Source organism: Oculina patagonica, chromosome 2 (genome assembly GCF_052425735.1).
Source record: "Oculina patagonica isolate OP01 chromosome 2, crgOcupat, whole genome shotgun sequence".
NCBI lineage: Eukaryota > Metazoa > Cnidaria > Anthozoa > Scleractinia > Oculinidae > Oculina > Oculina patagonica.
In genome coordinates this window covers 18,794,780-18,938,958 of record NC_135759.1, presented here as the reverse complement: position 1 = coordinate 18,938,958, position 144,179 = coordinate 18,794,780, and the positions used below count along the sequence as shown (strand labels likewise).

Below are 144,179 nucleotides of genomic sequence, written 5' to 3'. Positions count from 1 at the left end.
ATTTTATGCCAATACACCGTGCATACCATTAAGTCTGTTTAGTGTAACTTTCTGTGCCACAAAGAACATTTTTTCTTATAAAAGTTTAAAAGTACACGTTAAAAAGTACAATTCTTGAGGACCTGAGGACAATTTTGAAGAAGTAATATAGAATAAGTTGTTTACCTGTCAGGAACTTCCAAAACGAAACATGTTCGTTGACTTGAATGTGCACGTGTTGGCGGCCATCATTTCACGGCAGGACTTCTTGTCAAGTCAATAATTGCACACTGTCTTGCTCGCTGGACCAACGGATCTACTTTATAGGCGACGTGGTCGTTTTTCGCCACTATTAGCGTAGTCTTGGCAGGTTTCTTTACCCCAAAATAACTACAAAACGACATTCTGGCATCGAGTTGTTTGCTTGCTCTTTCAAGGTTTCGTGTAGAGGTGACAGTAAAATACGAATAACTGACTACTAATGTAAATGTATCTGCAATTTAAATGAACGATGTCCCAAAAAATAGACAAGGGTGGGGTGTGGGGGGCTATCTTTGCCAACAAGTCTGGGAATGCTTCGGGAAGTTCCTAGAAATTCTCTTCGCAAATTTACTGTGGATAGGAATTCCAGTGATTTATTGTAGACAACGATAATAAATTGAAATGATAAGTAACATTTCTTTTTCAATCCAATTCGTGGTTACACACTAGCGCTTTATCCACAGACTTTAAGGTGGCTAGTTTAGATATTCCCGTCTTTGGCATTCTCTATTGCTGCTACTTCTGTAATGTTGAGGTTTAACTTTTAAAGAATTCTTGTTAAGATTTTACTAATAAACAAATTGGAGTCACTATGATGTCAAAATTCGTTGCCACGGCAACTACAAAAGTAGTCAAATATACCTTATATTTGAGTTTTTGAGGCTAATTACTCTAAAACTAGACGGTAAAAGTTTTTTGTTTTTATACATTTTTGTCTTAAGGACAAAAGAAACGATCGCAATTTTTAAAAAATTCTGTCAGAAATGTTTAGAGCCACCTTAAATTTATGCAAAATAACGTAACGCCGAATCCTTTTGACAGATTTCTTTTAAAATTTGCAGAATTGTTTATTTTGTCAGTTGGATAAAAATATGTGAAAAAGAAGAACTTTCACCGAGTAGTTTTCTTGGAGCTCTGTTTGAGCAAAATGGAGCTGCACAAACAGGCATATTGACAAACAAAAGCCACTACGAAGAAACAAGGAGTTTCGAGTATTTAAATTTTCCCGCCAAACTTCAGGCTGAGCTCTTTGACGTCACGCATACATTACCAGCTCCAAGATGGCGGCGTTCAGTTGTCGAGTTTTGGGAAAGATTTCGTAGGGTTATAGCGCACGTTGGAGGCTAAAAATTTGGTGAATAACATGTCTTTGTATAAACTTTTTATTGGCGTAAAAGAAAATAAATGGCCATTCTGGAGTGAACTTCTCCTTTAACCTCATATGGAGTTGCTATGGAAACAGATTTTGACGTCATCATGACTTCACATTTTTTATTTGTTAAATCCTGTTTATGTTTGTGCTAAAATATTTTCCTTAACGTTATTGGTTTAGCTGTATAGAATATCAAAGACGGGCATGTCTAATTCTAACTAAACTATTACAAGCCGCCTCAGGGGTAGAAACACATGTAGCGTATTACCACAGGAAAGTACTGCTCAATAGCTTTCATTTTCTTATACATCCACAGACGTAAAATTTCGAGCCATACATGGGGGACATGTGAGGTGATAGAACATCACATGACATGATTCTGTCGACATGTCAGAATTAGCGGGTATGACATATAATGATAAATTAGGAACTATGCAGGCCCCCCGGAAGTTTGTCTTATGTTTCGTATGTTGCAAAATTTCATAAACTTGTATGAAAAGGGTACACTACTCGCTATCGGCCAAATAAACGACCACAACTACAAGCACATTTTCGTACTGTTGTTTTATTTCAAAGATAAACACCATGTCCAGCAGATGCAGTGTAAACTCAAAGACGTTTTTCACCCTAATACAACGACTACACGCGTTTAGTTAAGTAAAGAATAATGAACACGTCAGCATAACTCATCAAGAGTCACTGAGATAGCGTGTGACATGTCAATTAATTTTTTTCATCAAGATATACACATGGAATAAATTACTACTGATTGCTTGAATGTTACAACAGTATATAGCAGTTTTCAACTGAGTTCCGTGAAAAACCCAAAGTAATCACTTTGGCCAAACACAAAGGAGGCAAACAATTCAGTAATCCAATCAAAACTTGTAGCCTGCAAGAAGCGCGGGAAAACCTGTGAGTTCACTTCTGATTGGTTGAGAAAGTGGGGTGAGTATTTTAAACCAATCTCCAAGCGTAGTAATGCAAAACCAAAGCAAAATCGAATTACTTTCGACACTCAAGTGAAAACCGCTCTATTGTTCGTTTAGATGTTTCGTACATGTTATGTACACCAGTCATGAGAGCGCCTTACAGTTCCTTTCTACTATAAAATGCAATTCCTTTATACAAAACTCTTATGAGTATTTCACGCCATACAGTATCGTCTCTACAGCTAGTGATCTCTCTGTCGTTTAGTCAATTTCTCGGTGCTGAACCCAGGAGGCCTGGGAGCTGTAATACTAAAAAGTCACGCACAAAAGAGCCATGCGTGACGATTTAGCAGTCGTGTGGCAATGCGTCTGTCTCACTACAGTGAGGATAAGAGGAGAGAAGCGTTGCATGACAAAAACGACCGTTAAGAAGCTACTTATTATGACGAGAAAATTTAAAGGGTTTTCTCTGGTGTTTCCAGCGCCGCCTGAACTAATTCTTCTTTTTCACGAAGAAGACTCGAAGCGAGGAAAATCTTGCAAGCGATTCCCTCAGGAAGCGTCATTCGTCAGACGGCAGCGTCTTTTTTAAAGCAAAATACGATATGAAAACTTCAAAGCGACCAAGGACCAGTGTCGTCGCTTGGGATTTGTCGTGACCGGTTGTGCCCCTTCGTATCTGACTCCTGGCTCCACCTATTTCTCTCTCTCTCCCCGCTACCACTCATTTGTTATGTGGGACAGCGGAATTTTCTCTACTCCGTGTTTTCGTTTTGCTCTTCGCCTTTGTTCGCATTGTTGGTTTTGCTTGTTTTGTGCGTTTCTTGTTTTTGGTATTCGTGACCCGGTACTCGCTCGACTCCCCTCTGTCGCTTTCGTTCCCTCATCATTGGTCTTCCCCGTCTCTCGTTCTCTCCCACTCCCTTAGCCCGATCACGTTTTCGCCTTTTCCTTCTCTTTCGTGAGGTTTCTCGGTTTTGCCTTACTTTCTGTGCTTCCCTTCTTTTCTTGGCCTTTCGACTCGATCTCCCCTGCTCTGACTGTTTTCGTTCCCCTTTGAGGTCGAGTCCCAGGGGGGTGACGGTGTCGGATTTTTTGGGTTGGCTTTTTTGGGTACTTACGGGTTTTGTGTGCCTTCTATTTATGTTGTTCCACTCGGCTGATTGCCCCTCCTTTGGTGGCGGATTTTTTTGGGGGGGGTTGTCGTTTTTGTTGTCGGGACTGTTGTCCGTTCCTTCTTCATCTCCCCGTCTTTCGTCGTCCCCTGGGTCCGTCTCTTTTCCTTGTTGTGCCCCGTCTCTGGCCTTGCGCCCCCTCTTGACCCCTTCTTTCCGGCTTTGTCGTGTCGTCGGCTCGTTCCATCTCCTCTCTTCTTCTGAACGTTTCGCCTCGTCCGCCTCTCCTTCTCTTGACTTACTCTAGATCAGCGCGATCTCCAGCTCCAGCTGCTTTCCTCGGGTCCCCGCGATCTTCTCCTCCCCCCCCGTCGCGGGGGTCCCCTGGGTGACGCCATGTGCGCACTTCGGTGGTTCCCCTCTCCTCCTCGCTCCTCCCCCCGCTCTGTCGCTCGTCTCCTCTCCACTCCGCCCCCTATCCTCCTCTTCCCCCTCCCCTTCTCTCCTGAGTTTGCACTGCGGCTCCCCTCTCTCCCTCCCTTCTGCCTCCGCTTTTTCGGCTCCTCCCTCCCCTCTTCTCTCTGCCCCTCTCCTGCTCCCCTTCCCACTTTTCCTTCTCTCCTCCCTCTCCTTTCTTTTTTTTTTTTCGCTGCCACCCACCCACTCCCTCCTTCCTCCTCACCCATTTTCTTTCCTGCGTGCGCTGGGGCCTTCGCGTGGTTCTTCTTCCTTTGGTTTCTTCGTCTCTGTTGCCTGTCGGGCTTGGCGCGTTTCTTGTCGTTCTTGTTTGTCGATTCGGATGGAGCCACGATCTCCTGAGTTCTGGCTGCTGCATGGGGCTTCACATCTTCGATCGCTTCGGGGCTTGCGGAACAACTTTTTTTGCAATGAGCTATCGTTCTGGTTTATTTCAGTTTGGGATGGGCCACGGATCTTATAGTTGGGGTCCGCATGCATTGGTTCTTTTCACGCAGGACGATATCGCTACCGACCTGACTACAGTGAGTGAATGTACTTTCTCCTTTGCAATTTCTGTCTTCTTGTAGTTGTGTCGTGAGTCTTTTAACTACCAATTATCTTCTTCATAGTGTAACCCTGAAAAAATCGAGGCAAACTCAATCAGCTCCTGTGTTCAGTAGTAAGGGCGGAAAGAAACTAAAATGAAGAGGATGTTAATTAAGCAGAGGCAGAAAAAAAGGGCTCCCGCCTTTCTTTTTGGCCAAATAAGTAGTATTTTATATCAAAGAAAACGTCCTTTTCCATCATGATCCTAGACTTTCAACACGTAAGATAAAGAATAGTGAACGAAGAATAATGAACACCTAACCCTAACCCTCTCGCGACTTCGTCGCTCGCTTATTTACTGTGAAAACTCGTGAGGGCGACTTGTGGCAAGTCTATCATGATCCAAGTGGTAGGAGTACATCGACTGCTAGTCCACTGCAAGTTACTCGCTAGCATTTTTTAAGGTTACTCATTTTCACTCCTGGCTGGAGCAAGGCACTGTCAGTTCAAAGTGTCTTGCATAAGAACACAACACAACGATTCTGATCTGGTTCAGTTCGCATCCGGATCGCTCAATACGGTCTCCACCCCTCCCACAGGTCATAAACTATAACAAATTTAATCTCGCTGTACTAGTTCTGTAAGTTACTATTACCGTATTTTCTCAATTAAACGCCCCCGGCGTTTATTTCAAACCTGGCTCTGTGGATCCGGCGTTTATTTGAATGGTGCAGTTTATTTGAGAAAAATGCTTATTAAACAAGGGTTTTTAATTATTATTTGTGACATGAACGTATCTTGCCATCATTCCTAAAGCATATTACACCTCAAATAAATGCCTAAAAGGCTTACTTACCACTCTATCTTGGAGACCCGGCGTTTATTCGGGGCCCGGCGTTTAATCGAGAAAATACGGTACTTTAACTATTATGGTTAACTTACCGGCGCTGAGTAAAAGAATAAAACCACCAAAGCCACCAAGAGACAGATCACTAAGAACGTGATGATTTTCCATTTAAACTTGCGCCACAAGATGTAACGCAGGCTCTTGAATGGAGAGGAGAACCAGGCGAAGGATGTAGCCGGACGGCTGTAAAACAATCAAAAGGCTCATGGTCACTAACTCGCCCTCAGACGCTCACAGGGAGTTTGGGCAGAAGGAAATCCACTGAGCTAAGTGAGTATAGGTGTAAGCGGTCACCTTTAGAATGAATCTCGTCTCCTAACAATCAGTAGTTACCGTACCCTTTAAGTCTCGTCTTAAGAAAGCTGAGGACAGCTGGCGATATTCTAAGTTACGTGCACTGCAGTCTAACTGTAAAACGATGTTCCCTGGGCAATCAACGACAAAAATCGCTTATAATTTAACCAAAAATCGCGTGGATTTTCAGGGATGTCTATAAAGCGCTAAGTGAGGACAAACCGCTAGACACGCGTGGCGAGACGAGAGAGGTTGTCTTTGGTCTTTTCGTCTCTTTTTGCTTCCCTACAGACAACTGATAAAACGCTATCGGCAACAACAACAACCAAAAAACAGAAAACTAAGAGTAACTATACAGCGGCGTAATGCACTCACTTTGGTGGATCCAGGGTCGGATTCTGGTTGGGTTCATCTCGTCCTGTCCCAGCTGGCTTCTCGTCGGCTTCTTGCTGCGTCAACAGCTCCAACGTCATCTCAAACTTCCCCTGTAGGTGAAATATACGTGATCACCATTGGTCAAAGAGGGATCTCCGCCTCAGTATTACAAAGAGGGAGGGTGGAAAGGCAAGGAGAGCTCTTCTTTCCTATTTACCTTACTCGTATCTTACTTCCGAATGGAGAATCTGCCCAAAACACATTCCGTTATAGGTCCACCGGATTGTAAAGTGAAAGTTCCGAGACTTTTCAGTTATGAGGCCCCAGCTGTATGTATATCCAGTAATTCACTCCACTGGCTAAAGGCTTGTTCAATTCATGAAATGATACCGATAAACAGATGGACGTGTTTGCTGCTAAGGAGAAATGCCTCGTCTAATAATACATTGAAAGACATACCGCCAGTATTTGTTCGCCATCATCAGTCCCTGCAGCAGGCCACCACCCATTCACTCGCTTGAGATCAAACAGTGAAACAAACTCTACGTGCCGTCTAGACTTCTCTCCTATTCCTGGGATTTGATGTAGACCACATTTGCGGGCGTTCTTGGCCGGTTTCGGCATTTTGTTTAAGTTTAATTCCAGTTGACCTGGCAAAGGAATGAGAAGCGACGAAGAGTTAGTGAGTTACTTGGGTGGCTGGTGTTGGTTTATCGATATCGCATCCGTGTGATTTGATGGATCGATACTATCACATCTACTGTCATCTCGAGATCATTGATAAAGATCAACTTCCTGGCATAACAGGTTACCAAAGTAACAGTATAAGCTATTAAGCGGAATCCACTAGGGTCGGTTGGCTCGGTCCGTTCCTTGCGTTCCTCCCTGTGTTTCCGTCCCCCCTTCCCTCGTCCGCTGCCTCTCCGTGTGCCTTGTCGTCTTGCGTTCGTGTCGTGCTGGTTGGGGGGTTCGCGTCGTCTGGGTGTGGTCCTCTCTCGTCTGGGCTCCGCTGGGCGCTCACTCTGCGTTCCGGGCTCGTGCTCGGTTTCGGTTGGTGTGGTCTGGCGTCACGCTGCTCGGTGTGTGGCTGTCCCTCCGGTCGCGGTCCTCAAAAACATCATTGACTTTAGCTTTAAAAGCTTATACCGTAAAATTCCGGTTATAAGCCCTGGGCTTATACAACTTCGTAAGGGGTTTTGTGTGGGCTTATAAGTGGAGGGGCTTATATCCGGGAGGGCTTATAAGCGGAATAAAAAAAAACGTTTCGAGACGAGCTACTGGAGTGTTGATCGAATAATTTTTTAAGTTAAAAACGCATAATAAGGCAACATTTAGTCCTGTTCACTACTGTCATCCGGCAGGGGGGGGCTTATATCCGGGGGGAGGCTTATAAACGGATGTATTTCTTTTGGTTTCCAAGTAGATGGGTCTATAACCGGGGGGCTTATAAGCGGGGGGGAGGCTCATAACCGGAATTTTACGGTATCTTATGAACGGGCTCGATGGCTTCCCTTTCGTATTATTAGATAATGATTACACGTTAAGAAAAAACAAAGTTTAAAAAATATTTGTGAGAGGTTCAGAGCCACCTTTCGCACGCCGTGCCACTTGTCAAAGGTTTTTACATCTTTGTGTCAGTTTTCCCGTGGCTTAACCAATCAAAACCATGTTAGTCTGCAAGGCGGGAAAGTCAATTTGTTCATGCGACTCTTGGCTCTCTTATTGGCTTAGAAGTTTGGGAAACTACTTCTCAAGAATGTTTTCAAGTTGTGAAACGTTCTTCACAAGCAGCAAAAGGGTTTATCGCTAGGGAAGCCAAAATAAGAATCGTTTAAAACATCTCTGACTTCACTCCGGAAGCGAAAGGATTAAGGCTAATAATGAAGCACTTATTATTAAAAGTTACACAGTAGGGAGAGTGTTACCGAGGAAGTCGTCTGGTGAGAACAGGTCATTGTCCCAAATTTGAAGAATCAGTTTGGGTGGAATTCTCTGTTCTCTGATGTCCAGGCTCCAGAAGTGCGCCTACCAAATAAAACAAAAAAAGAAACATAGAAACTTTGTTAAAGTGATAAAACAATTCGCGCAAAGGTGGGACCTCAAACATCAGGGGAAGTTTGTTGACGGTCAGTAGTCCTTAACTACCATTTCACAGACTATAGCACAGTTCAAATCGGTTAAAAGAACACGTTCTCGTTCCGAAAATGTGGTTCGTTAATACCCAACGCTCCCCGAAGATTTGGTTCGTTACATTCCATTATTTCCGAAGATTTCCTTAGTTTTATCCGAATTCTCTTATTCGGTTTACATCATTGACTGATACAACAGGTCGTTAAAAACACGTATTGATTGGCTCAAAGATATGCTCAGTGGTTACTTCGATTTCTAGCTAAAAAAAAAATCACTAGAAGGAACAACAGTGATGCAAGAAACATCCGTGGTTACCGATACTTTCATCAGTACTAACTGGTTTGATTTTCAAAATTGTTATTTATTGTCCCCAACCTTTTTCCTGACAACCATGACTTTTTCAGCTGGAATGTACAAGAACGGGAACAAGAATCGCCAGTTAAAGTTGCCTGTACCGTCCAGAGACCTGAGATAACAGAAAAGCAGTGCAAGATCAAATGAATAAACGAACATAGAGCTGACGAACTAACACCAGAAGATAGAGTAAAGCACACAGAATGAAAACCTGTAAAAACAGACCTATAATGAACATCTGTCTTCTCCTGCTTATCAATTCCTGACATCCATCTGCAACCCAAACAAAAATAACCACTCTGATGAGTTCTTACTAGGCGTTATGACAGCACATAAGAAAAGCGACATGGTTAATAAAAGGTCGAAAAAAAAAAAAAAACCAAAAAAGCATGAAATCATTGGAGATATGTAATAGCTAAAATGGAAGCACAAGCTGTTGTATTTACCCTTTGACGTAAATGTCACTCATCGCTTCACCCATGGCTGACACCTCCTCAAGAATGACGTCACTGGTGTTCCAGATGATAACACGTAACATATACCTGAGAGCGCATGTGAATACAATTTACATATGAACGTTCGTTTCAGTACAGTACGAAATGACATGTATATTACAGTAGAGTCAAGTATGTAGATAAAACCCTAGACTGTGACCATTCAAAGAAGAACTACTTAGCTGTAATTTCCTGTTAGACTGTTTGTTATGCTGTAAAAGGAAACCCTAATGTGTACAATTCAAGCAAAGCTAATGAGCAGCTCCTGTGGGTCTTGTACAATGGGTGATTTTAACCTATAAGTCTGTCGATGAGGCCCTCATGTGTGACCATTTAAATGAGAGGTACTTAAATGCTGATTTAATGATAAAGAAACACCCAGATAATCAACAAGGTCTATTTTCAAGGACTAGGCGACCTAATCTTGCGTTCGTTTTGCTTTCTTTTTAGAGTTTACAACGCCACCCTAGTTATACTAGGAACTAATAAATAACAGCTTTAAAATCAGACTAAAGTATAACTTACTCTCCTGGTTCTCTAGGTGAGATATTGAAAGGCATTCCGGGCGGTCCACAATTTTTCGGGAAAACGTCGACCCACATCTGAAGTTTTCCCTGAATAAAAAACAACAAAAGTTATGAATATAAAACTTAAGGTTCTGTTACACAAAACGTATAAGGTAACAATACAGTGGAACCCCGATATACGATGCGGGGGCGTTTTCGTCATCGGGATCGTTTTCGGGGTTCCGTCCCATCATTTCTTTCGGGACATCATCATCGTTTCGGGTTCGTTCGAGTCGATCGGGTCCACTGTATAAAGGAAACAATAAAATTTGTCAGCGTCACCGCAATCATGGCACAAGGAAGACGAACTTGTGTTTTGACAAAGTTGTTTGTTACTCAGTGACATAAGCTGCTCGGAAAAATCTCCCAACAGTCGAACCTTTGACCTCCCCCTCCCCCCCCCCCCCCCCTCCACACACTACTTAAACTTGTGTAGAGTTGAAAGCCGACAAACCTGTTCTATTCCGGGCTGCAGTGTGTTGTACAGCGGTCTCGTTTCCACGTGCTCTGGCACCAAAGGCAGGCCGTTGAGCACGTGCAAGGCAAGGCGTTGATCAGGGGGACCCAGGTGAGGAGAAATTGTCATTCCAGCCTCTGAAAAGAAGTAAACAAACTTGTTGTGTTTCACATGTACATGCAAACTAATAAAAAAAAGCGAATAGGGGTGGTAGGTATGAATACACAAATGGGAGTTACTGATCATGCGAAAATATCAAAGTTTTATGAAAACGATCTTTTGAAAATCTGTTTTTATGGAGGTTTCCTTTAGGGCTGATTGCCTGGGCCCAGTGTTCGGTGGTTCGCTTCCTCTTTTCGCTTCGGTGGTGTGTTCCCTCTCGCTTCCACTGTCTATTTCGAGTGGTGCGTTCCACCCTCAAACAAAGGGCCAGGTGAATAAAGAAGAACAATCGTTAAATGCTTCGTCGATAATGACAGTTGTCTCTGGTTGCACAAACGTTACTAAAGACTACTACCTTTCCAGAGTCTTGTTTGCATGGCTTACAGTTTATCTAATGATTCAGGCCTCGTTTAAGCCAACCAAATTTCTTAATCAGTTTTTGATGTTCACAGTTTTCTGTCTCTGTTCCAGTCTCTGCTGGAAAAGATAAAGATCGCGTCGCGCAAGATGGAGGTACATTTATAAAAGAGCGTATGGAAATGAGATGGCCAGTCATAATACGTTTCTAGACGTCCAGCTTTCGTGAAACGCTACCTGAAGAATTCAGTTACCCTTGTTTGTTTAAAGGAGCAATATCCCGTATTTCAGTATTTTTTCTGTGTTTAATGCGGGCCCGTATGTTTTCACATGACATCAGGGTTCCCGATCTGGATGTTTCCACTATCGACGGATTCGACGACAACAGACACCAATTTTTGGTTGCGTTGTCCGTGACGGCTCCTTTAAAGGGAGAGCAGGACTCGCTATTCGCCGACAACTTTAATTTTACAATGGAGGAAAAATAGCACTGCTTACAATGGATATACTGGCGAAGACAACTTACCAAAATCCTCCAAACAGTATTCATCTCCATGGAAGATCACTCTGTTGTTACCAATAAATCTTGGCTTCAGGAAATTGCTTGTCTCACAGTACTTCTCCAGAATCTGTTTTGGTGTTCGAGAGTCGCGCCACTTGTTAATTCCAGAACTGAAATAATTTTTAAAAAAATGGTCATAAAAAGGTCTGTTTAACTTTTTTCGGAATTTTGCTACAGTCAACTCTCTCTAAAACGGACATCGTCGGGACCGGCTACAGTGGAACCTCGATTTAACGTACAACTGTCCGTCGTAGAGAGGTGTCCGTCTTGTAGGGAGTTAAGTTACAGTGAAACGGCTGAAAACGGCAGGGACAGGACCAACACCAGGTGTCCGTCTTAAGGAGGTATTCGTCTTCGAGAGGTGTCCGTTAAGAGAGAGTTGACTTTATTCAAACACTTACGTGCAGTAGGTCTGTGGCAGACCGCAGATGGCTCCAAACTTGGACAGAAAGCGATTTTCCAGATCAACAACCGTCTCACCAATCTTGTCATCTTTTCCAATCAGATCGTAATCCATGACAGTAATACACAAGTCCTTAGATATAGGGATATGGGCCGTCAGTTCAAACATCCTAGACAAACAAAACAAAGACGAACAGTGTCAGTGAGAGTACTGAACCGAAACCACAACATTGTACGTTATATTAAGCCCTGATGCGGCAAACGCAAGTTCTGAATTTTAAAATGACGTAACCAAAATAGCGACGACAGCTGGATCAAGTGGCCAAGAAGAAGAATTAATCGTAGAACGACTTGGTGTCCGCAATAGAGAAAGTCACGTAGTGGCGGGAGTTATTTTCAAGTGTTTCTTATTCGCCAGGACTTCAACTTCTGTGCCAGTAATTTACAATGGGGAGTCCGTAATAGCGACAACAGGTGTCAACAAGTAGCCAAGAAGAATAATTAATCATAGTACTTTTGCTCTTAGAGGAAAAAAGTCGAAAAACACTAACAAAGAAATAAATCGTCGTGTTGAAAGACAGGAAATGGCGCGCACTGCTGCAGATAATGAACAATGTATTTCACTAGTAGCGCGCAATGTTGTCCGGAAGGATTTTCTGGAAGGACGCATCAGACAACATTGTGCGCATTCAGCGCGCATTAAGCACCTAGTGTGTTCCGGTTGTCACCAAGTGCTGGTAGCTTCAACGTAACTCTATTTTTTCTAAGAAAAAAACAAAGCAAAGTTGTACATCCTATTCTTTGACTTTGTAAATTTCATAAAGGAATCAACTGATTAGCTAAATACCTACCCAGCCACTTAAATAAAGTTATTCATTCATGGTACAAAGACAAGGGCGTGTTCAGTACTTACTTTCCAAAAAGAGGATTCAGAGTGTTAGGAATGTATTTGTCTTGATCTTTGATTTTGGTCTTCCCGAGAGACACGACCAAATATGGATCAGCCTGTAGGAAAACAAGAGAAATTTGTTTAACAAGAAAACATGAGTTATCACAAGTCTCTTAAATGCGAATTAATAACTTTCATAACAACATAGCGTTTGAATAATTAGTGTATGCCAACATACAAAGCAAGAAGGCAAAAAATAAATAATAAACAAATACTTACAAGTCCATTAGGGTCCATGGGTTGAAGATCAATGGCCTGTAACAAAGATATAAAATTATCATCTCTGGAACAATATTATGCTTAGAATTTTTTTCCAAGAGAAAGAAACTCTTCGCAATTCCTGGTATAATTGTCCCAAGAACTTTTGCAGTAAATTATAACATTCCAAAATAACTAGCCAAAATTAGGAAGTATAAGTATAAAATGTTTACGATTGCGTTGTAGGGACCAACCTTAATGATGTAAACTCTAACCAGACACTCCACCGGTTCACTGGGCGGCAAGTTATTCAAGATGCGAGGAGGAAGAGGCAGTTTAGGGTCGCTAGGCAACGGGTATACATGGAATGAACCCTGAAACAATAACAAAACAAACTCAGTCAAACGAACAGCTACATCAGAGTAACTAAAACTTCGTCTTATTTTTCGGCAAATATCGTTCGATTTCGTCGTCTTCTTTGCAGCCAATGTTTGTGAAGTTAAGTCCTAGTCCTCTCAATGCGGAGAAGCTACCAACATTCGAACAACATTACTAACATTCAATAAGCAAATTTCAAGAATACATTCTCTTTACTCGTTGTTCAAAGTTCTTTTAATAGTTCTAACAATTTGGAATTTGGCAATATCTCGTAGTTTATGATTTTCTTCTTCGTGTTGGCTTTATCCAACCAGTTGGATGTATACCTAACTGAGCTACAGTAGAACCCCGGTAACTCGAACTCGGAAAATCGCACTCCCCCTGCTGACTCGAACTTAGTTCCATTTCCCTTGGATTTAATCCCACTTTTTCGTCATTTTTACTCGGTTAACTCGAACTCGGATTACTCGAATTCCCCGCTAACTCGAACTAAATTTCCTTTCCCTTGGTCAAAATGTACCCCGATAACTCGAATTCTGGTTTAGGCAACTCGCCACAGATGCCCATTGAAATATGTCAAATATCCAATTAGCTCTACTTGTAGAGTAATCGGATTTTAACGCTAAAATTAACACTACAGCAACTTTGATTTTAATAAGTGCAACGAATAGATCGCGTAATTGACAATCATTTCCAGATCTTATCAGTCAGAACGTTCAATCACAACACTGTACTTTTTCAGAAGAATGTATAATCGGGTTACCTGTTTTTATGGCCAATGAACATTAAGTCGACCCCGAAAACTCGCAACCTTCGCTAACATGGCAAACTGTTTTTCGTTTCCCTTCAGAGTTCGAGTTACCATGGTTCTACTGTATTAGTTTTTCAACTAAAGCGACTTTTTCCCATAAGTATCAGTGACTTGTTTTACTACAAATACGAGAACAAGGTTCGCCAATCCATGAGTTGAAATGTGATATTGCCTAAAATTGTCGTCACACAATGATTAGATCGTATTAAACTGTTCTCAGTACCTTAAATTCACCGACAACTGTCGCTTCCTCTCCTGGTTTCACTTTTCCACGATGAAGTTCAAAAGTTTTGACCAAGTCTTGAAACTTTTGATAGACTTCCACGTTTTCCAGCTCTTTATCGTACACCTAAAACACAGAACAGGTGTTATACTTTACCTCCCTGGTATTAACCCGATCTAACCCACATATACATTCTCCAAAGTGCACGGCATACATTTCTTTAATACTTGTTGGGAGAATTTCTGGCTTTATCGCATCTGGCAACTGTTCCCTTGGACACATGTGGACAAAAGTTTTGATTGCCCATTGAGAGAACGATACTGGGAGAGATGAAGAGTGATTGCATTGGATAGCGCCATAGGATGACCCCGGGACAGGGAAGCTTGGCGGGACCTTCATCGCGGTCAAACGTCTCAGGCAGGTTTTCTTTCTATTTCACCGTTTTTTGTTCAAATTGAAGTGTTATTACGAGCAAGGATAGATAAGAATAGTTGCCGAGTGAAAGCATAATCCCATTCCCTCAGGTAAACCAGTGTTTTTACTTTTTAAATGTTTCGCATCCGAACCAAAGGTGCTTTGACAAATGGCGCCGACAAGTCCGCATATCGCTATTTCAAACACGTAGAACTTTTTTAGTAAAGCTCCAGAAAACTTAGTAAACCCTTAGGATACCGGTTATGTATCGAACTTTGAACTGTGAAAATTAAAAACTTATCTTTGCAGTACTTTTCTTATTTTTTGCATATTTCTGTCGTTTGACCGCGGTGGAGGCGGGACCTTGTAAAAGCCTAATGTGCCACTGGGCACGATAAGTATGAGTGATTTATTGACAGTGAAGAACAGCAGACTTGAATGAAATCGTGAAATAGTTTTTGGGGGGCCCCCCGACCCAACTGATTTGCCCTAGAAGACAAAAACACCATGAGATAGCCAAGATATCCCCAACAACCTGGAGATTCTAATAAACAGATCATTAATAATCGGCAACTAATTATATAATTTTTTATTGAGTTCAAAGTTTAAGATATCACAACGTAATCCAGATGCTCAGCATCTTGTAGACTGAAGACTACCTTAAAAGATACCTTATTATAGGAAATAAACGCTCTATGAAATTAACGCGAATTCTAAATATTTGTGAGCGTTAATTGCCGCGACATTATTTAGTACAGCGTTAATTTCCGAGACCTTACTTTACTCCAAATTCTAGATACTGTCCGAACACATTTAGCAACTAGGAAACAGTAACCTTCTCTTTTCTGAACACTATTTTCAATCTTTTCCAATGTAAACGCCTTAAAGGGATGTCATCTGCAATATTTCCGGTTCATTCTTGCTTTCAGAAGAGCGGTTCTCCAATTGTACCTTACAGCCAAAACATCTTTACAGACATCAATGATCGCGTTAATTTTCTTCATTTTGAAAATTTGCCACCTCTCTCGCGATGGTTTCCTTTATTCGATTGATATTTTCAAAGACCTCAATTTACACCAGCTTTAATTTCCTATAATAAGGTATATTATGTCCTTAATGTTCGTTGTACAGGCAAAACAAGAAAACAAGTAAACAAAACTTACTATGATCTTGTCGTAACCACGCTCTATGTAGTCTCCGCTTTTTTCATAGTCACCCACTGAAGCGTAGAATTTGGACCACCAGTCAATGTCCTCCTCTATTAACTCCTGTTCAGAACAGCAAACAACGATTTACGGCTTAGAAAAATAATCTTTTTTACCTACTTAGGTAGTGAAACATAGGAGGCGCGGTGGCCTAGTGGTTAGTGCGCCGGACTTCGGATCGAGCGGCCGGGTTCGAGCCCTGGCCGGGGTCACTGTGTTGTGTTCTTGGGCAAGACACTTTACTCTTATACTGCATCTCTCCACCCAGGTGTATAATTTCCGGCGACACAAAGCTGGGAGGGTACCCTGAGTTTGACTAGCATCCCATTCAGGGGGGAGTAGAAATATTCCAGTAGCCACTTAATGCTACAGAAACAGGGATAAGCTCCGACAGTATGGGCCGCATGGCTCGAGGCTTCCCCTAGGCAGTGAAACGATAGACCTTCTCACCGTTTTCTCTTTGTCGTCAGTGATGTCAATCAAATAAGATCCGGCGTCTTCGTCTTTGCCTGCATCAGCTGAAAAAAAAATCAAGAAATATCTTGTTTGTTAAATCACAGTGGAATTAAACATTTTATCCAAGACGTCCTTTGGGAGAATGACCTACACAACCCCTACCCCACCCCCAAGCAAATACCCTTCCGCTCACAAAATGCATCCTTTTTTTAACAACATTTGAAACAGACTAACCGAACCTCCAAGAAAGTTTTAAAAGTTTCTCTAACGAGATTTGGCTTTTAAAGATGTGACGGAAAATGAATTTTCGTGATGGAAATTGAAATTTCCTTCCACCACATTTAGATAGAATCATCTTAATATTCGGAAAAACCGATATTGCATTTACTTCCGGCACACTAATTTGCATACGCGACTTATTGCAAGTCCAAATTAGTGCGTCGAAAGTAAACGCAAAACAGGGTTTTACACTTTCGAAAACCGAGAGGTCCGATACCCAGAGCAAGCGAAACAAAATGGCAGAGTTTGAAGTTTGTGAAGGGCCTAGGGCAATCAGCTCTCGGTACTTGACCGAAGTGACCTTTTCGTCCAATTCTGATGATGAAAGAAGCCCACTCCTTGATCGAGGTACTCGTTCACCGGAGGTCATAAGACCTTGCTACTACATATTACAGATTCTGGGCATGTGGAAACCTGAAGACGGACAATTCAAATTTACATGGCGTATTTATCGCGGTTTTGTGTATATTGTGTGGTTAGAATGTCTTGTAGCCATCATGTGTTTGGATTTTGTGCACTACGGCTTCGATAAGAAGAAGATTCATGTGCGAGAAATCATAAACAGTGTCTGTACATCCCTCGATTTCTTGTGTCCCTTCGTGTTTACGCTGTATTATTTCAACCGCGGACAGTATGTCGCACTAGTTTTCAGCGTACAGAATGTTTCGAACGAGTGGAAGCAGAAGTTAAACCGAATTTCCAGATGGTATACTGTCCTGTCTGTTTTTCTCTGGGGCCTTTGTGCGGCGTTTTTCATGGTACATTGGTTTCCTTTCTTCACCAAGTGGTGGCATTATGCAGTTTACATTCCCGCAATTGTGTACATTTCTGGCTGGTGGAGCACATGGTTAAGTATATATGGATTTGTTTGTCAAGTTCATAGTTTAGAAATTGATACTGTTATAGAAGAAATGAAATCGAGAGAATGCAAGCCAACAACCATTCTACAAAAACACTTCCTGCTACAAAGTTCACTGGAAAGAACGCAAAAGGATTTCAATGTCATCATTTCATTAGCTATAGCATATCACGCCCTGGATTTGATAGTATTTAGTTTTGCTTACTTCAGTTCAGATTTTGGAAGCGATTATCCAAAATGGCAATACGTAGGTACTGTACTTTTTGATCTTATAAGCATTATCTTTAAGCTGTATCCCCCAGCTATAGTTGCAGCTGCATCACATCGCATGGTGAAACAAGCCTCTAAAAGATGCCGATTGCATTGGACCCCCCTGGCCACAGAACTCCCCCTTGAAGACATGCAGTTATTTCAGTACATAGCATGGCGTGAGGCAGACATGGGTCTAAAGATTTTTGGAATTCGTATCACTGTTGAACTAGCAATGAAGATTCTGATGACCATTGGCACAGCTGCGATAACTTTTGTAGCTTTTTTTATGACATGGTTGAATAAGTGAGGTAATATATCAAACATGAGCGATAGTGTTTCATCGGAATTTCCAAACACCGAGAAGAGAGTTGAAAATACGACGCGCAGCGGTGTATTTTTGACAAAATTCGAGGTGAGTGGATAGCAGATGAAACACTGTCTCGAGTGTTTGATACATCTTCTCAATCAAAAAAAAAAAAAACTACGGAGTAAACGGAGAAATAAAATCGTAAAAAAATCTATGCTCATTAAGACCGATGAATTATAAGTGAGTTTGAAAACAGTAAATGAATCTGTGCATTGATATCCAGAGGAAAGCTCTTGAGGAAATTATGAAGTAAAGAAAAGGCTAGCTCAGTACAGTGACTCCAAGAAACTGTTTGGGTGCTGTGGAATGTAGCGTACATGTATATACTGCCGAAAACAGCTAAATTAGCTTCGAGCTTAAGGAAACGAACAAGGTTTTGCGATTGTTATTACTTTTTAATGCTGTTATTTAATTCACATTTACCTAGCTATAACAGATCAATTTTCAAAGTTTTTATAATGTAATGTATATAATTGTTATTGTTAGGAGATTTAAATTTTTATCTTGTATATCGGTAATAAACTAATTTTAACCAGTTTAATTCTGTATTTCAATTTTATCACACAGTACACGACCCCACAAGCATTGAGCTTAAAAAGATTTTATCGTGTTTAAAAAAGTGAATGGTGAATTCTTTACTTTGTTATTAGGAGGAACATTTTACAAGTTTTGTTTGTAATGCAAGGATCGATCAATTATTCAATCATTATTTTATACTGCGCGGTTTTAATAAAAATATTCAACTGCGCGTTGAAACTTATTCTATGAAGCATGAGTTACTTTATTCTATGAAGCATGAGTTACTTTAACATTTTTTAAAAACTTTCGTAGTAGAAAATTGGTGTAAAAAATACATATACAACCAAGAAAGCAATTTTGAATTTGCCCGTCTTTGTCTGAGCGTATGTTTAAGTGTTTTTTTTAGCCTACTCGCGAAAGACATTGCACGCGCCCAAACACTAGATGTAGACTTAGAGCTTATGAACTTTTGCTAAAACCAACCTTCGTCTTCACCATAATCAACCTGGTCCAGCGGTAAACACCTGTAGGGTTGTAGTGACTTGATACAGTGAACTCCAACAACGGGTCGACGGCCAAACGAACGGTTATCTCGCACTTTAATGTTCATCGGTGGAGTGTAGAGCTCTTCCTTTGGAAGATACTGATAACAAAAACAAAGCAATATTGAAAACAATTCATGACTATCTGGGATTATAAAATCTATTTTTCTACCCCTTAGTGATCAGTATGGCTGCCATCTTGGTTTCAAGGGCAAAAGAAGAACCGTCTACTCGCGGTAAAATGGTTGAACTATTAGCATTGTTTAATTTGCCTTAATGTGTAATGTGCTTATTTCTCATCTCATTTCTCAAAAGTATTGAATCACGCTTTTTTGGCGATTATATGCCACGATTTATCAAGTTCCTTTTAGAGAGTACAAAAAAACTCCAGGTCTAAAAACACCTTAAAACGATTAGTTTAATTACTCATGTAGAAAAACACCACACAGGAAAATTTTAACATTAAAAACCGAAAATGACCAAGGATGATTACGTCTGCGAAAGGTAACGACGGATTACGAACGGCATAAAGACACGCCATCCGTGACACAGAACCTTTAAAGGGACTGTGTCACGGATTTTAGCTAAATTTAGGTATGAATGGCCAAAAGTGACGAAGATTAAAACGGATTGTGATATGGGGTTTTTAAATATTGTTGGGCTGAACAGTTTTCAAAGTTTATCTTGTTTGCTTGTAACTTAAAAAAACGCCCGGGAGACAAATTTGGATGCAATAAAGCTATGGTTTTGTCATTCAGATCCATAGAAGTAATTTCTTTGCAAACATAAAGTTTCATAGCGAGTAATTGGCAAAACTTAATAAATTAAACTTAACTCAGCCGTGACACTTCAGAGTAGCTCATTTTAATAACTATCAAAATAAAATTTAAAAAATATTAAGCTACGCAATGAATAGCGTTCGTTACGTTATAAACAGCTTCTTACAGTGTCAAAGAAGAAGATTGGTTCATCAAAGTTGGGATTCCTCTGCGTGTTTTTAATCACCGACGATTGGACCACGTGACCTCCGCACTCGAACTCGATGCTTGGTGAGGAGACATTGGCCAGTTGAAACTTCTTCATGTTTCGAACACCCCAACACAATACCTGCATAATAAGGAGCACATGCTATCACAAACAACAACAACAAAAGCCTTTACCTAAGTAACCAATTATATACAAATTATTAAAAAGGATGGCAAAAATTGCACTATTCAGCTGAAAGAACATATGCCATTTTGGAAAATTATCGATGAAGCAGTTTTCGATTTTTATTTTCAATTCACGAATAGTGTGTGTACTTGCGAGTATTTCAAAGCAAAGTTTCCAAATGAGAATTCTTATCAATAAATAGAGGAGAAATGTTTTAGTTTTCTTATATCCATGGTGTATGCTCACAATTTGAGCAATTATAAGCGAGCCGACCTTTCACTAAGTGGGAGGCGCGGTGGTTTAATGGTTAGCGCTGGACTCCAGATCGAGCGGTCCGAATTCGAGTGATTGTGTTGTGTTCTTGGGCAGGCCAATTTAGTCTAAAAGTGCCTCTCTCCACCCAGGTGTATAAATGGGTACCGGTGAATTTACTGCTGGGGGTAACCCTGCGATGAACTACCATCCCATCTAGGGATGAGTAGAAATACTTCCAATCGCTTAATGCTACGGAAACCGGGGAAAGAATTTTTTTTACCTACTCTTCTCTTAATGATATACTCACCTCAATTGCTGTGCGCTGTACCGCGGGTCTAATTCCACTGGGTACGATGTACAACGATGGTTTGTGTTCTTTGGTGGGAGGAAAGTAAGGCAGATCGGTTCCTTCATCCTGTGGAATAAGACAATGCAAAACTGCTTCAATTTGGGATTTTGTAACGTTCACTCCGGTTTAATTTGACAAGCAAACTGAGATGGGCTAGTCGACCAGGGCATTCCAACAAGCGACGCTTGCTGTAAAACAGCTTAACTAGCGATTAGACAAAAGTATTGTGAAAAAAGCAAAAAAGCAGTAAATCTAGCTGGTCTCACACTCACATGAATACTTTGATCGAGTTTGACCAATTTACGAGTTTGTGGTGACGGTGTGTTTTGAAATTACCTTTATTTAGACACGGTGAGGATTAAAGCTATAAGCATATGGGGCCCTGTATTGCCGATGGAATTGGAATATGGAAGTGTTGGTTTTTGTGGAGGGAGGAAAACCGGACGGGAGAACCCGGAGAAAAACCCACGGAGCAAAGACGAGATCCAACACCAAACTCAACCCACATATGAAGCCGAGTCCATTGGTGGGCGGCAAACGCTCTCACTAAAGCGCCATCCCTGCTCCCCATGATATAAAGAAAACAACTCAAATTTATGCCCCAATTCTTACCAGGTATAGTTCAAAGGCAACCAGAATCTCTCCGGCATCTTCCGTTCCCTTTTTGACTGGTTCCCATAATAGTCTTGGTGCGGGGGGTCCCTGGCCTTTAAGTTTTACAACAGGAGATTCCACGCAGCGCCCCATGAACTCATCTTTGCCCTGAAAAAATAACGTGAAATATTTTGTAAAACAAGGATCATATAAAAAAGGCCCTCGTTGGATAAATGCCCTGTCGAAAACGGTCTTGTGTTTATTCGAGAAACTACAGTAACTGGTGCATACATTTCATGATTAAATACAAGCAAAAACGCATAGAAACTCAAGGAATTCCGATTATAAATTATCGGGAAAACAAGAACATGTTTTGCTTTGAGTCGCTGAAACTTGACTGATCCTACGGTTAATGGTTGGGGCGTTGTTAAGAAACATGGCGACAAGCTGGCGTCACAACTTCGGAGTTTTCGTGCTATTTCTGATTTATGGACAAAAATCGGAGACTCTTCAGGGATTCTTACGAAGATTTGCAAAAAGTACGTCACTTTGTACGTCTTGCCCGAGAATACTAGAACCCATCCGTTATCTTCCCCCATTTTTAAGGCATTTGTTAATAAACCCACACAATAATTAACATAAAAGGGAAAAAAAAACTGAATTCTGGCAGTTGAAGTCAAATGACATCATGATATTCTGTTTAACAGCTTTTTGCTAGCTGTCGCAGTCAGGGGTGATTAGCCGAAGGTAGAGAAAGACTGCAAACCCGTGCTTGCTGACGTACTCAACCGTTCTTCATTTAACTGTACGTAACTACAAGTTCACGCAGCCTATTGTAGCTAGCTATAACTCAACTGAACTAGTTGTTGACTCGAACTCGACAAGGCCTCAACTGGCACTTAACTGAGGATCAGGAGATTACAATGTGAGTCTGACGTCTTCGCTGAATTACACAATTCTAAATAAAACAACATACAAGTACTTACACAACGTAAAATTATGGTACAAAATACTTTTCCACCCTAAAATCTTTTGCATAGCCGTCCCCCCCCCCCCCCCACCCAACCGACTAAGCAACCTAGCCAAAAGGCTTAGTGGCTTCGATCCAGGAAGGTACATGGGAACTGACTTGCGTAATTAATGTGTTGAATGATTTGTACCTCAAATTTAACTCGTACGAGCTGCACTATAATTATCTCACTCTCTATCAGCTTACCACAGGATCTTGATCAAACAGTTCCAAGACAACATTTGGTGGTGACTCGTCGGTGATTTCAGGACTGCCGTAAATGTAAACATTTTCAAAGATAAGCGTCTGGTCCCAGGTCGGGCACAAGGTACGGTGAATGATCTCAGATACCTGGCTTTGAGTGCCAAACGATACGCGCACATAGGGGTCTGGAATACAACAAATACAAACAATGCAACAACAGCAACATGATTCAACCCGTACTGAAGGCCTAGTTTTAGTAAAGGTCTACGAATTGTTTTTTTAAAAAATGACATTTTTTTAAAAAGGAGCCAGGTGTAAAGCATTGATAATTCCTCTTTTTTCTGCTCCGCGCGCGTTCCAGATGAACTTCTCACACAATGTTATTGTAAACGTGCAGTTCAGAATTTCTTATCAAGACAGCTCGCATTTTCATCCAAACCGCTTGCGCAAACCGGCTGTGTTTATCATCTAATTGGACAAGTTCGTTCGGTTATATCGTATATTTTTAGCTCACTAGTGGACTTTGACTAAGTCTTGATCCACATGTACCAAACAAATCTGGACCTCTAGCTTGGTCAATAAACTACTTCTTGTTGGTTTCTGTTTCTGGGGGGGGGGGGGGGGGGGTGGAGAGAAAGGCTAAGAAATATACCAAGATGTATAATGCAAGGGCAGGGCCGTTGTGCTGGTAATTAATCCACCTGTTGCTTAGCGACGTTGTTACAGGAAGGAGCAATGTTACGGTATATTAAATCATTTTTCTGATTCCTTTCAAATTGAAGGAAGCCTCAAAATAATAGTTTTCTAACATAGCAACACAACAAAGGAGCAATAGAAAGGTGAAAATAACCAAGAATGGTTCCGACTGATAAAGATCAAGACAAATTTTGACCGACGATTTTGAAAATTTTTGCCAATTTTTGAGTCTAATGCTTGCGTGCGCTTTGCGCATGCGCATTAGACTCTTTTGTTATATGAAAAAAGCTGTTAGCAATCCCAAGGGAATGGTTCGGGATCGATAATCGTTCGCTGTAATGTAGAAAACAATGATCAGCTGCAAGAACGGACTCCGTACGGACACGCACGATTAGTTTCAATTAAAAACAGCCAATCAGCGACACGTGTTCCCACGCATAATTAAAAGTTCTTTCTCAAGTCACGATTATTCAACACTTAAACAGGACGAAATAATTTTCCAGTTAAGACATTTGTAAGCTTTTTGTGAAAATAAATCTTCGTTTTCAGTTCAGTTAAGCACTTGTGTTTTCGTCTTGCTTAAAAAGCAAGACGTCTTTGAGAAAAAATATTTCGACGGCGACTCGCGTTTATTTACACAATACGACCAAATATTTATTTTTGTTTTAAAAAATAGAAAACTTTACCTCGGTTTTTGTATTTAAGTCATTCGAATTTTGACCAATTTTTTCTTTACAGTGCAAACAAAAACCTTCAAAAAATAAAAGATGTACATGGATAAATGTAAATCAAGTTACGCAACTAAATCAAAATGCGTTTGTTTGGCCGCTTTGCAGTATTACACTGTCCCGGCCTTTGCCATACACTGAAATCGAATTTCATGCTTTTACGACTCTCAGAGATCTTAAGTTCTTCTTACAGCTAGAAAAATCATAAAATGGTTACATTGATATGGAAGTGATGATTCGCGAAATTTGTACATCATGATAAACAGTCTTCGCTCCTGTGTATGGTAGCTCGATAATAATTGCCTAGTTTCCAGCGTTCAAAAGGTCATCATTATATTGACGTGAGCATTTACACCCGTTTTTAGGAAAATCTGTCACTAAGTGCTTACAGTACAATGGAGTAACAGTCACTATTTCAAGTGCTTTTATTGCAAAATCTGTTTCAAGAGTCATCATCAAAATGGTGAAAAATCTGAAAGAAAACGATGTGAAGTTCTTCAACCCTTGTTGTAATGAACATGCTTTTTGTAAATCGTCACGCAATCTTGTCCAAATGTTTAATCGTTTCTGCTTTTACGGACAATACGGAAGAAGTAACATCAACTCCTGTTCATACTTTAAATTTTGTGAAGCATATAACATTTATGACTGTTTCGTTTTCATCCATAATCATCCACGATGCCCCTAGCTTGCTATAAGCATTTTAAATTAAACTCCCGAACACAAACCTCTAACCAATTTTAACCGGCTTACGAAAACCGCGCAATCTGTATCACTATGCCATACGGCATTAGACTCATGTCACCCTTGGTGACCTATTTTTTCAAAATGTGTTGTCCGTGACGTAGCCAAATAATAATTTGATCTCAGATCATCCCTAGTCACATGCGACTCACCTGACAGTCCATCAGGATCAGATGGCAACAGGTCTCGGCCTTGGAACAAGTAAACTCTCAGCTGGTACTTGTGGGCTTCTGAAAGTCAAAAATGAGCACACTTACTTATACCAGGGATAGGGATAGCTTCCTCAGATATACGACAAAATACTGTTATGTCAAAGAACTTGTAAGGATTGCAGATTTTATTGAGGAACCTCGAAAACCTGTAGCGTAGCGGCTCTCATAAGCTTATAATTCTATTGATCCTCTACTTGTTGTTTTTGTTTTGGGGGCTAGGGGCATTGTTCCTGTTGTTTGTTCTATTGTTTTCTTGAAGGGTAGCGAGCCATTCATGTGAGACCTTACGAGAGCTGCTACCCGACCCTCGTAAACACGCGTCTTTTCGAGAACTTACTGCGCTTAACTCTAAAGGTGAATTAACCTTATTTTTACTTTGTGTTATTTTTGAAGTTGACTTAAAATCCAAAAACTCATTAATAATTCATAAAGAAAATACAGAAGACATTAATATTTTAATAAGTGTCTTTATATCTGATAAAGACACGGCTAAACTTTACGTCCAACTTTCTAGGCCAAAATAACCCCAAATCCAAATATTAGTGCAAGAATGAGTTGATCTACATCAGAAGACTTTAAAGCCGTTCAATAAATTCGCAGTTCGTGTTTTATCAAGTCTAAAACACTCGGCTGCGCCTCGTGTTTTAAACTTGATAAAACACTGCTGCTCATTTATTAAACATTACATAAAAGGAACTCCGACTACACCATGACTCAAAACGGACTAAATTCTCCTCTAAGAGAATTATAGTATCATATTTTTACACTGTCAGACATTTCAGTTAACTAGAAAGTATGCTCTGTTTGTTTGCGTGTCCTTCTACGTAACTGTTCATTTTCACTTTCGCTTTTTAAACCATCGATCTAAAAGAAAAACTAAATAATCGTATACTGTGATTGGCCTTTGAGTGTTTGTTCAATTAATCTTTAACGCTGTTAAATGATGAAATAAACTTGTGTTTTATTATTCCTTAGGTCAGATTTAGTAAAACTACGTTAAAAAAATTTAGCTGAAGTTATACAAGATTGAAAGCTGGGTACTTTAATTTTATAAAGAATGTTTGAAATCTTAATAGGGGGTTTTACAGGAGCTCACGCACTGCGATTACATTGAAACTGGATTAATACATATTTTACATATTTTACATACTTTCAAACGTGATGAACATCCGCGGCACCATCATAATTCCGCCCTTTTTACCCTGTTGGTTATCAAGAAATATTTATTTTTTATTGAAAATTATATACAGTCAACTCTCTGTTAACGGACACCTCTAGAAGACGGATACCTGGTGTTGGTCCCGTCCCGGACGTTTTTCAGTCATCTTACTGAAACTAAACTCCATATAAGACGGGCACCTCTCTAAGACGGACAGTTGGAGCCAGTCTCGAAGGTGTCCGTTTTAGAGAGAGTTGAATGTACTTCAAAATGAATCTTTAACAAAGTCATTTCATTTAAACCTTTAGTGCAACTTTACTGCTGAGTTAAGAGATAGCGGGTCAAAGGAACGACCGGCGTACAGGTTTTCCCGCCACTGAAAGGCGTGAACGTGCAGAGTTGCCCGTGATTGGACAGTTTAAAAAACATTCGCGTTCTCATTGGTTAAGAATTCAAATTAAGTTATTGGGAAGTCAAAGAATAATCTTTCTCGTTTTTATGGCAAGTACATAGACTTGGTTCGTCATTATTGCCTAGTGCCAGTGCAGTGACAACATCGGTTATATACAGCTGAAGGAAGAACTAAAGGAAACTCGTCTTTATCCAGCGATAATTTCGGTGAATTTATTCTACCAACCTCTTCAGATATCTGAAACACCGCAGGAGCTGTGGGATCAGTTTGCACCATTTTTCGATGCCATCTTCGACGTCGGACTAAATCCCGAGTGCGGGCTTTGCTGTGAAACTTGGACGAAAACACTGCAGCGTATTCCCATCCCTCCGTGTCAACTTTGTCCTGACCCTAGGAAACAAGTAGTACGTAATAGAGCGATTTTCCCTTGAATGTCGAAATTAATTCGCGTTTGCTTTGGTTTTGCATTGCTTCGCTTAGTGATTGGTTTATAAAACTGGCTTGCGCCACTTTCTTGACCAATCAAAAGTAAGAACCCAAATCAGTGGTAATTCCCTCGCACGTGTTTTCCTGCGCTTCACGCCGGCTACTTCGAGCGACTACTTTGATTGGTTCAATGGATTGTCTGTGCCCTTTGTAATAGGCCAGAGCGATTACTTTTGTTTTGGGTTTACGACCCTCAATCGATAATCGCTTTATAACATACCTTATTGTTACATATTTTCGCGGGACTTAATTTTTGCGTATTTCGCGATTTTTCAAAAATCGCGAAATTAAAGACCCACGAAAAAACGTTCTTGCGAAAAGTAATGACGCAAACTTTAATACCCTTCTATATAATTCGTTGTAATTAATCAACGCTATCATCAGTTTACTACATAATTATCTCGGTACAGTCATCAAACTAGCTCTACTTTGTTATAAAGGAACATTTTAAACTGTTTTCAGTTTCGTTTTGTTATAAAGTTTTGTTCAGTGTCATTAGAAACTACTGCTATGGAAAATTAAAATCATTTGTGCCAATTCTGAGACTAATGGTGGATTTCCACTGACGCGTAATTTTTTACGTGCGTAAAAAAATTAGAGACAATGTATGAACGGCCTGCGTAAACGTGTACGCAAGCCGTTCATACATTGTCTCTAATTTTTTTACGCACGTAAAAAATTACGCGTCAGTGGAAATCCACCATAATGGTGGATTTCCACTGACGCGTAAATTTTTACGTACGTAAAAAAATTAGAGACAATGTATGAACGACTTGCGTACACGTTTACGCAAGTCGTTCATACATTGTCTCTAATTTTTTTCACACACGTAAAAATTTACGCATCAGTGGAAATCCACCATAACTGTTTGTTAATGCAGACCAGTATTTTACAATTTTCGCGAAATGTAGTTCCTTCTAATGTATATTTTTGCCCAAGTCGCGAAATTTAAGTCCCGCGAAATATACCGGTTCCGCGAAAATAAGTAACAATAATGGTAGGACCTATAAATAAGACTTACTTCAAATCATGGAAAAGTAGCTAGAAGAGTTTACCATAAAATAAGCAGAATTTGCAAACAAGATGGAGATTGTGAAAGTGCGCCAACGTTTCTTTTACATGGTTGAAAAAGAGTAAAGCCACTTACCACATGTCATTTCTGCTCAGATAAAGGCTATTGAGCAGTAGGTTTATGCGGTGCTGTTTATTATACTTGACGAGGTGGGCTTTACTTTTTAGTCGGCTATAGATGAACCCTAGTGTGTGACCATTCAAACGAAAACTTTTGCGCAGTTCTTTCACGTAGTGCTGTGGTTCTTATAATGCTGTACAAAATGGTTCTAACTTTTAACGCTGTTGATAGAGCCCCAATATATAAACATTTAAATAAAAGCCATCGAGGGGTGCTTTCGCGTGGTGCTAAAAGGCGGTTCCAAATCTCAGACGAGACCATTCCAGTAAAGGCTAATGAGTGGTACTTTCCAGAGAGGCTATTTAACTTTTCAATATTTTGCAAAATGAACGTTGAACTTTAATAAATAAATTGCTATATTTAGAGGGGAAACCACATCAACTCTAGCTGGTTTTCATGCGGGTCCTCTATCCAGGTCGAATTGGAATTTGGAAAGGTTGGTTTTTCAGGAGGGGAGGAAAACCGGAGAACCCGGAGAAAAACCTCGGAGCAAGGCAAGAACCAATAACAAACTCGACTGACATATGGCACCGGGCCGGAATCAAACCCGGACCACATTGGTGGAAGGCGAGAGCTCTCACCACTGCGCAATCCCTGCTCCCTTTTTGTCGCTCTAGGGAGTCGTCGGGTTAAATCTAACAAAAAAAGAACGTGGCAGTAGCGGCAAGCTCACCTTGTCTTCTTTCTCAGTGCTCTTCACCAGGTTTCTGCTGCGAACCCACCTCCTCCTTCTTGACATGTGATAAGTTTTCTCTACCGCCACGTAACTCGCCACACTTGTGTCCACTGTGTATTCCCACCCTAAAAACAAACACAGCGCAACCATGAAGATTTCTGCAATAGGTTTCACGTAAGGCAGGTTGTTTCACCGGAGAAATTACACATGTGCACGCTTAACAGAGGTTATCGCTCTTTATATTAGTACAAATTACCCATCTTTAATTCACGTTAGGATTTTGTTCGCTCACGTTCGTCATGTCTGTTTTCTTAAAGGACGTGTGTAACGGTTTTTACCAAATTTTGATATAAGAAAATGACCAACAGATTGGCGGAGTGAAATATAAAAAATAAACAGTGAAGGAACATTTCGGTAACACAGCAAATACAAAAGAACGTACGGATGGATAAAAAGATTAAACAGATTGCGGTGTGGGCTCTAAAAACATGTAAGGCTGAATAGTTTTCAAAGCCGTTAAACTCGCTTGTTTGTAATTTTAATTTTAACACCTCGGAGACATAATTGTTTGTAATTAAGCTATGGTTTTGTCATTAAGATCCATAGAAGTAATTTCTTCGCTAAGTATTTGGCAAAAGTTAATAATATAGACTATAAAACTCCGGTTATAACACAGTCCCTTTAACATGTTGACTTGCCATCTTCACCCACTGCCCTGTTAATGGCTCCTAACGCGGCCATAAAATCATTTTGAATCAAACCAAATCTGTTTTAGTTCTAGCCTCGATAAAGTCTTTCAGTTGCCAATGTTTTAAGCAAAACTATTTTTTGACGCGAATTTGAGTGGGTGGTTTTCAGAGAGACAGCCTCTTAACATGTTGACTTACCATCTTCATCCACCGCCCTGTTGGTGTCCACGCTCCAAGCTGAAGTCCATTCCCAGCCTTCAGGAGCAACTAACGAGTCCTTACTTGTGGTAGCATTCCCGTGCTGCAATGCGAGATACAAGCACAGCCACATTCAGCAAAGTTAAGTCTCGCAATCAGTACAATACAATACAGTAGAACCCCGGTAACTCGAACTCGGATAACTCGAACAACCCCGCTAACTCGAACTAACTTCTTTTCCCCTTGGACCCACTTTTCAGTCATTTTTACTCGGTTAACTCGAAAACCCCGTTGACTGGAACTGTTTTTCGTTGCCCTTCAGAGTTCGAGTTACCGGGGTTCAACTGTACTTTATTATTAGTTCCTCCTAAAAAGGTTTTTCAGACACTCACAAAATTTACAATGCTATTATAAAGCTATAAGCATTTACAATGCTGTAATGAAAAAAATATATAGGAAAAATATTATAGAGAGAAAAACTACAGACTGACTCAATGATTCGCAATCAATACTAAGAAACCAGGAAAAAGAGCAACAAATTTTCAAGAAATGACAGACCTTTCACGGCATGTGTTAAGGAATTTACCATATCTTGCGAACATAAGGTGTCGACCAATTTCGAAATTCAGTAAAAACGTGTGAAATTAAGATGTTCCAAAGATTTCTTGAAATAAGGTTTATCTTGTATAATGTCAACTTATAGAGAGATCTTCAGTCTTGTAAAGTTTCTTGCCTAGCCTAAGAGAAAGACATCACTTCAATTTCTCTGCCTTCATAGTTTCTGTTATGTATAATCCAAGTACACGATAAAAAGCGCTCTAGTTTATGCTTGCATGAGGAAGACATTCATAATAATAACAAACTTAAGTCGACCTTAAGCAACTGAGATTGGCTACTCACAATGTCTGTCCAATTCACCGAGGAAGCATTCCAGTTTCCTCCTGGAAAGCGCTCTTCGTTTTCAAACACGTCTTCTAGAAAACTCTTGCAACCTGTGTCTTTCTCATACGCTAAACTATATTAAAAAAGAAAAGAACAAAACATTGAGCTTGCATTAATCATGTCTTGCACAATTAAGTCGCATGACAAGTTTTCCCTTATAAGAGCAAGTAACACTCTATTTTCAGAAATGATACGGAATCAGGGTCAAAATGACACTAACGGTTCACCACACAACGTTAAAACACTAACTATAACCCTCTAGAGGCAAAACTCTGCGAACGGACACTTTCAATAGGATTACATTTCAGTTATTCGTGGTCTTATCTACGTAAAAAATATCAACTGTTTACCTCCCATCTGCAAACACTTCTCTTTAGTAGACACATTACCTCGTCCCAAGAGTGAACGCTTAACGGTACAAATTTGCAATGCAGCCGAATTAAATCTCATCGAGGTTAAAGACCTTTCTTTTGTTCGTGTTGTTCTTTTTACTCACTATAAATTTATACTACAAAAGCTCATTCACTACTGTGTAAATAACTAGTTTCCCTTTTCAATCACTTGTAATTTATAGACATACCTTAGCTCTGGGTTAACAAACCACTTTCCATCAAAACTCCACCCATCTGGTGGAATAAACGAATCTTTTGGAAGCTTCAGCTGCAATCAAAAACAAAAAAGAAAATCGAAACTAACAATAAGAAACATACCCACTGCAAAGGGTACATTGTCCAAGTCGAACTTTGACGACCATGCAAGCGAGTTCTTGTATCAATTATTACAAAAACAATCGAAAAATTTATTTAAGCACCCTCAGTGTAAAATGCAGACTGCAGGCTAACCTTCTTCTTAATCAAAACTTACCTTAACCTTATTGACTGGTTTTTAAAAAATAACTCGCGCGAATTTCTCAACCAAAACCAATCGTGACTCTCTCACGCAGGTTTAATTTCACGCTGCTTATCGCCGTTATCAAAATTCTATTTCACGAACAAGTACCGTAGAAGTATTTGAAGAATTCAGTCATGTTCTTATTTTGTAACTAGAAATACCGCAAACGCTACGGATAGGATATCTCACCGTTCCACCAGCGTTTGACCAGGCTGGACGAGGGAGTCCTTTAGCAGTCCATTTGCCAAGAACGCTCATCATATTTTCATACTATAAAGGAAACAAAAAAAAAGCATTACGGTTTTATAGCCATCTTCTTATGTAAAAAGAGCAAGAGCAAACAATTACACAACTTTTGAATTTGTTTCTATTCAGAATTCATCGCAGTGTCTACGCCGTTTCCCAAAACATTTCCACAAAAGCAAAAGAAATTCCCGAATCTTTCTATACGTTTAAGTCCTGTTTAGCTTTTCTTCGCGTTCTGGTTGGTTATGTATACTAGCTGATGACCAGAAAACTGCCGTAACTTAGCATTCTAAAGTTTTATTAGTGTTTCCCCAAAAGATTGCCAGACTGCTTCACCCAACTGGTCTTACCGTTTCTGCAAATACGCAAAAGTCGCCCTCAGTCTCCTGGCGGTTGGACCAGGCCTCTTGGTGTTTCTCGAGCCCAAGCCACAGTATGACACGAACGTGAGCGGGGACTTCTGGGTAATCATCTAAGTTAAACTGCTTCTTGCCAGGGTACTGTGAAGATGAAAACAAAATTCTTGTTTGAGTTTTGTTTGGTATTGTTTACTTTGGTTGTTTTCTATGCCAAGCACAAGCTGCGAAAAACATAAAGTATGCCAAGTAAAGTTTACCCCTGAGTGGCTATAAAAATGCGGCACGTTAGGTCCGCATAGTTACATGTAGAGACCAATGCACTAATTTTATCCAATTAGAAAGCGCGCCGCAATTACTTTTCACAATAATTATGCAACTAGAAAAAAAGCGAGGGAAAGACAAGTTAATCAGGTGTTGTTGGTGTTACACCTGATTGGCCAGTTTGCAGTATCTTCGCTCTGATTGGATGAACTAGTTTCTTAGGTAAAACCAAACACTATGAGTAGCAAATGCAAGAAAAATGCTTCTCAAACTCACTAACAATATCTTAAGTAAAAACAAGGGAAATCAAACCCGGGAGAGAGGTTTGGATATCTGGTGTTAATTCGCGTAGATTCTTTGCGATTTTATAACTCTGTTTTCGCCTTAGTTTCGATTGAGAAGATATATCAATACCCGAGATAGTCTTCCATTACATCAGTTCCAAACACCTCGCGTCATACTTTCAACTGTCTTCTCGGTGTTTAGAAATGGTAAGGTAAGGTAAAGTCTTATTTAACGAGGTAGCTAAAATACAAAACACTAACAACAGTGGCCCTCAAAAATGTGATTACTGACTCTCGCTTTTGAAATATTACATAAATATCGCTTAGATTCTGTAGCCCTGAAACTCTTTGGGATCTGAGTCATTACTTTTGAAACATGGATATTCTCCGCGAGGAATCATTACCTGCATAAACAGATCCATTGTTTTTCCGCAATTCTTTCCTCGCGCATCCACATGTGGTGAGTACAACAGATCATACGCAGGGATTCGGTGATATGCTATTCTCTTATCTCCACTCATCATCCAGATAACAACATCAGGCATACTGTTCTGAGGCTAAAAGAAATATAAGAACATATATTACACCACTTATCAATCAACTTCGATTTAAATACATTTGCCTCACAGCCGTGTAAAATTAGCACTTTATCTTCAATTTATAAAGTTGAATCTGCGGTTACTATTTGCGCAAACTGTCTGTGATTGCATGCAGACAAGAAATGAAAACGGTGCACTAGATTATAATAATTATAATATTTATTGATGGAATAGCGTCCTGGACAACTGTTCAAGATCTCTCATCATCTAAGGCTATGTTTACACGGGACCGGTTCCAAACAGATCCGGTCCGATTTTCGGACCGGAAAGGCCTTTTGTTTACACGGATGGGATCCAAACCTGGACCTGCTATTGTGCAGGTCCAGTTATGAATCTGTTCTGGACCGGTTCCAGAACGGTCCCATGTAAACACCGGGATCGATTCCAAACGGTTCCATGTGAACAGAAGCCCATCCGGTCCGGTCCGGTTCGGAACGTTTCCGGTCCGGTCTCGTGTAAGGTACAATTACATAACAGGTGCTTTCAAGTCGGGTAGTCTTTTCATACTTACACAAATGAGACAAATGGTTCCTCAGATCTCTAGGATTTAACAGCACTGGAAGTAATAATACACTTACGCCTAATAGCACTGTTTGTAATCATAAGAAAACGCCACCTGGATACCACAGTAAGTAACAAGGAAAAATACGGGAACAAGTGTTACATGTAGTGTTGTTTTCGTCTCAGATTTTTCCACACGTATTATTTTGATTGTAATTTTTATTTTTCTACAGCACAATCATTAATTTGATCATCTGACCTAATCGTTGACTTCTGATGTGCCAAACCATCGCTTCGGTCCAATACATCCTGATGAAAAAACCTAATACAAAAGGTATTTTTTGATACATGTACATGTAAAAGCATCTACCTCAATTGCAAGTAAACGCAGCTTCTTCAACAAGTCCTCTATAGCACCAATGGTTTCTTCCACGTCTGTTGCGCTTGCACGAAGTTTTAAGGCTTCCTCGAGGATAACTTTCTACAGTTTGAAAACGCCACACATAAATAGACAATTATAATTAACAACTGTAGTCGAAACTCTCTGAACAGACACCTTTATAAAAAAAAACAACTCCCTTTTACACACAGTTCAATCACGATCCCCACAAAATCGTTACACGTTTTTCTCAAAAAACGTCTTCAATGCGGACACTTGTACTATACCCACGATGGATAATATAACTCGGTTGCGGATTTAGTAAATTCATATAAACTATATTTCTTTACTGCGAACAATTGTTGTTTTCAAAGAAAATGGACGCGAAATCCTATAGTGCACATTCGATTCCCTCCTCTCATTCATCAAGCGACGACGTCCTTGTAAGTCATCGGCCTAGTGGACCGGATCTTTTAGTGTGTGTTTCGGTTGTCTGTTGCACACGAAAAATCAAGTCTAACGCAACAAAAACCCGCCGCGTGGAAATCAAAGCAAAATACTCCCGAGCGGTTAGAAAAGACTTATACAAAGTGTACACGAAAGAGACAGATTATATTTGATGAGTCCTATTAGATTTAGCAAACAGAAATCTTAACATTCTTTTAAAACAAATGGCCAGTGTAAACAATTTCAAGACAACGCTACCTTGTATCGTATATCATACATCGGATATCACGCTACAAAATAACGCAACTTTTGTTGAACAATCATTCAACACAGAAGTTGCCAGCCACTTTTATTTTCATTAGGTTTTTGCTATTTCCTGAAACTATTAAAGACCCCCTTGTGAAACGTCAACGCTTCTGAATGCATTGCGTGTCGTTTATTTAATAGACTGTACTGTTAATACACATTAATTACAGTTAAAAGTTCACTTGTTATGTCAACGAACATTAACTAAACTTCTGCAGTGAATGCAGGCTGATCCCTCTTTTTCCCTCCTTTCTACTGTGGTAAAATTATTTTCAATTATCCACACTAGAGAGGTTCAATGGTGTTAAGAAAAAAGGTACCAAGAAACCTTTCAACAAAGTTCATAACGAAATTGCAGTGCAGTCATTTGCAAGCCTGTGTAGAATCACTGGTTAACCTGTGCATTAAAACAAACTTACCAGCTCACTTTCTCTTGTCTCCTTTAATTTGAGGTCCAGATCATTGACTCCAGGGGTTTTGGCTGTTGCATGAGGAAGAGGTTTTCTAAAACATAGCATGAAATCATTGTATTTAACACATTGCAGTTATGCCCCAAGAAGGTATATTGGTCATCATCAGCAGTTTCACAGGGTATTTTTACTGCTTAGACATCCGCCATAACAAAGAGAACACACGTTTCAAAGCCCCACACGTCAGCTGAGGGACAATGGGACCCTTCTTCGACCAAGCTCCTCCTCTCCCCTCAAGGTCTCCTCAAAACCCACTACAGAAAACAACGATCAAGCAGACATTTGTTCATTGTTTTTTATTTTCCAGTTTTCGCTTTATTCTTTTTTTACTGTTGAAAGAATTAAAAACAATAAAACATATATTATTTTTTATGTTCCTTACGAGTTTTGCTTAAAGTCCTTAGCGCTGGGACCAAACCATGGTCCTGGGGCACTATTATTATTATTATTATTATTAAATGTGCTTGCCTTAACCAATCAGAGGAAAGATGCTGACTTATTCAAACATTTAGGAAAACCCTTTCACTAACAGTGACTTGGCGTAGGCGCGTTTTCCTTTACCTAGCACCAGTTGCATAGATAGAGTGGTTTTCATCTGAGTGTCGAAAGTAATTCGCGTTTGCTTTGGATTTGCTTTACTACACTTAGTGATTGGTTTTAAAAACATCGCGCCACTTTCTCTACAATTCAGAAATAAAACCAAACTAATCCTGACTCACTCACACGCGTTTTCACACACTTCGTGCCAGCGACAGGTATTTGCTTTGAGTTTTGATTGGTTGACTGTATCGTCTCTGTCATTAGTGATTGGCCAGAGTGATAACCTTGGATTTTGGTTTTGCGACACTCAATCGAGAATTGCTCTATGTACCTAGCATATTCAAAGTGTTAGAGTGATTTTCGGTTGAGTGTCGTAAAACCAAAACCATAGTTATCTTTCTGACCAGTCAAAAAGGCTACAGACAATCCAGTGAACCAATCAAAACTCGAAGCACGAAGCGCGGCAAAACGTGAGCGAGCGAGTCACGATTGGTTTTGGTTTAAGTTCTGATTAGTTGAGAAAGTGGTACAAGATCTTCAAACCAAACACTAAGCGTAGCGATGCAAAACCAAAGTAAACGCGAATTACTTTCGACACTCAAGTGAAAATCACTCAAAAGATGCTGTGTCCTGATACAGACCAAATCAGAGGAATCATCAAGCCTACTAACCTGCAGCTTTCTATCAACGTGTCCAGCATTTTCATGATTTGAACTGCGACAGTGGTCAGGGAAGCATTTTCGGAGATCGCCAGCTGAACATTTTCCAAGTCAATTTCCTAATATTAAAAGCAGTACTAAGATGTTTTGCTTTGTGAACAGACCTTCACGTACATTGTCAATATGTCAATATAATATATCAAATCAATAAACTCGTTATTGTGTCTAAACTGGTCTTTGACGCTGTAGACAGCAGTTATCATGTGTGTAATGTAATGTAAGTGTAAAATAAAATGAGTAAGACATTTTTTGGATAGGCAACTAAACCCATAAAAAACATTATCTTTGAACATCTAAAGGAAGATACAACCTTAATAATTGCTATATTAGAGCACTGAAACTATGGAGTATTATTTTTAGGTTTCCTGCGACACAAATATTTTTTTTTTTTTTTTTTTTTTTTTTTTTTTTTTTTTTACACACACACACAAAAAAAAAAATTATTTAATTTATTTTTTCCCTCTCCCAAAAAAAAAAGAAAAAAAAAAAGAAAAAAAAAATAATTAAGAAGAGAAACAACAAATTAAATCTAAAGGACGAAAAACAAACACAAATATAAATTTTGGCTGTTCACAAGTCTGGTAAAATCCGTGACATAGTCCCTTTAATGAAATAAATTGCATTTAATGGAAGCGGCACAATATGTGTGCAGTGTAAGTACGGTAAGGTTTTAAGGTTTGTAAGGTTTTAAAAACCGCTTTAGTTATAATATTTTTTAAATATATCTAATCTGTAGGTAGGCATGAAGTGTTGTTTAAGAGCCACCTCTCTCCCCCTGATCAATGCTAAATTCGCAACACTAAATAAGGGGGAGGGGGGGGGAGGAAAATAGGAAACCTTCTCAACCCGTTTGTGTGTGGTTGTAGGTCTACAACGCGTTTGTATTGATCAATTGTTTTTATCCAATTGTAACAAGTAGACAGGATCTTATCTCAACTTTAAGTTGTCTGCTACGACAAGAAACCTAATCGCTTTTGTTTGTTTGCTTTTATTTGATGGTTTCAAAAAACTAGTCGATTCGGGGTCACTAGACAAGTTCTCTCTCTCATAATTTCTTCTTTGCGACTGAGACTCAATGAGTGTATAAAACCAAAGTTTTGCACACAACGTGACGTCACATTCGGACCCAGTCCTAAGGACATTTTTGAATGAAAAATGGCCAACATTCGGCGTTTGTAAAACGGACAATTTTTACCGGGGGTTCTTAAACTTTGAAATTGTGCATTTCAAATAGTAAACTTTTCAATTATGTAAAAAAAAATAGCGTCATAGGCACTTAAATCTTTATTCTATGTATACTCACAAGTTGTTCACATATTCGCGTGAGAATGTTTAGCGGCTCCAGTCTAAAGGCAATGTCTTCCCAGTGGCTATCGACATTACAGCACGGTTTAATATCATTCCACGGCAGAAAGTAATAGTAGCTGCCATCAAATATGGCATTTGTTGGTGAGGTTGAAGATGATGAAGGTGGCACTGACAAGTCTAGCTGGTTTCCATAGTTACCTGAAAAACGACAAATAGTCAGAATAGAAATTTTGTGCAAAAGGAAAGGTACATTGACCTGTATTTATCATTCTAAAAGGAGTTTTTTGTAACTTTTAAAGGTTAAAACATTCAAACAGGAGCATTTCCACCATGTAATATTTAATTCACATCATTACTGGGTATAATGCAGGCAGCTGAGGCCGCATAATATTTTTTTATCCTTCTTAAACTTTATTTTCTCTCTCTGCATTACATCGACGATTTCAGTCGCTTCCACGTTGATGTTTTGGTACATGGCTGCAATATTCGATATATTGCAGACAGAAGACAATGGGATTTTAGGAGGGCCAGTAATTAATAAAACGAAAGAGAACCACTGAAGAGGAAATTTTTGCTGCTCTTATCTGGCTTCCGTTTTTCAAAGAATGGATAACGTTATCCACTGGATAAATCATTATCCAGTGGCTATTGTTTAAAGGGGCTTTGCCACGGATTTTAATGGATTTTTGAACAGGCAAAATTTGTATTTGTGTCGCAGGAAACCTAAAAATAATAGTCTATTCTTATTAAAAATTGCTATATTAGAGCACTGAAACTGTTAACGAGAATCTTTTGGTGCGGATGGCTCGGATGGAAATGGATTGCAACGTGAAAAATTAAGGCTTAACTTTTCAAGTTGTTTCCACGCGTCTTCAAAATTTGCAAAAAGAAATAGAACTGCGAGTATAAATATCAATTTTTTAAAAAAAAACTTAAAAAAGAAAAACAATGATAATGATAATGATAATGTTTTTCATGGGTTAAGTTGCCTACTACTAATTTTGGAACAGTGTAGACCAAACATTTGCGAAATCCCTGTGACGTAGCCCGTTTAATCACACTTAGACCTGCTGCACGGCTTTTTGCAATGCCGTCCAAATGTCGTTATTTTACTTAGATAAATCCACTCAATGTACCTATGCTAATTTCAAAAGTAACGGGTCCATCAGTGCACGCGACCATTGTGGCTTCCAGGAAACAAGAAAATAACTTGTATTTACGGCGACGGAGGTATGTCTGCGAAGAAATAACATGGGAGACTCAAACTTACTTTGTTTTAACACCAATTAATTCTAATAAATGAAATGAGACACTGTGAATCCTGGTCACTGAAAAAAATACAGTGGCCAGGATTCACAGTGTCTCATTTCAAACATTTGTTATGACTGAGGATGATTCTAAACTAGAATCGAAACACTGTTCATCCGCATTTATTTGTGTCTTCACATGTATTACATGTTCCACATGTTCGTTGCAGGAAACTCCTGTCCACATGTGAGATCATATGGGATTCACTCATGCGCTGTTCCCATCGTGGCTTTGTAGCTCAGATGGTAGAGCAGTGGTCATGTAACCCGACGGTCGTGGGTTCGAGTCCCACCTGAGTCACTGAATTTTTTCAGTGGCCAGGATTTACAGTGTCTCATTCCAATTAATTCTGTTAACCAGATGTACGTTTGCCCATAAAAACCTGAAAAGTTTTCATAAGCAGCAAATGTGAAATATCGAAACTTGTGGTCAAAGCCTTCTCATGTTTGCATTGCTTTCAGGTTTTGTATCTGACTGAGATCTGATGTGGTGTTCACTCTGAACAGGCTCACAACTGAACTCACAACTAATAAAGTTATCAGAAAAGTGTTTATGAGTATTGCATAGAATAAAAAAAAATTCAATATGCAAGAATAATATAGCCAAAACTGAAACTGAGTAAAAAAAGGAGCCGTTTCCACGTCTTTTTCAACTTTTCGCCAAGCAAACTCGTGTCATTGGCTATGCAAATAAAAGTGGATTACACTCAAACAGTAAACAAACAAATTACTTGACTAATCACTTTTGGTTTCTATTAACACTGATAGTTGATTCGGGAATGGTTTCATCCTCAAAATATTGTATCAGCTATTAAAACTGCAATGTCAGACATCCCACAGTCTGTTTTTTAAATAAAAACACACCTCTCAGGTTTCTTTAGGATATCTTAAAGAGTTCAGCCTACCTGGACTCGAACGATGTCATCACTAAGAACATCTTCTATCAGCTTTGTTGGTTGAGTGTCCATCTTTGTCTCAAGTTCAATCAGAACTCGACCACGATATGCCACACCCTCACCCTGTAAAGTACACAATTAACTGAATCTAAATCTTCTAATTCCAGTCAAAATGGCTACAGCAATCTGTTTCAATTTTAAGCAGAAACTGAGGAATGTCTTTCTTGAATCCAGAGGGATATCGATTCTTTGTTTCAAATTTTGAAAGTTCAGCTACAATTGTTCCTATTGAGCATCTCTTTCAATACTGAATATTGATTGGACCTTCATTAGAATTTTATTTATCAATTCTACATTAATAACCTTTAAAAAACTCATTAATAATTCATAAAGAAAAAACAAAAGAAATTAATGTTTAATGAGTGTCTTTATATCTGATAAAGACACGGCTAAACTTTACGTCCAATTTTCTAGCCCAAAATAACCCCAAATCTAAATATTAGTGCAAGAATAAGTTGATCTATATCAGAAGATTTTTAAGCCGTTCAATAAATTCGCAGCTCGTGTTTTATCAAGTCTAAAACACTCGGCTGCGCCTCGTGTTTTAAACTTGTTAAAACACTGCTGCTCATTTATTAAACATTACCTAAAAATCATTGTGGCTACCCAAATCATGTAAAATAATCCAGAAATTGCCAATTGTGCAGATTGATAACCTGTCATAGATGATTTTTACATGCGCTACATAAAAGGCTTCACTATCCAATCCGGGAAGTTGAACTTTCAAACAAGACTTCAAACTCTCTCAGTTTAAAGCTGAATGATTCTGAGTCATTTAACTGTATTGGATAGGTTATCTTTATGTAACGCATAGGTTATCTTTAGTGATAAGAAAATGTTCAGTCCTTAACACTCTAAAAAATATGCTGATTGACTCTCTAGAACTTACAATGCCATCATTGAGATCTTCGTATTCATCAGGTAGGTCAGAGTATTCTCGTGTGGAGCCATAAAAGTTGATGAAGCATGGTCCAAACCTTGGCAAAAAACCTAGCACAACAAAATGAGTACGAAAAAATACACAGCTGAAAAGGGAACAAAAATTCGATGGTTTAGGGTTCTGTTAAAAGAAAAAGGAAGATATCATAAAATTAACACTGCAAAAAACAACATTGAAGATTTTTCAAACCAAAGGGTGTTTTTGTCGTTGTTATTGTAGTTTTTCTTGTTGGCGTTGTTGTTGTTGTTGTAACTCTTTCCACTACATACATGTTCATAAAACTGTCTCCCCATGCCATAAACGTGGGATGCCTGTGATACATTAAACTATTTTTAAACAGTACACCAACCTTCTTCTCCTTGTCCTGATATCTCAGACATTGGAAGATAATAGGTTCCGATGCAATCATCTCCACTTAGTTTATCCCTAACAATAAAATAATAACATTGTGTACTAAGCAGGTGAAATTATGGTATGTTATCGCTGTTTAACTTTAGCAGTCCACTCTACAAAGTAACTACCTACTTTAACACTATTTCCTACAGTCCTTTGCCAGTCTGTTCTGCAGTCATCCAACATTACCCTCCAGTGCAAAGGTGCATGACTTCCTTTGAGCGCTTACCATTTGAATGGAATTTCCAGTTAACATTTGACTTTTCTTGTTCAAGGAAACAGAACGGAACGGAATGCAAATGATCTGTACCTTTTGATATTTTTTCCGAATGCCAGGAGGGCCTGAGAAAAGACTTGCCAGCAATGTTATGTTTATGGTTGTTTAAGGTTATACCTCAGAAGGGATTTTCTTTTTCGGAAAAGTTTCGTTGGGACAAACACTTCCATTTGTTTTCCTACTACAAATGGTACACTGACGACCTTTGTTTTTAATTCGGTTTATGATTTGCAAATAAGTTTAATTAAATCATAATTGCAACTTTTAGTTTAATTTAAATGAGTCGAATAGCAATTTTTTCAAGGATAAGTTATAATCTGATTGGAAATGCTTTTAATTATTAAGATTTTGACCATTAGTTAAACTTACCAGTCCCATAACTGCAGCTTCAACTTTTCAGCCATTGTAGGAAACTAAAAGAAAAACAATCACAGTTACTAGTCTATTTGACCAAAGCATCTAAACTCTGATTTCACCATTGATTCAAGTCTCAAGTTGTTTATCATTGATTTCTTCTTTCTTTTTTTTTTTCATTTTCAAATGATAAAAGCAAAATATAACTTGGATTGTGTATTTTATACAGCACATTGTACCTGAAATGAAACATGTAGCTCTTGATTGAATTCAGGATGGTCGCAGTTTTTATGTATCTCTGTTTTGACCTGAAAAAAGGATTGGTTCATTAGTCAGGAATTCCACTGGTTGATGGCACTTCCTCGTACTTGCAGTCCACTCAGTGATGTCATTTCTTATTAGTAGATGTGCAGTGCAACGTATGTGCAGCTAAAGCTTATATAGTTTACACATTTTTCATAGCACACATCAAGTAAGAGTTTTGCTACTCCTTCATGGATGGGATGCTTCTCCCTAACAGGTTACAACCCAGCATGTTTAATTTGGTTAGTTGGCCATTTTGTACAGGTACCCATAGAAAAGGTGCATCACTTTACTGCTAACAATCAATGTTGAAATATAACTGTATTGTTGGCAAAATACATTTAAGTGATTGAACATTGTACAGGGGTTGAGGAAGAATAGGTTAAGCCAAAACATCTGTCAGGCTGGTTAGGGTGCTGAACATGTAGTCTGAAGATTCCTCCTCCCTGCCTCTTGGCGGATTGTGTTTAGTTGTTTAGTAGTCCTGGATTCAAATCCTCCATGCTTGCATAAAGCCTACTGGTCAGCCTCCCACTCGTTGGGATTTTTAACAAGTTTCTGTTTATCTACAATAGGTAAAGGTAAAGTCTGTCTCCGAGCCATGAGGCTCATACAGCCGGAGCTTATCCCGGTTTCAGTAGCATTAAGCGACTAGGAGTATTGCTACTCCCCCCTGGATGGGATGCTAGTCCATCGCAGGGTTACCCCCCAGCAGTAAGTTCGCCGGTACCCATTTATACACCTGGGTGGAGAGAGGCACTGTGAGAGTAAAGTGTCTTGCCCAAGAACACAACGCAGCGCCCCGTCCAGGCCTCGAACCCTGGCCGCTCGACTCCTAACCATTAGGCCACCACGCCTCCCACTTATCTACAATATGTGCTTGTTTATTTAAGGCCCACAATGTTAACTAATGGGGCACCATTAGTTGTGTTTACCCTATAAATAGGCTTGAGACTTACTTCTTTACCAGCAAATGAAAACAGCAAATATGGATCGACCAACTCTTTCATCTGACCACCAACTAAGGATTTTTTGAGTATCTCACCAACAGCTGAGTCCACTGCAAGGAATAAGTCAAAGAGAAGGAAGTATTATAAAATAGCTCCTAATTAGCGCAAAAGACTCTTGCCAGCAAGCACAGGCTGTATCATGATATCAGTACCACATAATAAAATGAAATTTAAAAAACTTACTCTGTGGAATATCTTCAGCTCTAAATACTCTCAGGTCAAAAACAGCTGGTCTGAGCATCATTCCTGGGGGCTGGATCAAGTTACTGTAAAAACATAAACAGTGCAGTTTATTATTTGTGTGTTCATAAATGAATTAAAAGCACTCTTCACTTTTAACTTACTGTAATACATGAATAAGACTGTTGAAACTTGTCTACACATATATAAATAAAAAAAATCAAAAGAAGGGGTGCATGAAATAAGACGCTAAGTGACCCCTGATCTGATAAGAAATTCTCCCTTAGATTTAAAAGCATACATATAGCAATTTATTGAAAGTTAACAATCTGGCAATTTATCAAGGGTCACTTGGGGCTTTATTCGAGGAACCCCTTAAAAAATTAGACCACATAATGTCATGTTAATACTGGTCAGCAACGTCAGTGATTAGTGGTTTTCAACTGAGTGTCAGAAAATCTAAACTAAGGCAGTTACAGAGCTACTTACTGCAGACATAAATACAAAAATGGACCAATGAAAACTGAAAATAAATTTAGATGTAACTGGTGCAGTGTATGGGGAAATATGCATTTCCAAGTCACAGATAAAAAATAATACGTTTATGTACTATGAAATGTTTTTTTCTTAAAAAAGTGCTAAAATGTTTTCTTGTTTTGCGAAACGTTTCGGGAATAACCCCTCAATTGGTTTCTTTTTGCATCTGATTGGTTGAATAGGTGGAAGGACTTTTTAACGCCAATCATAAATCATACCTAGTGAAGTAAAATCATTTGAAACTAGATTATCAGTTCTTTCTAGAAAATTCATATTCACTTACTCTTCGATGTCATCAAGATCATCTTGATCTTCACTTACAGTCACCACCTAAACAAAGTAAGTTGAAGACAATGTGCAAGTTTCTTGAAGTAAAAAATATATAATATCATTGGAGCTGACAGTCACATTTACTTAATGCAAGATTAAATTGTATGTGATCATTTATGTGATCCTCTGGGTGAGACTTGAGTCGAAGAATTGGAGAATGTACAATATTTTGTAAAATCTAACCTCATGGGTCTGTTTTTATGACAAAGCTGCTGGCCATTATTGTATTAACAACCACTTACTAAACAGTAGCATCTAACAACCTAAAAAAGTCCTTTTATAGTGCATGCTGGCAAAAAAGGTGACTTGGCCTTCAAGCAGATCTAAAAACGACTCCCATGCAATTTTAATATGTTTATTAACAGTTTTAATATTATATACTACTTATTAACCGAGGAGTAAGGTCATATACAGGGGAAACGTCAGAGCCGAGCGCCTTGATGTAGTGAGCGAGCGACAGCTAGGTCAATGACATCAAGGTCGAGGTCTGAGATTACCCTGTAATGACCGAACGGACGAGGTTACATAAGTTATTTATTTTATGGGCCTTTAAGCACCCTTTCCACACCCCCAAAACCCACACCCCCAAAAAAAAAAAAAAAAAAAAAAAAAAAAAAAAAAAAAAAAAAAATAAATATATAATATTCAAAAAAGAGTATTATCAAAAAAAAAACACTGGAGGTAAAACTCACTCTCGCTCTCTGTGGCTCTCTTCGTCGCTCGTACTAAAGAAGTATCGGTATGCTTATATTTTTCAAATCTTCAGTTACTGTATTGAAAATAAGAAAAAACATCGATGGTTATATTTATAAAAGTCGGCATTTTTTGTATGTTTTTGCCCCCTCGCTCGTAGCTTTTACTCACAACTCAAAAAACTGTCAAGCCGAGAAAAATTTTCATAATGCCCGGTCATTACAATAAAATAATGCCCGCTCAGCAGCCAATCAGAGCGCGCGTACTATTGTAGCCATATAATAATTAAACTTACTGGGGCCTCATCACCAGGTCCAAGAACCATAACTGTCACTTTCAAGTAGCCCTGAAAAAGAGTTGCAAACAAACTTTTTAGTCTTTTATGATGCCTTAGGTAGTAAGAGTCATCACCGCACGGCAATTGGTCAGTTTTACATGCTACATTCTTCAGTATGGCCCACTTCCTTAAAATATCCCCCCTTTTCGTCTCCACTACCCCTAGTTATAGCAAGAGATACAGACAATATAATTACAATTAAATCTCAATAGCGCAAACCTTCATGAGGAATCAAAAAAGTTTGAGTTATCGAGGGGAGGGGGCAAGGGCATCCCATCCAAGAGGAGAAGCCGAATACTCCTACAAGTAGTAATACAACCGACCACTTTGTGCTAAAGAAAGCAAAGTTACGATGTGTGCACCAATATGATAAGCAGGCCACTACACTCTAAAACTATTTTTTCAGTTTTTATGTGACACTTTTTCAAAAAAATATTGCCTATTTCTACTGCTATCAGGTCTTATTATGAAGCAAATTTAATAAGTTAATTGCTAAATTACCTTTGCTCCAGCCATTTTATCCTCAGGATCAGATAACAGAATCCACTTCCTTATTACAGCATGAGCTGAAAAGAGAGAGAGAGGAGAGCAATATAATAATTTATACCATGCCATAGAAATACAGCAATCTCGGAGCCTTCCGGTCTCGCGGGCTGATTCGGTGTGGCGATTTTTTGGGTATTGTTACACACACTTTCTTGTGGTATACTTGGTTCCCACTTGTCACTTGTATTTTCTTGCATCCTCGCCTAAGGCTCGTGTGTATACCGAGAAACAGTCTCGTGGGAATCTTCGTTGCATAACTAGTATATATTTAATAATAATATATAGCTGTACTATATATAAGTTATGCAATGCTTTCGAGTGGTTTTACTTTGGAATATCCCACAACTCATTTGTATATTTTCTTGATATACACAACAGCCTTAAGGTGAGTGTGTATGTACTAAGAAAATACAAGTGAAAAGTGGGATATTCCATAGTATACCACAAGAAAGTGTTAATTGTGTAACTATTTTATACCATGAGATACAAAATATAATTACTAAATTTCTTCAAGAATAAGATTGCAGCACATGACAGGAAGGTTGGGTTGAATACCATCAAAAATACAATCATTATGGCTAAATTCCTGAATTCTGTATTTTCTGTGGCATGGTACGTATAAATCATTAGTTATGGCTAGATTCAATTGAATTAAATTTTTCACTAATTGATTCCACATCTATACAGTTGTACATGTGCTTGATTGGCTTACTTGAATAGTCCATTTTACAGTTGCCTGCCAAGTGACCTGGCCTTTGAATGGAAGTGAGGCTGGAGGTGACCTTGCATTGATACAAACCTCTCTGCTTTATTATGTAAATGCAAACTAGTTAGCATCAAAACAACATGATTAACACAACAAAAGCAGTGAGGTCTGTATCAAAACAAGGTCACCTCCAGCCTCACTTCCATTCAAAGACCAGGTCACTCTGCAGACAACTGTAAAATGGTCTATTCTTTTCTTGTGAATTCCAAGACATTGACATTATATGTGGCTTCAAATATTTCTTTTGAAGCATGTACATGTACAAAATTTATCAGTCACAGAAATTGCACAGAAAACAGGGCTCTGGGAGCAGCTCTTGAAAGGTCTCACATGCATAGCTTGCTACCCTTCGATAGCAAGAACAAACAACAGAACGATATCCTAGCCCCAAAAACAATATATTATATAGCAAATGCTACATCAGTGGACTTTCAGTAAAAAAAAAAAACCCTTATTAGAGCTCAGTGCTACACTACTGGAAAACAGCATATTATTATCATTAGAATATGATTATTTACTTACAAGGTTCATCATAAAAGAATCCAACATCACACTGATCGAAAGACAAATAAACAAAGTCAGTATCTAACAAGACATGATCTGACTTGCTAGAGGTAAAATATTTTTAGTATAAATGCTGTGGCTGCCTAATACTTAGTTCACTTACTTCATCACCTTTTAGAGCATTTTGCACCCTACTATTAAATATTGTAGTTTACTTAATCCTGGGGGTCATTGTTGGTCATTTGTGGCTTGGTAATTTCTGCTACTTCTTATCAATTTTCAAAATAAAACTCTATTTAAGGAGGCTCTGACACAACAGCTCTCACACACACTACTTTGATGGGTCAGTGCTACAAACACTTATCAGTTACCAATACAAAAATGGTATCAAACAAATTCCCAATCATTGATAAACAAATTGTGGTTCTTTTCTTGATGCCGCTGGTAACCATAGCAACAGTAACAGTTGTTAAAAACACCCTTAATTGCCGCTTTGATTACTTACAACTCAAAAATGAGTCTGGTGACCCAATTTTTATTATTGAATAGTGATCAGCATGTTAAGATACATGTACAACTTTCGCAAAGTTAAAAAAAATATCCAGAGCAGTTTCAGAGCCACCTTAAATTTTTGAAAATTTCAGGTTTTTGAGTTATATGCACTTAAAGCTAAAATTAAGGGTGTTTTTAACAGGTTATACCGTTGCTGTGGTGTAAGTGGTGTCAAGAAAATAATCACAATTTGTTTGCTAATGACTGGGCATTTGTTTGATACCATTTTTCTAGTGTAACTGTTTGTAGCACTGACCCATCAAAGTATACAAGAGCTGAAAAGTACTGAAAACTGTTTTGTGCCTCCTTAAGCAATAATTCTTAGTTTTAATCAAATAATTTATGTCCAATCAATTTTTATTATTCAAAATTTTGATTGGCTTTGCATGCCTTATTTTATTTGTATTATTATTAAATTGAAAGTAATTTAACAAGTTTCTGAGTACCGTTAAAATCGTGGAATTGTGAATCAGTTTTTTTCATATTAGACAAGCATGTAGTCAATAGGACTCTTAACTCTATGAATAACTAATAAATCCCACCACCTTAGAAAACTTACCTGAAAACTCCCCACCATTGCATTTGCTCTTAATCTCTTGGAATTAAATACCTATTGGAGAAATATAATATTAATATTAGTTTTTATTGTTAAATTTTGCAGGTCAGGAAGTGTAAGTTAGGTTTCCATAATTATATAATTCCCAGTTCCAAGAATAAGTAAAATTCTTGTGTACTACTGTGACCATTTTTAAAACTTCTGCAGAGCGTGTTAGCCTTGAATCCTTTTGCTGGGATATTGTATTTAATAACCCATAGTTTAATTTATTGCTCAAAATTGTGAAGAGATTATTTTATCCAAGAAGTGAGACATTACATGTAAATTCATTTCTGCAGTATACCGGTATGTATTAAACAATACTGGTCATCGTACCTCAAATAATGCCTGAGCATCAAACAGTTTATGTGGTGTAACATTGAAGTTAAAGAAAAACACCTGCGGAGACAAAAGAAAAATTACTATAAAAGATCAGCTCATTCAAGACATGACTTACTAAGAAAACAGTCTCTTACACCCTCCCCCCACTTCAAGTCATTATAGTCATCCCCCCCCCCTCAATTTCAACAATGTTCCCCCACGCCTGACATGTACCATAAAGTTCCGTGTATAAGCCGCACCTCCGATTTGGAAGCTCAAATATCATAAAAAATACAGACAATAAAGTTTGAAGTTCAAGTGAAGTTCTATTGGTAAACAAACAAGGGAAAACAAGCCTAGTATCAAAACGCTGACATGCATCTACATTTACATAATGATTATGTATGTTGTAAGTCACATTGGCTTTCAAGTTAAATCTGTTTTCAACCTAGGTTAGCACCAATCTGAGAAACAACCAGCAATTTATTGTCGTGTATTAATGCAACTAAGATGCCAAGTATTTGTCAAACTCTTAAGTTATAAGTTTAAAAACAATTAATTCACATTTACACCACTGGAAAGTATAATATTCATGTTGTACAAACCTCATCATAAAATGGCTTGTTGGTTGACTTGATAACCTTAGTTTGTCTTGTCTGGTTGTCTATGGTAACACGGACCACAGGGCTGATGTTTGCTCCAGCTAGCTGACGACCCTCTATAATCCTCACTCTTACCTGAATAATCAAATCAAATAAAAAGTTTTCTCAACAACTATACAGCTGCAATTAAAAGTACATGTAAACATAATAATTTCATTATGTATACTATATTCTACAATTTTTTGCATGCAATGATGGCCTGGAGGTACGACTCTGGAGACTAACAGAGATACATAATTTTATGGGACATTCACCTAATGGCTACGAGCACTTTGTTAATAATTAAGTCAGCATTCAAGCCTAATGGACCATCAGGCCACTAGGCATTCTTGGTTTCCAGTTTTTCTAATCTAATCCATGGATATGATGCATGCTAGTCCATCACAGATTTACCCCTAGCATTATAGTCGCTGGTACCATTAATTTTTTTATACACCTGGGCGCAGTTGTTCAAAGGGTGGATAATGGTATCATTAAAAGAAACAAACCTGGAAATCAAGATTTTTATCAGGTAGCTTTTTCCTGGCTTCACTTCTTGCTAAGAAATCTCCAGTGCCAGTTGGTTTTTCCTGTGCTCTATAATTAATTAAACAAACAATTAGTTCCTGCTGTAGTTTCTCTTTTTATCCCCCTACTAATTAAAGCCGCTTCCCCTTTAATAAGTCCTCCCTTTCAAGGCTTTAAATATAATAAATAAGACACCCTTCCTCTATTAAAATCCTATCCCTCCCTCTTTCCACCCAGCTTTTAAATAAATGTGAATTGTGAGTGAGTTTGTAATAAATAATAATCAACATTTTTTATAATTTTAAAATGTTATTTAAAACATTGACGGCACTGTGCTTTTGCAATATTTTATTAGCACCAGGGTGGTGGTTCAATTTACCGTAAGGCTACGGTTAATTGAATAAGCCCCCAAGGTTATTAATGAGGTGAAACAGCAGTTGTTAAAATTTTAGTTTTTAACATAAAAGTCTCCACTCGAGGCTATTGGCTCATCAGGCCAATGATTATCTCTGGTTTCTATATCGTTGAAGCAACTAGCAGCAACTGCAGTGCAGGCATTTCCTATTGGCGCACAAAATATCTGTTTTAGGTCAGGATTGAGTAGATTCGTCACCATGTTTCACTTCTACTCCCTAGCTAGGACACTTTTTCCTCTCTCCACAAGCCTCTCCCAAGTTTAGAACCCAAGCCCTTGCTGGTCAAAATTCACTTGCTCTTCAAAATATACCTGCATTGTAGAGGCTACCTATCCACAGACTGACCCAACAAATTAACTGACTCACAAATATGGACTTATAGGGTTCTTTAATACTTACTTTTCAGTAATTGCTGGTTGCTCTGCACTCTCTGGCTTCTCATCCTTAGGTTTGGGTGGTGATGGCGGAGCTTTAGATGGAGCCTCTGCTTCACGCTGAGGTTCTGGAGTGACTGGTCTCTCAGCAGGCTGTGGAGTCACCTCTGGAGGAGGTGCTGGGGCTGGTGTCGGGGCTGCAGGGGCAGGTGGAGGGGGAGGGGGTGGGGCTTCCCCTGCACCTTCCATAACAGTGTGTCAATAAAATCTGAAAGTTAAATTCACATCGGGTACTTTTAGCAATAGACACTTATAACAACTGTAAAAAGTTCGGAAGTGGGCAAGGCCTAGGGCAGGGGGATACTTTCTATAGTCAGCTTATCTGGAAAGACTGCCAGAAAGGGAACCTTCTTCAGGCTACAAATACTGGTATATAAAAGGACAGGTATTTCACAAGTTTGAGTATAGAATAGGGTACAGAAAAAACTGTTGTTTATCTATAATTATTATTTTCCTATACTTTTGCAATACCATTTGTAATTGGGAATGCAAATAAAGTGTGTTGTTGTTGTTGTTGTTAATAGGGCCTTTCAACATATCTCAAACAGAACAGAGCAGAACAGAAAAGAACACTCAATTCTTTTTCGTATAATTTGTAATGTATTTTTCAAGTGAAAAACTATGGAAAGAGATCGTCGTCTGGTAGGTATGTGAGGGAGGGAGCCTTATGCCATCCATCCCATACTGCTGGCGCTTATCCCAGTTTCTGTAGTATTAATTAAGCCGAGAGGAATATTTCTACTCCCCATGAATGGAATGCTAGTCCATTGCAGGGTACCCTCCCAGCATTATGTCGCCAGAACTCCTTTATGCCCCTGGGTGGAGAGAGGCACTATGAGAGTAAAGTGTCTTGCCCAAGAACACAACACAGTGACCCCAGCCAGGGCTCAAACCCAAACCGCTCGATCCAGAGTCCAGCGCACTAACCATTAGGTTACCGCGCCTCTCACAAGGAGTACCATATTCGTATCAAAGATCAAGGAAATGATTACTTATATTTTCTGTCATGAATGGTAAATAAAAAGGTACTTAAGGGTTTGGAACCTCCCTGTATAAATAATGTTGAGTACCCCCTTCCCTTTTTATTATAACATAGCTAGCAGAGCCACGCAATCAAATTCAGTATAAAAATCATCACTAAATTTTCTTCTGATTCTCAAAACACCTGACATGCATAGCAGGTATCAAAATTTTGAACATTCTAACTACTTTGATAATAATTATCATATTATTCCGTTTGTATTATCGGATCTCTTTGCTAATCTATACAAACAGGAAAATTGCATGCAATTCACCCACTGTAGATATATGAAAAATTATCAAAAATATAAGTTTATAAGGTTAACTGATTTCGAGTCTTTTACCCATGTCTGTAGCCATTTCAGTCATGTCACCCATGTGCAACACAGTTCACAATCTGTATGTTTTCCGTGAGGCTATCGATCGAGGCTTCCTGAACTTGATTGAGCCACTTTCAAAGACTTCAAAATTTGTTTTGATGGTCCCTTTCTTCAATCGTTATGATTTTCATCTTGTTTTTGGCACAAAACTTCCCATATTCATATTTACAAATAAACAAAAAATCCAAACAAATAAACAACTTCGAAATAACGCGCGAAAAGCATTATGTGAATTTAAATTAGATTCCAGTCTCTTTCGAATACTGAGCAGAGCACACTTTTTAAAGGGTATCTGTCAGCTATCATTTCCCTTCATTAAACGGTCTCGTCCATTGTCCAAAGGCAGCTTGTCTTCTTTAGGAAGCCAATGTTGTATTTAAAACTCTGATTTTGCTTGTCTTGTCCACCCACCATCTACTTTGACAAAAATCTGGCATCCAGCTCCGAGCTCCGTCATTGGTTTAATAGTGAACTTATACTGAAGGATACTTCAGCGCTATAAAAATGCAAGTCAAAATATACGACAGCCGTTTCGGCACTGCTGCCTTCTTCAGGTATTGGCTCAATAGCAGACATAAATGCATTTGTTTTCAAGTATTTTAAGCAGGAGTATCTCACACGATCTCAAAACAAATAGAGACGCGCAGAAGATACCAAATCATTGCCCTTGCTTACTTTCTTTAAGCTCTCCGCATGGAAAAGATATAAAGCGTTGCTAGCAGGGTCAATCTTTATAATTCAAAATAAAATAAACTGAATTAAAAAACCTGAAAGCTGTTAAGATAATTTCCCAGTGAACTGACTTTAAATTTCTGCATGGGCCAACGGACAATACAAAGGTATCGGATCCTGGTGAATCTAGTCATAAATTATAGAGCATTCAAACAACTAGCAAAGAAAGGCTGACCGTATTGTTGAAATACAAAAGTTGTTTTATAATTTTCCACCTGGTAATTCAGTCCAGAGTTCCAAACCGGCCACCCACGACTCCACTTGCATTCAACTTTGTCATTCAACCGTTGTCATGTTAACGGTATAATTTTCCCGAATAATTTTGAAAATGACAGTAGACTTTTTTTATGTTGAAATACAATAACAAGTGAATTTATTCTAACTTATCAGTAAAACTGGTGCTTTATTGTACCCACTTTGCGCAAAATGGCGTTTTCGCGCGGGAAAACAAAAAATTGTCTTTACGGAACAGTAAAGTTGCGTTTTCGTGCTGTGTCATTTACTAGCCAGAATTAGCGTAAATAATTTATAGTTTTGTCATTTTGAAGTAAATCACTGATGACCAAAAAAAGTAAAAACGCCAAAAATAATTTTTCATGTGACTCCCGTTGGCCACCCACGAGCGACTTCTACTTGCATTCAGAGCACGTCGTAGGTCCATAAGCAAATTGGCAGTGTTTTGTCTATACATTAAAGATAGCTAGAAAGTTCTCAGTGCAAAAATTACTTGACTGATCTACAACCCTTTGGCTACGGTCGACCCGATCGACCCACACTAAAGCCATTGCGAAAAGCTAACAGCTGAACTGCCTGTTATAACTTAACTGAAGAGAAAAGCAAAAGAAAATCGCCCCGCCATGAATAGAGGCCAGGTAATTAAAACAATAGCATAACTTGTTATTCTAAAATAATTTGTGTTTGTGAATTTATAAGTCCTGTGCGTTGTGAAAGAAACTATTGTCTTTAATAGGTGAATAATTATACGCAAACAAAATACCTCAGTTTTGAGGAGAGCGATGAATTTCCGCAGGCGGTCATGCATGGCAGGCACAGAAATCGTTTAACTACTGAGTATTAGAAACTTTGATAGCTTTTCCTGAAAGCGAAAGTCAAGCGAAAAGTCCACAATTTTGTAAACTTTATGCCTTTGTATTGTATTCTTTTACCGAATTTCTGTCTGAATTAAAACAATGCTCAATTGAATGATCAAACCGTTCTTGGCATAACGAACGCATAATTGAGCAAAAAATTAAACTTAACTCGAACGCGAGACAACCAAACCCTTATCTCGCTAAATTTAGATACACAACCAAACATTTAATCGAGCCACATTACAAACCATTATAACTACACTTTAACATCCAATTACGGCTCGATAATTTTTTGCTCAGGTGCTTACAAAGAGCAAAATTGAAGATAAATAACACTACAGGAATAACCAGAAGTATAGTCGCACTAATATACACTGAATCAAACATACAATACCGAGATGAATTTTTCCGCAAGATTCCGAACTATCGAAAACAAGCAAGACGCACTTTGAGTATTTTTTACGACAAAATATTCAATGCTTGCCACTTTAGCCCCCTCTGAAAGAAATTTGAATATCCTATCATTTTAAATGCCTTACCTTTTACTGGCTTTCCGGGATCGTTTCCAAAGGAAATTCTTTCAAATGACGCAAAAATCAGTCCCACTGATCATTCCCATTGCGTCTACAATCAAGTATAACTCCATCCGCAGTTCTAAAGGAAGTTCAAAATTACCAATTTTACTAAAGGAATAATTTAACGGCAAAGATAAAGGCATTTTGACAATATTCTCCAAGTGGTCTCTGTTGTCATGTTAACCGGTAACTTCGCGAATAAAATTTAAACTAAGAGCAGCTTTTGACGCAGTGAATGTAGTAAGATACAATTGAATTTATTCCAACTTATAACCAGAAGATCTCAGCAAAACTGAAATCCGATCTAGGGGGTCTCGGCTAGATATTTCTGCGCAAACTGCCCGGGAAAAAGAAAAGGGCGTTTCCGTAATGTTTTGATGAAGACATAAAAATATTTTGATATAAATACACAAAAGTGTCTCAAATCGTTAAAGGGTACACCTTCTAGAAACAGGTGTAAAACTGCATGACTATGTAAGTTTCGCACGCGATCGTGAACATTATTCGCGTTAATTTTAATAATTTGGTTTGTACATTTCCCGCATAGCGAACGAACGATCGCGGTTCTTACGGAAATTTATCCTTTCGTCTGAGAGCTTAGCTGATTATAAAAAAATATTAATAGCTGTATTTATTAGCTATTGTGACGTTCATTTTTTGCTGGCGGCAATTTTAATTTAAATATTAGTTTTAAAACTGAATATTTTACTTGTTCATTGTTTCATCATATGTTTTAAGTTCTACGGCGATCACGTGTACGGTTAGTTATCATTCATGCGAGCAGAAAGCAAGACAGTGCCGGCTGCCCTCCTCATTTTAAAATGATCGACTAAGCAGGTACTTAAATTTCTAATTTCTTCATTTGATAAAAGGGATTTGTTCCCGATATGCTGCCGGCTTTTTTGCGGGAGAAAGCGAGACAGTGGCGTCTGCCCTCCTCATTTTAAAATGACCGTCTACAGGTATTCAATCTTCTCAATTCTTCATCTGATACAAGAACACTGGGTATTTAATTAACAGCCCACAAATACGCCAGTTTGGACAAATAGCTAGTTTGAATTTCTGGTTTGCATAACAATATTTACAATGTTCTTATATATTTTATATTTATATATAATTAGTGACTCGTGTAGCTTGCTTTGTTTCACAAGTACAACTAAAATGGTTCAAGGCATTGCTCGTCGTTTACAGATGTCCCCAAGCCGGCGTTAATTATTTAATACATTTCCAGTCGCTCTATAAACTGTGCTTCCCGAAAATTATCAGGCTGACATTTGGTCTTTAATCGTGGAAGGAAAACTACCAGTTAATATTGCGAAGAAATATTTTAACGGAATACCTAACGCAAATGAGCATTGGCCAGCCGAAGGGACCGATCAGGAGAGATGAGTTTAAAAATGGGCATGTGCCAAATTGCATCGATAGAGCCAACACTTTACGACAATTTTCTCAGTTAAAAATTGGTCGAGGATAGATCCTAAGGAATAAGATTTGGATAGATCATTTCACAGTTTTCGTTACTAACGAATCCTGCTACGTTTAATGAAATAACTGCTGAGATGTTAAAAAGGAAAATTGCATTCACGCAAAGACAAAAGGCAAAACGAGCGAAACAATTCTACTGATCGCTTAATAGATCTCAATAGCAACAGGTTCACACCTTATCAATTATTCCCAAAATTTTTAAAACTGCTAACAGGTCATTGACGCTGAGACAAAGATAAACATACTAGTAACTGAATAATTGAACGTAAGAAAAAATAATGCATTAATTAAAAATTTACATATATTTTAATTTCACCGCACAAAGCATTAAAAAAACTTAACTTTAGGGAAGAAAACACCATGTGTATAGAGGCGGCAAGGAAGTCAAAATAGAAACCTTAGGGTTATAATATTTTGCTTCCTCATTACATTAAGATACCATAAATCGCTGGAAACTATTTATATATTATGGCTAAAGATAGAGGGCTAGAGATGAGCCGAGAATTAAAGAATGTTGTGCAGGTCTGAAAATACTACAGATATATTAAAAGCAGGCTGATTTAAAGTTTTGTTTCAAAAGTGGCACGAGAGATCGATATTGCAATATCGTCAATTAAAAAGCAAAATATTTTGGTTCTTAAGCTTACGGAAAATTCTCTAATATTTGCTTCGCAATACGGTGATTAAAAAGCATGAGCACTTCTTGTATTGTAAGTATGACTTGAATTGTTAGGGAAAATAGAAAAAAGGTTAAACGCTCTAGGTATGAGAGTTATTGCTGGAGCAACGCAAAAAGAAAGAGAGAGGTTTGTAGGGATAGATAAAAAGAGAGGTTTTTACGAAAATAAAAACTTACCAAAATGTTAACCGAATACAAAGGAACTCTGGTGGTCAGGCGTACCAAACATTTCCTAATTTATTTCTTCACATGACTTCTGCTCTCCTTTCGTCAAATCAACCGATACATTACTGTCTTAGAACTGTCGTATTTAAAACGTTTTCGACATTAGCTATGATAATGCGACAAAAAGAAAGGGAAACCGACAAAATACAGCTGACAATAAAAGCCCTGTAGGCCAGGCATCAGTTAAAATATTGGCTTTTTGAAAGTTTGGATACTGAGGTAAGCCGCACAAATTTGCTAGTTTTAAAAAAAGCTTGGTCGATTTGTTTTTTGTTAGTACCTGTGAAACTTTTGCGGGTGTTTAACTGAAAATTTTTGGCTGGTCGCCTCAGTGTGTCAATTTATCATTTACAAACATGACATAGGCGTACGGGCAATTTTTTGCCAGGGGGGGGCGGTGAACCATTTGCCCAAAAAAATATCGCAAGTTGCCCAAATTTTTGCGAAAAAGTCGAGAAGAAACGAGGGTCCTGCGATGCACTAATATAAGCTACCATAGGCCTACAAATGAAGAGATAATATTCTCGTGCAGTTCTTGCATATGAATTTATCATATGAGCTCATAAATCACCTTAAAAGAAATAGCTATCTGCCATTTCGACGGCCGAAGATTTCAATGATACGATCTTTTCATTGTTGACTACAGATTTGGCATATGCCCTTTCAATGTTAATAAGTGCGATGTTACTGACACGTTGCCCCATGGTGCTGTTGAGGTAAGTTTTCAATCTGCGCAATGCACACAATGATCTTTCTACACGGCGATGTAGCAAGTATCATGCACTGCGAGGATATGTACCACATAAGAAAACTATGGAGACATATCAAATAGAACATTCTCGTGCATTATCTCCAGCATTTCTAAAACAGTCATGTAGCCTAATCCGCGCAAACGACGAAAACTCGCGTACATTTTCTGCTCGGCTTTCAGAATCTCGCCCGTCGATTTTGTAAAATTTAGCAACGCGGGAGAAGCTTTCTTTATCAGGGTCGTGTTTTACCGTGACATAAATTTCCCAAATTATGTGACCATCATTGTGTCCATTATTAAAGGAAATATAAATTTATTTGTTATAACGTTTAGAAAAGGAAGTTCATAATAACTGCTGGCTTCCAAGTACAAGCAACGCTTTTTTGGTGCATTCATCAAACTGTCCATTCACTGGTTCTTTAAATTTAACATCTCACTAGATTCCACGTTCTTTCTGGATGTATCGATTCTCACTTACGTCTCTACTTGAAATGGTGGCCTCCAGAAATTTACGTCCTACAGTTACGAAGATATCAGCGCCTCTCGAAATAAGGAATCTTGGGTAAATCTTGTTAGTGAATCTGGTCTCACATTGTCAAGAAAATAATAACCACGCCGGCTTCAGGTTGAAAAAGAAAATATCTATCTTTTCGAAAAAAAAAAAGAAAACTACTTTAAAAACTGGCTTTGCCCAAATTTCTCTTGCTGCCCAAAAAATCTGAGTTGCCCAAAATTTGGGGGGGCTGCAGCCCCCCCAGCCCCCCCGGCCCGTACGCCTATGCGTCGCTGGTACAATACCGGTACATTTTCTAATTTCATGACATAAGCTTGTGCTCGGAGTCATTTATTCGATTAAACGCCTCCCTCGAATAAACGCCTCCCTTGAATAAACACCGCACATAAGTGCAGAAATATTAATAAACGCCGCCCTTGAATGAACGCCGCATCATAATGTGGCGTTTATTCCAATAACAAAGTCAAAATGCAAATGCAGTAAAAATCAAGCTTAAGTAAGCTTCAAAAATATTTTCCTTGATTGTAAAATGTCTTTTCAGACAAGCACTAAAACATTTTTCTTTTTTTTTATTCAAATATTCAGTTACCATACTATTGTTAGCAAGAAATAAATTGAATTTTAAATCAACGCCGCCTTCGAATAAACGCCACACTCGAATCACGGAAAAATTTAATAAACGCCGCGGCGTTTAATCGAATAAATACGGTATGGTGCGATCAGTATTTGCCATTCAGTCACCTCCACACAAATCATTTTAGGTGAGTTTGATAGATTTAGTCTCCCTTTATCCGCTGCTAATCAAAACGGAATACAAACGAGTTGTTGCAGTCTTGTAAAAGATTCTATATATTGTCTGCTCTTGAGTAATATAATTCTCGACATTTCGAATTGTTCTAGTGATTTTGTCTGAATTTTGTCGGACGTTTCGACGTGAAGAACGTGCACCCATGATAGGCATCCACTTAAAATTTCGAAGCGACGTTTCTCAAATTTCAAATGGATATTGCACCACCGGACACTGATAAATAACGGTTTTCTTTCATTGTCAAGTTTTACTTTAATTGCCAACATGCATGGTTTAAACAGGTCTTACACTTTGCAGGTAAAAGTACACATCGTTGTTTTTCTTCTCTTAATATGTGTGTTTATCCAATGAATATGAATATTAAAATCGACTAGTACTTGCGTGGGAGTTTATTTATATTGATTCGGCAGTTTATCTTTAAAGTTCCAAATGATGCTAAGAACACTAACTTACAATAAGTAGTGTTCTTTTTCGATTCAATCATTTTGTCTTGCATAATTCCGACTTTTCGTGTAAAAAATCTGCCAAGACATTTTTTCACTTTTTTCACAACAAGTACGTTTTTATAACATTAATTTTTCTACCAAGCGTGTTTTGCATTTTGCATTTCTAACTCATCCAAAACAATACTGTTTAGTTGTTTTTCCCGACCGACTCACTGTTTTAATTTTATGAAGGAGCAGGGAAAAATGTGAAAAAATCCCATTGCCATTTTTTTCTTCGAGCTTCCAGGGTTTTTACTTGAAATCGCCTGGAAATTCGACGGGCCCTCGTGTTTTCTCTTTTACTCATCCACGTTTTGCTACAGAGGGGACTTGAATCTGGTTCCTCAGAAAAAGGCCTGACCGAAGCGAGCTGTGGGAACAAAAAAGGCCAGTTTCTGCTTCCTTTGCCCAACCCTCACCAACACCAACACCCAGTTTCCTATATCCCGTTTTCGTCGTTCGCTGTCCTTCTTTTCAATATAATCTATCCCGCAACTTTCTGTCGTACCTGTGAACTAGCATTAAGCGTCCTCATTTCCGCATGGCTATCTCAGCTAAATAAACCCGAAACTGCGGAAAATCAGAAAATCTTAAGCCTGTCTCAGGGCAAGAAAATTGAGAAACGTATGAAAACGTTTACTTTTCAGCGCATCTGTTTATTTTTTTTTTTACCCAAGTTAACGTGCACTTTTATCAGTTACAAGAAGACCAAACACTGCGGTTAATTAATTACACTAGTCAATTTTAAAAATATTGAAAGGATGGCTACGATTGCCCCCCAACACACAGTTTGCGTCATGTTGTTAAGGAAGTCACTTGTGTACGCACATTGGTCGTATGTTAAGGAAGTAAACGGACAAAAAATGGAAAAGATGCGTGTAAGATGAGTCCAGCCAAAAATAGCAAATAATTAGTGTTGATTGGAAATCCTGCTTTTCCAAAGGAATTTTAGGAAATAAAAATCTATTCAAACCCAATTGTTAAATTTGAAGTTTAATTGTTAGTTTTCGTCCAAAACAAAACTACGACGGACATGAATCCTTGCGCCCGCGGACTCAAAGCACGCAGTGGTTTTCCCCATCTGTACGCTTTCCAGTCTCCTTTTTATCCGCTGAGTGTTTTCAAGTATGCCACCACATGGAGTAACCACGTCACTGCCGGCTCAGAGACATGACTTGTCTTTTCCAACCCGGAACTTCGAATCCGAGCGCCATGGATAAGCCTGCGAATACAGCCGTCTCTCCACGCTCCAATCCGCTTTCTGCGTTCGTTCGGTTTGGGGTCCCCTCCGAACGCAGCAAGCAGATCGGAGCGTGGAGAGGCGGCTGTATTCGCAGGCTAGCCATGGATCAACTTCAGAAAAACACTCACTCATTGTGGAGAAGATATATTCCCATTTATTGAAGCTGGAAGCTTACATATTTCTAGAGTAGCTAACTCCAGTAATTTTCAACAAAAATAGTTATTTGACGAAATGCCCTAACCGGTTATACCTTTGTACGGTGGTCCTAGTCATTAATTACTGTGACCGAGTTACAATTCTGTGTTACAAGCAGTATACGTAGATGATGTAAGGCATTATTCTGATCTTATTACAGAATTCACCACCACTATAGAACAGCTGTTATATCTTTATAGCTAGCCTCATTAAAGAAACATTATTTTTAATTTGATTTACTTGTACGACATTTTCGAAGTTACATCGAAGTTTCCCGCAAGCAGAACTATGAACTATTTTCAGACGAATCCCACTGCATAGACAGCCCTGTCATATTTTCTCCATGTCCCTTTGCCTACTGGTCAAATGAGAAAAAGGATTCATCGCCTGCGACGAAACATTCAAAACGATTCCATTTTACCATCAAATTTCAAAGGGTGGTAAATGTGGGAATTTGAGAGGAGGGGTACGTTTCACGAAACAAAAAACACCGTCACGTCACGTTTTATCCAATCGCAGATCACGGCTGCAAAATCACGGCAACATAAAAAAACTTGCTTCTCGTTTCACGAGGAAAAAATAAACAGCCATTTTACATTTCATGCAAAAAAAATCAATTCACAGCTCACAAAACATACCATTTACCACCCTCAGTTTTCATCCCTGTTGATTACTTTCAGATTTTTTCGATCTATCAGCTTTGGCAATGAAGATGAGTGTTATGAAAAAGTTGCACTCCAACTAATTTCCTATAAAGACAACAAGACAAGAATGGATATGTTGACCTATGTGTTGACGATTCTTAGTGGATTTTCCTGATTTCTATTAGAAATGAATTAGCCGATTTCCTGCAACCTATCAAATTTATGAAATAGCGATATAACGATTTACTATTTATTATTTACCCATATAGCGATCTTTAAATCTGACGTTATATTATTACGAATTATTATCAATATAATGATATTATTAATATTTCAATTCTAATTTAGATTCAATTCCATTTAATAGACGATATCTGTTGTAATTTGTAGGTTTTCCGTCACAGGGGACGATTTATACTTTGAACATCTTCTTCACAGAGTATCCCTGGAAAGAAAGATGAAAAGAAATCAGGGTAAGTAAGCAAGTATACAAATGTAAAATTAAACTCAGTTTAATAAGTAATTAGTGGGGATTGATTGTGGGTAGGTCAAAAAAAGAACATGGAATAATTTCAAGGCCAGGGCCAGGAATTGCTCGTGACAATTTTATTGGCAAAGAAAATTTCTGGCTTAATGTGTATAAATGTCAAATGATAGACATTTTTCACCTAAACGAGTCATTATGGGCGAGGAACGAGACTAAGGAAAAAAGCAGTTTCTTTTCAAGCGTTGTTTGGGTCGTCACGTAACGCTTCGCCGGGTTACACGTCACGCGGCGACACAAATAACAGCCAATGCGAAGGACACTGAGAGAGGAAAAACTCATCAATGATAACAAAGTTAAAAATATCCTCTAGCAACCTTATCGACTGACATACTCACCGGCATGGAATACAAGAAGACGACAATGGCTGCTATAATGATGAGAGTGATAAGTACACCAATGATAATCCACTTGTAGTTTCTCCAAATGATGTAGCGCATAGTTTTGAACGGAGACGTGAACCACAGGAACGAGGTCGCAGGGCGACTGGGGAAGGAACAAGACAAATTTTTACATAGGTTAAGTCTCAGCATTCGAGCCTAGTGGCCATCAGACCGGAGCTTATCCTGGTTTCCGTAGCATGAAGCGACTAGGATTTTTCTACTCCACCCTGGATGGGATGCTAGTCCATCACAGGGTTACGCCCAACAGTAAATTCGATACATGAAATTGTAACAATGTCAAAGCGAATCAGAACCGATGATTTCTACCTACTTCGTTATTTATTTTTAATTCTCCAATTATTTTTACCTGAGGCGGCGGCGGACTTTGGAATGAAAATCTAATAATGGATTGAGGAAACTTCTCAAACGTGCGAGAGAACTGCCCTCTTGTGTTGGTCGACTGTATGTTATGATTGTTATCAGAAACTATTATGGGTTTCTGTACAGTTCACCAAAGTTGTTCAACTCCAATTGCTACAAACAGTGGAATTACTTACTTGGGCTCCTCTAGTGTAGGGTTCTGATTTGGTTCCTCCCTTCCTTTTCCAGCGGGTTTCGAATCAGCTTCGTCCTTGGGTAACAGCTCAATGGCCATTTCTACTTTACCCTGCGAAAAAAGCCCTGGAGTTTAGAATACGGCTTTAGTTGTTTTGCTTGTTTCTGTGTTTATTTAGCTACTGCTTTATAGCTAGTTTTCAAAGTCGTACAACGTGCCCTCACAAAAAAAAAAACAATCGGATTGTGTCCAATCACAAACGAATTCGAAACCAACCGTTGTTTGAAGCTGGCCATTTTCTCGAAGATTCAGGACAAACCGAGGTAATGGCTTTTTTTCTCTTTTTTTTCGCAATTATCACGCGACCATAGCCCCACCCCCAAAAACCCATATTCTGCAGTCATATTCATTGAAAAAAAAAAAAAAAATCTAATATATCCAAATCCACAAATATCAGCTTAGTTGGATAAAAAGATTCTATAGAGCCAAACAGAAGCAGTAGTTTCGAGATAAAGTGCAGGATTAAAATGGATTGCAGTTTATGAAATTCTTTGATTTATTGACAGGATGACAAGACATCAAACTTCCATTCTTGTGACGGTTTGACCTTTCCAGCCGTTATTTTGTCAGTTTAGTTTATATTTCTTTGCTTCTACCACTTTTGGCGATGATTTCTCGGGATTTTAAGTTGATAAAGTAAGATTAAAGCAAGCTCCTGGCCACAATCATGAAAAGATGATATTTCAGCCGACAGTGTCCCTTGAAATTTTAAAACAATGGACGGCAATATGTAAGGAGAATTCGCATTTCCATCTTACCGTTAACTGCATCTCTTCTCCTGCCTCTTGAGCGAAGCAGGGCCACCAGCCGTACACTCTCTTCATCTCAAACAGTGACACAGTCTCTACACTGCTGCTGGCTCTACCTTCCTCAAACGACGGTAGCTGCTGCAAGCTGCACCTCCTTGCACTCTTTGCTGGCTTCGGCATTCGGTTAAGGTTCAGTTCTACCTGACCTGAATATATTGCATCAGCAATTGTATGAAAAATCTCTTCAAACTTGCAGATGTCGTGAGACTTATCTAAACATCCTTCTGATCAAATTGTTATTAGCGCCGAGACACAAGATTTGTGATTCATTCATCACGATTCCTGACAAAAACATGAATTTTCCCACACCAACTGCAAATTGAAAACGTTAGATGTCTATCGACGATGCGAAACAGTTTAAATTCTTGAGAAACTATAAACTTGATCCAAACAAAACTGTCAAATCTAAACACACACTCTCTCCGTCTCTCTTAGAAAGTCTTTCTTTAGAGGGTAATGATCCGTTTGATCATAAACAAGAAGTTCCGGTATAAAAGGGGCCTGGCCTGGCCATTCTCACGCCCAGTTGTCAGTTAATCATCCAAGCGTAAACAACTGGCAAACAACATGCATATTTTCTACAACTGTTACTGATAAAATGTGTTTAATGTTTGCTAGGAATACTCTGTTAAACGTTAGGAAGTTATTTTTCATATTTTTGTCAATGATATATCTTGGTTTCATGAGATTTTGAGGCATGTTCAGCTTGAAGGATGCTCGGCACCACACACGTGCCACGACTGCAAAAGTACAAATTTGCATTTCGCGCCCGAGAAGTGTGAAATGTGGGAGGTGCCATCCCTTTTATAGCAGAACTTCTTGTTTAAGAGCGAACTGTATAAAACACTGCGAATACCGCAAAGCTGCTACACGAATGATCTAAACGTACCTAAGAAGTCGTCCGCAGAGAATTTGTCGTTGTCCCAAACCTGGATGACCAGACATGGAGGTACACGCTCTTCTGTTTCATCTAAACTCCAGAAGTGCTCCTATAAAAAAAGAGAAAGTTTTATTAAAATACCCTTGCACTTCGTTGGGTAAAGTTCAAAATGGCCAGGCAGTCAGACAATCGAACTAGTTTACAGATCACGAAGAATATCAAAGAAATTAAGGTTTAACGATTTTTAACTGATTTGTAGAAACGATTGCGTCGATTTTCATGACCAATACAGCCAGTATAGCATAAACAGAACTCGTGGACATGCTTTATCTGTAATTTCTGTAAATAATACTTTTTTTAAAAAAGTGTCAAAAACATAATTTATGAATGGTTACACTTATCTGTATCAGACGTCCAACGAACAGAGACGAGACAATTTTGTTTTCCGCATTCAATTTGTTGAGAATTGAGGATTTTATCTCTTATTACAGTCAACTCTCTCTAACGGACACCTCTATAGACGGACACCTCCATAGACGGACAACGGATACTTTGATCATCGGACACTTGAGAAGTGGTATCATGTTTGTGAAATACTCCAAACTTCGTTCGACCAAACAAGTAGTCAGCGCCCTAGACGGTCCCACACCAAACAATGTCCTTTAGAACTTCTCTGCTTACATGTATGGACACTAAGGAGGTCGACTACTCAGTACAGTGTGAAGCTCTCAATTGCTTTAACAAGCAAATACGGTCCCTTTATTATTTAAGTCTTGTTGCAGTTAGCAAGGATTGACATTGTGCAAAGGTTTAGCTTTATTATCTCTGAATTATTGGTGTCATGTTACCTCGACTCTCTATAAGGCGGACACCTCTCTAGACAGACAGCTGCGGCCGGTCCCGAAGGTGTCCGTCTTAGAGATAGTTGACTGTATATGAAAACGTTTTCGTTACCTTCTTTCTAACGACCAGCACTTTCTCCGCAGCGAGGAACATGAATGGGAACACAAAACGCCAGTTAAAGTTTCCTTCACCGTCCAGAGACCTGGACAGAACAAATATGGAATAAGAACCCATCCACAGTTGTATAAGCAGGCTAGTCCAGGTAAGACAAATGGACCACAGATTTTCCTGTTGCGCCATTGGCCTAAATTGGTCACGTATTACATCTCTAGGAAATAGTTACGCACCCTAGCTAGTAGAGAAAAACGTGCGTGGCATTTACTGTTTATCCACCATACTTCTATAAAGAGCCCCGGGCGAGAGATCTTTTCACATGTATTTCTTTACATAAATAGCAGCAAATCGTTTACGTGAGGGGCCTTAGGCAGGGTGACCCTGGGGGGCGAACCATTTTTTCCAATATAAACACTAGCTTTGGCTATTTTTGACTCGCTTGCCAGGCACAATACAAAGCATGTGCGATACCGGGAGGGTCAATAATGTTTGGCTTGGTCAGAAGGGGCATCTTTTTCCAAGGCTAAAAGTAATATATCGAAACCTTTTCTGTTTTGAGGGTGCTACGCTCGCGTAGGTGAGGTGGTATTGGTTCTGGACTAATAAGAGAGTTTTGGAGGGCTAAGTTACGCAAGATTCAATATTCACCATACCTGTAATGCACATCGGTTTTCTGCGAGTCTTCAATTCCTGCAATCCACCTAAACATCAAACACAAAACAACTATATTAGACGTCAAATAAGACTGCTTCTAAAATTTCCAGATACTATAGGTTTCCTTGAAATGTTTTACAGCATAGGCCTCCTCACGAGCTTTTAACTCTAATTCCAATATTTTCTATAACACCAAAGAAAAGTTTCGTTAAGTTTATCTGGATAAGAAGAAATCGCAATTTATCTCCAAATTTTAATTACCCAGTCAAATGAACAAATAAACAAAATAAACCCGTAGTTTGTGCTTAGAATGGCCCCTGTTAAATTAATTCTACAGGTTTTGTGCTAAGTAAAAATTAAATACATCAGCATTCTTTTACTGTGATAAAACCGCGAAAGCTTGAGAGAATTATAGAAAGCAAGAGCTGTGAGTGTTCTCTTTAGATCTCAAGTGCTAATCAGCCAATCAGAGCGCGTGCACAGGAAACCATCTTTGTTATAGTATAAAATAAACTTAGTACCTACCCCTTGACGTAAATGTCACTCATTTTATCGCCTGTCACTGAAGTCTCTTCTAAGATCACATCACTTGTGTTCCAAATGATAATTCGCAATTCATATCTAGGAAAGAAGTGTAGAAACCACCAATCGAACCACCTTCATTAAATTATATAACCCAGGTTTTTACTTGAAAATGAAAATACAAAGGCCGAAACACAGATGTTAGTCCTCTTTTTTTAAGAGAGGGGGGGGGGGGGGGGGTGAATGGAGGGGGGAAAGCACAATTCGACCTCGATGTTCATTCGCTTTATAACAAACTCCTGAAAGCTATTTGCGTTTTACGTGGGTAAATAAACTCACATTTACATTTACAAAGCCGATAACTTTTCAGTGAGTATTGCCTAAATTGTTTTAATGTAAACGGCATACTTAAAAAATAAAAATAAATGATCAAGGCGGGACTGTTCACTGCAAAACAGAACTACAATAACACGTAGCTACACTTACTCTCCAGGCTTGCGAGGATTGATGTCAAACGGCGAGCCAGGGGTCCCCAGATGCTTCGGAAAAATGTCCACCCACATTTGAAGCTTGCCCTACAGGTTGGATCAGAGGAGATGTGGTAAATAAAAAGGCCTGAAAAGTTCCTATGTGCTTTTGATCGACTTTGTGTTTGCTGAGCCTCATAAACCTGGAGAAACGTGCTCTGACTAATCACTTTGAAAATGGTGTCTTATCAGCTAATCAGATGCAAGGCCAGAACCATGCACGATCTGGCCTACGAGCGCTTTCTCCGCGCTTTCCATCCTCTCTTTTTTTATCACTTTTGGCTGTGATAAGCTTGTTATATTTTTTTCTCTGAAGTGATTACCAGGTTTGGTTCCCTTTGTTACAAATAATTTTCCTGTACTTTTCAAGGACTTTTCAAGGACCGGTAGTCTTTTTGAAGGACTCCCCAAGTCCTAGAAAGTGCCACAATAAAACTCCAGGACTTTCCAGGTTTTCCAGGACCCGTACGAACTCTGAATTACGCTGGTTTGAAACTACAAAAGTCGCACATAACCTAGTTAAACCTGCTCAGTCAACGATTACCTTTTGGTGACAACATATTTATCGCTACAGTCAACACTCACCTGTAAAATCTTCGCTATCTTCATGGCAACTATCGTGAATCAACATAAACTTAGCTCACTTACATTATCGCAGTTACAAGCACTAGTAGACTTTCAACGATCTCTTTTCACGCCTGACACTATAACTAAACTTCGCACGTTCTTTATAGTTATAATATCTGTTTTTAAATCGGGTGATTTCCTAAACTAGAGATGTTAACAGTGACGTCATAAAAATCTAACTACAGTTAGGTGACAGACAGTTTTTGGGCCGAATAAAAAGTGAATGTTTTCCTGTGGCAAGCTGCCCCGGTTTTGGAGGGTATATAGGTCCCACCGCCCGTTAAAAGCAACATACTTGTACCTGTTCGATGCTAGGCTGGAGAGTGTTATACAAGGCTCTGGTCTCCACGTGTTCAGGCACTACTGGCATGGAGTTTAGCACGTGCAATGCCAACCGCTGGTCAGGGGGACCCAAGTGTGAATGAAACAACATGCCTTCCTCTGTTAGGGAAAAAACAGTAATTGCATACAGATCTTAATATCTTCTTTATACCATTTCGATATAAAAGAACGAACTGACAAACCTGCCATTTAATGCAAGTTGTCATCATGTGGTGGCAAAACAAAACAATAACCCCAAGTTAAAGAAAGAAACTATCGGGATAGTGGATGGGCGTTAAGTCTACTTGGATTTCGCCAAAAATCTCAGTTGCTTTAAATTTGTCGAAATTGTAATGACCTTCCATTTCTCTATCTAGTTGACTGAGCAACGCTATAGGGAGCTTAAGCAATGACGACGGCGACGCCGAGGACAACTCCTAGTGAAAAATAAATTTAATTATTCTTTTACTTGGGGATCACGCGATTGTCCAGATGTATTCAGTGTATTTATTGGTTCAGGAACAAGCTCCAGCTGAGCGTGTAAAGAGAGCATTAAACCCATGCAAATTACGTTCTCCACAATACGCAGAAGTTGGTCATTTGACGTTGCTGTTTTGCAGAGAACGGCCAAGAAATGTACCAAGATTTAAAATGCACGTGCAGGATTATTATTCTGCTCGTTTAACTTTTTGTTTGGTGACGTTCTCGTTGTCGTCGTCGTCGTAGTTTGCTTAAGCTCCCTACAGTACTATTAATTCCAGTGGTCGTGAGTTCAGCTAACACTAACGCTCACGTTTATTAGCACTTCAGTCCACCCACTCATTATTCATTTTATCTCGTGAGTGCTACATGGTTTCATTATATAAAGAACAAGTCGTTGAAAATCAGTTTCTTTATTCTCATCGCCTCCCTGCCTGAAAACCTAATAGTATTGTGTGGAGACATTAATGTTGATCAGACGTCTTACCGTATTCTTGCAGGTTGTAGACCTTTCCATCCAGTACAAGCTGAGTGTTTCCAAGGAACTGGGGTTTGCTTAAGTTGTTCAATTCGCACCAGTACTCCAAGATCTGACGAGGCGTCTGGGAGTCACGCCATTGGTTTGGACCAGACCTGTCAATCAAACAACATGTCACGCTGGTCACACAAGTGCACTACACCTCTCCTTTGCAGAAGAGAGTGATTAGACATCGTTACAAACAAGGAGGGCTCTGTTTCCTTGCATCTTTGGTTTGGACCAGTGTCGTGAGTTAACTGTTGCTTTAGTCACGCCATTGGTTTGAATCAAAGGCGCTAAGTTTAAAACAGTAGGGACGCTAACTATTAGGATTTGATGGCAGGCATTCGATTGCCTTTTGCAGTTGTACAGGTTTAGGTTTAGGTAACGCAATCCCCAGGTTTGTAACTGTTCAAAAGGTATGGCACATTCTCGTCACTGCTGCCAGATTCATTATTAGCATCTTTGTGCTAAAGCAACCCTAACAACAGTTGTGTAGCTGTTTTCAAAACAGACTTATCTTCTGTGTTTACACCACCACAAATATACTGCCCACCAAATGACATAAAAACTATACTCTTTAAGGGGCGTTAAAGGTGAACTTTGTATTAAATTTGATAAAGCTTGAGGGAACAAAATAGAAACAAATTGATTCGCACCACCAAAATACTACCCAACACAAGGTTACTTCCAGTTGGAGTACTCAATTACCAAATACTGTTCATCTACCAATTATTGATTGAAAATTCTAGTACTTCATATTCATTTTTCCATCCATTAATTTAAACTCACTAATCCTTTAAACCTTTTTCTTCTTTATAAAGGAAACTTTAAAATCACATCTTTGAAATACTTCTGGGGAAACCTTCCCACCTTACAAAGCTACGATAGCATTTATAGATTACATGAAACCTTAAAGAGATAATAGAAAAATAGTGCTGAAACGTACGAAAATCGTTGCATTCACATACAACGTTTCCTTGAATGATGAAAACATTGGCTTTTTCAAATAATGTTATTTATTTATGTAGCAGTCAGACTCGTTCCCAGGCGCTCCTGAGACGACACCCTTCCCAGCCTGCCCCGCCCCAACCCTCAACATGACATCATTTCTATCCAGTATATCATCACCTTTGAGGATTAAAAAAGTAGGGACTGGGATCGAGCTACCAGGTGTAACCTGTTTGTACTCACGTGCAGTAAGTCTGCGGCAGTCCACAAGTGGAACGGAAACGAGACAAGAACCTGTTCTCCAGGTCCACAGTAGTCTCACCAATCAGATCATCTCTACCAATGACGTCATAATCCATGACGCAAATGCGCAGGTCCTTGATGATGGGAATGGTGGCGTTCATTTCAAACATCCTGACAAACAAAGAGCATAAAATGTACTCAGCGCGTCATGATATATTAACGTACTTTTTTCGGATATACAATATCTTTTCAAGGGGGCGCCCCCAACTTTCCTTTTAAAAAAGGAGCCGTTTTTAAAAAAAGGGAGATAAAATAAAAAAAAAAAAAAAAAAAAAGAAAGGGAGGGGACAAAAACAAGGTTTCCGTCTTATAGAGGTGTCCGTTAAGAGAGAGTTGACTAGGAAATAACTTTCTCAAAATAGCAACTTGCTTAGGTCTTTCCCCAGGAGGGAAATAGGGCCATAAATAGCAACTAAGTAGGGTAAAAAAATACCAAACAAATAACGATAAATCAAAACAGAGCAAAGCAAAGATGGTTACGATGGTAAAACAGACTACGAACCATGGTCGTGAAAAATTTAAGCCGAAAAAGTGTTTCAGGATATGTATGCCATGGCTTAGCTCCTTTAAAAGTACATCTTATTCTTGAGGATTTTAAAGATTGAGCATTCTTCCGTGAGAGATGTTACACCATTTCTAGATTTTTTTTCACGTTGTACAAAGCTACTTTTAAATCCCAGGTGACCTCAAAAGATTAGTTTGGTAAGGAACAAAGAGAACAAAGAACTTATAGTAAACCAAAACGGCAGAAGGACGGCCAAAATTGGCGAAGATTCAGATCGAATAAGTCACGATAGGCTCTCTTACTTTCCAAACATAGGATTCAGGTTGTTTGGCACATAGTTTTCCTTGTCAGAGATCTTAGTCTTCCCCATGTGTACGACAACGTAAGGATCTGCCAGGCCGCTGGTGTCCTGTGGCTGGAGGTCTAAAGCCTGTCAAAACACAGTATTAAACATTAACTTTTATTTCTACACGAGTACAACTTTAGACATTTCACTTCAGCTCCTCCTTCCTTTAGTTCCACTGTAAGTCTCCAAACCCATTGACATCGGTGCAGAGGAAAGCACGGTGCAAAATAAGTGTTCTTCGCATTTTCATTCTTACGCTAATCAAATTCATTTTGAGTTTCACTTACTTTTGCAGCCGTTACTTGGATTGTCACGCAGAAACGCTCCTCTCCATTCGGGAGAAGCGTTGCATTTCAAAGTCAGACCCGATAGTCTGACTTTGGCCTAGCAGATACCGGTTGGGCGCTCTAACCAACTGAGCTACGAGAGACTCGTGGTGAGCTGGGCCATTTACTAGGTTGATACGTGACAAGCGTCCTGCATACTGCTAGCATCAGCAATGTCAAAATCATCAAGTGTGTAGTGAATAATAAAGATGGTACATTTTTAATAAAGATGGTAAATATCCTATTTGACATTGCTTGGATTGTGTTACGAAACTTGAAACATTTGATTGGATCATAAGAGGCTCACTTTGTGTTGCCTCCGTTAACGCAGCCGTTATTTGGGCCGTCACACAACACCTCTACACCGTGACGACCGAAATAACGGCTGCAAAGGAAGTGACACTTCGTGTATATTAGACATGAACGCAACAGGGAAACATGGCTGTCATCTTACCCGCACAACGTACACTCTGATGACACATTCCACCGGTTGACTTGGAGGCAGTTTTCGTAGAATCTTGGGCGGTACAGGAGCGTTAGGGTCGCTTGGCAGAGGATACAACCGAAACGATCCCTGAAAAGAAGGAACAATAAAATATTAAGACGGAATCCATCACGAAATCGAGTAATATTAATTTTAGTTGGACAAAAATCGAGTACAGAATAATTTAATCCTATTGCGTTCTTTTCTAAAAGCTAAAGATGTAGGTAACTATCCGTGATAACACCAACAACAATTTCTTATCAGAGCCCGAGAAAACGAATTTCAAAATTCACAAGAACCATGTAAACTATGGGTAATATCTCACATGTAGTTTTTTGTAAATTCGATTTTTAAGCGATTCAGTGGAATTCAGTGGAACTTCGAAATTTGTTTTCGACGTTTGCTGTTGTTAGAAATGATGCCTTTTGATAAGTTATTTGAAACAGCAACACAGAGAAGTTTCCAATGAGATGTAAATAATTGTGGTACATAATTTTGTCCAATTAATACTCGAGGTCCTGACTGTTATACATTTCTTTTAATATTAAGTTTGCGAATTTGATAGTAAATCAAGACAATGAATCAACACAATTTTACATTAGTAGTCTTTGACTTTACTTACCTTGAACTCCCCTACAATGGTCTCCTCCTCTTCCGATTTCGACTTCACTTTCCCGCGGTGAATGTAAAACGTTTCTACAAAGTCTTGGAAGCCGTTAAATACCTCAACCTTCTCCAACTCTGTTCCGTACACCTTGTAGAAAAAATTTTTTTTAAAACATTCATTTTCCAAAGTATTGTTTTACCGTAGGTCCTAGAGGGTAGCGTTACTTTGGGAAAAGTCACGACTCTTGAAAACAATTAGACATCAACCGCAAGTTTCATGTTTCTCGAAGCAGTCGCGCTTAGAGTGGACAAAGTAACCCGAGGTCTTCTTTATACGAACGAACTCACGAGAGACAGCCAAGACGAAATCTTTAATCCTTCACTGACCACCCAATGTGAATGTTTATGTAAAACTGAAGGAAATATGAAGTAAATCCCATTAAAAAGGGTCAGTATATGACTTTAACAACCCTCCAAGTTTTTTTTTTTCCTTAGTGGCCATTGGCCCCGTCTGTTTGTTTGGTCGCCAGTGTTTTGTCGCTTGCTGTGCTTCTCCTTCTTCTCTGTCGCCAGCTGGCAACTTTGGTTTCAATTTAGTCGACAGCTCTAAAATTTTAGTCGCCATGGCGACTAAAATGGTCTTAACTTGGAGGGTTTTTTAAAAGGAATAACTAACGAGTATTCTCTCCTCTAAGGGACTTAGAAGAGGGAGGTAAAAGCTTTCGAAAGGCTTTTTTCCCTGCCTCTACCTAATTCCCAAACGGACAGCTTGCTTGCAGGCTATCTTTTTTCAGAGGTGTAACATTTCTAACAGGATATTTATTTTAGATTGTCATGGTTATGCAAAGAATTGCATTCTCTTACCATGATCTTGTCGTATCCTTTTTCCAAATAGACTCCAGCCTTGTCAATGTCACCAACAGAGGCATAGAACTTGGACCACCAATCAATGTCTTCGTCTTTTTGTTCCTATAAACACAGAAGATCCTCGCTGAATTAATGAAACATCAAAAACGTATTACTAATTACTAATCCAATAAAGCAGTTTCTAACGTTTTAGAGCGGTTTTTAATCGAGTGTCGTAAAACCAAAACCAAAGTAACCCCCCCCGCCCGCCGGAAAAAAAAAAAGCCCCCGCCCCGGGGCGAAAAAAAAAAAAAAAAAAAAAAAAAAAAGAAGGGCCCTCTAAGAAAAAAAAAAAAATAAAAAAAAAATTTTGGCCAAATAAAAACCGGGGAAAAAAAAACCCCCGGCGCATCGAGTAACTACGTAATCACTCTGACCAATCACAATGGAAACAGACAATCCAATGAACCAATCAAAATTTGAAGCAAATACATGAAGCCGACACGAAGCGCGGGAAAACGTGCGCGAGTGAGTCACGATTGGTTTAATTTGGTTTTACTTCTGATTGGGTGAGAAAGTGGCGCAAGTTTTTTTGAGCAATCACTAAGCGTAGTAATGTTAAACCAAAGCAAACGCGAATTACTTTAGACACTCGAGTGAAAACTGCTCTATAAACTTATAAACTTACACCAATTAGCAAATCTTGTTTGAAAGTTACACGTATTGGATTGGAAGACGTGGTGAGAGGAAACCTTTTCAGTCCCAAGCTGGAGCAATAAATTATCCTTTATTGGCTGTCGCGCATTTTTTTTTACAGTCAGTTCGAAGAATTTAGTAATAGATCAAGACAATGTTTCTCTTGTTGATAATCTCACTACCTGTGTGCTTGTCTGTGTTCTGATACTGTAGGGAGAAGATTTAAGTTAATAACTGTTTCACTTACGCTTCCTTTCTTCTGTTCCTCCTTGATGTCCATAATATGAGAAGAACCATGTCTGCTGGCTTCACTTTCCGCTTAAAAAAAAAACAATTGCGATAGGAAACGCATCAAGGTCGATTGAAAGTAGATACAGCTGTAGAACTGGCATAACAGAGATATCAAAGTGTAAACCAGTGTTACGCGCTAATACAGTGCAAAAGAGCTATCGGTTTTGAATCTACTAACATTCTGTCGCACCGTCCTCGTCCTCTCCTGTTGGAGGCAATGATTGCTGTTAGCGCCGTTTGAACAGGATGTTCGAAAGCTTTTGAATACCATTATACAACTCGCGTTGTCTCATCGCAAACCTTAACCGTCCTTTTCACTCTAAAAAATTCTGTTTGAGTATCAAGGGTTGTACGCCCTTCCTCAAATCCTTTTTTCTTTACCAGACTCATTATACTAAGTGAATTAATAGCACCAGAGCAAGAAATTCGGCTAGCTGACACAGACTTCACTTAAAACAAAAATTCTTGCACTTGGATAAAATTCAATCGTTTTTAAAATATCTGAATGATCTGAAAACATGTCGAGAAGACTTCCATTATTTTTCCAGGTTCTCTACGAGCCCCGAGGGAGAAATGTTTTTTCTATTTTATTTGATTGTTATACTTCTTATTCTTTTAGCAAAAATGCGATGTTACAAGGAGAAATCGAGTGAAGATTTCAAAACGTTCTATCTTGCCCATATTCCAATCCTGTAAGGTAAATCTGAAATACCAGCAGTAGCTCATCAGGTCGTGCACATTACAAACCTCCATCCCATCCGTTGAGTCGTCACGCAATGCATCTCAGTCTCCTTGAGAAGCGTTGTGTGATGACCTACTTAACGTTTGTAAAGAGGCTACCGTAAAATTCCGGTAATAAGCTCTCCTTGTTTATAGGCCCATCTACCTGAAAACCCCCCCCCAAAAAATAGAGACGGCTATAAGCCCCCTCCCCCTCCCCCTCCCGCATAGAAGCCCCCCTCTGCTGGATTACAGTACTGAACAGAGCTAAACGTTGTTTTATTTTGACTTTTCAACTTAAAAACGTATCTCGATCAACACTGTCGTGGTTCGTTTCGAAACGTTTTTTTATTCCTCCTTTTACACCCCACCTCCCCCCCCCCCCCCCCACCTCACCCAAAACACCTTACGAAGATGTAAAAGCCTAGGGTTTATAACCGGAATTTTACGGTATTATTTGCGTGACTTAACCAACTAACCTATAGGCAGCTCGAGTGGTTCATCAGCACTGGCAGGCTCACAACGGAATTTCTTCATGGACTTCATGGAGTGAACACCAACAACAGGTTTGCGACCAAATGATCGGTTATCATGAATCTTGATGTTCATTGGCGGCGTGTACAACTCTTCTTTAGGGAGGTACTGTGGGGTACAAAATTGTTCAGACAAATCATCAAATACAGTGGCAAACGTCTACACTTGAAGCTCTTGCAAGCACTATACTTCAATTCACTTAGTTCTTAATCGTAGGGTCAGTGGTTATTTTTTCTTTCATTTAGTAGGATCGGGCAGGCGGACCACTCTGTGGATTCTGCCCGATTCCATTATTATTATTATTATTATATTATATTATTATGATTTGATATGATATGATATGATATGATATGATATGATTATGATATTATTATTATTATTATTATAGTTGCCGCTAAACTAACTTAATTCAAGTGAACACCCATGGTAATGGGGTTTACATACGAGGAAAACCCTTCCTGGGCATAAAAAGGGCGTGTTCTTTAGGGAGTTTTATTCTTAGGAAATGTTATAGGACAATCTGTTTGTTCTTTCAAAAAGCTGCCGTTCGCATGTGCAGACCTATGATCGCAGAGAAACTGTGCATGAAAGGGACAATTGATTAGCGTACTTGACTAATTTAGCCGCTTCGCAACTTGTTTCAAAAAGAGAACGTGAACACGGTACCAACGATCATGCATTAGCACGCGTGAGCTTTTCTTCGATTCCACAACGACTGAGATGCCATACTGATGACGTAACACTACTGAGATCCTTGCCGTCCCTCTGATTGGCTACTACTTGCACGAGGAAATCGTAAGAAACAACCATTCAGAGGCACTACACGAATTTCTGTCACGTTACATCACCCGTATAGAATGTTTTAGCTCGAATCTCGCGAGATCACACGAGCGCGTGACGAGAAACGTATCTCTTTTGATGAAGGACACAACATTACGAAACTTGACACACAAAAAACTCACCACATCAAAGAAGAAAAGTGGCTGATCAAAGTTAGGATTCTTCTGTGTGTTCTTGATGACTGTTGAATGAACAACATGTCCACCACATTCAAACTCAATGCTCGGTGAAGCTACACTGGCCAGTTGATATCTCTTCATGTTCCTCACACCCCAGCACAGCACCTACAATGTGACAGCAATACACAGTAGACTTAACAACAAGACGACTACCACAACAACAAGATCAACTTAACTTTGTTGCTACTTAGAGGAGGAAATAAAGTAAAAACAAAACAAACGTGGAAAACAGAGAGTTTGTAGAGGTCATCTGAAAATAACCCTAAGGGTAAGATGATAAAGTGAGACATGACACTACATTGCAGATTAAAATTTAACACGAAAAGGTCGCTTGCAGCAATGGTTGGAAAGAATATACCGTAAAATTCCGGTTATAAGCCCTGGGCTTATACAACTCCATAAGGGTTTTTGGGTGGGCTTATAAGTGGAGGGGCTTATATCCGAGAGGGCTTATAAGCGGAATAAAAAAAACGTTCCGAAACGGGTCACGGGAGTGTTGATCGAAATACGTTTTTTTTTTAAACGCATAACAAAGCAACATTTAGCCCTGTTCAGTACTGTCATCTGGCAAAGGGGGGCTTATATCCGGGAGGACTTATAATCGATGTGTTTTTTGTTTCCAGGTAGATGGGCCTATAACCGGGAGGGCTAATAAGCGGGGGGGGGGGGGGGGGCTTATAACCGGAATTTTACGGTATTGTAGTAGATGCCATAATTTGTGTAGGAAACTTGTTCTTCTTAGCCATCAAGTACTTGACATAATAGTTGGTTGCTTGTTAAAGACAGTGTTCAATATTTGCGCTACTCCTAGACCAATCAAATCAAATCTCAATTACCTTTATTTAGACACGGTGAGGATTAAAGCTGGCCTTTTTCAGCTCGTTATTTAATAGAAAAGATGAATCCTTCAGTTCGAGTAAAAAAACCCTTGTCGGTTTTAAATTGTCCGAAAAACACCCGTTAGTGGTTGCCTACCTCTATAGCTGTACGCTGCATAACTGGTCTGATTCCATTGGGTACAAGAAACAGGCTTCCCTTCATCGGTGGAGCAAAAGGTAAATCTGCACCTTCATCCTAAGACAAAGAGTTCAGAGGACATTTGCACAAGCGTAAACAACCTTTACTTCTCTTACAAATGTCGCTAACAGTATCACCGTTCCTTTCAAGAGTAAAGATCTAAACAAAAACGATAAACCAATCTTCAAACTAAAAGAGTATGAAATATTCGTCTGAAGCAGAATAGGGGGAATTAACCCTCTTTTTTGTGATTGTTTTAGCCTTTTCAAGGAAAGGGCAGGGAATTTCAAGCAGAATAGGGGGAACTAACCTTTCTTTTTTGTGATTGTTATAGCCTTTTCAAGGAAAGGGCAGGGAAACTCGTTTTTTCGTTCGGCTTGAGCAATGTTGTCTCAGAAGCCAAAATATTTTTATGACAGGGTTATCACACCAAAAGAATTGGAATTAAAACATTTAACCCAAGTTTCGCTAAGAAAAAAACAGCTTTATTTTATACATGATTTGTGTTTAAAACTGCTGGAGTTGAAAAAAATAGTAGAAATAGTTGTACACACCAAAAAGAGTTCAAAAGCCGCAAGAATCTCGCCAGCCTCCTCTCCAGCTCGTGTGACGTCATACCATAACAGTCTCGGTGATGGTGGCTCTTGTCCATTCAGTTTGACCAGCGGAGTAACCACACAACGGCCCATGAACTCGTCTTTACCCTTCAAGGTTAACAGAATTAGTTCAAGTGTTCAAGACGAAACTGTTTAGACATACAGCGCATTCAGGTTGAGCGTTTAACTATCTCAGTTGTCGCGTTCGTTGTCACGGTTGACTGATTGCGTTGCGAAGCAAAATGACAGACGTTGCTAGTTGGAATGACAGCGTTCTTTCTGGGAAAAAGCACGTTGTCAATCGTCCAGCGACTATTGCTAAAAGTTATTCTTCTTGCAGAATAGTAGGAGTTTTCCATCTTGTTTTCAACCACCATAATGAGATCCAAGACACGAACACCTCCTTTATTCATAAAAATGGCAGCCAAAACAGTGAAGAAATAGCGGGGGATTTTATACCACGCAAACAAAGATGATCTTATGAAAAGCAGAAACAAGGTAGTTCACAAGTGCTATTTTCGATATTTTGACCGGTCAGAAACGACACGTGAGCGAGCTAAAATCTGTTTTGCCGGGCAACATGACCAGCAACTGTCCGAGTATTAGTTTGAGCCCTGTTGGATCGTCACACAACATTGAACAGGGATCGTCACACAACATTGAACTCTTTTAGAGCTTTTGAAATTCCATGACTTTCCATGACCTTTTCCATGACTTTTCAGAGTTTTCCATGACCTAAATTTGACCACTTTTCTTAGAAATTTTCAAAAATTATCTCGATTTCAGGTATGTTTTTACCCTTTTTCTATCAAAAAATAACCTGCCTAATTGCCTCTATGGGGGAAAAAATTCAAATAAGGCAAAAAAAGAAAGAACGAAAGCCTATTTTTGTACAATCAATACCATTGTTCATGACCATCCATGACCCACACTTAAATTCCATGACTTTCCAGGCCTGGAAAATGAATTTTTAAAGTTGAGTTGACGGTCGAGAAGGATACTAACTTACCACTGCATCTTGATCAAACAGCTCAATGATAACCTCTGGAGGGTGCCTAGCAACTTTCTCAACACTGCCATAAATCTGAACATTCTCAAAGATCAGGGTCTGATCCCAGGTAGGACAGATTGTTCTTGTCAGGATTTCCGTTACTTGACTTTGAGTTCCAAACGCCACACGTGCGTAAGGGTCTGAAAAATATACCACAATTGTAACAATTTCTAAACAATTTCTAGCAGAAAATATTGGTCACCTAGAGCTGTGGGGAACAGAATACATTATGTCCCTGATAACTTTCCTCGTAGAGTATTTACTGCCACTTGCGCTATCTTGAGAGGGATGTGTTAATGTATTAAAAAAACTGGATTCTCTCCAGAAGAGAGAAGCCAAAGCCATGTTTTAAAGAAAGTACGAGCCATAGGCCTGTAACTTCTACAATTCCAAGTTTTCCAATATATTACAGTATATTTAAAAAAAAAAAAAAAAAACAAAAATAAAAAAATCAGAGTAGCCTCAGTATAATACCCTATGATAGTTTTATACTTAATTTTTCAATTACATCACAGCTTCGAGGTGACAATTACTAGTGGAAATTTTAATCGAAATTTAATCAAAAGTGAATTAACTTTAAACTTCTGAATGTACGCAGAATATCATAATACGAGCTAAGTCTACACAAAGAATAAACAAAGATGGCACAGCCAATCAAAACATTAGGGATCCCACACTTGTCCACGGTTAGCCGTAGTGTCTAAACCAATCAGATCGCGTGTAGTGTCCAATCTGTATTATGAACTAAAACGGTAAAACCATTTCTCAAACTCGTTAAATTCATCAAATTAAAACAAAGGAAATCATAACCGTGGAAGAGGTTTGGATACCCGGCCTTAATAAAAAGATTTCTACGATTTTATTTCTTCGTTTACTCCGTAGTTTTTGTTTCGATTGAGAAGATATATTAAACACTCGAGATAGTGTTTTATCGGCTATCCAAACATTTCAAATTTCATCAAAAATACTCCGTTGAAGAGTGACTGACTGGCTTCAGGAAAACCTCTCGATAACAGGCGAATTCACTTTATTGAATACAACAGCATTGGGCCTGAGGCCGGACCCTCATTCAAAATATGCGCTTCAATTAAACTATGTTTTGCTGCTAGCGCGCTATCACATATGGAAAGCCAAATTTGAGGAAACCACACCAAATTTCGCACCTTTTCTACGTCTTGTAAAATCAAGATATGTATTAGAGACAAAAGCGGGTGACACAAAAAAATGGATTCCTTTTGCAGAATGTTTATAAAGAGTTTATCTCCTGTCCCCCTGACTAAAGGACTGTTATCTTTTTAGCAAAGCTGTAAACGCTCTTGTATTCATACATAGAAACTATTTCCCCTCCCCCTGACTGACTAACTCATTGTAATTTTTCTAATGTATTTAAACCATTGTAATAAGGATTACCTACTTTTAATTCTTGCTGTATTTTACGTGCTTTAGTGTTTGTACTGTATGCGTTATTTGTTTCTTTTTTGTGTTTGCAAGCGATCAATAAAAAAATATATAAAAAAATAAAAAAAAAATACTCCGTTGCTCGTTGTATTTTTAACTCTCTTCTCGACCGCGATTCATCGAAACGTCATTTCTTTTCGCTGATTTTTATTCTAAATTGTATAACGAGGCCTCCGTTATTAGAATCACTTCTCGGTGTTTGAATTTCCCGATAAAACACTGTTTCTTGATAAAGAGTCCGTAGATGTCAAAAGAAAAATCAAGGAAGCCATCCATATCAGACGTCAACGCCCTACGCTGAACAGAGACGGGGGCTATGATCTTCCCGCCATTTTTGACCACCAATTGCCACGTGATTAAACAATTTGCATTCGCGTGACAACGTGAGCTCACTTTACTCGCTGATGAAGACTGTGCGATACAGTCAAAAGCTTCCCATACACATTTTTCAGAGCTTGGGACAAGAATTATTCTCCGTTTTTTTTTTACCACCAAGGTCAAGATGAACGTACGTAGTCACTGTCTCTCGTGTTTGATGGATTACTTCAAACTGTGTATGGTTATTACCTGAGAAGCCATCTGCATCAGATGCCAGCAGATCACGTGCTTGGTAGATGTACGCCCTCAGCTGGTACTTGTGCGGCTCTGCAAAATGACAACTGAGTTACCTACATACCCCGGGGGGGGGGGGGGGAGACTTCCATGTGAAAGGGACAGGGATGCTCGTCGGAAATTTTAATCAAAGGCTCTATGAGCAAAGTCGTGAATGTGGTATATTATAAACTGATAGCCCAGAATTAGCCAAAATAAATTTTAAATGTCTGCTGACAAACAACATTTTTTGTAATTGTCTATGAAATCTGTTAACATATGTCACAGTTGAGTCATGTTTAAAATTCTAGCTGGTAAGTGATAAATAACCCCATATTCTAACTGAAAACTAACCATCCAGTAGTCCATCGAGGCCTTCTAGCTAAGCAGCTAAGAAGTGAAGATTATTTCAGAGCTTAAAATAATTAATGCTGAGAGAGACACGTATAGTGGTAACAAGATATGAGGTACCTTAAGATGCTGCGAAGCTGGTAATGGAAAGAAGATAGGGATTTTTTTCCACCAAACTGTTTCACATTTGCTAAAGGGTTCTTTAATTAATAACCAGGTAGCTCAGCCATTTTATACAGGACAGTGGTATTATTCGACATACATTTTTCTCTGTTAAAGAATGGCAGACACTGTGACAGAAGGCAAATAATTAAAAGAAACTAACAGATGCCTCATACATGTGACTTCTAAGAATTGAAATTGGCAGGAAACAGTAAAGCCAACATAATTTATTATCAATTTAGAGGCGTGATACATGTAACAAATGAAAACTGCTGCTTATTTCCTTTTCTGGTATCTTTACTTGCAACCAAAAAGTTTACTTTACCCCTTTACATGCCACGAAAATCATCAATGCATTTTAATCAGCCTTATTAATTCATTTTTAAATAATCTCTATACATTGCCAGCCATCCTGCAAAGATTTGGTGGCCATGTTGGATTAAAGGATCTGAACCTTAAAGCTTGTTTATCTTTTACTCTTTGTTTTCAGCAGTCAATAACAATAACTCCAAATATTTTATTTTTCAAGCTGTACAGTCTGCTAAAAGTCAATTTATAGAGAGCAGTATTCACTGTTTGTGAAAAATATATGAGAGTAAATTTGAAATAAAATTCTTTTTCTGATCATGTGTTTCATACAACGTTACGGCAGGAGGATGTTCATTCCAGCCCACACCTCTTGACAGCCTAGCCCCATGCAGAGTTCAGTGATGTGTTGTATTGCAGGATATTGTTTTGGCGAATCTATAAATTAATTCAAAATTCTATGTGCCTTGTTAAAATAAATCTGTAGGACAACACGTACAACAAACCATCTAAGTGTAAGCAATTTGTTATTTATCAGCATGGCATGCAACCAGGTTCCTTTTTGGCTGAGATAAGGGGGGGGGGGGGGAGGCATAGGACATGTACAGAAATCGACCTTAAGGTTACTATTGTTATATTAGTGGCTATTACATTTTAGCGCTTTTAGTGAGTTGGGCGAAAATCGCTTAATTTAGTACTTGCTAAAATTTGTCTTGGTCAAATTTCAAGTACCCCGGTACCTCCCCGGTACCCCCTTCCCACCCTAATGGAACACAAAAATGGATACTGGTAACTTTGTTCTTTTAGGCAATGCAATTTATATTCATTCAATGTCAAGATATGGTAGTCTTTTTCTTTTACTGAACATTTATTTTCGTCTTAGCCATATATTCATCACCAGCCAGTAAAAGCTGGTTTACACGATATATTTACTATTTTTTGAAGTTTTTGGAAAATCCCTATATAGTCGCTAAATCTTGCTCAGAAAAAATCGTTAAAATTAATAGCTGCTAACAATAGTACTCTCTCAGTATTTCTTTGAATGTCTACCCCATAGCACTCAGTGGATGTTGACAAAGCAAAAAATTACCTGAGTGCAATGATACACCCCTGGAGAACTACAATTACCACAGTTGAACTAATATGTCCCTTTTTTGACAGACCATGTGTATGAAGAAAAAATAATTGTAAGGGTTTGATGCATAATACTGTGTTTACAAATGTAGTTTTGCCTTCAAAAGCAGAGCAAATTTATCATTCACATAACATGATAAGGCTTGCTACCTAATGAGCTACGAATGCCAGAGGAAATTTTGATTTAAGTTTAAGTCATGAGATAGATGTACTTGGGAACTTCGTTAACGAGAGTGTGACAACGAATATAAAATATTACGAGATACAAAAACTTGACGAACGTGCAAATGAATGATCGACCGAAAGACAAAGCAAGCCAACTATAGATATCTCTAATTGTTTCCAAACGCATCAGTTTAATCTTGCTGAGTGAGACTAATTTGTAGCGGAAAATACTGCCTTATTTAGGGTGATTTATTACTTACCCACTATTTGATTGCATTTCAATGGAAGATAATTTCATATCCGCGGACTTTCAAAATAAGCTATTGTTCGGCGTGCAAGTTTCTTGCTTCCTTGCATTGGCCATCCTTTCCATTGCATTGTGTGTAAATGTGGATTCGAGCACTGGCCTCACTAGAAAAATTCCTTCCAGAAAGGAAAAAATATTCGTATTCTCCTGATGTACATCCACAAGTTTGCATTACAACTCGGGAAACCAGCCCTTGTACACGTTCATCCGCCATTTTGAACTTAATTTAAACTTAATATAAAATTGCCAGGTTACCAAGGGAGTTACACAAATTTAATTGAATTTCTCCAGCAAACCGCTATAAGTCGTTCTTTGCATTCACGACTTAAAAAGGACCCTTAAGAGGCGATGTCACTACGGGCGGTCCACTGGATTTCGGACTCCAGAATAGTTTTCCTTCATATATTTACCACAGGTACTACCATCTATCCTTACTACTAAAATACAGTTAAAATGATCAGAGAGTTTGTTTTTCTCGACTTTGGAGGATTTATCAATTACTAGTGTCAATAAGCGATGAAACGGCCATTTTCCATGTGTCGCAATACAGGATTTCAAACGTTCGTTAAAAATACTTCGCGCTTATAAAAGCCCCAAAATTTGTACAAATTCAGTTAATTTTTATCAGGTCTTACTGCTAATATATCATTTAGCAAACTTCTAGCTCAAAATCGGAAGCGAACCACAATATTTATTGAACACCTTTAGTTATTTATGCGAACATCTCAAAAATATGTTCCGAAATCTTGCCGTAATTTTCACTTGTGGCACCTAGACGAGGCCTAAATTGCCATTCTTCTTTTAGACTAAGAGTTATTCTTTCGATTTATGTAATAAAAATTGTGGCACAACGCGGCTTTGAGGAAAAAAATTCAAACGAATTCTTGGTATTTTCACCTATGAAGTATTGCCTGACAGACTTCACATTCCTTTACCGAGCCGTGTTCATGACACTTCATGTCAAGTTTCTCGATAGTTTTCGCCTCAATATAGGGAAATCGTCCAAAAGTTCCAGAAATGGAAACAAAGTTTTCCTCCTTTTAGTTAATTGGCACCAAATATTTTGTTTCCTGACATTTCAAATATATAATAATGATCAGGCTCGTTACATGATTTGCCACTCACCTTGTTGACCTTGTTCTTGTTGATGAAAAGTACGAGAATTCAATCGCGAAACTTTTGTGGTTGTCGTACGCAATCAAAAGTATGGTACTCAGTTACTTCATTGGTAGTAATGCTGTGGCAACTCTGTCTTAAAAAAGAGCCAATGACGAAAAGATACGAAGACTTACGAACGTAATGGTAATACATTCGCTGACATTTGTGATCTTTTGAACATGACTCGGGTTGCGTTACCTTCCGTGGTGGTTGTAGTGGGTAGGGTGGGAAGGTGGGGGGGGGGGGGGGGGGAGAGAATTACTTCAGAAAATTTTGACGCAGCTCTACTTCAACGAACTGTAATTTAGATATGCCAATATAACTTCAAGGAACGCCATCAAAAGATCATACCCTATCAAAAGATCCGGCACCCAAAAAATCATAATTAGCTAGTACGTAGCCCATTTGGGTACCGTACCATAACTGCGTTATTGCGTCATTGAAACCGGCGGATCGGAACGCACCTTACCTAGGCTAACTTGAGCCGGAGTTCAAGCAGTTTTCTAAACAGAATATCCATCCTTTAGTAACAACAACATAGCTTTTTTACAACAGCCATTAGGGAAATAAAAAAACCTGTTATATTAGAAATTACATATGCTGGGATGTGTTAAAATGCCCAAGTAACAGTGCTGTAACCAACAAACAGTGACCACAGATAAGGCATCCACAGCGAACACACGCAATGATACGTCATTTCAAGCTTTTAATAATGCTGTTCACACTTAAAAATTAAAACACGAGTAGTACTTATGTTTCTAATTGCTCTATCAAACTTAATGCTATTAGCATAACCCAGCTGCCGTCTATTGGCAAACGTGCGATCTGACTGGTTACACAGATGCCTTCTATCGATCGTTAGCATAACCACACTGATCACCTACTATTGGTAATCGCGCAATCTGATTGGCTACACAGGTGCCTACTATTGATCCGTAGAAGGTTATCGGAGCACGCGCTTAGTCTTCGCTGAATTTTATCAATCAAAACATTCAATAAATCAACTCTAGCTATATTTTGTGTTTAATAGATCGGTCAGTGGGTTATGCTAACACAATTAGACGGCTCGCTCTCGGTTAACGTTTCTACCGGCTTTTGATAGTTGGCGAGGGGCGAAGCCGGTAGAAACCTCGAGCTTGCCGTCTAATTGTTAATTAGCAAGACCAAGCTGCCGTCCCGTCTATTGGCAAAACGCGCGATCTGATTGGCTACACAGGTGCCTTCTATTTAACAATTAGACGCCGAGCTCGAGGTTTCTATCGTCAAAGTTGTTTTAGCATAACCTACTGAACGATCTATTATTCTCAGAAAATCGCCAGAATTGATTAATCGAAGGTTTTAACCGATCAGTAGCAAAACCCAGCTACAGTTTATTGGCAAAACGCACGATTTGATTGGTTACACAGGTGCCGTCTATCGTTCGTTAGCATAACCACACTGACCTACTATTGGTAATCGCGCAATCTGATTGGCTACACAGGTGCCTACTATTGATCCGTAGAAGGCTCTCGGAGCGCGCGCTTAGTCTTCGCTGAATTTTATCAATCAAAACATTCAATAAATCAACTCTAGCTATATTTTGTGTTTAATAGATCGGTCAGTGGGTTATGCTAACACAATTAGACGGCTCGCTCTCGGTTTCTACCGGCTTTTGATAGTTGGCTCGGGGCTTCGCCCCTCGCCAACTATCAGCCGGTAGAAACCTCGAGCTTGCCGTCTAATTGTTAATTAGCCGGCTGTTGGTGCGCGCGCTCAGTTTTTTTTTTTTTTTTGCGGAATTTTATCAACAAAACATTCAAATAATCAACTCTAGCTATCTTTTGTGTTTAATAGATCGACAGCTGGGCTATGCTAAAACAATTAGACGGCTAGCCCTCGGTTTCTACCGGCTTGATAGCCGGTAGAAACCTCGAGCTTGCCGTCTAATTGTTAAATAAACGGCACATGTGTAGCCAATCAGATTGCGCGATTGCCAAAAGACGGTCTGTGTTGTTATGCTAACGATCGTTAGACTGCTCTTTGTGCGCGCGCTCAGAGCTCAACAAAAAATTAAAATAATCAACTCTAGCTATATTTAATGTTTAATCGATCAGCCACTGGGTTATGCTAAAACAATTAGACGGCTTGCTCTTGGTTTCTACCGGCTTTTGATAGTTAACTCGGGGCTTCGCCCCTCGCCAACTATCAGCCGGTAGAAACCTCGAGTTTGCCGTCTAATTGTTAATTAGGAATCTGATTCAGTTCACTATTTTGACAAGATTTTCAGTGTTAGCGCTTCCCTTAGCCTTCAGACGCACAATCTAGCGGGGAGATGAATGTCGCTTCCCATTGAGGTTTTTTCATAATTTTGATGTAAAGATTTATTACGGGTACTAAACCTATTCTACCCATCACGAAATTGTGTATGCTATGCAGCAAGGCAGGTAGTCTTTTGTGAGCAAAATATAAGTATCGATTAGTAGGTTTGGCATTCCATTGCTACTGCCTTGTGCCTGTATCTTGGCAACATTGGCAGTCTTGTATAACTTCTTTAAGAGACAAACTAACTCTGCTTTTCGATGTTTGGAGCGAAATGAGACTTCAAAATGGCTGAGCATCTTTTTTAACATTGGCCGTTTTTATACTAGAGACGCGTTACCCGTCCAGACGAGCTTCGGCAGAAATTTTGTTGCTCGTCTAGTTATGCGTCTCTAGTATAAAGACGGGCACAAGACGCGTTACGTGACTAGACGAGCTTCCTTTCGTTATCCGTCTTTCAAGACGCATTTCGAAAAGTACCTCGTCTAGACGGGTAACGCGTAGTGTGCCCGTCTTTAATATACTAGAGACGCATAACTAGACGAGCAACAAAATTTTTGCCGAGGCTCGTCTAGACGGGTAACGGTCAAATTGCGATGTTAAACGACTCAATTTTTCCCCCTTTGTAATAATCACAGATAGATATCATAGTCATCAAAACATACAGGATATTTGAGGCCGAGTTTGTCATCGATTTCACACATCCAACTGCAGCGGTCTGATACCGTAATGGTTCGATTTAGCGCCCGGGGCGCTTATTTACTTTTGGCACCTCAAGAGAGGGCGCTTAATCGAGACAGGGCGCTTATTTAATTTTTTGAGAAACAACCAAAAGTTCAAAACAAAACTTTAATAAATATTAAAATAACTAACAAAAACACAAACTGTAAAAGTAAAAAATTGTTGAAAGGTTAGTTACTTTTAAAAGAATTGTTCATTTTAGCAGTAAATATATACATGTACGGTACGGTGAATGTTGATGAGTTTATCTATTCGACGTCGGTGACTTTAGTAGAGGCAGTTATCCACAATAAGAACGCTTATTACAATAGAGGCGCTTATAAGAATGGGGGCGCTTATTATAATGGGGGGGGGGGGGGCGCTTATTGGAATAGGGGCGCTTATTGACAAAAATACATCGAAAGGGGGCGCTTATTGGAAGGAGGGCACTAAATCGAATCATTACGGTACCCTAAAAAGGCTTCGAGGTTTTCATTCTCATCCTTGTACTCCTGTACATTCTCCTATGTACTCCTGTACACTCTTCATGACTCTTCTGTTTTGAACAGCCGCTCGTTCTTTCCGTCCCGTGCGTTGCGCATGCTTAATGCTACTTGGTCGGAGTCAGCCTTACTAGTCTTACTACCCGTTTTTCTCCCAGATCAATTTTTGCGGTGAGGTACATCTTTACCTGTTCTGGGAAGCGAACGCCACCGGTTCTTGGTTTTCTCAGAGCTCATCCTACTCGCGGTGGGGAGTAAGGCCCCTGGTCTGAATCTGTTAGAGTAGTAGGTTGGTTGAGAGCTGTGCTACATCCATGTGCGTCTACAGAAGAACTTCTCTGCCAAGTTCCTTCGTATCCGTACGTACGTATGGTACAGAGGGGGAAAATTGATTGAGCCCCACCCCGATCGTTAGTATAACCAAACAGACCGTCTTTTGATCGGTAGACGGCTCTCGGAGCAAACGCTTAGTTTTTGCTTAATTTTATCAATCAAAACCTTCAATAAATCAATTCTAGCGATATCCTGAGTTAAATAGATCGGTCAGTGGGTTATGCTAAATCTATCGACTTAGATAGTTGGCTTGGGGGCTTCGCCCCTCGCCAACTATCAGCCGATAGAAACCTCGAGCTCGGCGTCTAATTGTTAAATAGAAGGCATCTGTGTAACCAGTCAGATCGCACGTTTGCCAATAGACGGCAGCTTGGTTATGCTAATGGCATTAAGTTTGATATAGCAATTAGAAACATAAGTACTACTCGTGTTTTAATTTTTAAGCGTGAACAGCATTATTAAAAGCTTGAAATGACGTATCATTGCGTGTGTTTGCTGTGGATGCCTAATCTGTGGCAACCGTTCATTAAAACAGACACAGGATGTGTTTACAGCACTGTTACTTGGGCATCTTTACATATCCCAGCATATGTAATTTCTAAAAAAGTTCGGGTTGTAGCCAGGCATGTTAAACATTTTGTAAAAAAAAAAAAAAAAAAAAAAAAAAAAAAGCAAATTAAGAAGTTGACACTGGCTAAAAATATTGTTTTGGACGTTTCGGCCACTACTGTTGCCTTCTTCAGCAAGATAAAAATGCAAATGTTCAACAGCGTCCTGTTAAAATATGTAACGAATCGTGTGTGATAAAAACTAAATGAACTTTCCGAGTGCGACAAAAGTCTCTAGAGCATTCTTAATGAGTCTATAAATTCTTAATGCTATTGTAAACGTTTGGTAGCGCTATGTGTTCGTTTATAGCGTTCCTATCTCGCACAGAATGCCAAGCTTCAAGAATTCAACAATTTCGACGCTCTCCAAATCTATTTGATGGTCGTTAAGCATATGGTGTTTTGCCAACAAAGAGTTTTTATCCAATGTTGCGATGGCTTTTGCGTGTGTAATTTCCAATATAACGGGTTTTTTATTTTCCTAATGGCTGTTGTAAAAAAGCTATATTGTTGTTACTAAACGATGGATATTGAAAACTGCTTGAACTCCGGCTCAAGTTAGCCTAGGTAAGGTGCGTTCCGCCGGTTTCAATGACGCAATAACGCAGTGATGATACAGTACCCAAATCGGCTACGTACTAGCCGATTATGATTTTTTGGATGCCGGATCTTTTGATAGGGTATGATCTTTTGGTGGCGTTCCTTGAAGTTATATTGGCATATCTAAATTACAGTGCGTTGGAGTAGAGCGGCGTCAAAATTTTCTAGTGTAATTCCCCCCCCCCCCCCCTTCCCACCCCACCCACTACCACCACGACGGAAGGTAACGCAACCCGAGTCATGTACAAAAGATCACTAATGTCAGCGAATGTGTCTACATTCGTAAGTCTTCGTATCTTTTCGTCATTGGCTCTTTTTTAAGACAGAGTTGCCACAGCATTACTACCAATGAAGTAACTGAGTACCATACTTTTGATTGCGTACGACAACCACAAAAGTTTCGCGATTGAATTCTCGTACTTTTCATCAACAAGAACAAGGTCAACAAGGTGAGTGGCAAATCATGTAACGAGCCTGATCATTATTATATATTTGAAATGTCAGGAAACAAAATATTTGGTGCCAACTAACCAAAAGGAGGAAAACTTTGTTTCCATTTCTGGAACTTTTGGACGATTTCCCTATATTGAGGCGAAAACTATCGAGAAACTTGACATGAAGTGTCATGAACACGGCTCGGTAAAGGAATGTGAAGTCTGTCACGCAATACTTCATAGGTGAAAATACCAAGAATTCGTTTGAATTTTTTTCCTCAAAGCCGCGTTGTGCCACAATTTTTATTACATAAATCGAAAGAATAACTCTTAGTCTAAAAGAAGAATGGCAATTTAGGCCTCGTCTAGGTGCCACAAGTGAAAATTACGGCAAGATTTCGGAACATATTTTTGAGATGTTCGCATAAATAACTAAAGGTGTTCAATAAATATTGTGGTTCGCTTCCGATTTTGAGCTAGAAGTTTGCTAAATGATATATTAGCAGTAAGACCTGATAAAAATTAACTGAATTTGTACAAATTTTGGGGCTTTTATAAGCGCGAAGTATTTTTAACGAACGTTTGAAATCCTGTATTGCGACACATGGAAAATGGCTGTTTCATCGCTTATTGACACTAGTAATTGATAAATCCTCCAAAGTCGAGGAAAACAAACTCTCTGATCATTTCAACTGTATTTTAGTAGTAAGGATAGATGGTAGTACCTGTGGTAAATATATGAAGGAAAACTATTCTGGAGTCCGAAATCCAGTGGACCGCCCGTAGTGACATCGCCTCTTAAAAGAGACCAATCTGGGCATGGCTGAAGCTTTTCCTGACCCCTAAAAGATACCAAAAAACTAAGAATAGAATTTATATTTGTATATTTCTTCGTATGGAGCCCTAAACGCGACCTTGACGGCTTAAATTATTCGCGTTTTGCCCGGAACACCTTAAGTGAGACCAAAAATCCGTAATTTACACCCCTAAGCGAGACGACGAGAATCCCCGTCACTTTCATATGGGAGTTCTCCCCGGGACTACATAATGCGAAATAATCCCCTGACAAAAAACGATTTTGCTTGCACTTAGACATCGTTCAACCCTAAGTCCCACAAGATAAATGTTGTTTTCCAACTGAACAATTAATTCTATGAAGATTGTGTATCTGCACATTAAACAATTCCAAGCAGTCACATACCTCCGGCGATTTACTTACTTTCAAATGTTATAAACATTCTGGGTGCATTCATCATCGTCTCTTGTTCCTTGGCCATTTAAAAATAAATCAAAATTACGTTTAGTACGATAAAATACAGTGCAGTCGAACCTCAACTAAAGGCCTGGCAAAACAGAACGATGTTGCCAACTTGACTTTGAAGGCATTGAACACCCGGCTGCTTACGGGCGAGTTTGTATTTAGTGCATGTGAATCAACCGAAGCAAGCCTCGCGATGGGATATTTACGTGTGTGGTTGTAAGTGGCGTCCTCCTAAAAGGAGGCTTCACAAAGTGGTTTGAAAGACGGACCTCAATTGAGTGTCCCCTATCAGTAAAAACAGAGAAATATGTTTCCAGAAACATTTGTCAGTAGCACGCGCATGTTTCCCCGATGTTTCCCAATTTTGTCATACAAGAAGCATTGTTTCCAGCGTCGATTTATGTCTCCAAGAAGCAAAGTTTGCTTGTGCTTCACGGCAGAACAGTCCGTGTTTCCGCGCGGCATGGAAACATGGCAAAACATAACTGTTCTGAAATTAGTGGAAGGCAACCTAACCCATAAAAAACATTATCTTCGAACATCTAAAAGAAGATACAACCTTAATTTGTGGATAGAAATCAAGCTACGGCTATAAACATCGATTTTTTTTTTTGAAGACTCACGGAAACAATTTGAAAGCGTTTGCCACAATTTTAAATTGCAATCCGTTTCCATGAGCGCCATCCGCAGCCAATAATGCTAGTTAACAGTTTCAGTGCTCTAATATAGCAATTTTTAATAAAAATGAGAGAAGCACCAATCGCAAAAAGGCTACCCTGCCTTGCAGCACATTGAAAGGAACTGTCATCTTGGAGTCAACGAAATTTATGTCAGACATGGATGATTTCTTAAAGGAATGCTTAATAAGATACAGAAGTAGACAGTAGACGGCCATTTTGAGGGATCCAGATTTAAAAATTTCAGGATGAAAGAGTGGCCGATTTTTTTTAAGAAGAGGGCTGAGCTAACGCTATCCCTGGGCGGAAATACTTAAAGAAGTTGTTAAAATAAACTGTCCAAATGACATTTGGCTGTTCAAAAATCTGGTAAAATCCGTGACAGACCCTTTAACGAATATCATTTACTGATAGGGGACACTCAATTGAAGTCCGTCTTTCAAACCACTTTGTGAAGCCTCCTTTTAGGAGGACGCCACTTATAACCACACACGTAAATATCCCATCGCGAGGCTTGCTTCGGTTGATTCACATGCACTAAATACAAACTCGCCCGTAAGCAGCCGGGTGTTCAATGCCTTCAAAGTCAAGTTGGCAACATCGTTATTCAGCAGACTGTTCTTGTTTATGCTAAATCTTAACTTCTTAGAAAGCTGCATTATTCACTGCTTTAACATTACTAGCTACATTGCCTGCCTGCCTGCGATGCACGTAGTGAGAAGACCACCTGGTAAAAGCAAGTGAATACTGTGTAATGTCATGGTCGTCTTTAAAAGCTAAATTTATAAATTCTTACATCATCATCATCTTTGCTTCCGACATCAATATGGAAGACCGCGGGAGCACTGGGATCCTCTTGCACCATCTTCCTGTGCCAACGTCTTCTCCGCACCAGGTCCATTTTGCGCTCCTTGGCATGGAACTTCATGCTGAAGACTGGGGAGTACTCCCAGCCTTCCGCGGCAAGCTGTTCTGCACGGATCTGTATTGAGAACAAACAAGAAAACAAGTGATTAAAGGAGCAATGTCACGGTATATTAAGTCATTTTTCTGATTTCTTTCAAAAAGACCATATTCGTATTCTCGGTATTGGACTGGAACTAGCTTGCAATGGAATTTCATGCGGGAGAATATCATTAAAAACAGCTTCATGTCATTTGCATTTGAAAAGATTACCCGTATAAGCCTCCATTGCATGCTAGTTCCAGTCCAATACCGAGAATACGAATAAGGTCTATTGGAGGAAACCTTAAATAATAGTTTTCTGACATAGAAAAACAACAAAGGGGTAATAAAAAGGCGAAAAAACCAATAATGGTTCGATGAATATTAAGACAATTTTGAACGACAAATTTGAAAAACTTTACCATTTTTTTAAAATGTGTTGTCCGTGATGACGTGCTACTTAAAGTTGCAGTGCAGCACTCACGAGGCCAGATATATGATGTACATCAGAAGACATGATCCAACCAACACACCAATTAATTAAAAAGAGGTTCTTACAAATGTTTCGTTGATCCTTCATAGGGGAGGGGGAATACGTTTACTCACATATCAAACAACTCCCATTGCAATGTTGCCCTTTACCACTAACTTAACTTACTACGGGGATAACACTTAACAATCCAGTCGGTGACAAATCTCTGTCTTTCAAATCCTCAAGACAGAATTTGGAAAACCTCGGAGCAAGGCGAAAACCGACAACAAACCACATTATGTCTCCCGGCCGAAGTTCATTTTATTTTAACTTTCTGAGTAACTTGGTACTCTACCTGTTCCTGTTCCACTTTAGGACTTTTCGTCACAACTCTGTTTCTGACCCATCTCCGTCGCCGACACAAGTGATATGTCTTCTCTACTGGTCCATAACCCCCAAACGTGGCCTCTACTGTATACTCAAAACCTGAAACAGAATGGCTCGTCAGGTATAAAATTAAGGGCTGTATACCCAAGACATGAGATGTCACGCTTAGTGGCCACTCCTGCTAGGTTGTCGATTTAACAAAAATTGAATTTGAAGTATTATTCGTAGTTCTGTTGGCAGCACAACAGAAAGAACAACAACAATATCAAAGAAAGGTTGAGGAGCAAAATAGGAAAATGTAAAGCAAGAATAGGTAAGTCTACACTTGGGACAAAGTGGTTCACGCCACTGGAGCTAATCGCTGATTTCGTAGCTTGTAACCTTCCACAAAAAAGGTGAGAAAACGAGATTAACCAAGGAGCAAATAAGACAAAAAGACAACAATGGAATTACTTAAGATAAAAGAGAACAAGATAAAATAAAACATAACCATCTTCATCCACGGCTCTGTTCAAGTCCACTACCCAGTCTGAGGTCCATTCCCAATCTTCTGGGCACGCGATCTCATCCCTGGATGTCACAGCATCACCACGCTAGGAGAGAAATAAAGGTGTACTCGACACGGTGGCATACATACTAGTTATGCAACGCTTTCGAGTGGTATACTGTGGAATATCCCACGAGTCACTTGTATTTCTCAGTATACACACGAGCCTTTAGAGGCGAGTGTGTATACGAAGAAAATACAAATGACAAGTGGGATATTCCATAGTATACCACGAGAAAGTGTTGTGTAACTATTTTATACCATGCCATAGAAAATACGCTTACTAAATTTCATCGAGAATAAGATCGCAGCGCACGATGGGAAGGTTGGGTTGAATACCGCCGAATATACAACGGCTTTCCTGTATTCTGATTGGCTGTATTTTCTATGGCATGGTATAAATGTAGATATAAAAGGGACAAAGATGAAGAGCAGGATAGCTGTATTATAAACAGAGGTTACTTAAGTCACATGTAACATCTCTTGCCATTACAAGTAACATTTTTCGTTCATTTTATTACGGAATTGCATTTAGGCAGTACAACTATCTATGGAATCTTGGATTACAACAGGTCTTGATTGACTCTCATGAAAAATCGTATGTTTGCGGCAGTGAAACATTAAATCAACTCTACAACCCATTCAAAACACTTGTGAACAATTCTCAAGGCCATTAAATCATACATAATGTAATTTAATCGAACAAAACCAGTAGCAGATATAGCGAGTCCCCGCCCCTCCCACTGGTTGTGAAGGCTGAATGGCCAAAAAATTCCCCTTCCTTTGTTGCAAAATAGTAGCTTCTTCACTACTGCAAAAGTCTTCACTTTGGAAAGCGTTTGAAAAGTCTCCCTTTTCAGCAAAAACCACCAGCGCTTCCTTCATTTTGATGAGTAGGATTGGCAAAAAAGCATCAAGCATATGCACATTTTAACAATAATATCTTTTTAAGGACAAGGTCTAAGTTTTAACTCAATATTTACCACATCTGTCCAAGGCACAGAGGAAGGTCCCCAGCTACCACCTGGGAGACGAGACTCGTTTTCAAACACATCCTCAAGGAAGCTCTTATGACCACTGTCTCGATCGTACGTCATGCTGTTAAAAGGACACATTTAAACATCAACCAGTGTCGAAAGTAATTTACGTTTGCTTTGGTGTTGCATTGCTACCTTAATGACTGGTTTAAACCACTCGCGCCATATTCTCAGACAATCAGACGTAAAACCAAAACCAATCGTAAATCGCTTGCGAACGTTTTCCCGCCCTTCGTGTCGGCTACACGTATTTGCGTCGACTTTGATTGGTTTACTGGAATTGTTTGCGTCCTTTGTGATTGGCCAGAATAATTACTTTGGTTTTGGTTTTACGACCCTCAATTAAAAACTGCACTAAATATGGAACAAGACGGATAAATATACAACGTTCGCAGCAGTTCCCTGCGCAACTTCGGAACGGCCAACATGTTCTCTACGTGGAAACTCGTATCCACAGAGACAGTGCCGTTAACTGCTCCCTATTGTCTACAACATTCCTATTTTTAAGCAAGTCATATCTCTTCGGATTCCAATGATTACCTGAGCTCTGGGTTCACAAACCAGTCTGCATCAAAATGCCAACCAGCAGGAGGGACAAAATAGTCTTTATACAATTTCACCTGAAATAAATTATTAGCGCATTTTAATCGCTTAGAAAGAAGTGACAGGACACCCAAAATACCCACATTTACAGAACAACAACAACGTTTATTAATTTTATAAACGGCAGAAAATGTAAGTTATTTACAATAAACCACACACACAGGACCTAAAACAGAAGAGAAAAGGATTTCCACTGACGTTTGCTATGTTTACTTAGTGGTTTAACAACAAGATGCTATGTGATTAATAACAACGAAAACTCATTGTACACTCAAAGTGTACCTTTTTGTAACTTTACCCACAAACTAAATAAATACTCCCTGTTTGAAATTTGAACCTACTTATATGCACATTTTTCATGTCATATAATAACCCTCAACACCACAACTGACAAGTAACCTCTTAAACTCAGGGCCGTAACCAACAAGAGGCAAGACGAGGCACTTGTTGGTATGCTCTGCAATACCTTATGAAAAATGCTTAAGATAGAGTTTCAGAGCTTCTAGTTTTCCAAATTTTCTTGAGGGCATGCCCCCAGAACCTCCTAAGAAGATCTTGCCTCGTCTATGCCAAAGGCCTGGTTACGGCCCTGCTTAAACTACCTTAAGCTAAATTCTTCCTACCTACATATCCATGAATCCTCTAGAAGCACTGTTTCTACATAACTACTTCAACTCCAAATCCTATCTGCCTAAGTCTCCGAGCTATAACATTCACAAAATGAATCAATACAATGCAACTGATATTCCAAAGACAATTGTACAGAAATTGGAATTGAAAACTTAAGAATCGTTCTTACATCTCCTCGAGCATTTGACCAGGAAGGGCGGGGCAGTCCTTTTGAGGTCCATGTACCGAGTACATTCATCTGGTTTTCATACTAGATTAGAAAGAATCCGAAATGTCACAAGAAGATAACAAAAGGGCACTACTCTTTGTTTGTTTGTTTGTTTGCTTGCTTGCTTGCTTGTCTTTCTGTCTGTTTGTTTGTTTGTTTTTTTGTTTGCATAAGTGCCATTGAATTTCTAAGACTTTAAGGGCATGCCATTGAACCCTACATACTACTTTTCTTACAGTAATGCCCAGGTTTAATGCAAACGTTCTTCAAAAGTACTTCATATACCTGTACGACAGTGTTATTGGCCATTTACATGTATCTTCACATTTGACAGAATTATGTGTTTTGGTAAATATATATCAGTGAGGGCAATTTGTTTTTCCACTCAAAAGACGGACGCTCCCCATATATACCTCCACATCTTCCAAGTACACCGTATGTACTACTTATGGGTACCGTGATGGCAATCGGCAGCAAATTCCCCCCCCCCCCCTCCCTCCTCCTCCTGTTCCAAAAAGAAGATTAAAATAATCCAGGCCTAGCAAGTAAACTGCACCCTAGCAGAAAGGACATAGCAGACATCAAGGTGGATCTGATCATCGGTGACCTGACCTTCAAATCAAGAGTAGTAGGCTAGTGGAGAAAACTTACCGTTTCAGCATAAACGCAGAAGTCGCCCTCCGTTTGCTCCCTATTGGTCCAATCTTCTTGATGCTTCTCAAGGCCTAACCAGATTATCATTCGAACATGAGCAGGCACTTCTGGAAAGTCTTCAAGGTTCGTTTGTTTCTTTCCTGGGTACTAAGAGGAGAACAACAAAAGGGAAAGACCAATAAGGAGCTATTGTGTACTTCAATTTAACACAAAATTAAGACAGCTCTGTCTTCTTGCGGCACTTCTTCAAATGAAAATAAATTCGCTTTTGAAGTGGATTAGTTTTTTTTACATTGGCATCAGCAATGGCCGGTGGTGTACAAATAAGAAATAATTAACTTAACGTCTATGTTCTTAGCTCTATACCGTATTTACTCGAATAAGCGCCGCGGCGCTTATTGAATTTTCACGCCTCAAGTGCAGCGCTTATTTGAGGGCGTATTTGTATTTGTCTCTTGCTGAGACAGAAGTGGCGCTAGCTGTCGTGGCAAAGTTTGGGGCCTTCACAACACTTACAGAACTACGTATTGTAAGAGTGTTGAATAGAAAAATCTCGATGATTTGGTAAGAGTGCAGAATGCAATATGGAACAATTGAAAGTATGATGTTTTATATATGTTCGTGTTTATTTGCTTTATTTTACTTTCGGAAAAACTGTTCACAGGCTACTTGTATTCTTTCCCAGGTGTTCCTTACGCTAATCTTTGCAAACGTATCACGACACTTTTGTTCGTTTGTAACAAAATACTTTTGTCTTCCTTGAAAATGCGATAACATGAAACTTTTGTTTTTTGTTTGTTTTACGGCGGCATCGATGACATTTGTTTAATTTAATTACGTTACGGTTTAGACTGCACGAAAGACGATTCTCAAAAATAGGGCCCCAATGGGTCCATGTGTTTTGCTGCTAGAGCAAAGTCTTAGGGAACATGTTGATGAAAGACAAGTGAGTCGAGATTGAAATCCAACGTCTTTTATTGTCTGTCACTTGTGTGCAGGTTAATAATTGCACTATATTGTAGTCACTTTGTGTTAATTCAATCCTGATAATTTTACTGATCAAAATTCAGAAATTATAAATAATCGCACGCGCACCGGCGTACAACAACAGAAAGACGGGGTTGAACGTAACGCAAAGTTCATTTTGAAAGCGAAAGTTTACAAATAATTATTATCATTCGTCAGTCATCCCTTCACGCATGAACACTCGTCGAATTTCAGTGTCTTCACAACAAGATCGGAAGATCGATAAGGACCAATTTTTGATTCTGCGAAAGTTCGTTTTCTTAAAGTTTTAGAAATTTGTGAAGTTGGAGGATTCACTGAGGACTGCGTAGCCGAAGATGCAGTGGCTCGCTGGACATCAAATTCTATTTTTCACGGCGTTTAATTAATCTTCACAAAATAAACATGTGGCGCCAGCGCGTCAGTCAAAAATTCATTTTTCAAAAAACTTTCCCTTTCCAGCTATTTTAGCGGGGCTTATACTATAGTACCTACCTGTCAGTCGTAGAAAAGCTGAAATTTAAGGATGAACTGTTTATTAAATGAAGACCGTATTATTTTTTAATAACTAGTAAACAAACTGGTCGCCACGCATTTAAACACGAACTGACGAATGTTGCATCTGATGCAGTGAATCTGGTGAATGAGAACTTCCTTTAATATTTCTTTGTTTTCGACGGTGTGAACCACTGAATAAGTTTCTTTCCCATTGTGATGTTACTAGTATTAATTCGTTTCTAGCTGTCTTTTATATAGCTCGAATACAGCTACAATTAGCGGTGCAGCCTACCAGCATGGTATATTCCTTTCCAGCTGTCTTTGCGTGACAAGTTACACGTTCATACATTTTATTTTAAAATATGAAGTTCAGAGTTAATACAGTACTAGTATGCTGTAGACAGTGTAGACAAGGTGAGGGTAAGTTTATTTTCAAAGCGAAAGTTTACAAACTGTGCACTAACCGGTCCTTTGGAGAAAATATTTATGACCTTCGGCGAGGTTCCAAGTCTTCGCTCTTTTCGTAAATGATGAAAACTGCAGAATAATTTTCTCATAAAACTGGAGTGGTCGCGCCACAGTTTGTTTTCTTTCCCAATGCGATATACTTTTAAATCGGTTTTCTGTTTTCCAACGTGTCCAACGTGGTTTGCGTTCGAATACTTTGGCCCGTAACTTCGAATGCGATCAGCGCTACGGTTCATTGGTTTCGATTTTGTTTGTTCATGGATTTGATTGACATCGGTAGTTCAGATTTCTCCTCTGTTACGGCACTTACACCTTACGGCACTTACCACCTTACGGCACAAACTTCAGCTCTCAATGTGTTTTGCTTGCAGCCATTGCGGCTGCAGCAAAACACAAAAACTAAAGAAACAAATCTAATCAAAAAACATATTTTTCGACAGGTTTTTTAAAACGCAGTACAGCTAGGATATTTGTTTCCTGGTTATCAGGTGTTCACGCCGAAAATCCCGGTGCAAGTTTTTGCATACCTAATTACGAAAGCGATGTGAAAGTCTCAAAATCTAATTTAATTAATTTGCGGTTTTTACTTGGCGCCAAGAAGTCTGCAAGAAGCCTACCGCAAACACGCAATACAAGCGATGTTCATGATAGTTCCAGAAAACAACGTAGACTAATCTGCGCATGCGTTTGGTGTAAATTACGTTGAGTAGTACCACAAGGAGAGCAAAGGGTTTTCTGAAACAAATATATACGTTTGAGATCTTCATATGAAAGTAACGTAGATGTGCTCCAGGTTTTACCTAGGGGTACGGTCAGGTGCTCCCCACCCCCACCCACTTCACAAGAAATAATTAATTAATTGATATTAATTAATTAATTGACTATTAAAGTTTACACCATAGCGCTTTAGGGGTTTAGGGGTTTAGCGGACGACAGCCCCAACAAACCATCACAATAGTGCATTCTGCACTAAAAACTAATGGGAGAGCGATAAAACAATCACTCATAACATCGCTTTTGATGCAAAGAAATGTTAAAGCTTGTTCTAGAGTTGCTTTGTAGTGCCGTTTTAAGTTAAACGAAATTCTTCAAAAAAGCGCCGCATCGGGACTGCGGCGCTTATTCGGGGGCTGGCGCTTATTCGAGTAAATTTAAGGTACATGTACTTTCTTAAAGTGGTATGCCCTTTAACCAAGGCCACCAAGCAAATTCTTTGCAAATTGACCAATAGTGTTTGAGTGTTAAAACGATAAAAAAGTTCATTAATTCATTGCTTCTGTAGTGTGCGGCTTGCTTAGATTGATAATTTGTCGGAAATCTATTTTTAACATCCGAGGTTTTCATTTAACAATTTGCACAAAATTTTGTTGGATGGCCTTGGTTGAAGAAGTCACACTGTAATGTATATTCTTAAGGTGGTGTTACACCGGACAACTTGCAACAACAATTTTTTGTGCAACAATGTTTCGCTAAAAAGCGAACACCATGTAACATGGTACCGGGGACGATTTTTCGCGCAACTTTTGACTCGGCAACACGTTGGGAGTTTTTGAACCCAGGTCAAAAACTCCTAACGCAAAATGACGAATATTAATTAAAGAAAGTTGACTTGTGTAACAGGTTCGCCGTCGATTGTTCGCGCAACACCTTCCCAGAATTCTGTTAAAACATGGCCTGGACGAACGCGCAAAATGTTGCGAGTTGGAGTTGGGCTGAAAATCGTCTCGTGTAACATGCATGTTGCCAAGTACACTTTGTACGATGTTGCGCGAAAAGTTGACTCGTTTAACATACCACGAAAAGTTGACGCGGTGTTGCGCGAAAAATCGTTGTTGCAAGTTGTCCCGTGTAATATCGCCTTCAGAGGATCACATTATTATCGAGTATTTGTGTTCACTGTATTACCTTCATGAACATGTTGAAGACCTTGCCACAGTTCTGACCACAAGCGTCCGATGTTGGCGAGAATAGAACCTCATTGGCTGGAATACGGAAAGATGCGATTCGTTTGGTGCCACTGATCAACCAGATGACAACATCAGGCATGCTGTTCTGAGGCTAAAAATAAAGAAACAGGACAAAAAATATGTTCATGAATAAACACTTTAAAGTCGGTTATTTAACCAGACAGGAACAGTCGAGAAGACATTTGTCTAGAAACATCTAGCTACATAGCTTTTACTGGTGAAACCATTTTGCAAACAACAGAAACAAGTTCCATAGTTCCAAGTTCCTTTTACTGGTGAAACCATTTTGCAAACAACAGAAACAAGTTCCATAGAATGTCACTAGTACAAATAACAGTTTTTGTAATGTTAGAATTGAAGAAAAACGAACTGCGAGTTTATTGAACAGCTTCAAAAACCTCTGATGTAGATCTTTTCATTCTTGCACTGATATTTAGATTTTGGGGTTTTTTGGCCAAGAAAATTGGCTATAAAATTTAGCCGTGTCTTTATCAGATATAAAGACAATAATTAAACATTAATTTCCTTTGTATTTTCATTGTTAATGAGTTTTCGAAGTACGTATAATTATAACTTTACTCTGGAAGTTAAAGTTTATAGATAAGATGCTGACAAAAATAAACCGGAAGCCTTTCTTTGAGCACTTAAACAAAGATCTTTAAGGCCCGTTTACACAGGCGATTTTTGTCGCGCAACTCAATGCAATTTTTGTCGCGCTGAAGTTGCATCAAGTTTCGAACAGGTTCGAAACTCCTGCGATATCGCGGCGACTTCATGCAATTTACAAACTCGCGCCAATTTCATGGCGATTTTATAGCCTCGATATCGCGGCGACTTGATGCAACTTCGGCGCGACAAAAATTGCATTGAGTTGCGCGACAAAAATCGCCTGTGTAAACGGGCCTTAACCTCTGTACGATTTGTGTCGTTGGGTCAGATTCAGTGCTTCAAAGTAAGCACGGTATAGAATTTTGTGGTACTGCAAAGTACCGGGTACACACCTCAATAGCCAAATCTTTCAGCCTCTGCATGTAACCCTCGATTTCTGACATAGCTTCAGCAACATCAGTCGCACTTTCGCGAAGCCCGGACGCCTCTTCCATGATGGCCAACTGTTACAAATAAAAGATTACCACGTGTTTAAACTCAAAATGTACATGACGATAAACACTCTAGATAAATGATGGAAGGTTAACCCGAGAAACAAAAAAATGATACATGTTTTGTTGACAAGAGAAAGTTCAGTTGTCCAAAGCAGGGCACGAAATTAACTTTTTTCTTTCAGTAGTCACTTGGCTTCTAAATAATAATAATAATAATAATAATAATAATAATAATAACTTTATCTAATCACGGTAAAAAGTTTAAAGCTAAAAGCCTGTGGAGCCGTGTACAAATTAAAAATTTAAAAAGACATAAAAAAGACATCCTAAAAATATTAAGAAGATAACAAAATTCACTATTATAACAACAAACACTCTAGATAACGAGTTGGACTTAAATGTTTCAAACTGGAAGCCAATTCCGAGAAGTTGGTTGCCAATCTCTTTTAAAAACAAACAAAGCATTTTCTATGAATCATTTTACTAGAAAGACACTTTGGGGCTCTAAATTTTATTTTATCAGTATATTTTAATCGTTGGTACACTTGAGTTTTATTTCAGCGTTTACCAGGCTTCAGGCCATAATCACAAATCGTACCATAGATCGTAGCATTAAGTATATCACAAGCCATGTTGTAGTTGCCATTTCGGCAACAAACTTTCAGGATTTGGTAGCCAAACTGGAAAATTTAGTAGCATTGACTCTTGTATTAAGAGCAATGTCGTGCCCTAGTTAGCCTGTAATTGTGATCTCATTTTAGGAAAAAAAGTTTGAAACAGCACATATTTGATATCTTCCCACACACACCTTTTCCATCATTCTTGTCTCCTGAATCTTTAAGTCCAACTCGTTCACACCAGGGGTGGAACTGTCAATCCTTGGTAAAGGTTTTCTACAAGTGAGCAAAAACTGGTTATATCATTTCTTTTTATTCCTGAGGAGCAGACACTGTAAAATACTTCCACAACTGAGATCAGAGGTGGCAGAACGTTTTGAAACGTGGGGGCCCATCATACTCCAAGCCAGGCACATTCGCCCCCCTGACAAATGTCTTTAACAGTGTCCAGTGTGTCCATTACTAGCTAGCACACTAGCGATACTTTAGGTACTGAAAACCCCCCCCCCCCCCCCCCCCTACGCCCCAATGCTTTCACTTACTTGCAATCACTTATGAGCTGATCTAACAAAGCTATGAGAAGTGAGGCTGTTTCAGCTGTTGGTGCATTAGCTTCTAGACTCAGTTGAACTTTTTCCATGTTTGTTTCCTGTTACAAGACAACAATAAATGCAAAACCTCGGTTAGTCTTTGAAAAGCCATTGTTCTCCTCGCATTAGCTGCTTTTATCCCTAAGTTGTTTACGTCGTCTAAGGTAAATATGACAGATGCATTAATGTCTGATAACCTCTGCTACAACGTGCGTTGTACATATTCAGACCTACTTAACTCACTTTCACGTGTGAGACGTCAATTCATACAGTATAAAAACGGGTCGTTCTTAACTGGTTCGCATTTAGTTCTGACATTGAAAACCAATCTCTTCTGATAAGAAAACCTAGTCTTTTTTTCCAAAAAAATCTTGTTTTGTTTGTTTGTTTGTTTTTGGGTCGTCTAATTTCATACGTCACGTTTTTAAACTGGACAAAAATGCCTCTGAACAACTTGAACATCTCTACGATAAATACAGCCATTGCAACTCAAACCATTTGGTGCACAAAGCCCATGCAGCCATGAAATAATAAACTGACAGACAATCACACTCACCAGTCGTTCACACAGCCTGGTCAAGATATTCAAGTTGTCCAATCTGAAGGATATATCTTCCCAATGACTGTCCACAGATACACAAGGTTTGGTGTCTCCCCATGGAAGGTAGTAATAATAACAGCCATCATACACTGCATTGGTGGGCGGAGTGGTCGAGGAGGAAGGAGGGACTGATTGATCAAGCTTGTTACCATAGTTTCCTGATGGCAAATACTTTTCATTAGTAAGGGTTGCCTGAATCTATAATACAACTGTAATACACAGAGCACAAAATTTTCGCTAATTTCATGTCAGTATATCAAAGCCGTCAGTTAACAAATCAACAACATTTTTCCATGGTCTTCCCTCTTGTAGACCATAAAAATGACGTCATAAAATGTTCAAAACTCAAGTAGAACGACGAGCCGTTAGGCGAGTAGTTTCACTGCAAAGTTTTGGACATTTTATGGCATCATTTCTATGGACTTTAAGAGTGTAGACTATGGGAAAATGTGGTCGATTCGTTTTAGACCATAACACGGAAAATTTACCGGTGAATTTGATGAATCAGTGCAAAGCCGCGCGCGTGTGACAGCTCGTAAGACTGAATTTTTTTTTACTTGAAGCCGACAAATGTGTGGAAATTTCGATATTTCGTCCTTAATCCCAAGTGCCTATTAACAACTCGCTTCGTTGTGTGTTTTGGATACGTCGCGTCAATATGTCAAGTTTTCAGAAATTTGCTTTGCCTAGCGTTACAGCTTACGTTACTTTCATGGTCTAAACTCTCATCGACCATAACTTTCGACCAATGAGCGCGCAAGGATTTTCTCAGTTATGGTGTTATAGGGAATCACCTGTGAAGTGTCAAGAGGTGAAGGCTAATGGACAGTAACAAAAATAGATTGATTTCGACAAAGGGATTTTACAGACACCAATGGGTCTGCTAGTGTCAAGAGAGGTGTCCATCTGTGGGAGATGTCTGTTAGTGGAGACTGAATGGCGACTACAGTCAACTTGACAAAACGAACTACGCCTTGCATCAAACAGGTGCTCCTAGACAATTTCCTAATGGCTTTTATTTGAACGGGCCAATAAAAGTGCTGAAGAGCTGTGTCAAGTTCCACGTTCGCTTACAGACAACCACCTGATCTGCCTCTCTTACCTCTTGCATTTAAATCCTTTCACTCCCGAATTTGTAACGAAAAACGCCTTTTTTAGCCGTTAAGCTCAATTTTTGGTGCTATGATCCTGAATTTTTCTGAACGTTGCTAGAAAAGCACTTTTTCACACTGCAGCAACATTTTGATAAAGACTCCATGTAAATTGTGGACTTTTTTGCTGAACCGTTCCGATTTGTTTTTCTTGTTACTTTTCCTTCCCTTTTTTCGGCTTTCTTGTTATCGTTACTTTCTACTCTCATATCCTTTCTTTTGGCCGAAAACGTTTTGACATAATCATTGGTAAACCCTGAAAAAGGGAGCTTGTTCGATTACAGATGTATTGGCCTGTTTAAGCACCGATTTTGCACCAAAAAAGGATCGTGTTTTTCTTTGATTAGCTCTGTCAAAATGCAACCAATATTCACAATGAACAGTCCTGTAGACAAGTCATTCCTAGCTCTATCAGCTGCTTATCACAAAAATCCACTGACGTGCTTATTGATGACATCACAAGTGGTTTAATGACCGCGCCTCCAAACAGCGCCTAAAATACGCGTTTAGGAGCGAAAGGGTTTATTAGCCATCTGTAATCTTGACAGAAACAGAACGTCGTCAGAAAGTTTTCAGATGGCAACTATTAATGAATATCTTTGCGAGGAGGCAATGGTACAGTATGCTACACTATATAAAGAGTTCTTCAATAGGTTTTAATTACGGGCCACTAACCAATGCTGACTTCAAACTCCACTGGTCCATCAGTAGACGATACCATGGTCGCCTCCAAGAAACACGCAAAGAGCTTGAACTTACGCCTGCGTAAGTATGGCTGGAAAGATAAACACACAGCAAAAAGGTGACAAACTATGAGATGACAGTTAAGTACAAAGTAAATGGCGGCAATGTAATGTTTCTAACAATTACTACAAAAATAAGCAAGTTGGAAGCACATGAATCCTTTAGACTGGGCTCGATAAAAGTTACGTACAGTTGTCTAGGACAAGTGGTTTACCTATTGGGCAAGTTACTTTTTATGCTCGCTTGCCCAATAAGGCAAGGGCCTAGACATGCCAACTAAAGCCAAGATTTCTTGGTGACAAAAAATAAGGTATGTTCAAGTCTATGTTTGAGCCCAATGGCCTACCAGGCTGGAGCTTATCCTGGTCTCCGTAACATGAAGCGACTATACGTTCTTCTACTCCCCCCCCCCCCCCTGCCTGGATGGGATGCTAGTCTATCACAGGGTTACACCCCAGCACTAAATTTGCCAGAACCCATTTTATACCCATTTATACACCTGGGTGGAGAGAAGCACTAAAAGAGTAAAGTGTCTTGCCCAAGATCACAACGCAATGACCCCAGCCAGGGTTTGAACCCAGACTGCTCGATCCAGAGTCCAGTGCACTAACCATTAGGCCACCGCGCCTTCCACAACAGAAGTTAAGCTTCTGACAATTTTTTTTTGTAAGCACTCAGCAAGGGAAATAATTCACTGTACCTGCACACGGATAATCTCATGACTCTGAAGATCCTCAGCAGGTTCTTTTGATGATGGTCCCAGTTTAGTTTCTAGCTCCACCAACACTCTACCTCTATAAGCAACTCCTTCACCCTAACAAATGTATCATGGCAGAAATTTAGAAACAGATAATGCGATGCTACTGGTATGGCCATTACATATTACTGGTAAGAACAATTGCTGCATAGTTACTGTTAGCTAAGTTAAGAGAGGGCCAATCTGCAGAATTTGACTTAAACACAGTTACAACCATAGCCAGAAGTAGTTGTAACACTTAATACATTCATGCTTACTTTATGCATTTTTGGAGGTCCCCTCCCTCCGTTCAATGCACATAGTAGAACCCTTTGTGGGTAAGGATTGTTAGGGGCTCAATATTAAGAAGGCGAGGGGGCAAAAAAGGAATAACTTTGGTAATTGTGTTGGACAACGCTTTTGACGAAGGTTGCAATACAATACAATTCAATACAAATTTTATTAACACTCCCCAGCAGGGCTTTTCAGTGCTAATTGCCTAATATAAGATTTAAAAAAAATTACAAATTTGCTTTGTGGACTTTGCACAATTTTTGTCTTGTGGGTCAAGGCTAGTTTGAAGCAGTTGTAGGTAACAGTGTACCCACTATTATTCCAAAGTACACCATAACTAATTTACATTCCCTGTAAGTTTAGAACTAGTAGCATAGTATCATAGGGAAGTCCACAAAGTTGGTTCTTCTTCTCCCAGTACTTTAAGACAGTACACGTACTATGTACATCATACAGGGGGAAAGTAAATGAAAATGTTTGTACACTTACAACTCCCAGATTTAAGTCATCATATTCATCAGGCAGGTCAGAGTACTCTCTGGTTGAGCCATAAAAGTTGATAAAAGAAGGACCAAACAAGGGGAGGAAGCCTGGAAAGAATTAGAATCAAAACATGACATATGACAAATGAAAACAGCCATTTTATCTTTTCTAATGTTTATTGGTAATAGTCCTGTGGCCTGTTCAGCCGTCTTCTGAAACAGAGTTCTTATCTCTGTTTTTTATTTTAATTTAACTGTTGAATTCCAATGACATTAATAGGTGTATAAATAGACAACAAAGTCCTCATCGCTGTATCTTATTTAGTTAAAGCCATAACAAGTTAAAACCTTGGGTATGAAATGCTTACTTGATAAGACATATCAAAATGTGAAAAATTAGGTGTAATATAGTTCTAAGTACATGTATTTGGTAATAAAAACTTGACCTGTAATATGTCAAAATACACCCTGGTAGCCTCAATGCCCCCCAGAGAACATTGAGGTTGAGGGTTTTTTTTCCCTTGGAGCCAGTCAGTAAGTTCTTAAAAACCAAATTGTTAGTGTTGAAGACCCAATGTACTGGTACACTTACCATCGTCACCCTGTCCAGAGATAGCAGATATTGGCAAGTAACCTGTACCAATACAGTCATCGGCTGTCAGTCGATCCCTGGAATCAAATATGACAAGAGCAATTAATGGCCAAGAATAAAAGCTGCATGTGAACCAACTCCCGAAATTACAAAGTTAGACCCAGAAAAAACTCTTTGTAACATTTCAATCTTACCAGTCAAATATCTGTAGTTTCAGCCTTTCGCACATGGATGGGAACTGCATGAAAAGATCAATTAAGACATGTTGGCAAATTGTTTCCAGCAAACTAACCAACTAAAGCCTTCTACAGTCAACTCTCGTTAGAGCAGACACGCGCGGGGCGTCGTTTAGTGTCCGTTATAGCGAGAGTCTGTAATAGTGGGAGTCGTTTCCAGTCAAACCTCTTTCGCCGGGGATCTGGATTTTGTCCGTAATAGCGAATGTCTGCAATAGCGGGGTGTCCGCAAGGCAAGAGTTGACTGTAATACTAAAACCACAAAAAAATCTGAAGTTCATACAGGAAGCTTACCTTAAATTGTACATTGAGCTCTGTGTTAAACTCAGGGTGATCTGAATTGTAATGAACTCTTGTCTTTGCCTGTTAAATGAAATTATTTTCAAATTTAATATATCATGTACTGCTAATTAATCAGCAATCCCCTTAGAGAAATCGTTTGTACTTCCCCCCCCCCCCCCACACACACACACACACACCACTTCTCCCAAGACCCCACTAAGGACTCACACCTTGCTGGGACGTTACATCCATTGGAGGGGGACAACCATTACACAATTTACAATTGCTTGAATCAGCTGAAACTTCGCTAATAACAAGAAAAGTCTTTTGGCAAGTAACTTGTGCCAATGCCGAGTCGCAGAAAAGGTGGCTTATTTAATTGCAAAGATCAAGCTGCACAGCAATTTTTGCCTCAATTATTGCTTGCAGTTGTAACATCACTAATTTTTAGAGGTGGAATTTTAATGTGAGCATAACAATTGTAAATGCAACAGCATACAGTCATGTGACCAACATTATTACCTTTCGTCCAGCAAAATTAAAGACAAGGTAGGGATCCACAAGCTCTTTTTGTTCCTGAGAGAAAAAGGAAAATATCATCACCAAATAATCTTGGCTTTCTGCAAGTACCCATAAATAGCAAAATTCAACTCATAGAAAGTTAAATTTAAAAACAATTCGTGTCTACTATAACAAGGATTTAAAAAAGTGCCTTAAAGTTGTACTCACTAAACTAAACATCTCATCACTGAGAAAATGAGGGGAAAAGAAGATGAGAAAACTTTAAACTTGATTCAATGATGACCAGTAGTTATCAAGACGTACAGTTTCAGGAGTTGATCTCATTTCTATTATTTGGCAATTTTGCACAATTTCCCTTCCTTTACATTCATGTAAGTATAATGATTATTTCCACTGCACCTGTTTCCTGACATATGCTAGGAGGTATAAGCGAGGTATAAGCTGCGACAGGCAGCTTTGCCATTGCCAATTCTAGAAATCTAGCGATCTTTTTTCAATTAAACAAAAATACTCAGACTACCTCTCCAACATGAAGAACTTTTTTGACTCCTTCAAAGAACCCAGAGTCCACTAGGATAGATAACAAGATAAACTCAGTCAACTTTACAATTTACAACAGTGGAGTAAAGGTATTTTTAGTAACAAATTTATTAAGATAGTTTTTACTCTGTCATTTGTCTGCTTGACAAAGTATTGATTTTCTTTAGCTATTCAGCATTTCACCACAAAAGTGTAACACACTCAGTATGTAAAGAAAGTCCTGTTTGATAGCCCGCGTTTAGTGGATTTTCCTGTTGGGCAAACAAGAAAGGCTTGCAGCTAGCACAAATAACTCCAACTTGCATTGCCCAAAGGGCAACCTAGAAAATCTACTTTCTTTGCACCATGAAACAGCTTGTGTCATAACTTCAGCAATTCAGAAAGGTGTTGCAGATGAAGACTATGGGAAATTTGCACTGTGTCAGTTCTGTATATATATACAGTCCTGCCTACTAACCATTCAGGAGCCCTTTCAACTGTCCTGATTTCATGCCACAATAAGTTGCTGACATGATTTTTTATTGCCAGATTTTTGGCAGACTTTGGGTACAGAAAAGTTTCATACGTTTTTTGTATGCTATTGGCTGCAGATCAGGCTTGTTAAGTCTTACCGTGGGTATTTCGGCTCAACCAGACATGCCTCACATGTCAATGAGGTGTACCCAAAATATACGAGGTTTAAACAGCAGCCACAAAAAGTGACCCTAACAAAGCTGTGTCCCATGACTGATAACTTACTTTGAGGGATATCTTCAGCTCTGTAAACTTTCAGTGAGAAAACAGCTGGACGCAGCATCACACCTGAAGGCTGCAGCAAGTTCCTAAAATAATAATGCACGGGAAATTTGTTAAAAGGATACATTTGTGGTATCAAGCCCTGAATTTTTATGGTACATGCGAGAAGGTACTACTAGGCAGACTTTAGTTAGCTTGAGTACTAGACAAAAGCTAATGTTATATAAATTATGAAAATGGGTGAATAGGAAGACACAGTGGCCTAAGAGTTAGCACGCTGGAGTCCGGATCGAGTGGTCTGGGTTTAAGCCTTGGTAGGGCCATTGACTTGTGATCTTGGCCAAGACACTTCTCTCACAGAACTTTTTTCCCACCCAGACGTATATAAATAGGTACTGGCCAATTTAAGGCTGGGGGTAAACCGGCAATGTACTTGCATCCCACGAGGGGGGTTAATTACTCCTAGTCACTTCATTCCACAGAAATCCAAGTTAACCCCCACGACTAATAATAGGCTCAAATGCTGACTTAACCTTTAGTTTGGCAAGACAGTAAAGACTTCAAAGAAGCCAAGAGAAAGTCCATTTTTCTAAAACAAACAGCAACCAGTTACACTGTATGCATATTGTTACTTTGCCTTGAAGGACATTAGTCTAACAGGTTTCCCCCAGCCTTAAGTCAGCCCCCCCCCCTCCCCTCCCAACACTTTGTCCACCTGGGTAGATAGGGGTAAAAAAGGTATGCATTCATGCCTAATGGCACATCAGGCAAGAGCTTATCCTGGTTAAAGTAGCATGAAGTGACAAGCTACAAGTATTTCTACTCCCCCTGGATGGGATAGGGTTACCTCCAGCAGTAAATTTGCGGGTATCCATTTATACACCTGGGTAGAGAGAGGTACTATGAGAGTAAGCATCTTGCTCAAACCTGGACCACTCAATCCAGAATCCAGCAAACTAATCATTGGGCCACTGCACCTCGGGTGTATAGGGGGAATGTGAAAATAAATGACATAGCACAGGAGAATATGCAATTTTAATGTCTGGGTCTGCCATACAAACAACTGAGCCAGTCCATACACGCCTCCAAAATGACTATACATTTAAAAAGAAAAAATATACAATATCTGCCAGCCTGTACTTACGACTCAATATCATCAGTGTCATCTTCAGTTACACTTTTAGAGGTAGACTGCAAAAAAAAGTGAAAGCCATTAGTTATTAAGGCTAAACTGCATAAAGCTTAAACTTGAATATTTAAGATGAGGGTGATGATATCGTATGTGCCAACAATCTCTTTCAAAAAGACTTGACACGGTGGCATCTATTTGCGTGACATGGGAGTGCGCGTGACATTTATATCCTTCCACCCCCCTCTCCCCCGCACAATGTTGAACTTTGAAGGAATGTTCACTGAAACTTTTTTACGCGACATTGGAATGGGGAGGGGGGGGAAAGGAAGAAGGATCTGTTATATTAGTCGGTTCTAAAGGGTTACGAAATAGAGCGTATCCAATTTTGAAGGAGTTTCTCAGCAATTTTGCAAAGCATTGTCTATGAGACATTTACTGTACTATTTGCAGTTAGAACATTCTGATTTGAATGCAACAGTGTGCGATGTTTGCATATAACATGTCATTATTTGTAAGGACTATTTCACATGAGACTGACAACGTATAGGAAAACTGTGCTAGGAAAGCAGGTTTTTGGGCATTGTCTGAATTGGGCATATTGACAGAAGTGTACGACAATAATATAGCCGATTACAAATCTGCATTCGTATTTCACAACAAAGTGGTCTAATTGAATTGCAAACGTTCTTGTTACCTAGCTGTTATTTCCAGCTATGTTATGCATTTATTGCTAACGTGTTGAGATGGTTATTTACTGTGTCAAGCGACTACGAGATACCGCTGACATAAGATATTTACGCGGCTACTGTCATCATGTGAATTGCTGCACGTGGTGCGAATGACGCCAGCAAGCGAAATTTTTAAGCAAAACGTTATTTAGCTGTGCGGAAACCTGATTTCCTATGTACTATATTTCAAAGATCTTTCTCTTGGTTGTTATTGTGGTGGAGTTTTATTTCAAGGGGAAAAATCGACAATCGAAAGGTAGATATTTGATTTCAGTCCTAATTAGCGCATTGCTTTATTAAGTTCAACGCACAGCAACATACGCTTATCTTGTTGTTTTCAGGACGCTTGGATCAATTCATGGAGTGTCTTCAGGAATATAACAGCGACGTTGAAGAGAATGAAGGTTATTTGCCATGTAGGGATGGAGAAAGTAGTAGGAAAAACGAAAAGGAGACTACAAAACACATTGCGTTGTTGATCAAAGGGAAACAGACATGATGTCTTGTCGCTGGAAAATACTAAACTTTAATTACCAAATTCCGCAAAATGAGCAGCTAGAAATTCCTAGTTGTCCAAGGTGCTTTGCATCTCTTATTCTACAATGAAGTACCTCTACTAGAATGATCTTTAACTGCGTAGGTCATCAACACGTTGTATGACGGTCTACAGTGACGGTCTACGGTAAGATAATAATTTTCTTTCAGTTATCTTTTTATCTCTACCGTAGACCGTGAAATGATTGTAGACCGTTACCAAATCTGTTGTTAACTAGATATGATAGCCACATTTCAGGCAAATATCTCATCAAATACGATACTTTTTATTTGTTATTCGTTGTTTACAAAAGTACGCGTGAGAAGTACATTTTTAAAAACATTTCAAATACAACAAAGAGAATGTAGCCGGGTTGGATTTCACAACTGTAAATAATACTTCCATTTTACACTACCATGTACGTTTTAATAGAAGCCGTAAAAATCAAGTTTACTTCAGTATACGAAATGCAATCAGTATTTCGTTCTTTGTCCCTTGTGTTTCAAAATTAAATGAATGCGTTTATTCATAGACTCAATTATGTTGTCAATTGAGCAACGGCTCATACCATAAAGAGTTGATTGAACTCTTTCTGCGAATTGAGTGTATGTCTCAAATGTTATATTCTCTTCAAGCGCTTCCCGTTCTAGCTTTCTTTTAACTAAGTGAAAAACATTTTCGATGGGATTTAGATCGGGACTTCTCGGTGGGATTTTAAATAATTTTGCGCCCACAGCCCGTAAAGCTTCGCGTGACTTTGCACTGTTCTGACTTGGATCGTTATCTTGCACGAAGTGCTTTGAGTGTGGCTTACGGCTTTTTCGATAGATTCGAGGGAAATTCTTCCTTATGAAAGAAGCAAAAAAGTCATCGTTCAAATGTTTGTATTGCTGGCAGAAAATTACACCCTGTCCGTAAGATATTGCAACAATAAAGCGAACAATTCTACCACCAGTTCCTGCATGAGATCCTTTTGCGGTACATCCAGCTTTTAAGCCTTCTTCTCTTTTCCTCCAAATCTTTCCTTTCGCAGCACGAGCTTGATCATTTGGATTGTATTTATGATAAAAGGTGACTCCATCTAGGTAGAAGCAAATATCTTCCTTCCAAAAATCCCGATTATAACGTTGTAAAAATGCACGCGCAAACTTTACGCGTCCCTTTCTATCCAAACGGCTTAGCACACCCTTTCTCCTTGCTGTTGCATACCTGAATCCCATCCTCGTCAGAGTCCGGTATACAATGTACTGTGCTTTGGGAAACTTCATTTACACCTGATTCCATTGCTATTCTTCGGCAAGAGAAGTTTCCTTCTTTTTCCCGTAATCTTTCTATGGTTTTCTTTAGCTGGCGTTCATCACGCGCAGTTATTTTCCGTGGCCTCCCAGGCGATTTTTTGGCGGTTTTCTCCTGCATTTTGAGAGTCCGATATAACGTTGCTAGGGACATCCCGCATTTCCGAGTTATTTCCTTTACACTGACTTTCCCTTGAACGCGTAGCAAGTGCGCCAATGCCTTTCTTTTGGCATCTATTCGGCCTTTGTAAACCATCGCCCGTTTTTGTTGCAAAATTTGATGTCGTCACAAAGGAGAGAAAAATATTCCATTTGTTCTAACGTGGTATTTCTCCTAAGTGGCATTCGAATTGCATTTTTCGAAGAATTCTTATCGAACCAGCATTTCTTTTTATGGAAATGATGTCAAGTTTCTTTTAATATGAATTTCGCCTTGAGTTTATTGCCTTTTACTTGCAGGTAGCGGTTTTAGACAATCTCTTTTAAAAAGACTTGACACGGTGGCATCTATTTGCGTGACATGGGAGTGCGCGTGACATTTATATCCTTCCACCCCCCTCTCCCCCGCACAATGTTGAACTTTGAAGGAATGTTCACTGAAACTTTTTTACGCAACATTGGAATGGGGAGGGGGGGGAAAGGAAGAAGGATCTGTTATATTAGTCTGTACTAAAGGGTTACGAAATAGAGCGTATCCAATTTTGAAGGAGTTTCTCAGCAATTTTGCAAAGCATTGAAGGTATAAAACAATGATAGAATGATAGGTAATGTTTTTGTTATAACTGTCAGCTGATATATATCTGACATATATAAAAGAAGTCTGTCTGAAAGTCTTAAAAGCCAAAAAAGGTTGCATAATTTACAGCATGATACTCTCCATTTGAATTAAACCCTCTACTTGTTAATAAAGCATTTGTGTGTTTGTTTGTTTGTTTGTTCGCTTGTTTTAAGAGCATTATCACTTGTTCTTAAAAACCAGGGGAAAATTATCTTGTCTCATCCTTCCCTACGGGTGCTACTGTTATTTTTATTAAGCAACAAACTGGTATAAATAGCAATTAACTTACCGGAGCTTCATCACCGGGGCCCAGAACCATGACTGTGACTTTGACATAACCCTGGAGAAAAATTGATACAAACATTTAGAAATAAGTAAGAGTTAAGACTGAAGGGAAAGAAAGTGCAAAAAGAAATTAGAGTGGATGCCAAAAAAAAAATACTTTAAGTGTGATAAGAAAATAATAAGTGAATGGAATAAAATGAACAAACATTTAGCATTTTAAGTAATCATTTATGTCTGCTGAATGTGTTTACACGCAATGCATCAGAAGTTAATAAATGCATATTTATTATTTCCAAGAATAGAACATTTATTGTTTTATACATTTTAATTATATATAACATATATTAAATAATTATTTTTTTGATGACCTTTAGAGTAACAGGAACTACTCTTAGTAATACACTTAGAATTAAAACTAGATATTTAATTGAATCCTTATGCCTTAATTCAAACTTGGAGGATTGAATTTTACACAAGACTGGCAGAACACTTTAAAAATAACATGGGAAAACATGTTTGCATTTAAAACAAGCAAAAGCACCTTTCTTGAAACACAAATACAAGTTTATAAGTTGATGGGTTTAAAAGGTCGACAAGGTAAAGTCTTGTTGTATTTCCCTGTTATTTCTTGCTCTATAATATATTAAAACTTACAATATTTTACTCAATTTTTTTAACATACATGCAGCTCAATGAAGGGACCCTACTTTCAAAATCTTTTACATTAAAAATTTAAATAAGAATAGTCTTCACAGAAAGCATATTTTATTAGTTACTGTAACTTGTGTTACAAGATACAGATAATGTTTTTAAAACATGACGCTTGTATATAACAAAGATATTCTAATTCTTATGAATAAGTCAATGGCAATATTTAGTTTGTGTTAGATGACACTACAGATTTTAACTAAGGCAGAAAATATTGGAAAATGTTTCTGTTATTAATAAACTCGTTAAAAATGTGACATCCAATTACTTTTTTACTGGGTCTAGACTTGAAAAAAATATTTAAAACTACCAGTAAGCATACAAACATTTTAATATTAAACTTATACCACATATATGTGCCTTTTTCAGATTGATGACTTGCAGAGTTTAATCAACTGAAATAATTACAACATCATTAGCAAAAAAAGAAACATTTTATTATTGGAGCATCCTATTAAACATAAAGCACTTTTTTGATACGTTACAAGCTTAAGGTCAATATCATTTAATTATGTACAACACGTCAGAACAAATGTCTATCTTGATTAGGACTGAGTTTTTATTTGTGCATTTGAGATTCTTTGCCTGTGTGTTTATAGCTATCCTTACATCATGCCTCCGGAATGGTCATGTTTTTAATTGCACCTGATGATATTTTAGTTCCATTCACAATGTAGTAATTACAGTAATCAAGTGTCATTTTCAACAAAAGCAAAAATTTAGGATAGTAAATTAACTTCCATCAAAATGCTATTGAAAGTAAAGCTTTCTTTTATTACCATTTCAAACTTTTAAATCAAGCCTTTTAAGTTTTTTTTAATACAATGTAATACAACGTATAAGTTTAAGTTCTGAAATTCATATTCAATACACTATGTCATTGTCACACAAGTTGTCACAATTAATTTTTTATTTTTTATTTTTCAGTTCATCAAAACTTTCTGAATTATTTTCTGTGATAAATGTCTTTTCACTTCAAAAATTTTAATGATTAAAAAATCATTTATTTTTGGAATTGAATTTAGGTTGAGTTTAAAGTTTTCAAATGTTGCAATCCAATGTTACAATATTTAATGTTTCAGCAATCAAGAGTTTAACAAATGAGCAAAATAACTGTGATGAAACAGTGACATGATATTTACTGCTGGAATTCCGCCACTTTTTCTGCCGCTTGCTCCTCTTGACTTTCCTGTGTTGGGTGTCTCCTCATTGTCATCGTCATGGTCTTCCTGATATTTTAATTAGTCACTTACAAAATAAGCAAAGTGTACAAAAGCAACAGTTTTCACCTGTCACTCTGCAAGCTTTGCATTCCTGTGGCAGGTCTAGGGGAAAGGTCCAGGGGGTACTGACCTCACCCCAACCCCAAACACATCAGTCTGTATTGTTTTAACTACTTGTTTAACACTGAAATTCTTGCATCAACGTGATCACATATCCTATTCAACTGGTTAAATTTATTTTAATAAAACATACAGTTCGTTTTGCCACCAAACTAAATTCCAGGCATATTCAAAAATGCTATTATTTTATGGTACCAAGCACCAAAGGAAGATGTTCCAAGGGTGCATTGTTTATGAGTGAAAATCATGCAAAGGGCAGACTGACATTAAATCAGGAATATAATGTGCAAACGATGCAATAACTTTTCAACAGCATTTTCTGAATCAATGTTTGGACCCCCTTCCTCCTCCCCAATCAAATACCAGGATCCGTCCCTACATTTCTACCCATCTTTACAAAGATGGAATAAATCAAATTGGCTTTGATGCAACTACTCAGACATGTAATGATAGAAATCAATCTCAAACATACAGTATTCAGTGAAAAGGTATTAAATCTCAATCTATAATATTACCTTTCCATAAAAAAATATTAAAAAAATATCTAAAAAAACTATGTTTTTAAACAATACCTGATTATGGATCAGTGTGAGCATGCTCAGACCCACCAAGGAGGCTTTTATTTATTAGAGCATGGGGGAAGGGCTTGGCAAAATCACTTGGAGTGGCTTCCAAATATTATCCAAACACCCCCACCTTCCTTCCTTGGTATGCAAAAAATGTCACTCCACCAGTATTTCACCTTGTTTTTTTGTTTACTTATTTTTTGCCTATAAATTAATGCTGTAACCCCCCATTAAGCTTTCCAAAATAATGTACCCCCCCCCCCCCACAATCTTGCCACCACCCCCATGCACTTATAAATGAAAGCCCCCTTATTTAATAACTATATAAAGGCTGTGTTAAAATGGAATAATTAAATTACGCTAACATTATAGCACTCTAATGGCTTCTGTACGTATTGCATGCCTGTGACGTAAGCTTATAATTGCAAATGATGAACGGTGACCAAGAGTGTAAATGCAGTAAAGCCGAATTATATTTCACACCTGAACCAATTTTAGTACAAAGTGCAGCCAATTCTCTGCCTATTGGAAACCGTACATTCCAAATTGCATTATGTAGGTTGCATCTGTCAATCACTCTTGGTTTCCATCAACTTTGATTGTTAGAACAGACCATAGTCTCCTACCAACCATATCAGCCAATAGGCTACCTCAAGCTTTGTAGCAAGTTATTCTGCTCTTAAACTATTACTTTTAGATTTTACTTTATTATCTATAACTAAATTCTTGCAAGGTCTGACATACAAAATTACCAACATTAACATTAAAAACTAAAAATATTTTCCTGTTATGCGTTAATGTACAACATGGTAATAACATGTTCCCCGACCTGGAGGTTTGCGCTTTCGGCGCTTCTGTTATCGTGAAACGGTGATCATTTTTCCTGGATCCGCACCTGAAAACAATGTCCCATCCACTACTACATGCAGCTAGGTATAGCTTGATGTAAATACTATTAATAATACATTTGTACTCGCTGTTCCTTGATCTACGCTATTTTTTTCCTTCCCCTTCCTTCTTCCTTTCCCCCTCCCCCAAATTCCCCCAAAACAATAGGGTTGGCTAGGATCAGAACTGATTACCAACTGGTAAGAAATCCATGCATGGGATCTACACTTGTATACTGCCATGTACATAATTTCCTTACCTTAACCCCTGCCATCTTGTCATCAGGATCAGTGAGAAGAACCCACTTTCGCAGAACAACATGGGCTGTGAAGGAAGAAAACATCTCTAAAAGACAGGTAAAGGCATGCACCAAAATATTCCTAATCTAGTAGTCAAGAGCTTGCAAAATTCAAAATTGGCATTAAGGCTTTTTGCCCAACTTCTATTAATATTTGTTCTGTTTTCTTTGTATCAAGTCGTCTCTTGTGGAATTAAAAGACAAAAAATATTTGAAAAGTTTCAGTTTTTGTCAGAAAGCCTCAGATACATGTTGGAATTTTGATAGATCAAACCTGAGCTATTGAAAACCAGTCTTACTAGTTTAAATGATTTAATGATGATTGCCTTTGGTGCTTTAAAGGGTATCCCCCTGTGACCAATCAGTTAGGGAATTTACAATAATATCATAATAGCAGCAACTAATGCACATAATTAATTATTATAAGAGAAATAGAGAAATGGACCATTATATTTTGGGGGGAGGGGGACTATTACGAAAAAAAATTCCTACACAGCTCGGAATAAAAAAAACATAGAAAAAATATTGTGCAAAGTGATCCACAAAATATTTTTAACCAAGACAAAAAAAATCCTGGGTCAGGTCTAATTTGGATAAAACGATTTGCTCAAACAGAGGCCCAAAAGGTAAAATATTATTATTAAATTTCTATCTGTATGGTACTTACATGGCTCATCATAGAAAAATCCAATATCACTCTACAAAGGAAATCCAAAGACAATTAATCATTTTTTTTTATATCTTAATAAATACTTTTCAAGAGATTTTAACATCTGAATCTAGTTTGTATTGTGTGATATTTCATAGCTGCTAGTACTCTCACTCCTGGGTTCAGACCATTAACCTACATTATTACACATTGGTGTCACCAGCTTGATTTTGATTGGCTATAAGAACGCAGCTAATTCTTGCTTGCTGTTTCTCTTACGTCAAAACCTACAGACATTAGATTTTACATATGTAGAAGTGACGTCATACCTACAGACAATAGTTTTATGCATTCAGAAGTTTTATGCATTCATCATTTTTTGGGCACGATCTTGTCTTTACAAGTGCAGCTCAGGAATGTGCATAATAAAACAATTACTGGATTCGGTTTTCGCATGATAGCGATAATTATCAAGGCCTCAGTTTCCGCCTCAGCCTTCGGCTTTGGCAGATAACAGAAACTTTGGCCTTGATAATTATCGCTATCATGCTCAACCTCATCCAACAATTGTTAATTGTCAGTATTCCCATCCTATTCGTTTCTTGGAACAATTTCATAAGTAAAACAAAATTTTAGGTTTGAAATTTTTCTATCCTGCATGATAACATTTGAAAGGTGGAATAATTTTATTTAGTTTTAAATGAGGGCATTCAATACAAATAAATTTTAATACAACAATAAAATTTTGTGTTAAAGTTGTTTTGAATTAATGACACACCTTGAAATAACCAATCATGGCATTCGCCCTGAGCTTCCTTGAATTAAACACCTGTTTTAATACAAATTGCAAAAATGATAAAAAAAACATTTACCGGTAGTATGCACATCCTGTTATATTTGTAAGTTATAATTTTGAAAATAATGTTCAGTTCCTACTCTATGTACAGAATTTATTAATCACCATTAAACCACAATAAATATGTCACAATTATATTACTTTCTTGTGTAATTCACTTACCTCAAAGCTGATGATTTCATCAAACAGCTCTAATGGTGACATTTGGAAATTGAAGAAGAAGGTCTAAAGAGGCAAGAAATTTATGGACACAGTTGCGTGAAAACTATTTCCAGTGCATACAATAAAAAGTCATCCATTGATAAGAAACAGTGTTTCAGTACTACATTTGTACTGGGATGGTGTCAAGAAAAATATTAGTAATAGAACACTAAAGAATGAAACACCATACGAAATATTAAAACATATTTCCCTTACAAGTAGTGTGATCCAAAGTAACCCAAACGAATGACAATTTTTCACGAAAAAATAACTAGTAAAGAATTCTGGAAAATACATGCAACACAGATAGTTCTAATGCTGATGGGGGTAGCACCCTTCAAAGCTCTCCATTAATAAATTTTGCTCACAGTGAAAGTAAAACAATAATATCGTACAGCAGGACTTATTCATAAACTCTATTTGATCAGCTCACCTCATCATAGAAAGGCTTGTTTGTTGAGTGCTTGACTTTAGTCTGACGAGTGTGATTAGCCACGGTGACTCTGACGACTGGACTAATATTGGAGCCAGACAGCTGACGACCTTCTATGATTCGCACACGAACCTGAAACAGTTCAACATAAAAAATTTTCCAGTGAGGCATAACGGTTCACTTGCATTATTGTGTATACTTGAGCAATGAGGTTTGCCTCTTATATCTAATATCTCATCAATTGGCTATTATCCAGGGTGTGTTGACCTTTATTGCAATATTTTGACTTCTCTAACTAGTATAAACCTCCCATTAGAAAGACACTGGAACCATGCATGTTCAATTTGCTTAAAGGCATGTCGAATGACAGGTACAATTACAGAAATTTAAAGAAATTATTTGAAGCCATAATGCACTATGCCATGGAGGGGCTTTCCTGACTCTAAAATAAATAGGTTGTCAGGAATATTTTGTACACTTTGTACCTAAAAATGCTGCTGAAGGGTGAAGAAAACTAAGTGTATAATGACGGCCAGTACTAGGATGATTCCAATGACAGACTACATTTGCACTCTCTGTATTGAGCTGGAACTTTAAAGCTTGCAGTGGAATTTGCTTGCATTTAAAACAATTCCCTAACATTAGCCTCCATAGCAAGCTACTTGTAGTTCAAGTTCAAAACCGAAACTACAAAAATTAATAGCATGGTCTATTTAATTTTGATAATCAATTTTATAGCATGTTGAAATGATGTCCATACCTGAAAATCTTGAGGCTTATTTGATAACTTGTGTCTGGCTGTTCTTCTCCTCCGGCGCCTTTTTCTACCAATACAAAGAGATGCATTGCAGTAATTAAGACCATCATTAGATCTAGGATGATCACAGTCAAGCAAACTTTGCATACATACAAGTCATGTAGCTGATCAGATAATAACAAAAAGGTGTTCACGATGTGTGGTGGAACTATTTGGGGGGAGCAGGGATGGTGCAGTGGCGAGGCAACTCGCCTCCCACCAATGTGGCCCAGGTTCAATTTCCAGAACCTGGCATCATATGTGGGATGAGTTTGTTGTTGGTTCTCTCCGCCTTGATCTAAAGGGTAATCTTGGGGTTCTCCAGTTTCACTTCCTCCCCTGAAACCAACACTTATAAATTCCAGTTCAATGGGGAACAGTGAATGAAGAGCCACTCAAATGCCACTGCAAAATCCCATTTACTGTAAAATTGGGGCTTTCAGGCTAAAACCAGTGATAGTCCCAAGTCAGCAATAAAACAATTGTGTTGTTCCAGAAAATATCCATACCCCTCCCACGGAAGGCTTTTTTGGTTTGAATCCCCCCACCCCTCTGTAAATTCCAGATTATTTAACGTTCCATACTTTCCTTTAAAAATGTTGGCTTTAAGACACCCAGCCCCCTTGGAATTTCCAATGACCTTCCATAGGGGTGGGTATGGATATTTACTGGAACTGCACATTATACCACTGCGGTCTTTACTGTAAAATTGGGGCTTTCAGGCTAAAACCAGTGATAGTCCCAAGTCAGCAATAAAACAATTGTGTTGTTCCAGAAAATATCCATACCCCTCCCACGGAAGGCTTTTTTGGTTTGAATCCCCCCACCCCTCTGTAAATTCCAGATTATTTAACGTTCCATACTTTCCTTTAAAAATGTTGGCTTTAAGACACCCAGCCCCCTTGGAATTTCCAATGACCTTCCATAGGGGTGGGTATGGATATTTACTGGAACTGCACATTATACCACTGCGGTCTTTCTTAAGAAAGCAGTTTATTGTTTCTTAAAGAATTGCAAACAATTGTCTGCTTACCTGACTGCCTCACTCACACCCTCGGCACCACCGCCTTCTGCCTCGTCCAGGCCTTCTTCGTCTTCCTCCAATCCAAATTCATCTCCTGGCTCTGCACCTAGATCTGTTTCATCCATGGCTGTTATGTCCCCTTCTGCTCCCTTGCCAGGCTTGGGTGGAATGTATTCCAAGCGGAGCGACAATTTGGCCTGTGTAAATTAGAGAATGTACAATGTAAATATGGTTCCCAGCTGAAACCTAGCCATACTGTCCAAAAAACCCAACCCACCCCCCCCCACCTCTACCCAGGGGACACAGGTGGAATGTACTCCAATGAAGCGGAGTGCAAATTTGGCCTATGCAAATTAGAGAATGTAATGTAAGGTAAAGTCTGTCTCCGAGCCATGAGGCCCAGAATGTAATGTACAGCATATGAATCCCTAGCTAGAATCAATTTGCCACAGTTTTATTTAGCATAATAATTATCCATGAATAATCTCATGCATAATTATGCCTGATAATTAAGAAAGTTTTACGGCACAAGCAGTAAAACGCAGTTAATGGAGCGTGACGTGCAAATCCCTAATCAGTTTATTAGGTACTGTATTTAATTGCGTTACATGTTTGGCGGTAATAACACGATGTCTTTGTTTCCTTGCTTAGTTTAGTTGGGTACCTTGAATTAGCTTATTGTTTAATCTATATTGCACAACACTGTCTAGTCTTGTCACAGCATGATCTGCAAGATGGCAATTTTCTATTGGTTGCAACCATAGCCGTGTCTAGCTATAAAAGCAGTATGATTCAATGTAAAAGCACTTCCCTTCATGGTGTGCTGTAATCAGTAAGCATTTAATGTAGAAAAGAAAAAAGAAAATTTTCCTCGCTGGAACTGACTGGCACATTGTCATAATCCAAGTTTTAGTTAGAACACCTTTATAGCGCTACGCAAGATGGAAATTTTTTCACCCGCAAGGAATTGTTTGTCGCCGTTCGTGGCTGCTCAACAGAGAACTTTGTCTACCTCGTTCATGCCAAGTACGTGCTTTTCTCTCCTGCGAGATTCTTTCAACTTCGTCTCAATAGGCTGCCACTTGATGCCATTTTTCCTCCGCCGTTGAACACCGTTGAAGGGAACTATGGTTCGGTGAGGAACACAACGCTTTTAAAACCCCGACGGGGTCGAACGTAAAGAAACAGCTTTGTCACCTATCAGCGATCACGCACATTTTATATTTAGCTACAGTTCTGGAGTCTTCTATCACAAGTTTTTAAGAATAGAATTAACATCTTCATCGGCAGATGGCTGCTATTTAATAGTCACCTTTGCTATCGCGTAAAGAGGAATGAGCCTCCATGCAACTTTGACCGCAACAACGTACGCCGACAATGACGCCTTTCTTCTCCAAGCCCGCGTGTCCCCACGGCTCGTCGCCGCTGTTCTGGTCTCGGGGATTGTCCAGCCCGCTCGATCGCAGGTTTGTATAACACCTTTCAGGTTGTCTAGCTTGAATTGTCCGGGTACATATTTAGTTGTCCTGTTTTCTTGAAATAGCTGTCTTATTAGTTCGTTTGTATTTCGCACGCATATTTACGTGCATGACCCGTTCGCCCTCACAGTTTAATATTAAGTGGCTTTGCTCCCTTGTGTTTTTTACAGTCTTCTATTATACTTTTTTCCCGGTTCCCGTTTTATCTTTCTGGTTTTCGGTCCAGTGTGGGTTAAGCTTCGTTCCCATTTTGATCTCGTCAACATAGTTTATGCAGGAGTTAATCTCGGATCACCGGAATCGCGGTCAAAACATTCGTTGTGTTAGTCTAACCTTATTTGGTCAGTGTCAAAAGATCAAAGCTTAAGCTCGCATGTCAAGAAATTGTCTCCGCTCGGCTGGGAGTTTATTTACCGTGGGTTTTTAGCCTCATCTTCGGATCAGGTGATTGGGACTCACAGCACAACCGTCTGGAAGAGTTTCCTTGTTATTTAGGCTGCCAATTGTTATCCTATTTTGGTCCCCACTGCCGTATTGGAACAAGTACATTACATTTCCCAACTCGACGTCAGCTTTCTTGTTACGTCGTATCGATTTCTACCGTTCGGGATTGACGTTTTTTTCTCCCGGTCAGTTATCCCATGTTCTCACTGTTTCGTTATCACTCGTGTTAATTGTTTATGCGAATGTTATTTTAACAAAGATTACTCTCGCGCACAGTTGTAAACAAATCAAGAAATGCCTTTTTCAGCAAGCTTATCTCTGTTTGCCCAGATGGATATCAACTTTGCTTCGCTGCATTTTAGCGATGTATACTCGCCGCTAATATTAATGTTTTGGCAAGTTTTGTGCCTAATTTGCGCTATTGCCGCCTTATTTTGTCTCCATTCGCGTTACGTTGTTTTTCTTCGCTTTGGTAGTTCTTTTTATTATACTGCGTTTGACTTCCATTTACAACCGGAGTATTTGTCTTTCACATACTCTCACTCGGGTCGCGGCAATACCATTTTAACCTTTGATCAGATTTACAGGGGTGACCAATTTTACTGTACAGGTGTTTTCAGTGCCACGTAATATCTAAGTTGTTACAGATTTCAAGTTTCTTGTCATATGGCTATCTGCCGTGCCAGTGGCCCAACACCATTGCTTCCCCTTTTCTTATCTATTGTTTTGTTATTTTCTGTTTTGCACGCGTGAGCTATCTTGAAGATGTTCAGTTGTCTATCCTGCTACCAGCCGCTGGATTACCTTTGTCACACCTTGGTGTTGCTCAATCGGCAGTGCAGCTGAGGACATTACCTTCTATGGACTTACGCACGTAAACCATATGGTGCAGTGGACTTGACACATAATCTGGTATTTGACTGGCCCTATCTCCAGGGGTAGTGCGCTCGGCCTTCGGTTTGGAGAGTACGTTCCCTATTTTTCCCACAGGGTTTTTAAGGGTTTTCGTACCGGGCAGCCGCACGTCAGTCATTACCAAACCTATACCAGCTATACCATATGTAAAGTATGATTATAGTAAAGTCTAAAGGTCTGCTTTCTATCCAAAACAAACCAATTATAGGTAATTTTTTCTTTCTTTGGATGCTCGTGTGCCAATGAAACATGTCTTAGCTGGATCATTTTGCGATCTAAGTTCAAATGTATCCTACAGATAAAAGCCTGCTGCAAGTTTTTAAGGATACAACCAGTCTAACGTAACAAGGCATTTAACGGCACCTTTAGCACACAGGTTCTTTAAAACAATATCAGTTTCTTACGTGCCGTTTTTCATCCGTTTATCTCTCCATGGCATATAACAAAGGGCCAAGGGACTGGCGAAATATGTTCGCTATAACGTGGCTTTCGTTTTATCGTGGTCCTTTTCCATATGATTACTATTCCTGGGGCGAGGAATATCGTTTTTATATCAAGGACTTTGGCTATCTGGAGGTTCGTTAATAAGTCCTCCCATCAGTATTGCTGTCACACAAAGTAATGTTTAATTCCGCTTCTAATTGATGCCTCGGTTAAAAACTTTACTTTTAACCCCTGGGTAATTTTCCGCTGTAACATACACTGCAGGGTTTATTTGCTAAAGGGGCTTCGTCACGGATCTTAACAGTTTTTCAACGCCATTTCTTCCGTGTTTTATCTGCGCATTTTCAAAACTCTATTTGTAGCCGTACTTCGCTTCCTTTCCCCACATTAAGATTTTCCTTAGAACTGGATGTTTAAAGATAATGATTTAAGTTTTTCACTTGTCTTGCGTCCTGCCATCAGTTTAGAAAACAATTATCTGCACAGTCCTAGTGATGTAGCCCCTTTAAGCCACTTTAGCTACTAGCAATGTTGTAGTCCTTCGAGTTAACCTGCTTGCATGTATTCATAGGGGTGATATAGCCATATATTTCAACTATTTTGTAATTTAACCTAGAAATTGTTGCATTGAGGACTCCTGTGACTGAGTGTCTCACAGCGAAACCATATCCATTTTCTCTTTGTTACATTTCCTAGATAATTTACGCGTAGGTATCTATCTAGCTACATATGTATGGGCTTTGTAGTGTGTGTGGTTTGCTTGGGGGGATACATGCCTTGCATGTATCTGTGGCGGTTAAGTCTAATGGTAGCGACTTCCCCCAAGCTTTGGGCATTGTTTCTGCCCTTTCATTTGTGCACCTGCCAATATCTTGTCCGATCCGGCGCTGGCTTACCCAGTGCCGGGGAGATAGGTGAGGCTTAGAATCGAAGGTCACGTGTTCAGTTTGACCGTCAATTTGACCTGCCAATACTCTTGTCCGTCGCCAGTGCGGTAGTGCTGAAGATAAGTGAGGCTTTATTAGGTCATTGCATTTGAGGTCACGTGCTTTTATATTGACCTGCCAATACTCTTGTCTGATTCCAGTGCGGGGCTGCACTGGAGATAAGTGAGGCTTTAAAAGGTCATGCAACTCTAAGTCGCTTGGTATGCCAACCGCAGGGATGTGTCCCCCCACATTACGCCAAACATGTGTGCGTCTTTTCTCTATTATTGTTTGTCTTTTGGCTGCAATAATATTCGTTGTTAATATCATACCAAACAACCTGTCAGGATACACAGCAATCACGGAACTGGGACATTAAGAAAGTTTTACGGCACAAGCAGTAAAACGCAGTTAATGGAGCGTGACGTGCAAATCCCTAATCAGTTTATTAGGTACTGTATTTAATTGCGTTACATGTTTGGCGGTAATAACACGATGTCTTTGTTTCCTTGCTTAGTTTAGTTGGGTACCTTGAATTAGCTTATTGTTTAATCTATATTGCACAACACTGTCTAGTCTTGTCACAGCATGATCTGCAAGATGGCAATTTTCTATTGGTTGCAACCATAGCCGTGTCTAGCTATAAAAGCAGTATGATTCAATGTAAAAGCACTTCCCTTCATGGTGTGCTGTAATCAGTAAGCATTTAATGTAGAAAAGAAAATTTTCCCACCCTCCCTCCCTTTATGGAGGTTGCTTGTTTATCAATAAACTTGGGGGTCACCTCCTTCGGGGTTGGCGGTTAAGTCTAATGGTAGCGACTTCCCCCAAGCTTTGGGCATTGTTTCTGCCCTTTCATTTGTGCACCTGCCAATATCTTGTCCGATCCGGCGCTGGCTTACCCAGTGCCGGGGAGATAGGTGAGGCTTAGAATCGAAGGTCACGTGTTCAGTTTGACCGTCAATTTGACCTGCCAATACTCTTGTCCGTCGCCAGTGCGGTAGTGCTGAAGATAAGTGAGGCTTTATTAGGTCATTGCATTTGAGGTCACGTGCTTTTATATTGACCTGCCAATACTCTTGTCTGATTCCAGTGCGGGGCTGCACTGGAGATAAGTGAGGCTTTAAAAGGTCATGCAACTCTAAGTCGCTTGGTATGCCAACCGCAGGGATGTGTCCCCCCACATTACGCCAAACATGTGTGCGTCTTTTCTCTATTATTGTTTGTCTTTTGGCTGCAATAATATTCGTTGTTAATATCATACCAAACAACCTGTCAGGATACACAGCAATCACGGAACTGGGACATTAAATGCATAACAATTATCACAGTTATTGTAAGTGGGATATGGGATGGGCCAAAGAGGTTATTGCTTACCTCAAAACAGTGCTATGCTCAAACCAATCTATTAGTGATTTAAAATTTGAATATGGACCCCAACTTTGGAGAAAATCCTTGATAACACAACTTTAAAATTTTACAGCATCATTTTTAATGGAATTTATACATGCCCCTGCCCACAGTTGCTAATCAACGTCTCCACTGACCTGCGTCATCCTGTTACTGCCATCCAAAAGGTTGACATCAGCCTGCATGGTGTGGCTGCTATCCTTTACAAGATCCTTCAGGGGGACGGTGGCAGTACCAAGAAGCCTTTAAAAGAAATATCGTAAAATTCCAGTTATAAGCCCTGGGCTTATACAACTTCCTAAGGGGTTTTGTGTGGGCTTATAAGCGGAGGGGCTTATATCCGGGAGGGCTTATAAGCGGAATAAAAAAAACGTTTCGAAACGAGCCATGAAATTGATTGAAATACACTTTTAGATGAGTAGATGGGCCTATAACCAAGGGGGCTTATAACTGTCCTTATGGTACACTGTTGAGGCTGGGAAAACTGAACAACGTATCAATGCACAGTTTCTTGACTTTTCATGGGGATTCACACATGGAAGATAACTTTATCCTACACTAAGGCATTGTTATACAAGGCAATTTTTCATTTTTCATGCAACTTTTTACTTTATTGACACTCAAAATAATACAAACAGAGTATATAACGGTCTAAACTTAAATAAACTTAAATACACATAGAACAAGGAAAAAATGATACAACATAGGAAACGATTGAAAGGCGGTAATTTTAAATATACATTAATGTATCGGCTAAAAGGAAAAGAAAAAAAAAAAGAAAACGAGATTCAAGGATATCTAAACGTAAATACTTAAAAGTTAAAGGAAATTCTTCCACTGCTTATTAAATTCTTCGAGTTGTTTATTTTTTATGGCAATTTGCCTAAGGGTATCAATCCTGATACAGAAGAAAGGGGGAAAGCTGTCAAAATTTATATTACATTCGTCTTGAAAGCAGCAGAATATAAAGTATTTAGCGACAAGTGTAGCGTAATTTAGGAGATCTTTGTACTTAGTGTTGTTGTGCCAACCGTATAGTATATTTCGTTCATTGAGTTCGAAAGTCTGATTTGTTGACACATGTAAAACCACCTGCATGAAAAATTGCCTAGTACAACTGAAATGGGTCACCCAAGCCAGACAGGTCAAAGTTCAAAGGGCCGACAAAGTGTAATCCACTGGTCCTCCAGGTCAGGGGTGGAGCACAGTACCAGTGACCATGCCCCATAGAAAACCTGCTGTTACCAAAAACCGAACATGCTGGATACAACCCAAACTGGGGGTACTGAGGAGAGGGTCAGAATTAATGTATAACAGTATTCGGGTGAACACCAGAGGGTCGAAGAGCAAGAGGAAAGCCAAAGGTCTACAATATCAATCAACATGAAAAATTAAAGATGAAATAGCATGGCAGAAAAGCTAAGAACTGAAACTGAACTGAAATGAAGCAAGGTTGAAGAGCTGGAAGATAAGGAAAATGCAGTGATAGTGAAATGCGGCTAGTTGATCAGAAAGAGTGACAGCCTTTTATGCACTTTCTGGCATGGAGAGAAATCAATTAGGTTATGTCACCCCAAGCAAAACAAGAATGTAACCTTTAAGGGACAAAGCTATCACTAAGCAACCAAGAAAACTAGTTAACGTATTGGAAAAAATAATATTGAAAAGGCATTTTAGGAATTCTAAGATTTATCGTCATAATCATTGGGTATTTTTGAGGGGTACAACTGTAGGGTACATTTTATTACCCCTGGGAGAAAGGAACTTAATAAGTTACATTACAGTTAATTATAGAGGAAAGAAAATCAGAAGGAAACTGCTGTCATTTGTAGTTATTTAGTATATTGGTATTATCGGGCTAGATATCTCTGGAAACAGAAAAAACATAGCTGCTGATATTAGCAGGAACCACAGCAATTTTTCCCATTCCTTAATATTTATTTAATAAAAAAATATTTAATAGATAATCTATAGAGACAGTGCTCAATATCTAGAAGGGAATATGTACAGAGAAAACACCTGGTAATTACTGTATAATCACATACTTTCTTGTAGCTGATAATAAACAGGTAACAGACCTACCACAGGGCAAATCTCTTAACATAATGGCAACAAAAATGTATTCGAGATTTTTAAATTTAATCTCAAATATTGTAGTCATAATAAACATTTTTTGCTTGTATCACAAGAAGTATAATAAAAGCACAATAAAATTTGTCTTTGGCGATTGTAACACAGTTTTGTTTTTTGGGTTAGAAACCGAAAGTGAAAGGATTTGCATTTATATGAAAAAATGTTATGATTAAATTAAATATTCATTTGAAATTTGCTTTAGCACCCCATCAAGTCTGGCTATTATGATAAAAATTGTGAGAGTTGTTTGATGAAAATACCTATTTTGACACCTGTCATATTATACTTTATTCAAACAGAATATTAATATTAATTTTTTACACTGCCCGTCTTGAAACAAATAAGAAATTGTGCAATATCAGTTGTTTTATCTGCCAGTATCCTAAAGTTACTCTTTAGCAAAATATTTTTTTAAAAAAATATCACTTTATTAAACCTTTACTATTACAAGTATGTTTCTTCTTTGTAAAAGTTCTGTTCGGATCTGCCGTTAATGAATAAGTTATAAATATGTCAATACAATCACACTGCAAATATGAATATGAGGGCGATTTAATCTTGAAAGCTGGCTAGTTTGAATGATGGGCACTAATTCACAAAAATAACAATCAAAATTTAAACCAAAAAGCTATAAAGTTTCATTTCAAATTGTTTTGAACTACAATCGTAAAAATATCGCAGCAGATGTAGTAATTTACAAGTATTAAAGCACAGAATTTGCAGACAAGATACACAACTAAAAATATGCTAATTTTAACCACGAAGACTTGATCAATGACGGAAGCGAAATCGCCTTGGAGATAAATTTAAAAGACTAAAAAAACTAAAGGCAGTGATTAAGTCTACAGTGGATAAAAAATATTGCAAAGTTTAATATTTCAAATAACGTTAAAGACCAACCTTTAACCCAAATTTGTTTGAGCCACGAAAGCGATTTCAGCTTAAATTTAAACCCTTTTTGTGCGATAAGTAACTTGTAAATTTATTCGATTTTCGCTTGTTTGCAAACATCGCGAATTACACAGGAAGAACGTGCCATGTTTATATGGCTGAGTTTAAAATTATGACTTAAGAACAGCGTGTTGTTCTTACAGCTACACAAACCCATTATTACAAACTCACTGTACGCTTGTTAACTGTTAAAAAAGTCGAAATAATATTCGCTTCATCACGCAACGCTCACTAAAGATGGAGCGCGCGGGTTTTCCGCGAAATCATTCATCTATAAATAGAAACAACAGGTTAAAGTGGCTCGTCCCCTTTGAGACTTTTTGTGGCAATGATAGGCTTTGTAGCGATTGTTTTGGCAGAAAAAAGGGACAAACAACAGGATTTTAACTGATAAAACTAAGGACCCCCTTAAATCGCGAAATCGATCTAACCAATTTTAGCTCACGATCAATGCAAATTCTGTCCCTACTCCAACAACACGAAATCAAGATTTGGGGGGATATTATGAGTTAAAATCTCCCAAGATTTTACCGGTAAATACAATGTTCTGATCTAAATTAATATAGTTCGCTTAAAATGAGTAAGCTATTAAAATTTTGAAGTCGGTTAAATTTTTCACTGAAAAGCATTTAAGTTAACTTCAGCATCAACGATTATATATTAAAATTAGCTATGAGATATAATACTGCTGGAAAGTTGTGGTTAACCACAAAGCCATAAAAAGAATAAATGCAACGCCCAAGCGATGTCTTTCGTTGAGATAAAATAAAAAAGAAAGAACCCCGAAATATAAATTAGAAGTAGCTTAAGAGAATAACGTTAGAATGATATTTAACGCGTTAGCTTACCGATTCCTTCCAATGCGCTCCCAATCTTTGACATGAACTATTAAATTTTCTTCCACAGAAAGCGATTGCGTGCCTAGATCCCATTCAAATTTCTAAGAAAGAAAAACGAAAAATAATAATTGAGAAGTTCCAATAAAAATGGCCCTTCATATATTTTTTTGACCGTAAGGAAAACTTTGTAAACGATTATAAAGGTTAAATAGCACATTAGTTCCCCGCGCGCGAAGTAAACGAAAAAGCTACGTTACCTCATTCCAAACAGGGTTTAATTCATCTTTTATCACCTCAGTTTTTTTCTTGACCCCTGAAAAACAAAATTAAAAAACAGTTCGCTTAACCGGTGGTAAAATTTCAATGCCGAATTTCAACTGTAACTTTTTACAGCCATACCCGCCCTACCTCGGGCGATAAAAATCCTCGCGATTCGAGAAGCGCTGACCGCAACTACAAAGTTAGCTACATCAAATACAAACCCTGAAAAGTGAGCACCACATATGGGTCGCTCTTTCCAATGGTCTCGACATTTGGCAAATTTACTGCGCTGCTGACAGCAACCCGAAGCATGGTGGCTATATTGTTTTGATTTTGACTTTTTGAGCTTCATTCATTCATTCAACCGCCATCGTGCATGTTGTCCTGGGATAAGATAGAGCGCTTCATGCATGACGGGAATAACAAAGGAAAATGCATAACTTAGCATAAATTATTGATGTATACATAACAGCGAAATATCAATAATTTAGTGGGTCTATTGTTTAAACCGCTTTTTGTTATAGAATTGTTAAAATTGCAACGCAAATAAACTGCTAATTACCGGAGCAAATCTTTACTTGGAAGGTTAAAATCGTTCAAGCGTGCTTGCAGGGAAATTTGAGAGTTTCCGAATTTTCGTGAATGTCATTGAGCCGTTTGCCCGCTATAAACAAAACTGTTCTTCTTATATTTAGCTCAAGTGTTCTGCCCATCAATTCATCAATCCAATTCCTTGCCCGAGTGCAAAATGCCTAAGCAAGAAAAGTACAAAATCTTTAGTTTTAATTAATCGTCGTGGCCATGCAAAGATTTCTCGGCCGGAGAATTTAATAACAGAGAATACTGTGTATTGCTCCGCCCGCGATATTTACAAAACACGCAATGATATGCAAGGATTTTGTGCTAAATTGAAGCACATCATCACACAGTATACTTTACAGGCGTACTTTTACATGGCTTATAAATTATTAAATAAAGAAGCTCTTAAATACAGACCGAAGACAAAAAGCTGGATTGGACATACCTTGAAACGCCATCGAAGCGTATGGGTCACTTGCCCCTTTCTTTTCGACATTTGGTAGGTTTGTAGCTTTCACCTCTAGCACTCTAAGGAAAGGCATTTTTGCCGCTGCTGAACTTGAGCTAAAGCGTTCAAAATCAGCTGCTACACCATCAATGAAGGACAAAACTTCAGAACCAACACCCAAGTTTCCTCGAAGCGGACCTTGCCTTCACGGTCTGTTGCATTTCTGGCATGTTACTAGTATTTGTTTCCAAAACAATGACCCCTGCATGAACTCGATATTTTTAAACAAAAGTTCACGAAGCGTGACTATTGAAACCATTCAAGTGTGTCACACTTCCTATCCCCAGGGGAAAGAAATGCCTTCTAGAAGTTTCATGTGCCCTATTTGCTATGAATTTATAGTATTTGTGAAGGTGAAAGTTCTTAATAGAAAAAATTCTCAACCTCACGCCCTGTTTTTGCTTGCTTTTTGCTTATTTTGTCTGACAGCAAAAAGCAATTTACACTCTGCATGCGGGAACGAAAGCATATAAACCTGCTGAGAAAAGAAACATGGTAACGCAATCCCACGATGCAGTCCCAACGTGCCCCTCCCTAGCTCTCTTTCTTGTTTCTCAGCAATCATACTTTGTGCAAAACTCTTTTCTGGGCTTAGTTTTCTGTAAAGGTATTTCTGGGTAATCTGTTTACAGACCCTCTACCGTAACATTTTGAAAATAATCCCGGAGCTTATATTTTCTCACCGTCCCTTTCGATTTCAAGTGGGCATATTTTCTGGGAGGGCTTATAAGCGGGGGTGGCGGATTATTTTCGAATAAAAATCTGGGTTTCAAAAAATTAATCTCGGCGTTTCTATTTGGGCGGGATAGGTGACTGAAATTGTTTTGGTGCATACAAGAATATCACATGGAAAACAACCTAAACATAACGATATAAAACCCATAAAAAGTCCTACAGTCGCTCTGAGCATTCTCTAACAACTCCAGGGCCCGGTTGTTCAAAGCACGATTAAGCTAATCCAGGATTAGCGTGAAATTTGATTTCAATTTTATATAATTTCGTTGAGGTTTTCTGTTAATATTTTCTGTCCCACAGTTCTGACATGGACCAATCTCAAACTTAACAAAATATTAGCTTTGGAAAACCCTTTAAAACAAGAGAAATTAAAATCTTGATCATCTTTTAATCCTGGGTTAGCGTTAATCGTCTCTCGAACAACCCGGCCCAGAGCTCTAGCTTTCACGCATGTCGCCGTCAGACACGTGCAAAAGACAAGAGTCCTGGGGTCGAGAATGATGCTCAATTTCGGAATAATTTTTGCGTCTGAGATTGGGGGCCTATAACTATTATTTATTTTTTTGGGGAGGGGGAGGCCTATTTTCAGAATCTTACGCAATTTTCTCCAAAGCTCGTCGAGAGTGTGCAACCAAAGTATAAACCGCGCGCAGGCGATTTGAACGAGCGCGAACACAACGGGGTGGGGCTGGGTAAAGAGGAAAAAAATGCCGCTTATTTAATAGTTCATTTCTATTTTTCGAATACTGTGTCTCTTTCAGTTTCAAGATACATTTCCTTATCGATTGTCACATAGCTCTTTTAATTTTAGTTTTGCAAGTTAAGTGATATCAGGAGCCCATTATTCAAAAAAAAAAAAACAAAAAAAAAAAAAAAACATGCTAAGATGCCGTTTTAATGTTAGAGGCCGTGTCCACGATACTATTACTTTCGGAGAATAGAGAAAGTACTTCAGCCTTACTTGGTTTGCTGACACAAAAACGTGGTCTGGTACACTTGGTAAAGGTATTTGAGAGCCAACGGCACAGGCTACCCAGTTAAGAGAGTAGCCGCAGGGAAGAGGTCTTTAGTAAAAGTAAAACACTTTCTCGAACAATTAGAACCGTTGGGCAATAATCAGTGGCCGCTATAGTAATGTTAGTTACTAGTTTTGTGGTTAAATTTTAGACATTTTACCCTTGGTACAAATTGGTAGTTTCCTTTATGGTGGTGTATGGTAATACCAGATTGTATCAAGGGGTAAAACTGAATCACAACATATATACAATACAGATCGTACCGAAGATGGAGAGAGAGCGTTTGCCGTGGCAGCCCCAAGGCTGTGGAACACAATCCCACTTGAACTTAGATTAAGTCCTTCTATTGACATTTTTAAGACGTACCTTTTTAAACAGGCTTTTTAATTATTATTATTTTTTTAGGTACATTTGAACTTATATTTGTAAATATCCGTTTTTAAAATTTTTAGAGTTTTTAACTTTTTAACATCATTTTATTTATATTTTTTATTGTAAAGCGCCATGAGCAATTAGTGGATTTTGGCGCTATAAAAATACTTTTTATTATTTTTATTATTATAAGATGTTATCACTCCAGACCGAAGGGTTTGACCAAACCTCGATCGCGTCAGTACATTCATTTAAAGAAAGGATATATCATACTATGCCGCTGAAAAATTGATTAAGCAGAACTGGGTTACCAGTTGTTTGGTTCAATTCTGTCCATCGACGATGAAGGTAAAGATACATGTTCTCTGAATTCTCGGTTTATGTACCAACCAGCTATTGAAATGCTTACCCTAGTTCTATTTTTCCATTTAGGTCCTTGTCTCGAGGAAAATTTGGGCCGTTTACTTGTCTTTGACATTCAGGCCTCATCTTCTTGCGCTCTCTGTTATGTTGCTGTCTTCACTCAACCTTAGACCAAAATATATCAGAATCTGTGATTTTGAAACAGTATTTGATAGTGCGTTGTCCTGTTGTCGGAAATGCGATAAATATTTGGTTACTTTTAATGTGTTATAACATCAAGAGAACTGAATAAAAATAATAATTAAGACCAGAAAGGCAAATTTATAACCCTATGTTAGGCCGTGGTGAAACTAGATATCTATTTTGTTTGTCAGTTGTATGCTATTTCTATTTTCTACCGTTATTTGTTTTGTTTTCTTATTATCAGCCTATCACGTACCGGTTTTTCAACTTAGCTGTGTTTAAATTTTATAACCGTTTGTTTCAAGCATTGTATGCCCCTGATGAAGGTTGGTTTTGTTCAACTGAAATATTGGGCCAACATAAATTTATAGCATCAGTCCCAAGCTGTCCTAACTAGGAAACACTGCTGCGAAAACATTATTGAGGACTCAAATGTTTCCGTGAGTTTAGCCACACGGGAAACATTTGTTGCAGAAACAGAGTTTGGTTAACAGAACCAAAGAGTGTTTTTGCCTCAAGTCAAAACATCTTTGCTTCCCAGACACAAATTTTGCTTCCGAAACATATGTTTAAAAGGAATGGTGCGTTTTAAATCCCATTTACACGCGATAAAAAAAAAAGGCACGGCACGGCAAATTTTGGCACCGTGCCGATAATTTTGGGCATGGTACTCCCAATTATCGACTTGTAAACGTACCGGTCCCAAAAAAAAAATGTGGCACCAGTGCCCAATTTTTTGGGGGTGCCGAGACTACCTCCAGGAGTTAGTCTTAATTACGAAACAAAAATCGAAAAGTGCGAACTAGCAAATAGCAAATATCTACCAGAACGAATCTTGTTAAACTTTCCACACTTAAGTAAGTTCACTTCACTCAGTTCAATACATCCAAAAGAGAAAGGAAAAAAGAAAAGAATCGCTTCAACACTTCGGCGAACGTTTGCCAGGACTTTGTACGTGCGTCAGGCGTCAGCACCATGTCTGCTAATCGACAGCAGGCCAAAAGGCCGTTAGTTTGAGTCCCCTACCCCGTCCGTTGTTAATTGTTTTCTATCTTTTTTTTCTTTTTTTTCTATTATTTTTTAAACACATGTGTTTAAATATTTCGCAATAAACATCATTTATTGTACTGTAGAAGGCAAGCCTGAGAAATAATGTCACTAACTAACACTAACACTAAGTTTTGGTTTATTTCAAGAAGAATGATATTGGTACAATATTTCGGCTCTATTACAGTCATAGTCATGTACTGATAATTTACAAGAAGACAACTTAAATATCTATAAAACAGGTGTAATTCTCTAGAGGCTTTGAAACTTTTGCACGCATTGCGTGCTTATGTTTAACAGGAGATGGAGTACTAACGGACACCTCCCTAAGACGGACAACGGACACTTTGAAACCATCACCAACAGCTCTCAACTTCTGACTGAACTGCTTGAACAAAAAGAATACCGTATTTTTATTATTTGAGTGTTGCTCCAGTTGCAAAGTGTACCGTTATTAAAGTCCTTGGCCTTAGACTAGAAGCCATGAACGTTTGCTTGAACAAGCAAATACATATAGACATGTTACAGTTTGTAACCTGAATGTACTGCTCTCTTTTCAGAAGCAGTAAACTATCGATTGTAATAAACAATGGAGGCAATTTTCTACTATTGTTGTCCAAGTTTGTAGGTTTTACTAAACTATTTATGTATTCGTTGTCACTGTGCATAGCCGTTCAGCTTTCTTATCTTAATTACTGGTGTCAAGTTACCGTAACTCTCTATAAGGCGGGCACCTCTCTAAGACGGAAAGTTGGGGCCAGTCCCGACGGTGTCCATCTTAGAGAGCGTTGACTGTCGAGCGATTAAAGGAGCTCAGTCACGGACAACTCTTCTTGAAAAAACTGGCAAGTTGTTTCAAGTTTGTCGTTCGTAATTCGTCTTAATCTTCGTCAGTCAAAACCATTCTTGGTTATTTTCGCGTTTTGATTACTCCTTTTTTGTTTTCCTATATTACACAACTATTATTTTGAGGTTTCCTTGAATTTGGAAGTAATAAGAAAAATGACTTAAAATATCGTGACAATGCCCCCTTTAACACCTCAATCGAAATTTTCCGAGTTAAAAAGAAAAATAAATAAAACTGCCAATCCTGCGTTTGATTTTATGTCTCCCGTAGCAATATATGTTTTACTGACTGAAAGAAAAATGAAACTGATTTACATTCTCTAGATGCGCATACCAAAGCTTCTTTTTTTCGTCCTGCTATACTTCTAAGCACCTGTCTAACGACAACAACAACAACAACCATTTTATTTTGCCAAAATAAATAGAAATAGTTATAACATAAAATAAATTAACTAAAATAGGCACAAAAACTACCCAGAATAGAAATAAACTAAACGAGCTGAGTAGTTCCAAAAAAAATTAAATTGCTTTGTCTAGGTTGTACATGACTAAAAAAAGAAGACGAAAGTAAAATAAGACAAGTAATAAGTAATTGAGTACAATGTAACTAAGTATGTATAAATAGTAATTTAGATAAAAAGTAGGAAAAGGAACTAAAGAAAGAAAGAAAGAAAGAAAGAAAGAAAGAAAGAAAGAAAGAAAGAAAGAAGAGAACACAATATCAGTTAATGTTTGAACCAATGTCTAATTTTGCCCGCTAGGAAACGATTAATTTAAGTAACAAACTAACCTGCGCGCTGCTACACCTGATTGGTTTGAAGTAGAGGCGATGCAAATCTCCAATTAAGCGCAGTTCACTGAAATTTTCACAGTTCCTTGCATGTGTCAAATTAAATATCGAGGAAAAATCGTTGGACTTCTTCAACTACAATTAAACATCGATTTGCGCTAAATAATTTTAATTTAATTTTCCGAAGTGTTCAATTTGTTTTGGTAAGTTTCTCTCTCTGCAGACTGTAAAAATCTCCATAACAAGGCAAATCAATGAAAAAAAAGAAGTTGAATCTGAATAGTCGTAATTGGGAAAAAGGGAACCGTGTCCGTCTCTATTAAAATACCCCGGCGGCTTCATTACTGTTTCTTTTTACGTCGAGATAAATCAAAAATAAAACATTTATTCAAATCAGTGTGCCACACACTAAAGACACGAAAAGCTGAAAGTTTCATCGGCAGAATTATAATAAAACACGACAGACCCTAGCACAAGTCGCTGTGGCACTTTTCATGAGAAAGACTTGGAGAATATTACTCGCGTGCCCATTAATGAAAATTTATATGTCTAGTGCTATGAAAATGGGCTTTTAGCTGAGACTTTCAAATAGTGGTAAGTATATATTCTATATTTCTTTGAACTACGTAATGTTTTCTTTGAATAATAAACTTGCAAATTTTACTGGTTAGATTACGCGGAGAAAATTTTCCCTACAAGCGAAGACAAAGTCAGGTCATGTTTACAATAAATCTTCTAAGAATAAATTTTCGCGTATCTTTCACGATCTCGCGAAATTAATAAAAATAAAACTCGCGCAAAAAGGAAAAACGTATGAAGAGCAGATTTTAAAGTTTTTCATTGAATTAAGTACCCGACTGTTGTCACTGTTGGCAGTTGTAACAATTGGTTGTAATGTTACCATTTCTCAGAATCGTTTTTTCGATGACTATTCGAAAGTTATCTTTGCTGATTTTTGATTTACACATCGTGTCAAGTTAGTCAAAGCCCGTGATCTGATTCATCTTATAGCGGCAAAGGAAGATCAAGGAAGACGAAACAACGTTTAAGTATTACTGAGCAATCCTGTCCGATAGATAGTCCAATAGATAGTTTTTCCTGAGAGTGTCGGCGAACTTAATCACAAAATAATATGCAGATTACTTTTCTCTGACTGTATTTACTTATTTGCGAAATAATGTGTTTAACTGGCGGGTTTTCAACTACACTTTTCATGCCATATCCGGGAAATTAGGTATTCCATACGGGACACTGAAAAGTTGCTGCAATACCGGGACTGATCGATGATTCCAGGATTATGCAGGTTGCTGTGTTGGCATGTCTGACAGTGCTAGATGGGCCATTCCGAAGTAAGTTGCGCAGGGAACTGGGGCAAGTTTCAAATTTTAAGCAATCGATAAACTAATAAACTGGCACCACCACATGAAAGATCACGGTTAGATTGGTCATTTGACCAAGTTTCATGTTTTGAGGATGAACAGAGACAAAAGTCTTTGATTTTGAGACAGCGTCTACCAATACCATTTTAACTCTTTAATTTTGTGGTGGTGGTGGTCGTTATGGTTATGCTAGTCGTCTTTTATAAAGCCCCAGCTCTCCCACCACTAGGAGGATCAACTAATTAGTTGCTCGAGTAAATAAAAACAAAGTTACACATATTTGAGGGATATGAAGAAAGAAATACAGTCGAACGTCTGGTTAAGCGATCACCTTTTTTACTCGAAATGTCAAGCCTGTTTGGTGATTTGAGGAAGGTTTGTCGTTTACGAGAGGTCAGACCACGGGGGGTCTAAGCTTTGAGTCATACCCTGTAAAATGCTTTAAACCTTAGAAAGGGCCCGGCAACGGACAATACAAAGAACCGGATCCTGGTGGATGCCTGTAAAATGCATCCGTGAACCCTTGTTCAAGATGCAATATCTCGTTCCCGGGGCTTTTCCCTTCGTAATTTGGAAGGTTCCAAATTACCAAAGGAAAAGTCCTGGGAACGCGAACGAGGTTGGCAATATATCTTTAAAAATTAAGCTAATAATTTTTTCAATTTGTGCCAATCGATAGAACTTTTGAAAGACATAATGAAAAGCAGCGCGAAAAAGATGTTTGCATTTTAAAATTACATGGCTTGCGTTCCTGCTATAATCCGAGAGAGCCTGTTCTTTAGTCATGCTCTTGGGTGACTAACATTGCGTGACAAACCAGGCGAGTGAGATTTTCTTATTCTTTTTTCTCTGAAGCAATAAATATAATCTGGGATATTGTCGATGTCATGTCAAACCAAGTTATGATGCACGGATTTGTTTTGTTTCAATGGAATCCTTTCAAATCTTGAAGATGAATTTGTTATTTATACCACTGGTAAATTACGATTTTTTTTCTCAAAAGCCTTCCGACCTCATTCTAGAAAGCACAAAATTGAATTTAATAGACTAAACCATTAGCACTTTCCCCTAATTTAGGGAGAGTACGTAAAAGATATTATCGTTTTATTTCATCATTTCCAGTGAATTAATGCTCGTTATGCATATGTCGAAGTTTGTGTCTACCAAAAATAATATTATAGTAATAAAGGAAGTCGGTAAACTAACAGATTGTAAGTCTATAAAATGAGATGTGGATAACCTTTTTTGTGTTTTAGCCGATCATTGAAGATGATATTTGATCTTTCTAGAGAATAAAAATGTTAGCTAATATATCGGGATAATTTACCACATTTGGAGAAATAAGTGAGTATTTAGAGATAACAAAGTCACTTATAGGCTTTTAAAAACTTAATTTTTGGCAAATTGACGTCGGCTTGAAACAATTAGCTGTATGAAGATTGTTGATATCCCACTTTTTGTTAAGCTTTGTCTTTTCATTCTTTTACAAATTGGTTTCAGGATTAGCTTACAAAACAATAACAGTTATATTTCCTTTTTTCCTGTTTGTGTAACACAACCAGAATCGCCTTTTATAAGTTGTTCTTTCTCGCAATTTGCTTCATTAATCTCGCATTATTTCAACGGAAAAAGAGTAGATCGATTTCAACCACGGACCATAGATTTGTTATCAGGTTATTTCAATAATGACGTCAATATAAAACCTTTGTCGTCAAGGGGGGGTCATTCGACCGTGCCATCTCTGTTTTGGGCCTTCAAGGATTTTGGCGATTTAACTCGGATTTTGTTGTCAAAATACCCTGCATGATACTTCAGACGAGCTCGCGAAAACTGGTACAGTTAAATTTAATTCATTACAGTTTTATCTTCGTTGTGCTCCAACCGGGCGAGCGCTGCGGTCAAGGAAGGCTAGACCCTGATTAAAAAAACAAATCGACCAATCACATGCCTCCGTTGTCTTTCGGGCCATGACAGCCATATTACTGTGGGTGGTTTCCTACAATCCATCTTATTTCCCATGATTTGGCGCAAGTTATGGAACTAGAGAATATTGTAGCAAACACTGTTTATTTAAAAGCTAGGGAAAGTGAGTATCGGGTTGGGTTTCGTAGAAAATGGCGTATTTTCCTGCGATCGACAGCGCGTAACGTTGTGGTTGTTCGCTTCTCGACAGGCTCGCGAACTCGAAGAGTACTGTCACTAAGCGACTCTATCTCTGCGTTTTTTCAACTTGTTCCTCTCTATTGCAGGTAAAACTAAAGGCAGAAGTAAGAAATGGAAAGAACTGCTGAAGTTTCCGCATCATACGATATCTGCGCATCTAAAAAACGACCGTAAGCTCGCCTGTTGTATGACCTTGTGATGGTAGAATGCAGGCTTTCGTTTGTAGCTGCTCGCTTGCCGATAGTTTGAGTATTCTGGCTTATACCGCGTACAATTTCATTGCGGTGACTTATTGTGTGTTCTTTTCGTACAGTTCTTCTCACGTATGACA

At 38.7% G+C, this 144,179-nt stretch overlaps 4 protein-coding genes across 8 annotated transcripts in view; 2 read left to right on the top strand and 2 right to left on the bottom strand.

The window, feature by feature from the left end:
• Positions 1–1,942: 1,942 nt before the first annotated feature.
• LOC144643380 (myoferlin-like) lies at positions 1,943–54,774 on the bottom strand. Of its 2 annotated transcripts, none has more exons than XM_078502593.1 (56): positions 54,647–54,774; positions 50,850–51,092; positions 50,016–50,103; positions 49,471–49,602; positions 48,881–48,943; positions 48,509–48,559; positions 47,416–47,446; positions 46,083–46,147; positions 45,540–45,590; positions 44,505–44,551; positions 43,688–43,770; positions 43,454–43,554; positions 42,431–42,499; positions 42,207–42,250; positions 41,517–41,593; positions 41,117–41,217; positions 40,177–40,290; positions 39,101–39,200; positions 37,960–38,162; positions 36,609–36,715; positions 35,347–35,431; positions 34,166–34,276; positions 33,100–33,252; positions 32,142–32,291; positions 31,735–31,815; positions 31,235–31,314; positions 30,613–30,727; positions 29,713–29,815; positions 28,823–28,950; positions 26,697–26,861; positions 26,051–26,102; positions 24,841–24,918; positions 22,524–22,705; positions 21,326–21,475; positions 20,672–20,779; positions 19,903–20,064; positions 18,899–19,058; positions 16,134–16,201; positions 15,642–15,746; positions 14,065–14,190; positions 12,907–13,026; positions 12,674–12,709; positions 12,419–12,510; positions 11,505–11,675; positions 11,068–11,213; positions 10,020–10,159; positions 9,525–9,613; positions 8,952–9,047; positions 8,731–8,778; positions 8,527–8,617; positions 7,947–8,046; positions 6,481–6,671; positions 6,022–6,131; positions 5,388–5,535; positions 4,445–4,535; positions 1,943–2,961 (listed from the first exon to the last, which is right to left on the bottom strand). In XM_078502593.1, the coding sequence occupies exons 2-55, from the start codon at positions 51,071–51,073 to the stop codon at positions 4,503–4,505; spliced, it is 5,724 nt and encodes a 1,907-aa protein (XP_078358719.1). In that variant the 5' UTR covers positions 51,074–51,092; positions 54,647–54,774; the 3' UTR covers positions 1,943–2,961; positions 4,445–4,502. The 2 variants fall into 2 exon arrangements, with proteins under 2 accessions (XP_078358719.1, XP_078358720.1); XM_078502594.1 differs by lacking the exon at positions 54,647–54,774 and adding an exon at positions 52,249–52,377.
• Positions 16,655–18,407, top strand: LOC144643383 (uncharacterized). Its single transcript, XM_078502599.1, has one exon. The coding sequence runs from the start codon at positions 16,655–16,657 to the stop codon at positions 17,834–17,836; it is 1,182 nt and encodes a 393-aa protein (XP_078358725.1). The 3' UTR covers positions 17,837–18,407.
• A 6,229-nt stretch (positions 54,775–61,003) lies between the features above and the next one.
• On the bottom strand, positions 61,004–135,101 carry LOC144643374 (myoferlin-like). Of its 4 annotated transcripts, none has more exons than XM_078502584.1 (59): positions 134,892–135,101; positions 133,864–133,919; positions 133,616–133,707; positions 129,821–129,926; positions 124,076–124,263; positions 123,007–123,070; positions 122,247–122,378; positions 121,775–121,837; positions 121,535–121,585; positions 120,775–120,805; positions 120,069–120,133; positions 118,155–118,241; positions 116,309–116,359; positions 112,696–112,742; positions 111,555–111,637; positions 110,797–110,846; positions 110,277–110,330; positions 109,767–109,835; positions 109,431–109,474; positions 109,237–109,313; positions 108,652–108,752; positions 107,833–107,946; positions 107,064–107,163; positions 105,193–105,395; positions 104,589–104,695; positions 104,238–104,322; positions 103,328–103,438; positions 102,265–102,417; positions 98,386–98,535; positions 97,696–97,776; positions 96,834–96,913; positions 96,240–96,354; positions 95,200–95,302; positions 94,678–94,808; positions 93,702–93,887; positions 92,187–92,235; positions 81,865–81,942; positions 79,798–79,979; positions 78,747–78,896; positions 78,151–78,249; positions 77,119–77,280; positions 76,102–76,264; positions 74,859–74,929; positions 73,934–74,038; positions 73,086–73,217; positions 72,434–72,553; positions 71,610–71,737; positions 70,743–70,913; positions 69,519–69,664; positions 68,532–68,671; positions 67,563–67,651; positions 67,080–67,175; positions 66,554–66,601; positions 65,898–65,988; positions 64,953–65,052; positions 64,013–64,209; positions 63,196–63,305; positions 62,594–62,741; positions 61,004–62,156 (listed from the first exon to the last, which is right to left on the bottom strand). In XM_078502584.1, the coding sequence occupies exons 1-59, from the start codon at positions 134,986–134,988 to the stop codon at positions 62,124–62,126; spliced, it is 6,135 nt and encodes a 2,044-aa protein (XP_078358710.1). In that variant the 5' UTR covers positions 134,989–135,101; the 3' UTR covers positions 61,004–62,123. The 4 variants fall into 4 exon arrangements, with proteins under 4 accessions (XP_078358710.1, XP_078358711.1, XP_078358712.1 ...); XM_078502585.1 differs by lacking the exon at positions 134,892–135,101 and adding an exon at positions 134,089–134,252; XM_078502586.1 differs by lacking the exon at positions 118,155–118,241.
• An 8,542-nt stretch (positions 135,102–143,643) lies between these two features.
• LOC144643375 (G protein-coupled receptor kinase 5-like) overlaps positions 143,644–144,179 on the top strand; it is a 14,690-nt gene continuing 14,154 nt past the window's right edge. Inside the window, exons 1-3 of the mRNA XM_078502588.1 lie at positions 143,644–143,771; positions 143,935–144,018; positions 144,162–144,179. The exon at positions 144,162–144,179 is cut by the window's right edge and continues 98 nt beyond it. Coding sequence (XP_078358714.1) covers positions 143,720–143,771; positions 143,935–144,018; positions 144,162–144,179 — 154 coding nt within the window. The 5' untranslated portion in view covers positions 143,644–143,719. The remainder of the gene's footprint in view (positions 143,772–143,934; positions 144,019–144,161) is intronic.

What these genes read in the sequence shown, in the direction of transcription:
- LOC144643383 (XM_078502599.1), top strand. Translation starts at nt 16,655, where the DNA reads ATGGCAGAGTTTGAAGTTTGTGAAGGGCCTAGGGCAATCAGCTCTCGG.
- LOC144643380 (XM_078502593.1), bottom strand. Translation starts at nt 51,073, where the DNA reads ATGGAAGGTGCAGGGGAAGCCCCACCCCCTCCCCCTCCACCTGCCCCT. An exon ending in TTTGCGTATTTGCAGAAACG is followed by an intron (nt 31,816 to 32,141) that starts GTAAGACCAGTT and finishes TTTCCTTTATAG; the next exon opens with TATGAAAATATGATGAGCGT. An exon ending in TATTCTTTTACTCAGCGCCG is followed by an intron (nt 4,536 to 5,387) that starts GTAAGTTAACCA and finishes CGATTTTTTCAG; the next exon opens with GGTTACACTATGAAGAAGAT.
- LOC144643374 (XM_078502584.1), bottom strand. Translation starts at nt 134,988, where the DNA reads ATGCCTTTCCTTAGAGTGCTAGAGGTGAAAGCTACAAACCTACCAAAT. An exon ending in AGACAAGAATGATGGAAAAG is followed by an intron (nt 103,439 to 104,237) that starts GTGTGTGTGGGA and finishes TATTTGTAACAG; the next exon opens with TTGGCCATCATGGAAGAGGC. An exon ending in AATCCTCGCAAGCCTGGAGA is followed by an intron (nt 67,176 to 67,562) that starts GTAAGTGTAGCT and finishes CTTCTTTCCTAG; the next exon opens with ATATGAATTGCGAATTATCA.